General features: G+C 49.0%; 3 protein-coding genes, 1 non-coding gene and 1 pseudogene across 4 annotated transcripts; 3 read left to right on the top strand and 2 right to left on the bottom strand.

Annotated features, from left to right (window-relative positions):
* Nucleotides 1–1,437: 1,437 nt before the first annotated feature.
* LOC127196958 (uncharacterized) lies at nucleotides 1,438–1,536 on the bottom strand (annotated as a pseudogene).
* Nucleotides 1,537–19,568: 18,032 nt separating this feature from the next.
* Nucleotides 19,569–24,420, top strand: Hsp90aa1 (heat shock protein 90 alpha family class A member 1). The gene is made up of 10 exons (XM_051151570.1): nucleotides 19,569–19,754; nucleotides 19,875–20,241; nucleotides 20,599–20,732; nucleotides 21,045–21,365; nucleotides 21,520–21,685; nucleotides 21,909–22,099; nucleotides 22,321–22,468; nucleotides 22,614–22,882; nucleotides 23,048–23,381; nucleotides 24,127–24,420. The coding sequence occupies exons 1-10, from the start codon at nucleotides 19,593–19,595 to the stop codon at nucleotides 24,234–24,236; spliced, it is 2,202 nt and encodes a 733-aa protein (XP_051007527.1). The 5' UTR covers nucleotides 19,569–19,592; the 3' UTR covers nucleotides 24,237–24,420.
* Nucleotides 24,421–41,482: 17,062 nt separating this feature from the next.
* LOC127197721 (U6 spliceosomal RNA) lies at nucleotides 41,483–41,589 on the top strand. Its single transcript, XR_007831726.1, has one exon. It is a non-coding gene; the product is annotated as a U6 spliceosomal RNA (small nuclear RNA).
* A 6,180-nt stretch (nucleotides 41,590–47,769) lies between these two features.
* Nucleotides 47,770–50,441, top strand: LOC127194665 (uncharacterized). Its single transcript, XM_051152247.1, has 3 exons — nucleotides 47,770–47,868; nucleotides 48,266–48,316; nucleotides 49,884–50,441. The coding sequence occupies exons 1-3, from the start codon at nucleotides 47,770–47,772 to the stop codon at nucleotides 50,439–50,441; spliced, it is 708 nt and encodes a 235-aa protein (XP_051008204.1).
* Nucleotides 50,442–52,183: 1,742 nt separating this feature from the next.
* Dync1h1 (dynein cytoplasmic 1 heavy chain 1) lies at nucleotides 52,184–117,786 on the bottom strand. The gene is given in 78 exon segments (XM_051151562.1): nucleotides 52,184–52,575; nucleotides 52,668–52,795; nucleotides 52,948–53,116; nucleotides 53,227–53,369; nucleotides 53,840–53,993; nucleotides 54,240–54,451; nucleotides 55,113–55,216; nucleotides 55,298–55,515; nucleotides 55,691–55,861; nucleotides 56,321–56,434; nucleotides 56,676–56,860; nucleotides 56,953–57,064; nucleotides 57,204–57,364; nucleotides 59,107–59,182; nucleotides 59,407–59,581; nucleotides 59,849–59,943; nucleotides 60,025–60,159; nucleotides 60,238–60,491; nucleotides 60,607–60,757; nucleotides 60,841–60,987; nucleotides 61,699–61,852; nucleotides 62,147–62,274; nucleotides 62,384–62,596; nucleotides 63,427–63,642; nucleotides 64,669–64,786; nucleotides 65,296–65,491; nucleotides 67,844–67,964; nucleotides 68,162–68,281; nucleotides 68,357–68,530; nucleotides 69,717–69,921; nucleotides 70,025–70,239; nucleotides 70,329–70,490; nucleotides 70,588–70,702; nucleotides 71,157–71,290; nucleotides 73,186–73,315; nucleotides 74,046–74,209; nucleotides 75,791–75,956; nucleotides 76,591–76,712; nucleotides 76,797–77,003; nucleotides 77,091–77,324; nucleotides 77,545–77,685; nucleotides 77,908–78,138; nucleotides 79,151–79,378; nucleotides 80,370–80,526; nucleotides 80,693–80,931; nucleotides 81,529–81,741; nucleotides 81,969–82,152; nucleotides 82,341–82,584; nucleotides 84,194–84,353; nucleotides 85,398–85,498; nucleotides 85,615–85,897; nucleotides 86,835–87,029; nucleotides 87,223–87,411; nucleotides 87,490–87,655; nucleotides 88,316–88,489; nucleotides 88,568–88,734; nucleotides 88,909–89,055; nucleotides 91,249–91,458; nucleotides 91,535–91,645; nucleotides 92,104–92,217; nucleotides 92,359–92,514; nucleotides 93,446–93,685; nucleotides 94,857–94,976; nucleotides 95,062–95,172; nucleotides 95,285–95,311; nucleotides 95,313–95,462; nucleotides 96,159–96,299; nucleotides 97,953–98,099; nucleotides 99,460–99,609; nucleotides 100,701–100,880; nucleotides 101,299–102,375; nucleotides 103,353–103,580; nucleotides 103,663–103,934; nucleotides 104,831–105,017; nucleotides 105,491–105,746; nucleotides 105,884–106,057; nucleotides 109,234–109,321; nucleotides 117,488–117,786. Coding segments are annotated over 78 exon segments (13,938 nt in total). The 5' UTR covers nucleotides 117,741–117,786; the 3' UTR covers nucleotides 52,184–52,446.
* Between the last annotated feature and the right edge of the window lie 5,712 nt (nucleotides 117,787–123,498).

Genomic DNA, 123,498 nt, shown 5'->3' with positions numbered 1-123,498 from the left:
CTCACAGAGATCCACCTGCCTCTGCAAGTTTTCTTGCTACATATCTTGGGCAGATAGTAGTTGGCAGTTTAGAAACTCACTCTAGGGCTGGGAACAGGCTTCCGTTAGTAAGTGCTCACCTAGTTTGCACAGAGTCCTGGGCTTGCTTCCCGGCACAGTCCTGGCATGAACTCACACACGGCAATGGTAAAGAACCCTCTAATTTACTCTAAGCACACAGTAAACACACACATATACTGACTGGAACTCTTACTTTGCTCCTCCTCTGTCTGGCTCTTGGTTTTGTCAGTGTTCTCATGGTGTTTCTACGTGCTCTTACCCGTATCAGCAGCTGCAGTTCCTCATACCTGTCATGCCTCTGCCTTCAGCCTCCGCATACATCAAATTCTTTTTGTTTTTGTTCTTGTTTTTCAGAGACAGGGTTTCTCTGCATAGCCCTGGCTATCCTGGACTTGCTCTGTAGACCAGCCTGGTCTCAAATTCATAGAGATCTGCCTGCCTCTACCTCCTGAGTGCTGAGATTAAAAACGTGTGCCACCACACCTGGCAAATTACAAGCAGTTGTGAGCCACGTGACATGAATGCTTGGAATGGGAACTTTAGAGGAACAGTAACTTCTCTTAACCCCTGACCCACACCTACTTGCCATGATTTCTACTAATAGGTGCTTTCTATGTGTGTTTACTAAAAACAAAAAACAAAAACAAAAATCCGCCTCCCAGCCAGGCATGGTGGAGCACGCCTTTAATCCCAACACTCAGGAGGCAGAGGCAGGTGGATTGCTGTGAGCTCTGAGGCCAGCATGGTCTACAAAGCATGTCGAGGACAGCCAAGGCTAATACAGAGAGACCCTGTCTCGAAAAACCAAAATAATAATAATAATAATAATAATAATAATAATAATAATAATCCGCCTCCCCCAGTCAATTGTAAGCTTTTTGAGGACAGGAATCTTGTGGCACACACCTTTAATCCCAGCACTAGGGAGGCGGAGGCAGGTAGATCTCTGAGTTCAAGGCCAGCCTGGTCTACAGATGGACAGCCAGGGCTACACAGAGAAACCAAAAACCCAACCCAAACAAACAGAAAGTCAGGAATCCCTTGGTTCTAACTTGACACCTTATACGGAGACTGGAGCCTGATGTGCAGTAGCTATGTGTATTTGCTAACCTTACCTGCTATGGGAAATAGCCGCTGGCATTAGCACCTTTCATTAATGTTTAACGTTACTACATTTGTTACGTGTCTCACCTCACTTGCAGTGTTAGCTGCACATGATTGCAGGCCACATATCCGAGAACATATTTGTTCCTGCTTTCTTTTCTCAGACCTTGCTCCTGGGGTTAGACTCTGCCTTCTGGCTATGACCTGTATTCAGAGAACTGTGCTCTGGCTCACAGAAGGGAGGTTTTTGTTTGTTTGTTTGCTTGTTTGTTTTTAAATATGGAGCACTTCATGAACTTACATGTAGTCCTTGCGAAGGGGCCACGCTTATCTTCTCTGTATCATTTTAGTCTCTGTGCTGCCACAGCCAGCATAAAAAAAGAGTTTTAGGGACAGATGTCGTTGCGCGTGCCTTTGATCCCAGCACTCGGGAGGCAGAGGCAGACAGATCTCTGTAAGTTAGAGGCCAGCCTGGTCTACAAGGTGAATCCAGGACAGCCAAGGCTACACAGAGAGACCCTGTCTTGAAAAACCAAAAAGAAAAAAGAAAAAGAAGCTGATTTGAAGTGTGTATCTATGTAGCATGGCCGTCATTCTCTTCCTCAGTGGTCCAGCTCATCCCACTTCCCTCTTCTCAAAACACAACAAAACAGTGGGGGAGGGGGGAAGCACATCTTTAATCCAGCCCTTGGGAGGCAGAGGCAGGCATATCTCTGTGAGTTCTAGGCCAGCCTGGTCTACAAAAGGCAGCCCTGGGGCTGCAGAGAAACCCTGTCTCAGAAAAAACAAACAAACAAAACACTGCCTGGGGTCGGAGATATGGCTCAGTAGTTAGGAGCACTTGTCCATCTTGAAAAGGACTTGCATTCAGTTCCCAACAGCTACATGGTAGCTCACAGTAGTCTGTAACTCCAGCCCCAAGAGATCCGAAGACCTCATCTGACCTTCAAGGGCAGCAGGCACACATGGGGTGCACATGCATACGTGGAGACAAAACACTGGTATGCATAAGATAATACAATCTTTTGTAAAAGTTAAAAATAAACACTCTTTTGGGGGAAAGATCTTTGTTTCTGTTTTTTGTTTGTTTCTTTTTCAAGACAGGGTTTCTCTGTGTGGCCCTGGCTGTCCTGGACTCTATAGATCAGGCTGGCCTTGAACTCACAGAGATCCACCTGCCTCTGCCTCCCTTTAATTCCAGTATTCAGGAGGCAGAGGCAAGCAGATCTCTGTGAGTTCCAAACCAGGAGCAGAAACAGAAACAAAACTTTGAAGTCACAGAAGTTGCATTAGGTTTTTGCCTTTGCCTCTGGACAAGTAACCCTCTGGCCTGAGAGGGCACCGCCCTCACATGCACAAGTACACACACACACACACACACACACACACACACACATCATAAACCACACACATCACACATCACACACAACACACATTATATCACATACACACACCACACACATCACACACACATCACACACAAGGGTTTTTCAGCGAGACATGTATGCAGCCAGCTATAGTTCCAATTACTTGAGTGAAGACAGGAGTATCTTGTAAGCCCAGGAGTTTAAGGACACCCTGAACAACACAGCAAAAGCAAGATCCTATCTCAAAAAGCTGTGTCTTGCCTGATTGTGGTGGTGTATACCTTTAGTCCCTGCACTCAGCAGGCAAAAGCAGGGAAGTCTATGTGAATTCAAGGCCAGCCTGGTTTATATAGCAAGTTCCAGGCCAGTCAGGACTACACAGTAAGACTGTGTCTTTAAATGGGGGGGAGGGAAGGAGAGGAGAGGGGGATGGAGAGATGGCTCAATGGTTAAGAGCACTGTTTGTTCTTTCAGAGGTCCTGAGTTCAATTCCCAGCAATCACTTGGTGGCTCACAACCATCTATATGATCTGATGTGCTCTTCTGGCCTGCAGATGTGCAGCAGATAGAGCACACATATACATAAAATAAATAAATCTTAACAACAACAACAACAACAGCCATGCCTTTAATCCCAGCATTTGAGGCAGAAGCATTCAGATCTCTATGAATCCGAGGCCAGCCTGGTCTACAAAGTGAGTTAGCCAGAGCTGTTACCTTAAAAAACCCTGTCTCGCCGGGCATGGTGGTGCACGCCTTTAATCCCAGCACTCAGGAGGCAGAGGCAGGCGGATCGCTGTGAGTTCGAGGCCAGCCTGGTCTACAAAGTGAGTCCAGGATGGCCAAGGCTACACAGAGAAACCCTGTCTCGGAAAAAAAACAAAAAACAAACCAAAAAAAAAAAAAAGGAAAGAAAGATTAATGGTCTAGCCGGGTGGTGACTGTGGTGGTGGTGGCTAACAACTTTAATCCAAGCACTAGGGAGGCAGAGGCATGTGGATCTCAGTTTGAGACCAGCCTGGTCTACTGATCTAGTTCCAGGACAGCCAGGGCTATACAGAGATCCGCCTCTGCCTCTCAAGTGCTGGGATTAAAGGCATGCACCACCATGCACAGGCTGAAACACAATGTCTTAATCATAAATACATAGTCATCTCAAGCTTAACAATACAAATTAAAGTAACAGATAAGATCTTGTAAGGTACAAGGTAACATATTTCCTCCAGTTGCTGCTGGTGGTATAAATTGGCACAAGTTCAGTAGAGAACAGTCTGGTAAAAGCTAATAAAAGTCTAAATGGAATGCACTCCTTGAGCCAGCATGCACATTGCTTGCTGCTTGTAGTTACTCGCCTCTGGAGAAGGCAAAACAAAGGATTTCTGTTGATAAGTTCCTTGGTCACATTAAGACATGAGTAATCGGGGCTGGAGAAATGGCTCAGTGGTTAAGAGCACTGCCTGTTCAGTTCCCAGTGCCCACCTGCAGTTCACAACTGTCTGTAACTCCATTCCAGGGAGTTCCAGTTCCAACACTCTCATACAGACATACACGCAGGCAAAACACCAATGCACATGGAATAAAAATTAAAAAAAAAAAAAAAAAGCAAAAGCATGAATAATCTTCTCAGGGCTTGATGGTGCACACTGTTTTTCCCAGCACACAGGAGGCAGAGGCAGGCAGATCACTGTGAGTTTGAGGCCAACTTGGTCTACATAGTGAGTTCCAGGACAGCCAGAACTTCATGGTGAGACCTTTTTTAAAAAAGAAAAAGAAATAAAAAAGGTGAGAAGAATCTTCTGGAAAGATTAGCTGGGCGTGTGATTACCGAATGCTAAGATCCCAGCCTTTACTCTCTGAAAAGTTCCCAGAATTCTGGCACCCAAATGTTGACTCCTCAACTCTGAAATCCACCACATACACATATACCCCAAAGCAAACGAGGTTCCCCAACGTTACTCATGTAGAATACTGTGCAATGAGTCCCAAAGTCTAGTCTTCCAGGCCATGCTCTCATACCTCCCACTTTGTCAGTCCTCTGCCCTGTCATGAGCAGGCAGCAGGCAGCTGCGAAAAGCCTCTAAATTCAAGCCTTAGAGATCTGAACAGAGGAAAACAGGTTATGCAAAAGATGGCAAATTTAAAAATATGCTGATATCCTCAGATTCTCAGATTAGTGTTCTAAGGGAAAAGAGCGTACCATACTAATGGCAGTGGTAGCACCCTGTAATCCTAGTACTCAAGACGTGGAGGGAAGATCAGGAGTTCAACTTCATCTTTGGCTACACGAGACCCTGTCTCTTCAAAAGAAAACAAATAGCATTTGTGTGTGTTTATTTATCTAGTGGAAAAAGACTTTATAGACAGCTGAGTGTGATGGCACACTCCATTAATCCCAGCACTTTGAGAGACAGAACCAGGTGGATCTTTGAGTTGGAAGCCAGCCTGATCTACAAAATGAGTTCCAGTGTAAAGCTAAAACCTCTTTTGTCCCCCAGAACCCACCATTCAAAGTGAGTTCTGATACAGAAAGGAAATATGATGACACCCAAGATAGTTGGAAGGTATCATAGTGTTGCTAACAAACAGGTTGATTCCAGAACGAAGTTTCTCAGTTAGAACAAAACGAAGCCAACAAAGACCTTCCGAGGTCTAAGGGGAAGTTACTCCAGTCTGTAAGGAAAGTCTGTGCAGTTCATCTACTGAGTGTGAAGGCAGGAAAAGATGTCTGGGGCTGGCCAAGTCTCACACAGCCTTTCACAAGGAGTTACGAGAGGATGTGCGTCCTAGGCCCTATACACGTGAAGCTGACGGCTTTCAAGTGGGTCCCCTAACAACTGGAACAGGGGCTGTCTCTGATGTGGACACTCTTGCCTCCCTCTGGATCCCCTTTCCCTAGCAGGGCTGCCTTGTCTTACCTCAGTGAAAGAGGAGGCAGTCAGTCCTTATGCCACTTGATGTGCCAGGGTGGGTTGGTGTAGGGGTGGTAGTGGTGCCACTGTGCCTGGCTTGGTTTTTGTTTTGTTTTGGACAAGTAGATAAGTTAATGAAGAGGATATGCTCCACTAAGGTAAAAGAGGGAAGAAAAAGGCAACAGATGCTGGGCTGAACTCTAACCCTGAGGAGAAGCTGAGAATCTGGAGGAAGATGGTGAAAAGAATTTGTGGGCCAGAGCTCTGCATCAGCTGTGGTAGCCCGCTGCACGGTGCCCTAGATTCTTACCTCAGCTTGTGTGGACCATGTTGTCCCGGTGTGCCTGCTCCCTCCTACCTGCCCCTCCAAAGTTAACTAAGGCTAAACTTTTCACCATGCCTTGACCTGAGAGCTGAGGGTCAGCTGGAATGTACCGTAAGCAGACATACAGCAAGTTTTGTTTTTTGGTTTTTTTTTTAGTTTTTTTTTTTTTGGTTTTTCGAGACAGGGTTTTTGTTTGTTTGGTTGGTTGTTCGTTGGTTTGGTTTGATTTTGGTTTTTCAAGACAGGGTTTCTCTGTGTAGCCTTGGCTGTCCTGGACTCACTTTGTAGACCAGGCTGGCCTCAAACTCACAGCAATCCGCCTGTCTCTGCCTCCCAAGTGCTGGGATTACAAGCGTGCGCTACCACGCCTGGCAGCAAATCTTTTTGTAGTTGCTAAAATTTTATGTGTGTGTATACATGCAGACATCAAAGGACAACTTTTAGGCCTGGCTCTCTCCTGGTAACTTTTTTTTTTCTCCTGGTAACTTTATGTGGGCTCTGGAGATTGAACTCAGGTCACCAGACCCTAACCCTAACCCTAACCTGCTGAGCAGCCATACCAGCCCCATTGATCTTGACACTTTCCCTTGGAAACAGGCATCTGCATTTGCCCCTTGCTGCAGCCCAGCCACCGTGTTCCTCTGCTTCTCAGTGTCAGGCCCTCTCTCCAACTCTGTCACCTGCTGTGACATATAGGCCTCAGCACAGTCATCATCATAGCTGTGACTTAGTCCAGCTAGCCCTGCCAGCAGGGGGAAAGGCCATGAGGTGAAGTCTAGAAGAAACCAGGCCCAAACCAGGAGTTCCCTCCCTTCCCGCTAGAAATACTTAGTTCTTGCTGCAGGCTGAACCTGGGTGGTGCCTGTGGCAAAAGCCTGTAAGTCCTGCATTTAGGAAGCAGAGACAGGAGGATGAGGAGTTTAAGGTCATCCTAGGCTACATGGTGAGTTCAAGGCTAACCCAACCCTCCATGATGCCCTGCCTCAAAAGGAAACAAGGCTAGGAGACAGCCAAGTAGTATAGCATTTAGCATGCACAAGAGCTGGGTTCAATTCCCACTACCACAAAAATAAAAATTATAAATCATAAAAACCAACAACCCAGGAGTTTGTCTGAGGAAAAGTGGTAAGCAGAGCCCCCAAAATGTCATCAGACCTGTTTTGCATGGACTCCACACATGAGGACTCTCCCTCCCCAGGCCCTGAGAGGCTGCAGCAATCAGCCACTTCCTCCTCCCTGCCTTGCTGTATATAGTGCCCTGAGCAGTAACTCCATCCTTTGTTCTTCATGCCCTCAGAACAACCTTAAACTCTTTTTTCTTTGTGACAGGGTTTCTCTGTGTCACACTGGCTGCCCTGGACTCTTTGTAGACCAAGCTGGCCTCAAACTCACAGAGATCTGCCTGTCTCTGCCTCCCTAGCGCTGGGATTAAAGGTGTGTGCCACCAGCCCCGGCCCCCTTAAACTCTTTTTCAGACGTTCATTTGTGTATATGGGTGTGCACACATGTGCAGGTGTAAGTGTGCATGTGTGCCACAGTGCAAGTGCACAAAAAAAGGAAAGTCTGTTGGGGTCACTTCTCTCCTTTCACTGTGTGTGTTTCCCCGGGATACAACTCAGTCCATCAGGCTGTGGCCAACACCTCACCTGCTGAGCCATCTCACCACCCCAACAATCCATCTTGAAAACTTATTATTTTTTTATTTTTTTATTTTTCTTTTTCCTTTGTTCTTGTTTTCCGAGACAGGGTCTCTCTGTTACACAGACCTCTGGCTGCCCTAGATTCACTGTGTAGACCACGCTGGTCTCAAACTCACAGAGATCCATCTGCCTCTGCCTCCGAGTGCTGGAATTAAAGGCGTGTGCCACCACACCAGGTGAAAGTATTTTTCAATACTTTTCCAAACCCATTTCTGATTTAGTTTTCCTTCTGTATATTTTGTCCATTCTCTCAGTAAAATAGCTCAACGGGGAGCCGGGGCTGGCATTTAGTGTCCACTAAAATGTCTCTTTTCATCTTCACATCAATATATCTCTGTATAACAAGAATTTACTCTTTTAAGAATCCCCGCCTCCAAGCCGGGCGTGGTGGCGCACGCCTTTAGTCCCAGCACTCGGGAGGCAGAGGCAGGCGGATCGCTGTGAGTTCGAGGCCAGCCTGGCCTACAAAGAGAGTCCAGGATGGCCAAGGCTACACAAAAAACCAAAAAAAAAAAAAAAAAAAAAAATCCCCACCTCCACACCTCAGCTAGAGAGATGAGTCATGCTAGTGTCCATCTGTGGCTCTGTTATGAGACAGGGTTTCTCTGTGTAACCTTGGCTGTCCTGGACTCACTTTGTAGACTAGGCTGGCCTTGAACTCACAGCGATCCATCTGCTTCTGCCCCCTGAGTGCTGGGATTAAAAACCTGTGCCACCACACCCAGCCCCTAAAGAGCTCTTTTAAGAGGATGGCTCTTGGCAGAGTCGACAGGTGAGGAGCACCTGCTGCTCTCCCAAAGGACCCAAGTTCAATTTCAAATGTCAGGTGGCTCACAACTACCTGTAACTCCAACTCCAGGGGTCCAACCTCCCTTCTGGGCATGGACACACACACACACATACCACAATCTTTACAAACCCACCTCAGATTACTAACAGAATAAAAGGATCTTTTTAAAAAAAGATTTATTTATGTATTTATTATGTATACAGTGCTCTGCCTACATGTACACTTGCAGGCCAGAAGAGAGGGTGTCATCACATTGTAGATAATTGTGAGCCACCATGTTGTTGCTGGGAATTGAACTCAGGACCTCTGGAATAGCAGTCAGTGTTCTTAACCTCTGAGCCATCCCTCCAGCCCCGAACAAAAGGATCTTGATGGCTCTTATTTTGATCACAAATAGATTTTTTTTCTTTTTAATGCATTTAGGGTTGAGGGAATTCCACAGTTTCCTAGTAGGCATGAGGCCCTGCGTTCCGCCCCTCGCACCACCAGGAAAACAAAACAGAACAAAACAAAACAAAACACAAACCTCCCCCTAGGAGCAAGTGCATAATTGTATGGGCAGATGCGTTGGGGCGTCATCAAGCATCTGTTTGGGGGGCTGTTTCTGAACAAAAGACCTGGGGAGGCCAGGTTCTCCCAATGCCGGTGCAGCAGTGTAGAGGCAGAGAGACTGCCAGGCACCTCCAATCACACAGCTCCCCCAGCTGCTCCGTGTGTGTGTGTGTGTGTGTGTGTGTGTGTGTGTGTGTTTTCTCCTTGTGCCTCTTAATTACAAAATTTACCAGCAAAATCTATCTACACTTGGTGGTACGTGCCTACAGTTCCAGCTCTCAGGAAGTGGAGATAGAAAGTTATCCTTAGCTACATAGTAAGTGTGAAGCCCGGGATTCAGGAGACTTTGTCTGTCTGTCTGTCTGTCTGTCTCTGTCTGTCTATCTATCTATCTATATCTATATAGATAGATGTCTGACATGTATATATACACATATGTCATAAAAGATATCTCAGAATTGTTGAATGGTTTTCCCGTTATCTCCTACCAGATGGAGGTCACGCTCACACACAGGCACACCACCTTTCCCCTGGCTTCCCTGTGAGGTGGCCATGATGGAAACTGTTGCATAGCTTCACACCTTTGCCTGTGCAGTGCCCTCCATCTGGTGCGCCTCTCTGATGCCACCAAGTACAGCTTGGCTCAAGTGTTATTTGCCCTCAGGAACCCTTCCCTGGGCCTCACCGTGCCCCATAACACCTTCAGCCATTTTTAGCATTGCACTTCTGTCAGGGCATACAATTACCTGTTCCTGGTCTCCTTCCCCACAGTAAGCTGCTGACCTGGAACTGGCCCTGTGGATCTGTCTCCCTACACTTAACAAAATCTCAGCATGCAGAAACTAGGTCAGGCCACACTCAGCGGTTTATGTCCTTAATCCCCAGCGCTCAGAAAGCCAAAAGTCCCAGGCCAGCCTGAGCTAAAGAGTGAGACAGACAAAAACAACGAAGGCGTCGAACACAATGGCAACCCCTGTACTCCCAGCACTTGGAAGACCGACATAGGAGGATCCAGTGTTCAGACTAACCTAAGCTATATAGCAAGTCTGTTATGATTAATAAAAAGAAAATAAGATGATAATAAGATGCCAGGCAACAGATATCATGTTGTAGAAGAGTTTATTAAATGAGCATCGGGGGGAGAAGATAAGGGGGGAGGGGTACCCCAGAGAGAGAGAGAGAGAGACAGTAAGAAGAAGAGAGAGAGTAGAGGGGGGGGGAGAGGGGAGGAAGGGGTGAAGTAGATTGTCCTTTTATATAGCCCTGGGCAGGGCCACACCCCCATGACAGGTAAGCAATGACATCACAGGTAGGCAGACTGAAGAACTCTAACATTCTGAAGCAGGATGCTAACAAAGTCTCTGTCTCAAAAATATTGAATTAAAAACTCATTATTGAGCCAGGAATGGTGGCGCACGCCTTTAATCCCAGCACTCGGGAGGCAGAGGCAGGTGGATCGCTGTGAGTTCGAGGCCAGCCTGGTCTACAAAGTGAGTCCAGGATGGCCAAGGCTACACAGAGAAACCCTGTCTCGAAAAACCAAAAAAAAAAAAAAAAAAAACCTCATTATTTATTTATTTATTTTTAAATATTTGTTTGTTTATTTATTATTTATACATATTCTGCTTGCGTGTGTGCCTGCCCGCCAGAAGAGGGAACCAGATCTCATTGTAGATGGTTGTGAGCCACCATGTGGTTGCTGGGAATTGAACTCAGGGCTTCTGGAAGAACAGACCGTGCTCTTAACCTCTGAGCCATCTCTTCAGCCCCCTCATTATTTATTTTTTCCTCTCTTTTTTTAACTTGCTATGTAGTCAGGAATGACCTTGAACCCCTGACCCTCCTGCCCCTGCCTCCCAAGCACTAAGCTTACAGGTCTCTGCTATCATGCCCAGCTTTTTCCATTTCTCCTTATCTCTCTGCTCTCTTTCAAAAGTTGTGTGAGGTGGGCTGGCAAAATGCTTCAGCAAGTGAATGCCCTTGTACCAGATCCGGCCTACCTGAGATTCATCTCCCAGGACCCACATGGCAAAGACGGACTACTTCAGGTTGCCCTCTGACCTTCATTCTCATGAACCAAAGCATGAACACACAACCAACACACAAATAAATGTAGAAAGAAACTGAGGTAAGTTAAACATTAATTTAAAACATGTCCCTTCTCTCCCACCCCAAAAAGTTCCCAATTCTGTTTGCGTCCCATTGCCTGGGGCAGGGTCACATGGCCCCTCTTCTTAGCTACTGTAAAGGTTGGGAACGCATGTTTGATGTTCAGCTTTGCAGCCTGGAACTGTCCAGGGAGATGCTGTTGAAAAAGACAGATTAGTCAACCAGAGTGTTTGCCACTGAGTATATATAAATAGCACGTAACACTCGTTAACTAGGTTCTTTTTTTATGTGGCCCAGGAGTCTGCCTCACTAGTAAAAAAGGCTCCCTCTCCTCAGTGTGTAAGGCACAGAGCTCTATTTATGAAAGAAAATTAATTATTCTTTTGCCATTAGCCTGCCCAACTAATTCCCAGGAATGAAGACGAATGTTTACATTCAGAGCTCCTATGGCTCCCAGCAGCAGGAGCCTGCCTCTCATTAGCTTAAGTAAAAAAGTGATTAGCAGCCTCCAGCCTACTGCAGATGACACTGGGGAGAGGGTAGCCTCCATGGCTAAGCCAGATCGTCATCAGCTTGTCACTGTCCATCTCTTATGCCCATTCTTATCCCCTGTGGCTTCCTCCCCCGTGACAGCACACTTAGAGCCGCCATAGCTCCAGGCTGACATTCTCACATCCCTGAATCCAAGGGGGAAAGCAAGGACCTGGAGAGATGACAGGTCAGTGGTTAAGAACACTAGCACAATGGCCTGTAATCCCAGCCCTTGGGAGGTAGAGGCATCTGATCTCTGTGAGTTCCAGGCCAGCCTGGTCTACAAAGCAAGTCCAGGGAAGGAAGCCAAGGCTATGCAGGGAAATCCTGTCTTGAAAAACCAAAAAGAAAGAAAGAGCAAGCACTAGCTGCATGGTGGCTTACAAGTGGCTGTGACTCCAGTCCCAAGAGTTCCTCTTGTGTCCTCTTCATGTGCTGAGTGCACATGTGCTAAGTGCAGATGTACATTTAGGCAAACGTCAGTACACATAAAATAAAAATAGATCTTTTTAAATTAAAAAAAAAAATGGAAAAGAAAAGCAAGCCTCTTTGGTCCTGTTCCCATCTGATCCTGTTCATGTCAGGCGACATGAGGTGCTGTGACAGGTACTTACGCTGAGTGGGGTACCCATCAGAAAAGACTGCTGAGACATGAGTCTAAGCTAGTAGGGAGTCTTTATTACCAGCAGGTGACTATACTGGGTGTTCAAGATCCCAGTGTAGCGCTGAGCCTTCCTCAGGGTGAGCTTTTCTTTTTTGAGGCAGGGTTTCTCTGTGTAGCCTTCGATGTCCTGGACTCGCTTTGTAGACCAGGCTGGCCTTGAACTCACAGCGATCTGCCTGCCTCTGCCTCCCAATTGCTGGGATTAAAGGCGTGCACCACCACACCCAGCTCAGGGTGAGTTTTTAAGCACAAAAACCATATCCTGGGTTGACATACTTCAGTTAACAAGAACAGTTGGCCAGAAGCAGACCTACAGAAGGTTAGTACATTTGGAGATGTCCCCAGAACCATGGACTTTGATGGACTGGGTCTTTGTTTTCATCTTGGCAGGTGGTGCTGTCTGTGTGCTGAGTTTTACAGTCTGGAGGGTACATCCATCATAGTTGTGCTAAGGTCTCGGGGCCTGTTACGCTGGTGGGGCCGTTCTGAGACTGTTTACCCAACCTGAGTTAACACAATAGGATTTGGTAAGGTGGGTGCCCAAAGAAAAGGAAATACTGACATAATAAGAAAGGTCTGAAATAACCAGGAGGTAAAAGAAACAGCAGCCATGGGCTGGAGAGATGGCTCAGCAGTCAAGCACTGTCTACTTTTTGGGAAGATCCTGAGTTCAATTCCCAGCAACCACATGGTGGCTCATGACCATCTATAATGAAATCAGGTGCCCTCTTCTAGCCTACAGGTGTACATATAGGCAGAATACTGTATATGTAATAAATAAATAAATATTTAAGAAAAAAAGAAAAGAAACAGCAGCCATCCCCCAGCCTGGCGGGTGACTCCATTCTCTGTTCTCCTCCACTGCCTCACTACTGCCACCCCTAACATAGTGTGAGGTGGAGGACCCCTGTACCCCTTAGAACTTCTCAGGCCGACAAGCAGGGCCCTGCCCTCGGCACCATGATCAAGAAGGCCTTAGGACAGGGGAAGGTACCCTAACCCTCACACCACATTTCACAGCTGTTCACTCATACCTCATATGGTTTCCTGAGCCCCAACAAACAGCTCTCAGCCTCTGTGCTGGCCATCCTTTTTCCCAGGGTGTGACCCATAGCCTCTTGCTGTGCCAACAGCCATCCACAGCCCACGAATTCTCGGTTGGATCTGCCGTATCTTCCCTCCCACAAGCTGCACTGACTGACATAGTCCTGTTCCTTCTAAGAAAACCCCACCCTGTTGCAGTGGGTTAGTTCAAAGACGACATTCATGCTTGTCATGAAATACAGTCCCTGAAATAACACAGGAAGCAGATAGTGGTACTGTAGAACACATGTGGAGAAACTCGGGAAACAGGAATATGGCAGTTTGGATGATTGTTTTTTTTGGTTCTTTTTTTTTTTTTTTTTTTTTGGTTTTTCGAGACAGGGTTTCTCTGTGTAGCCTTGGTCATCCTGGACTCACTTTGTAGACCAGGCTGGCCTTGAACTCACAGCGATCCGCCTGCCTCTGCTTCCTGAGTGCTGGGATTAAAGGACTGCATCACATTCCCAGCTTTTGGGTTTTTTTGTTTTTTTGTTTTTCTTTTTTATTTTATTTTATTTTAATTTATGTGCATGTGTTAGTGTAGGGGTGTCAGGTATTGGAGTTACAATTGTGAGCTGCCATGTGGGTGCTGGGAATTGAACTCAGGTCCTTTGGAAGAGCAGGCAGTGCTCTTAATCACTGAGCCATCACTCCAGCCCCTGTTTTTCTTTTTCAATACAACTGGATTTCCCCAACTATTGCACAGGAATCCCTACTACTCAGGTGTCTGAGGCAGGGAAAATTAAATTTTCATGACTGCATTGGTTATGGAAAGTTCCAGACAAGCCCAGGCACCTTAGTGAAAGGCTGACACTAAAGTAAAAAGAACAGGGCGGGGAAATATGGCTTGATGGGGGAGGACCTAAGCAGTAGTCTCATGTCCTGGTGGGGGAGGACCTAGGCAGTAGCCTCATGTCCTGGTGGGGGAGTAGGTAGAGCAAAGGACCTAAGCAGTAGTCTCATGTCCTGGTGGGGGAAGACCTAAGCAGTAGTCTCATGTCCATTGACCCCAGAACGTCACAACAAAACTGATGGGGAGTGAGACTGCGGCTCAGCAGTTCAAGCCTTAGCTTGTGTGTGCTCAGAAAGTCGCATACTGCCCTAAACTCACTCTGTAGCCCTGGCAGGCCTTGAACTTGTCATTCCTGTCTCAGCAGTTTCCTGCAAAACTGGGATTATAGGCCAGCACTACCTCATGAGCATCCAGGCTTGCTTCTTTTTTTGTTTGTTTGTTTTCAGGACGGGGTTTCTCTGTGTAGCCTTGGCTGTCCTGGACTCTCTTTGTAGACCAGGCTGGCCTCGAACTCACAGCGATCCGCCTGCCTCTGCCTACCGAGTGCTGGGATTAAAGGAGTGTTCCACCCTGCCGGCTCAAGCTGTTTCTTTCAATCAAAACTTTTGCAGCCAGAGTATTCCTGTAGTCCTACTATAGGGCAGGTACGGTTCAAGCATTCAGGCGTCTTACACCACCACACACACAACACACACACACAACCACACGAGAGAGCGAGAGGGAAGGGTGGAGAGAGGAGAGAGAGAGAGGAGAGAGAGAGAGCAGAGAGAGGAGGGAGGAGAGAGAGAGAGAGAGAGAGAGAGAGAGAGAGAGAGAGAGAGAGAGAGAGAAGAGCCTCAGTGAAATACCAGCAGCTTTGCCTTGGCTGCTCTGAGTGAAGACCCTAGTGATAGTCTTCCCCGTGGCAGCTGAGCTAGCTTTTCTCTAATTCCCCCTTTAAAGGGAGTGGTTCAGATCCGAGGGCCTCAAACAGCTGACCAGCAGGTGGCGCTAAGCACCTGGGCTTCCCCTTAGGCCTCAAGGGTTCTGACTACCTACAGACTAATTCTAATGACTTACACAGCTGCCTGCCCTGGGCCAGGGGCCAGGTCTGGAGATGGCCCATAGGATGAAGAGATGACATGTAAATTCAGTTCGTCCAGGGGAGCTTAGAGTGGTGCAGGAGGCACAAGTGTCCAAAAAGGAGGTTCCAAGCTTATGGGAAACTTCTCAGGGTGGAAAGAGTTCAGTCCTGTAGCCCCTTGAGCTACTGTTGTTATTACCGCCCTCCGCCCCACAACCCCCAGGCAGTGTTTCTCTGTGTAGCCCTGGCTGTGCTGCACTCAATTTCTAGACCAGGCTGGCTTCAAATTCACATAGATCCATCTGCTTTGCTTTTCCGGTGCTGGGATTACAGGCGTGGTCCACTGTGCCTGGCTGCTACTGTTGTAATTTGAATAAAGAAAGGAAGGAGTGGGGAAGGTGTTGAAAAGCTTGTGTGTTTTACAATGTCAGAACAGGGTCCAAGAATGGAACCATGTGAGGGGGATTCTGAGTGCTTGTGAGGAAGATACAAGAGCCTTATGACCTCAGTTTCTTCAAAAACATAGAACTGTTCTTGGAATGTGCTTTCATGCCCCTCCCAGGTGTAGCGGATAGCTTACCTCAGGTGATTCACTATACCTGGCTAGTGTTTCGTCTCTAAGAGCATGGTCCTGCCATGCCACACGTATGGTTGATTGAACATCTTACTCATCTGACCGTTTTTTTTTTTTTTTTTTTTTTTTTTTGGCTTTTCGAAATATGGTTTCTCTGTGTAGCCTTGGCCAACCTGGACTCACTTTGTAGACCAGGCTGGCCTCAAACTCACAGCGATCCGCCTGCCTCTGCCTCCCGAGTGCTGGGATTAAAGGCATGCACCACCACGCCCGGCTCAGTTTTTATTTTTTAAGACAAGATTTCTCTGTGTAGCCCTGGCTGTCCTGGACTCACTTTGTAGAGTCCTCACAGCGATCTGCCTCCTGAGTGCTGGGATTAAAGGCGTGCACCACCACTGCCTGGCTTCATGTGGTCTTCTTAACCCTCAGCACAAATTGCCTGATACTCTCAATAAAGTTGGCCAGCGTGTGAGACTTTAGTGTGCCTCAGCTTTACGCTCCATTCTGCCAGGCCCCCTCCAGAGTGGTAAACATTTGCTGTGGAGGCTGAGTAGGGATGAGCAAAGGGAACTGAGCAGAGGAAGAACGAGGCTGGAGCAAACCAGAAAACTATGAGGTGTTTCTTCTCCCCCTGACTCTGTTTCCTTGGTCTACAGCTATGTGTATGTCTACATGTGCTGGGGCTGGTACCCAGTGCCTTGCACACGCTGACCTTGTCCTGTACCACTGAGCAAATCTAACCTCTCTATTCTCTATCAACTTGCCAGATGATCTGATCATGAGTGACAAAGCTGTCCCAGCTGTCCTGAGCTAAACACTCATCTTGGTGTGGACAGTACTGTCACGGCCCACGTGACAGGCCTGTTGGGTACTGGGTAGGGCATGGAGGTAGACATAGGAGAGGGTCTTCCCAGTCAGTGACTGTGTGTACTGGCTCCCAGACAGGGACTGGAAGAGATGAGCTGGCTGATGGGGCCCTGGGACTGACAGCCTACATAGAAAGTAAGGGCTTGGTGTCCTGGGCACCCGAGGGTTTTCTGCTCCTGGAAATGGCAGCCGAGGAAGGCACAAATTAGATCAGCAAAAGCCAGCTAAAAAGGGCCTGGAGAAGCCGGGCAGCGGTGGTGCACACCTTTAATCCCAGCACTCAGGAGGCAGAGGCAGGCAGATCTCTGTAAATTCAAAGCCAGCCTGGTCTACAAAGTGAGTCCAGGACAGTCAAGGCTACACAGAGAAACCCTATCTCGAAAAACAAAAACAAAACAAAAAAAGGGGCCTGGTGTGGGTACTTGAAGGTTTGGATTGTTTCAGAGTAGTTCCTTAGTATGGGAGAAAGCAGTCCAGAGGAAAAGGCTTGGCGGCCCTCAGCTGTGGTAGCAGAGGTGATGGAGGAGTCAGATGACTCAGCAGGCTTGAAGAAAAAGGCAGCGCTCTAGGGAAAGGAGTTCCAGGTCACACAAAGCCCTCTGGTCTGACAGGACTGGAGTCTCGGACTAAGCTCACCTCACTGGTTGTTCACCTCTTTCTGATTTGTCCCTCCCTCTCAAAGCCTCTAAGGGTGCTACTCCAGGCTAGACCACATGCTAGTGTCGGGCTCAGGCACACCTGTCCCATCCCTGACTCCAGATAAGGGCTAACAGATTACAAGCTGGACTTCCATGAGGGGTTGATGTGGGGATGAAGGAGATAGGTTGGGAGAGGAGATGCTACCCCTTCTTTCTTACACCCACACCCCAGGGCATACCCCACCCAGTATTGGACCCCACTCACACACACCCCAGTCTCTCTCACCCCTATTTTCTAGGGTCTTCAGGTCCATTGAACTGTCATTTTGCCTGCACAAGCCCATCCATTTCCCAATAACTGTCAGCCACGCTCACTGGGCCGTGGGCCAGAAACAGTTTGCGCTGCCTCCGGCAGCTAGAGTTTCAGAGGAGATTGTAACGTGTTTAAGCACGGGGATTATAGGCACTCAGGAAAAGCACGGCACACACGGTGTGGGCGTGAAGTCCTCAGGAGAGTGATGCCCAGGGGTCTCTCCAGTCGCTACAAAGTGTACTGAAGCCTGGCGTGGTGGCACACGCCTTTAATCCCAGCACTTGGGAGGCGGAGGCAGGAGGATCGCGGAGAGTTCAAGGCCAGCCTGGTCTACAAAGCGAGTCCAGAATAGTCAAAGCTACACAGAGAAACCCTGTCTCGAAAAACAAAACATCAAAGTGAGTGTTTTGACAGTTGGGCGTCTGTGCACCATGTGTATCCGTGGTGCCTGCAGAGACCAGAAGAGGATATTTATGTCCTAGAATTGAAGTTACAGGTAGTTGCGAGCTGCCTTACGTGTGTGTGTGTGTGTGTGTGTGTGTGTGTGTGTGTGTGTGTTGGTACCCTCTAAGTGCTCTCAACCACTGAGCCTCTCTCCAGCCCTTTACACTTTTTACATCGTGTGTGGGGGCGGGGGAGGGCGCACGTGGGTGTCACAGCGCTGAGAGTAAGTTCTTATTCTGCCATGTGGGTTGCAGGTATCAAAGAGGGTACATAAATGTGTTCATTAAATCCCTGACAGAACGACCCTGAAGTTTGAGGGTCACGGTTTTTGGTCAAAGAGAAACCCCTAGGCACCATGGACTGATCTGCAAGATCCACCGTGTACTGTTCACAGTAAGGCTTCAGGCCAGGTTCCAGGAGGAACAGCCCTGCAATTCCGGCAGCTGGAGCACCAGGCGCCGGACTGCAGCAACAAGAAGAAATCCGTTCCGGGAGGAACGGCTTCCAGGTGGAAGCCAGTGGCGGGCCTGACCTCCCCCCTCCCCCCCAGCTTCTCCCCCGCCACCGGCCTGCGTCTCCAAAGGGAGGCTGAAGGCAGGGGCCCTTCCCGCCTCAGCCACTAACGCAGCACCAAGCACAAGCAGACTTAAAAGCCCGTACGCCGTTCTGAGGCTCACACAGCACACGCGCGCTCACCCCGGAACCTCCCTTGCACAGACCCCGGAGGAGACCGGCCCTAGACCACGAGCCCACGTGGTGCCCTCAGGCGCATGCGCCGGGCGGCGTGCTCGCACTCCCGAGACGACCGACTCGCCAATTCCTCACTGCGCATGTGCAGAGCACCTGGCCGGAGGGGAGGGGGTTGCGTTCGGAGGGGTCTGCGCGCTCCTGGTGAAGGGGCGGGGTCGGAGGCTCGGCCAGTGCGCAGGCGCGGGGCCGCGGCGACGGTTGGGGAGGGATCTTCCGGAAGGTTCGGGAGCCTTCTGGAAACGCGGCGCGCGCTGGGCGGGCCCCGCCTCTATATAAGGCGGGCGCGGAGGGCGGTGCGCCAGTTGCTTCGGTATCGTGGTGCGGCTGGTCACGTTTCGGTGCGCGGTCCTTCAGCAAAGGTGAGCGCTTCCCGGAGCGACCGGGCGGGGGTTCGGGGCGAGAGGCTGTGGGGTGCGGGGCGCGGCGGCGGCGGTGCGGGGGCCGCGATCCCGGCTCCCTCGGCCCGCGGTGTGTGTGTGGGGGGCGGCGGCGGCCATGGCTTCAGGCCTCGGCCACCCCGGCGGCGCCCGCGCCTCAGGCCCAGGATGCGGCCGCTGCCGGGGAGAGGCGGGCGCGAGGCGAGCGTTCGGCTCTTGCCTCCGGCGTGGGCCTCCGCGGCTCCCTCCGGTGCCCCTGAGGCGCGGGCGGAGGAGGAGGAGGAGGGAGGCGCCACAGCGGAGGGCTGCGGGGGAGGGTGGCCGTTGGGAGCGGCGTGCGTGGAGCCGCTCGGGCCCGAACGTCCTCCCGGAGGCGTGCACATGCGCCTCGTAATTACCGCATTCTGAAATGAGGTCATCCCTTTGTCATCCACCGCCCCCTTCTCGCCTTTTTCTGTCTCGTTCTTAAATAAAATACAATAGAGCTCGTTAAGAAAAAAAAAAGCCCTTTGTAGAGAGGGTAGTCACTGAGGACGGCTGTAGGCACTGTGATGCTTCATAGTGGACCTGTGTTCTCAGATGCCTGAGGAAACCCAGACCCAGGACCAACCCATGGAGGAGGAGGAGGTCGAGACTTTTGCCTTTCAGGCAGAAATTGCCCAGTTAATGTCCTTGATCATCAATACTTTCTATTCGAACAAAGAGATCTTCCTGAGAGAGCTCATTTCAAATTCGTCAGATGTGAGTATCAGTTTGAGAATTCGGTTTTGGTTTCAGTAGAAATTTCACCTTGGGGCTTGTATGCTTGACGTTATTCCTTTTCTTTCTTCTTCTTTTTTTTTTTTCTTTATTTTTTAATAGGCTCTGGATAAGATCAGATATGAGAGCTTGACAGATCCCAGTAAACTAGACTCTGGGAAGGAGCTGCACATTAATCTCATTCCCAACAAACAAGATCGCACCCTTACTATTGTGGATACTGGAATCGGGATGACCAAGGCCGACTTGATCAATAACCTCGGCACTATTGCCAAGTCTGGCACCAAAGCCTTCATGGAGGCTTTGCAGGCTGGTGCAGATATCTCCATGATTGGCCAGTTTGGTGTTGGCTTTTACTCTGCGTATTTGGTCGCTGAGAAAGTGACTGTCATCACCAAGCATAACGATGATGAGCAGTATGCCTGGGAGTCCTCCGCTGGGGGCTCGTTCACAGTGAGGACTGACACAGGTAGGCAAAGGCCAAGAGAATCAGATACTCGGGGTTTAGTCAAGCGCTTCAGAAGGTTAACAGTATTGAAGAGCTTAAGAGCGCTGTGGGATACACAGGCTTAGTGAGATCCTAAGCCCTCCAACAATAGTTAATCTACGGGGAGTTTCAGGAACTGGGTTGCTGGAGGGAATATGGAAATTGTGTAGCTGATGCTTGCTCAGTAGAACATCTTGGGCATGAAAGTTAGCTGAAGGTGAGCTGCGGAGGGCAGAGTGCTGTATTGTTTATTTCACTCACTTGGGGCAAGCACTGAGATTACAGACTATTTTAATATTAGCCATTAAAAGTCCCATCTTTCTCCCCCACCCGCCCTAGGTGAACCAATGGGCCGTGGAACAAAGGTTATCTTACATCTGAAAGAAGACCAAACTGAGTATTTGGAGGAAAGGAGAATAAAGGAGATTGTGAAGAAACACTCGCAGTTTATTGGCTATCCCATTACTCTCTTCGTAAGTTTATCTTTCAACTACAGAGTAAATCTCTCTGCTTTTTTGCTTTTGTGGTTTTTTTTTTTTTTTTTTTTTTTGTTTTTCCTCAGAAATAGGGTTTCTCTGTAACCTTGGCTGTCCTGGACTCTCTTTTTAGACCAGGTACCTGATAGTTCTAATTCACCCTGTAAACTTAGTGTAGTTTGGCCTGTGTTTCTCTGAAAAGGTTGTTGAGAAAGTATAGAAAATGTTAAGAAAGCCATTTGGTTGTGTACATTTCTTGGATCTGCAGATACTGGAATGACCTATATTTTTAATTTAATTTTTTTGAAGGTGGAGAAGGAACGTGATAAGGAAGTCAGTGATGATGAGGCTGAAGAAAAAGAAGAGAAAGAGGAAGAGAAAGAAAAAGAAGAAAAGGAGTCTGATGACAAACCTGAAATAGAAGATGTTGGTTCTGATGAAGAAGAAGAAGAAAAGAAGGATGGCGACAAGAAAAAGAAGAAGAAGATAAAGGAAAAGTACATTGATCAAGAAGAACTTAACAAGACAAAGCCTATTTGGACCAGAAATCCTGATGACATTACTAATGAAGAATATGGAGAGTTCTACAAGAGCTTAACCAACGACTGGGAAGAACATTTGGCAGTAAAAGTGAGTGACTTTAAAGCTAGTCCACCTTGTCAGGTTGGGCCATCTTTACATACCTACCCACCTTCAGAATGCTTATACATGTACCTGTCAGGTAGCTCAATGGAAAACAGTTCATTTTGTCCATGACAATTAAAGGTGTTCCATTTTATTGCAGCATTTTTCTGTTGAAGGACAGTTGGAATTCCGGGCCCTTCTTTTTGTCCCAAGACGTGCTCCTTTTGATCTGTTTGAAAACAGAAAGAAAAAGAACAACATCAAGTTGTACGTACGCAGAGTTTTCATCATGGATAACTGTGAGGAGTTGATCCCTGAGTATCTGAGTAAGTGTTGAGTAGGAAGACTGAACACTGTTGACAGTCAAGAAAGTTCATCCCATTACCTCTGGGGTCTATATTGGCTTGGGACTGAGGGTGTAACCCAGTGGCAGAATTTTTGCCTAAATTGTTTGAGGCCCTGGGTTCAATTCCATGGAGAGAAAAAAACAATGATTCATTTGTTTTCAGAATGATTATAAATAGGTATCTTTGGTCTTTTCTTCCCCAGATTTCATTAGAGGAGTGGTAGACTCTGAGGATCTCCCTCTAAATATTTCCCGTGAAATGTTGCAGCAAAGCAAGATTCTGAAAGTTATCAGAAAGAATTTGGTCAAGAAATGCTTAGAACTATTTACTGAGCTGGCAGAAGATAAAGAGAACTACAAAAAGTTTTATGAGCAGTTCTCAAAAAATATAAAGGTTGGTGTTGACACATTTTCCTGTTGGCAGTTTTATTTTTGTTTTTGAAGCTGTTGGCAGTTTTAAACTTAAGTAGTTTGGGTTTTGAGACAGGTTCTCACTATGTAGCTTTCTTTCTGGCTGACCTGTGTAAACAAGGCTGGCCTCAAACTTAGATCCTCCTGCCCAAGTGTTGGCATTAAAGGTTGATTGTGGGACATTTTCCTATGCTTGTGTTTCAGCTTGGAATTCATGAAGACTCGCAAAATCGGAAGAAGCTATCTGAACTGTTGCGATACTACACATCTGCCTCTGGGGATGAGATGGTTTCTCTCAAGGACTACTGCACCAGAATGAAGGAAAACCAGAAGCACATCTATTTTATCACAGGTAAATAGATATTCTCTTTGCTTGTGTGTCAGCATTTATGTAAACAAAAAATGTCCAGTCAGGTTATCCTTATGCTTGTAACTGGGTAGAAAAGCTGAGAGTGCATAGCCCATTTCTAAAAGTAACTTTACAATATATGTCTCAGGTGAGACCAAGGACCAGGTCGCTAACTCAGCCTTTGTGGAACGTCTCCGAAAGCATGGCTTAGAAGTAATCTATATGATTGAGCCCATTGATGAGTACTGTGTGCAACAGCTGAAGGAATTTGAGGGCAAGACCTTGGTGTCAGTTACCAAAGAAGGACTGGAACTTCCAGAAGATGAAGAGGAGAAAAAGAAACAGGAAGAGAAAAAGACAAAATTTGAAAACCTCTGCAAAATTATGAAAGATATTTTGGAGAAAAAGGTTGAAAAGGTATGTGAATGTTTTCTTCAGTGGTAACCTGCAACTTGGTCTTTTATCCTAGAAGAAAAATAATTAGCTTGAGTTATAGAGTCACTAATGCCTACACTTTCAAATACTTTACCATTTCTGATAAGTTCTTCTAGGCTTTAGTCATCACTTGGTTTTTTATTGTAGGTGGTTGTGTCAAACCGATTGGTGACATCCCCATGCTGTATTGTCACCAGCACATATGGGTGGACAGCAAACATGGAGAGAATCATGAAAGCTCAAGCCCTCAGAGACAACTCAACAATGGGTTACATGGCAGCAAAGAAACACCTGGAGATAAACCCTGACCACTCAATTATTGAAACCTTAAGGCAAAAGGCAGAGGCTGACAAGAATGACAAGTCTGTGAAGGATCTGGTCATCTTGCTGTATGAAACTGCACTCCTATCTTCTGGCTTCAGTCTGGAAGATCCCCAGACACATGCCAACAGGATCTACAGGATGATCAAGCTTGGTCTAGGTAAATTGCAAACTACATATCACATTACAGGGAAAATGTGGCCCCCCTCTAATCTTCCAGCACTAGGGGTGAGGTGGATGAAAGAGGTAGGTAGAGTCTTAAGTTTTAGGCCAGCATGGTCTACAGAGTCAGCTCTAGGAAAGCCAGGGCTACACAAACCATGACGTTTTTTTAAAAATTGAATGAGGTGTTAGTTTTGACCTATTGACAAAATTGGATGTTTGCTATTGTGGAGAACAGCTAAGTGGTAAATGTCATTGTTGTGAGGTTAAGTTCAGAATAGCTGCATAACTGAGGATGGCCTTGGGCTGATTCTTCAACCTTCCCAAGTGCGGAGATTTATTTATATATTGGTTTTTCGAGACAGGCTTTCTCTGTGTAGCCTTGGCCATCCTGGACTCACTTTGTAGACCAGGCTGGCCTCAAACTCACAGTGATCCGCCTGCCTCTGCCTCCTGAGTGCTGGGATTAAAGGTGTGCCCCACCACGCCCGGCTCCAAGTGTGGAGATTTAAATGCTCTGTGTAGGTTGGAGAGAGGTGGCGGCAGTGTCTGCTCTTCCAAACTTCCAAAGGTCCTAAATTCAATCCACAGCAACAACATGGTGACTCACAACCATCTATAATGTTGATTTGGTGCCCTCTTGTGTTGTGCAGAGCACTGTTTACATAGCAAATCTGTAAGGCAAGCCTCAGGCTCCCCTTAGCAGGCATTAACAATTACAATGCTTTTATTTCTAAAACAAGGTATTGATGAGGATGATCCTACTGTGGATGATAGCAGTGCTGCTGTAACTGAAGAAATGCCACCTCTGGAAGGAGATGATGACACATCACGCATGGAAGAAGTAGACTAAGCTTCACCAGAATAACTACTTGACACTTTACCTTCATTCCTTCTGATAATATATTTTCCAGGATTTTTGTTTATTTTTGTTAACATTTAAAACATCTGTGTGGCATGAAAACTAAGGGAAGATAAATTTTCCTTTCTACTTGTGATACATAGGTTTGCTTCAACGAGTTGGTAGAACGTTTGTTGTAAGACATAATGTAATCTGCTTTGTGGTCTGAAGTGTTTAGCTGTTGAGCTGGATTCCTTAGTAGACCAAATCATTTGTACTTAAGTGTTCTGAGATACACATGTTTAGAAAGGACAAATTAAGATGGATGGAGTAAGTTCCATCTTAAAACATTTTTCATCCCCTGTAGCTTTAATTCTGCATGTACTAGTCTTAGAAGTGAGAACACAAGTTAACAACTGACAGGAATTCCCCTTGTGGCTTGTTTTCCAAAGTTCCAAGAACACCCTAAGCTACTTCCTAGGTCTTGTAACTCAGCAAGGCTTATAAGTGGAAACACAGTGCCCAATCACATTCTGCTTTAAAAGGTAAAAATACAGATGATATAAAAAGAAAGGTGTGGAATGTGTCTTTTTTTAAGATTTGGGGATTTTAGCCGGGCGTGGTGGCACACGCCTTTGATCCCAGCACTTGGGAGGCAGAGGCAGGTGGATTGCTGTGAGTTCGAGGCCAGCCTGGTCTACAAAGTGAGTCTAGGACAGCCAAAGCTATCACAGAGAAACCCTGTCTCGAAAAACAACGAAAAAATGGGGATTTTAAGGCTGGTCATTTGTTCCAAGGATAGTTGGGCCCAGTGGACTGGTGGTCTATTAAGAGTCCTCGTGTTTTGTCTTAGCAAATATGGTGGGGGATATCTAGGGTTAAGGGTCTGCCTGGCTTGCTATGAGCCCTGAAGCCCTGGGTTTCCATATCTTCATAAAAGTGTGTTAGCATACACCTTTAATCCCGGCAGGCAGATCACTGAGTTTGAGGCTAACCCTGTCTACAAAGTTAGTCTGGCGCAGCCAAAGCTACAAAGAGAAACCCTGTCGCAAAAAACCCAGGGGAAAAAAGGCACAGGCAGGATTAGGAGTTCAAGGCCAGCCCTAGGCTACTCGAGACCGTATCTCAAAAGCAATGGGGAAATTGAATGGTGGTTGCCTGGTAGTGGGGAAGTAGAGCTAAACCAGTTTGAGTTGATAGGAAGTAAAGTTGGATGATGGTGATAGTTAGACAGTGCATATATTCACAACGGTAGTCTTGGCTGCCCTGGACTCTATATAGACCAGGCTGGCCTTGAATTCACAGAGATCTGCCTGCCTCTGCCTCCCGAGTGCCGGGATTAAAGGTGTGCACCACCACACATGGCTCGTAGAGGTAGCTTTTATAAACATGTCCACTGACCTAATCTCAAGGGATTGTCTATAAAGTTTTCTTTCTAAATGAAACACTAACCAAAGCAACTTGAGAAAAGGTTTATTTGCTGGACACTGCCACACAAAAGGGTCAGCGCAGGAATTCAATCAGGTCGGGAATCTAGAGGCAGGAGCTGATGGAGTGCTGCTTACTGGCTTGCTCAACCTACTTAGAGAAGCCTGGACCACCTCACCTGCCCAGGGAATGGTCTCTTCCTATCAATCCCCAAGAAAATGGGGCCTGGCCCATGCCTGTAATTCTAGCACCTTGGGAGGCAGAGACAGATCTGTTCCAGGCTTTGTATACAGCCTGATCTTATGGAGGCATTTTAAAGAAGATTTATGTATGGTGTTCTGCCTGCACACCAGAAAACGGCGCTGGATCTCATTATAGATGGTTGCTGAGAATTGAACTCAGGACCTTTGGAAGAGTAGGCAGTGCTCTCAACTGCTGAGCCCCCAACGTTTTGCTTTTGTTTTTTGAGACAGCTTCTCTGTGTATCTTGGACTCACTTTGTAGACCTCAAACTCACAGTGATCTGCCAAGTGCTGGGATTAAAGGTGTGTACAGCACCCCACACACACACACACCCTGGCTGGAGGCATTTTCCTAATTGAGGTTCTCAGTTTGTATTGACATAAGACTATCCACAGGCATCTTAGGTTTGATACAGTCCAGGCTAGTCTGAGCTTCCTATAGCTAGAAATGAACTGTCTTCCCACATGTGGCATAAGTATATACCGAGGGCTGGAGAGATGGCTCAATGTTTGAGATCACGGCTTTTCCAGAGGTTCTGAGTTCAATACCTAGCAACCACATGGTGGCTCAACTGTCATGAGGTGTACATGCAGGTAAAGCACTCAAATCTACAGTTAAAATGCAAGTGTACACCATCATGTCCTGGGTCTTGTGTGTTAGGCAAGTGCCTCTTAACTAGTGAGCTACCTTCCTGGCTCTGTATGTATGTGTGTGTGTGTGAGAGAGAGAGAGACAGAGAAGGAGAGAGCGCACTGTCTTGGAACTTGCTATGTAACTTGTCTCACCACTCAGGAGTCTTTGCCTCAGTCCTGGGATTACAGGTATGACCTGCCACCCCAGCTCACACAACTACTTTAAAAACTTTAATTAATCCCAAACATTAACCATGATTGAGCAATACCTTGGCTGATATGGTCTCTGCTTTTGTGCCCTTGGATGCCCTTGCATTCTCTGCCTCCCTTCCCCCTTGGTGCTGGAGGTGTAACCCAATACCTCCATCTCACATCTCAGTGGTCTACCACTGAGCTATACCCCAGGCTAACCTGTACCTTACATAGTAGTATTACATATTAATGGAACAATGGCTGGTTGCAGTCAGCCTGCCTCTCCTGCCAGCTGGAAAGGTGTGGATAGAAATTGTGCAAAAGGAGCCGGGCATGATGGCGCACACCTTTAATCCCAACACTTGAGAGACAGAGGCAGGCGGATCACTGTGAGTTCGAGGCCAGCCTGGTCTACAAAGTGAGTCCAGGATGGCCAAGGCTACACAGAGAAACCCTGTCTTGGGAAAAAAAAAAAATTGTGCAAAAGGCAGGCGCCTGATTATCATACTTGTGGGATGAATGACTGGTTAGTACAGCTGATACTTGACCTTGCAGAATAGCTCATTTACATACTTTGGCATCCTTGAAGCTTTGTTGTCCCGTTTCAGCATTCTGGGTGTGTGCAGACCTTTAAAGAATGATGGCAGTTTTCTTCCGTGGGAAGGAACATCACCTCCCTGGGAAGAATACTCCAGGAAGCTGCACTTCGCTGAGTCACTGCATATTAATAGCACCACCAAAATCTGAACAGAGATTAGTATGGCATTGCAGAGCCAAGGAGCTGAGCCAATTGTCTGCAGAGTGTTGGTCTGCAGCAAGCCTAACCTTCTGATGGAAGCACTTCAAAGCTGTGACACTCGGCCAGGGAAATAAGATTAATTTTTTTTTTTAATTGGGAGTGTCCTGAGTGTGGGTTTGAGCATGTGATGAGGCAAAATGGGAAGTTGGAAAACAATGGGTTCCCTTAAGCTGGAATTACAGGCAGTTGTAAATTGTCTAATGTGAGTGCTGGGAATCAAGCTAAGTCCTCTGCAAAACCACTGTGTGTGTGCTCTTAATGCTGAGCCATCTCTCCAGCCCCAAGCACTTTCTGTAGAGTCCAGATTTAAAACAAATCCCCCAGCAGGACATGGTAGTATATGCTTTTAATCATAGCACTAGGGCATGGTGTGGTAGTGCACACCTTTAATCCCAGCACTTGGGAGACAGATGCCAGCCTGGTCTACAAAAGTGAGTCTAGTCTAGGACAGCCAAGGCTACACTAGAGAAACCCTGTCTCAAAAAAGGCAAAGCTGGGCACGGTGGCACACGCCTTTAATCCCAGCACTGGGGAGGCAGAGGCAGGTGGATACTGTGAGTTTGAGAGCAGCCTGGTTTACGAAAGTGAGTCCAGGATACCCAGGGCTGCTACACAGAGAAACCAAACAGAGGTCCTGAGTTCAATTCCCAGCAACTACATGGTGTGGCTCATAACCATCTATAATGTGATCTAATGCCCTGTATACATAAATTTTTAAATTAGCCAGTGCTCTTAGCCGCTGAGCTATCTCTCCTTAAATTAGCCAGTGCTCTTAGCCGCTGAGCTATCTCTCCAGCCCCTAAAGATTTTATTTATTTATTTATTTTATTTTATTTTATTTTTTGGTTTTTTGAGATGGGGTTTCTCTGTCTCTGCGCCACCACACCCGGCTCAAGATTTTATTTTTTATTTATTTTTCTTTTGGTTTTTCGAGACAGGGTTTCTCTGAGTAGCCTTGGCCATCCTGGACTCACTTTGTAGACCAGGCTGGCCTCGAACTCACAGCGATCCGCCTGCCTCTGCCTCCCGAGTGCTGGGATTAAAGGCGTGCGCCACCACGCCCGGCAAGATTTTATTTCTTAATTGTGTGTTTATATCTGTGTATGTGTGCCACATGTGTGCAGGTGCCCAAGGAGGCTGGTAGAGGACATTGAATCTCTTGGAACTGGAGCTATAGATGGTGTGAGCTACCACGTGGGTGGTGGGACTGAACCAAGGTCCTCTGCTGTAAGACCTGGAGACTTTGAGCCATCACTTCAGCCCCTGTTTATTTTGTTTTTGTTTTTTTTAAAGTTGTTTTGTTTGTTTGACACAGGATCCTATGTAGCCCAATTGGCCTCTTAACCCCTGTGCAATTGAACATGGCCTTGAACCCTGTTCTTCCTGCTTCTACTTCCCAAGTGCTGGGATTACAGCACATGCCATTTTGGTATTTTGTGTGCCTCTTTCTTGCTGCCTCCATGGGAGCTGTCTATGCTGACTTCCATCTTCAGCTGACTGCTTCACAGTGGACTTTGTAAGGTTTGAACACATTGTAAACTTTATTACCCCTCAAGGCAGAAAAGTAGTCAGGCCTCTTGCCTGAGAAAGCTCCAGTACCCCAGCCCAGATTATTCTAATTTGGGATGAGAAGTCTGGACAAAAACACCACCAATCCCTAAGATTCCCCCTGGTTTGGACTTAAAATCCCACCAATCCACACTTTGGGATTGCTGCCCCAGAAAGCCCCATCCCCAGAAACCCTAAATAAAGGCTGAGTTTGCCCAGTTTTCTGCTGCCGCCTCCTGGAAGCAGAGGCAGTCACTCTTGGATTCCTCCCTCCAATAAATCTCTTTTTACTGCCTGCTGTGACTCTTTCAGGAGAAGGAAGAGGAGGAGGAGGAGGAGCAGAACTCAGCCTCCCCAGCTCCTCAGAGCTTAGGAGCAGCACTTCCCTGAAGCTGCACCATCTCTGTTGAAGAGGCCTCCTCTCAGAGCTGTGAGGCTCCTGGGCTCCGGTGCCTCAGGGTACCCTTGGGACACTGTCCCACCTTAGGGTTGGGATACCTTCCCAGCTCCTGGAGTTGTGGGCATCCCTACACCCAGGCCACACCACCCACACAACACACGCAACAACACCCATGTCTGCCTGGTTTTACCTGTTTGTGTATCTCAAAGGCACCCATGGTAGGTGAGACAGGAAACTCCCCAGGCTCCTCCCTCCCTCCCTCAGCACTGAGTCCTCCCTCTCCTGGCTCAGTCAGGGCACTGGGAGCCATCTGTAACGCACAGGTGACCCAAAGGATGCGCTTTCTCATCTATCTGCTTAAGTGTCCTGGGAGTTCAATTTGGCTCAGAAACTGGGATTCAAAGTGCCCAGGGCAGCTGGGAATGGCAGTGTAGAAACTGTTTAGAAGCATATATCTTCTGCACAGCCTGCAGAGGGGTGGCTTCTCAGCATCCCACAGAAGGAAGAGCTGTGGGTGACTGGGAAGGGTGGTACCTGTTGAACTGGCAAAGAGGAGCTAGGGTAGCAGTGTGGTACGAAGCCATATATTGGCAAGGAGGCTCACCTGTGGGGCTAGAATAAAAGTTTGGAAGCTGTCTTAGGGCACAGGACAGTCCCCTGAAATCCAAAGGACTCTCTGGTCTTTTTTCTTTTTTTTTTTTTTTAATTTATTTTACATGCATTGGTGTTTTGCTTGCATGTACATCAGTGTGAAGGTGTCAGATCTTGGAGTTACAGACAGTTGTGAGCTGCTGTGTGGGTGCTGGGAATTGAACCCAGGTCCGTTGGAAGAACAGTCAGTGCTCTTAACCACTGAGCTGTCTCTCCCTCTTCATCCCTGGCCTCTGCAGCCCTGAAGAGTGCTTTGTACCCAAGGAGGAGTCTGGTTACATAAGGATCAGGCCTGGCAGCATGTGGTGGGCAGCTGGGGCAGGCAGACTGCAGGACACAAGGCACTGAGGGAAGGGAGGTGGTAGCTGGGATTTAGGGCCTGTGCTCAGGTGGACACTTGCAGCTCTTGCCAGAAAGTTCCCCAAGGACCAACATGCACACTGGGTTGCCATGGAGCTACCTGTGACATCACACAGGCCTGAAGCACAGGATTCCTGCCTCCCTTCTTTACCCATGATGGGTCATCACTTGGGGACCAAAATGAACGTCTCACCCAGACGGTAAGTCTAGAATGACAGTCAGTCCTGTGCCCACTAAACCAGAATCTTGACATGAGCAAACTGCTTTAAATAGCCCCAGGCCTGCACTGGCTCCTGCCAGGTTCACAGAGGCCCAACTTAATGACCCTGTCCAGCTATGGCCAGGGACCATTCTCTTGTATACCAGGCTATATTTCCTGGGGACAGTAAGTGTGGTCCAGCCTGGATCTCTGGACAGATGTGGCCATGTGTGCTTCACCAGGTATGTGGCCCTCCATTGAGGCCACAGTCCCCACAGGGCACTTGTGAAGGACAGGGTAGGATGTGTGTGTGGAAGGATGGTCTCTGATGAGAGGAGTCGCTGCCCAGATTCCCCATGGGGGTCGCTATGCTTTGAGAATGAAGATGTAACCCCTCCGGGTAGATGTCTCTGCCCTCCTGCTATTTTCAGTTGCTTACTATTCCAAGGAGCCTTGCTGTGAGGTGGGGAGATGGGGAAGAGGGGCCCTTCACTTGCCCTGGACGCAAAGAGTAGGGTTTGGGAAGGGCCAGGCGATGGTTGGGTTGAATTCCTCTGCTTTCAGAGAGCAAGGACTCTGCCCAGAGCTGAGCACCTCACCTTTCCCCTCCCCTTTGAATCCATAGAATTCTGGGGTATCTAGGAATTAGCATGACAGATTAGCATCTACATGCCAAGCCATCGCAGGAGGGGGGCATCTAAAATAAAATACTATTTTTACCTGAAGAAGTTTCCTCTAGACAAAGCTGACTTGGAATTGGAACTAAACCCAAGGTGCAGCTTCACCGAAGCTAGACCTTTGCCTCAGAGGCTCCCTGTGGCTAGAACTTGGTGGTCTGATGGCTCTGTTAAAACCCCGGATCTTCAGAAAGGCTGACTCCCGCACACAAACTCAGTGACCTTCCCTGTGCAGAGGAGGTTCCAGGGGTGTTTGACTCTAGAGGTTGGTCAAACTGCCTTGAACTTGGCCTACAAGTTTGCCCTCACCTCACCTTTACCTGTCACTCTCAACCCTGTGCTGCGGATTGATCCCAGAGCCATGTGTGCTAGGCAGCCACTCCACCACTGAGTTACACCCCAACCCTGCCTTGGATATTTTGGGTGGGTTTTTTGTTTGTTTGTTTGTTTGTTTGTTTGTTTGAGACAGGGTTTCTCTGTGTAGCCCTGGCTGTCGTGGACTCACTTTGTAGTAGGCCAGGCTGGCCCCAAACTCACAGTGATGCACCTGCCTCTGCCTCCTGAGTGCATGTGCCACCACGCCTGGCCTGGCTTTGATATTTTATCAGGGGGCATTAGGGATGGGAAATTGCAAAGTATAAGGAAAAAAATTCCCTTTTAGTTTATTAGTGTCAGAATGGTCAGAGGGCTGTCAAGATGTGTTAGTGTTGAGTTGCCCAGGTGGATGGAAGAAAGAGGCTCTAAGATGTCATCAGACTCTGAGGCACTGGGAAGACACACCCTCTGTGAGCCAAACCGCCAGCCATGCAGAAGCATATTTATTGATTGTTACACAAAAGTTGTTTTATGGGTAAAACAAGTTCCTCACGAGGCTGGAGAGATGGCTCAGTGGTTAAGAGCACCGCCTGCTCTTCCAAAGGACCTGGGTTCAATTCCCAGCCACCCACATGGCAGCTCACAACTGTCTGTAACTCCAAGATCTGGCACCCCTACACCAATGCACATAAATTAAAATTAAATAAAATATTAAAAACAAAACCAAAAAAACAAGTTCCTCACACCCAAGATCCTAATCTAATCTGTGTTTCCTGATGGAAAGTGTCACACCCCAGCAACTTTAGTCCTTACTGTGTACCATTGCAGCAGCCAATAATGCAAGACATTGCAGGGGTGCCAGGACTGTCTTGTGATCAAGGCCGGGAGGCTCCTTCAGAAAAACATCTCTAGAGATAACAGAGCAATCGCCGTTTCCCGTAGTGAATTCCTCAAGGTCAAAGCATTTCTAGAAAACAACTCTTTTGCTGGGCAGTGGTGGCATACACTTTTAATCCCAGTGCTTGGGAGGCAGGGGCAGGCAGATCTCTGTGAGTTCGAGGCCAGCCTGGTCTACAAAGATAGTCCAGGACAGTCAAGGCTACACAGAGAAACCCTGTCTCAAAAAACAAAACAAAAACAAACAAAAATGGCTCAGCCATTATAGGCACTTGCCGTCAAGGCTGACAAAGCTGAGCTCTTCCCCAAAGCCAGCCTGGTCAAAGAAGCGAGCTGACTCTTGGAAGTTGTTTGCTGACTCACACAGGATCGCTGTGACAGGAGTGTGCACGTGCAATCACACACATATGTGCAAAGTGCCTGCTTAGGCTAGGACTGCAGCTCAGTGGTTCTTTTTTTTTTTTTAATTATTTATTATTATGTATAGCAGGCCAGAAGAGGGCACCAGATCACATCATAGATGGTTGTGAGCCATCAGGTGGTTGCTGGGAACTGAACTCAGGACCTTTGGAAGAGCAGCCAATGCTCTTAACCTCTGAGCCATCTCTCCAGCCCCAGCTCAGTGGTTATCTGCCTTGCAGTTTAAAGCACTGGGAACAGCCCCGACATGGCAACAAGAAAAGCAAACATAAAGGGTATTTGACCAAAATAGTATGGAGTAGGGAATGGAGGTGTCAGTCTTAGAAAAATTAATGAGGGGGTGGAAAGCACACCTGTGATTTATGCACAGATGTGGAACCTGGCATCCTCTCTGAAGGTTCTCACTGTGGGAGGCAACGGGCAGTTTACTATCTGCGCGGTTGGTAATTTGCTGTCTCATGACTGCTCTGAGAAGTGTATATTTTCCAAGCTTTGATCCTAGCTGGGAACTGGAGATGATGCAGCTGTCCCCAGAAGGCGCTTGAGTGTGTGTGTGTGTGTGTGTGTGTGTGTGTGTGTGTGTGTGTGTGTGTGACAGTGTGTATAAAATGTGGGCCTCTGCTCTTCCACAGGTAAGCGTCCTGAGATAGATACGGTGAGCACATCGATTGCTAGGAGAAGCCATCTCAGATTTCAGTCTACACTCAGGTTAATCCTCTTGGACCTGACACCAGGAGCCTCAGAGTGCAGGCTGGTGCTAGGACAAGGCATTTGATATGTGTGAACTAGGACTGGTGAGTGGCCCTTACTGAGAACGCCTTTGGAGTGCCAGGGACTGAGCGGAGGTGCTTATGGAGGTTCAAACGCAGAGGGACCCTATGTGGTGCACTTAGGGTGATTCCACGCTTGTTTCCTTTTTTAGGCCTCAAACTTCTGAGCTTCCTGCTTCAGCCTCTCAAGAGCTGGAAATAGTCAGTGCTACCACACCTGGCTACTTTTAGTCAGTTTTTGTTTGATTTGGGTGTTTTTGTTGTTGGTGGTGGTTTTTTTTGTTTTTGTTTTTTTTTTTTGAGACAAGGTTTCTCTGTGTAGCCTTGGCTGTCCTGGAACTCGCTCTGTAGACCAGGCTAGTCTTGAACTTAGTGATCTGCCTGCTTCTGCCTCCTGAGTTTGGGATTAAATGTGTGTGCCCCTCCCCCCAGCAGTTTTGGGCCATTTCAAAAATTGGATTCTTAGTTGGGTGTGGTGGTGCACGCCTTTCATCCCAGCACTTGGGAGGCAGAGGCAGGCGGATCATTGTGAGTCCGAGGCCAGCCTGGTCTACAAAGCGAGTCCAGTACAGTCAAGGCTACACAGAGAAACCCTGTCTCAAAAACACAACATTGGATTTTGGGGTAGGTTTTGCTGGTTGGTTTTTAATCACCTGGGAAAGGCTATTCTCTCCCTCAGACTGGCCTGTGAGCACATCTGTGGGCCATTTTCTTGATTAGTGATTGCCATGGGAAGGCTCAGCCTATGGCCAGGTGGTCCCGGCTTGCATAGAAAGCAAGCCGCCAAGCCAGAAACCAGCGCACCTCCACTCCCCTGTGGCCCCTGCTTTGCCTCGTGCCTGACTTCCTTCAGTGCTAAGCTGTGCCTGGAAATGGGAGATGAGGTAAACCTTCCCCGCCAGGTTGCTTTTGGTCACCAGGCCTTGTGGACCCTGACCGTTAATTCCTCTGCTTCCAGAAGGCTCCCAGCAGCCTCCTGTCCCTACTTCCTAACTTGTTGACAGACACTTCATTTTTTTCATTTGCAGCTTGGCAGAAACTCTCTCCTCGGCTCCACTGGTTCCTCACAGTGCAAAAGCTCTCTTGTTTCTGACTGGACAATTTTGCTCAGATTTCTTGTGCTTTGGGGGTCCTGTCTACAAAGTCCCCGTCCCAGCGTCCTCAAAGGGTTGTTTCCCTCTGATCACTTTGAGAGTTTTAGGTCCTCCATAAATCTTGATAGTTTTTCTCTCAGGAGAAGGGGTGCAGTATGAATCTCTGGGGGCTCTCCTGTTTCCCCAGTGCGGTTTAGCCTTTGCCTCGGCTCCCAGTCTTTCAGATGCTTTCACTGGCAATCATTTGGTGGAGGTGTCTGTGGTTTTTTTGTTTTTTGTTTGTTTGTTTTTTGAGACAGGGTTTCTCTGTGTAGCCTTGGCTGCCCTGGACTCGCGTTGTAGACCAGGCTGGCCTCGAACTCACAGCGGTCCGCCTGCCTCTGCCCCCAGAGTGCTGGGGTCTGTGGGTTTTTGTTGTTGTTTTTTGGTCTTTTGAAACAGGGTCTCACTGTATAGCTCAGGCTGGTCTAGAACTCACAGAGATCTACTGTCTCTGCTTTCTGAGGGCTGGCAGCAAAGGTGTGCGCCACCACACTTGACTTGTGTGTTGTTACTCAGTATTGCTGTGATGGTTTGCTTGGATTTTTTGGTTGTTATTCAGTTGATTTTATTCTTTTGTGTGTATGTGTGTGAACATGGGTGTGAATTTGTGTGTTGTGTGCATTTGTGTCCGCTGGGCAATTTTTCTTTGTGTGAAGAGTGAGGGCAGAGGCAGCTCGCAGCCTCCCCTCACCGGCCCTGCATCCATGTTTTCCTCCTGTCCTGAGTACAGTTGCTAAGACCCTCTGAGGAGGCCATTTTATGTCAGTTCTGATCCCTCTCTCTGACCTCAGCCTGCCTTTCTCCAGGGAGATTGCTGCCCCCTGGAGATTCACTCCCACTTTGAGACTTGAGCTGGGATCCTTGGTGGCTTGTCCTTGGGGCACAGCCCGGGGGGTCTGAGTGACAGGGGCTGGCAGGCTGGGTGAGGTAGGTGAAAGGTACCACCAGCCAGGCTGAGCCAGTCTCAGGGCTGCCCTCTAGCGTCCTCCAGAAGCAGCTTCCAGAACGCTCCCAGCCATCCTGTTCTCACTCCTACCTTGCTGGCAGACACTTCATTTTTCTCATTTTCATTTGCTATTTAGGGGCTCTTTTCTGAGTTAGAATCTGTGCCTCCTGGGAGGGGGGGGGGAGATTCAGTAGGAAAATTTACCAAGGAACTTTTTTTTTTTTAGATTTTATTTTTTTCTCTATTATGTGTATGAGTATTTGTCTGTCTGTCTGTCTGTCTGTCTGTCTGTCTGTGCGCCATGTGAGTGCAATGCCTGCTGAGGAGGATATCAGAGCCCTGGGGACAGGACAGATGGTTTGAGCTGCCATGTGGGGGTGGGAATTGAGCCTGGGTCCTCTGGAAGAGCAGCTACTCACACCCCTGAGCCCACTGCTTCAGCACCCCCTCCCTCCCCACCTTCTCCAGGACGGTTTTTAGTGACTATAGGAACCCACCCACCCAGCTGCGCTGGGGTTAACCAGCAAGATAGTTCTCCTCTCCCTTTAAAAAAAATGTAAATTTGCCGGGCGTGGTGGCGCACACCTTTAATCCCAGTACTCGGGAGGCAGAGGCAGGCGGATCGCTGTGAGTTCGAGGCCAGCCTGGTCTACAAAGTGAGTCCAGGATGGCCAAGGCTACACAGAGAAACCCTGTCTCGAAAAACCAAAAAAAAAAAAAATGTAAATTTATTTTATGTGCATTTTATGTGCATTGGTGTGAGGGGGTCAGATCCCTTGGGACTGAAGTTACAGACAGTTGTGAGCTGCCATGTGGGTTCCCTTAACCACTGAGCCATCTCTCTCCAGCCCTTCTCTCATTTTTTTGAAAGCATTTTCCCCCTGCTGGTGGTGGTAGCCCACGCCTTTAGTCCCAGCACTTGGGAGGTAGGGGCAGGTGGATTTCTGAGTTTGAGGCCAGGTTAGTCTACAGAGTGAGTTCAGGATAGCCAGAGCTATACAGAGAAATCCTGCCTCAAAACAAAAGCAAAAAAATATTTTTAAAAACATTTTGAGATTTATAGTTATATGATTTCCCCTTTCCTATTCCTCCCTTCAAACCCTCCCTTATGTCCCTTACATCTTTCAAATTCACAGCCTGATTTTTCATTAATTATTTACATGCAGATATTGCATATACATAAACACTTCTTTCTTTCTTTTTTTAAAAATATTTTTATTTAATTTTTAAATTTATGTGCATTGGTGTGAGGGTGTCAGATCTTGGAGTTACAGACAGTTGTGAGCTGCCATGTGGGTGCTGGGAATTGAACCTGGGACCTTTGGAAGAGCAGATGGTGCTCTTAACCACTGAGCCAACTCTCCAGCCCACTTCTTTCTTTCTTTCTTTCTTTTTTTAATAAACATTTCTAATACGCAGTCTACATTACTTGTACGTATTCACCTCTCCTGTTTCGAAGCAATCTGTCTTTCTCTCTCTCCCTCTCTTCCCCCTCCCTTTCTTCCCACCTTTCCTTTCTCCTTCCCCATCCTCCTCTTCTTCATTTGATTGTTTTTAAAGATTTTTTATTTTACTATTTATACAGTATTCTGCCCACATGTATACCTGCAGGCCAGAAAAGGGCATCAGATCTCATTATAGATTGTTGTGAGCCACCATGTGGTTGCTGGGAAGAACCAAGTGCCCCCCCCCCTTTAAAATTTATTTATTTACTATGTATAGAGTACTCTGCTTGCATGTACACCTACACACCAGAAGAGGGCACCAGATCTCACTGTAGATGGTTGTGAGCCACCATGTGGTTGCTGGGAATTGAACTCAGGACCTCTGGAAGAGCAGCCCGTGCTCTTAGCCTCTGAGCCATCTCTCCAGTCCCCTGGTCATTTAAGACAGGGTCTCGGGTCATCTAGGCCAGCCTCTCCCTCTCGTCCTCTCAAGTGCTGGGATTAAAGGCACGTGCCACTGCCTTGGTGTGATGGGACCACTCTAACTGCAGTGGATGCTGTGAATGGAGGTGCACATTTGAGGGGCAACACATCGGACGTGGGACGCCGTGGGAGAGAGGTCCATGCGGAGCCCAGGGCAGTCATAATACTGGGCACTGGGTGCTTCCTGGAGCCGTGATTGGCTGTGAGGACACCACTGTGGACAACAGTCAAAACTTGAGGAGACAGACCACGATGGAGGAAGCTGCTGGTGTGTCCAGCTCATGAACGTGAACACACTGCCTGCACGTGTGTCTGTGAGGGGTGTTGCCTGAAAGATGGCTCAGTTGGGCTGAGGATGCAGCTCAGTTGGTGGGGTACTTTCTGCCATGCATGGGATCCTGAGTATGACCCCCAGCGCCTCATAAACAGGGTCTTGTGGCACATTGTAGTCAGAACCTGTGGAAGGCGGAGGCATCTTTGGCTACACAGGGAGTTTGAGGTCAGCCTGGGCTATGCGAGATCATGTCTTAAAAAAATAAAAAAGGAAACCGGGAGTGCTGGCATTCGCCTTTAATCCCAGCACTCAGGGGGCCAGAGGCAGGCAGATCTCTGTGAGTTCGAGGCCAGCCTGGGTCTACAAAGTGAGTCCAGGACAGCCAGGGCTACACAGAGAAACCCAGTTGTCTTGAAAAACCAAAAATAAATAAATTATATATATATGTATATGTATGTGTGTGTGTGTGTGTGTGTGTGTGTGTATATATACTAAAAATGGGACAAACACAATTTCTTTTTTGGTTTTTTGAGACAGAATTTCTCTGTGTAATAGTCCTGGCTATCCTGGAACTCACAGAGATCCACCTTCCTCTGCCTCCCTAGTGCTGGAACTAAAAGGTCCTGAGTTCAGTCAGGAACATTTTCTTTCTTTCTTTTTTTTCCTTTTTTAACGAACAGAGATTTTCAAATTGAAAAAATAATTTAGGCCGGGCGTGGTGGCGCATGCCTTTAATCCCAGCACTCGGGAGGCAGAGGCAGGTGGATTGCTGTGAGTTTGAGGCCAGCCTAGTCTTTGCAAAATGAGTCCGGTACAGCCAAGGCTACACAGAGAAACCCTGTCTCAAAAAAACAAAAAAAAAAAAAAAAAAAAAAAAAAAAAAAAAAAAAAAAATTTATAAAGCCCAAGACAGCTGGAGGTCAGGGGGCAGAGACAGCCAAAAACCAGTATGTGAGGGTCCCCTGGGAGGAAGGTACACAGATGGTCCTCAAGGGACAGGGCAGCCTAGAGGGGGAGGGGGCCTGAGTCTGCAGGGAGGCTCCTCCGGAGGCAAGTGAGAGGCTGGCCACAGCGCAGGGCTGTGGAGGGGCAGCCACCTGCTGGCTATCAGGAGGTGGGTGCCAACATTTCCTGATAGCTAGATGTCGGGCTTGGAAGTAAGAGGGGTCAGGATGTGGTGTTTTAGTCTGAGCAAGCAGAGCTCAGAGCTATCCCAAAGGGGAAGGTGGGTTTAGCAGGAAGATCCCGGTTGGACCTCTACTGGACACAGCAGTGGTGGGCAGCGGGCCTGGCCATGCCGTTTGGAGAGGAGACCAGGGTGATAGGACAGTCTTGGGCCATATGGTCTGTCAGGGACTAGGGAGAGACGGATGTTGAGTGGGCAGCACATACAGTGCCTAGGGTTGGAGATTAATCAGTAGAATTTGTCGGGAGGTGGAAACTTGGCAACTTCAGGTGGATGCATTGACTTCTAGAATTTTCTTCAGGTAGTTTTCAAACATAAAGCAAAAGTGACTAGTTTTGCATTTCGCCAGCTTTAAGGATGGTAGAGACGTGGTGCGAGCTGTCCCACCAGCGCCCCCACATCTCAGAGTGTCCCTAGAGAAGGCCTCTGCACCCAGAAGGTTCTTACAGTTCTGGGGCTGCTGGGCTACCCTGGAGCTGGACAGAGACCAGATGCAACCAGATACAAAGGGACCCAGGGTTAGGGGGTGTGGAGGAATAAGGGCAAGAGTAGAGGTGAGGGAAGGGCGCGGTGCTAAGAGGGCCTTCCTCTCGGAACCCCCGGCACTGCCCCTCCCCCTCCAGCTTGGTCCACTTTAACCTTAATTAGGAAAGAAATCTCCAGTAGGTTTGGCCAGGAAACCTTGAAGGGGTGAGCTTAGGAGACGTCTTACTGGTAACATCGCAGGGTGCTGGTGAGATGGCTTATGGGTAAAAGTGCTTTTACCCTGTGCAAGCCTGAGGGCAGTCCTCGGTAAAGTGGTAGAAAGAGGAAACCAACTAGCAAAAGTTGCCCTGTGACCCCAACATGTACACCATGGCACGTGTGCACAATGGTAAACATGCACGCACCAGCGCACACATCTTTTTTTCTTCTATGTGCATTGGTGTGAGGGTGTCAGATCCCCTGGAACTGGAGGTAGACAGCTCTGGGCCACCATGTGGTTGCGGGGAATTGGACCCAGGTCCTTTGGAAGAGCACCCAGTGCTCTTAACCACTGACCTATCTCTCTAACCCCTCACACATAATTCTTTTTTTGGTACATAGTTTCTCTTATAGTCCTGCCTGTCCTGGACTCACTTTGTAGACCAGGCTGGCCTTGAACTCACAGAGATCTGCCTGCCTCTGCCTCCTACGTGCTGGGATTACAGGTGTGCACCTCCACACCCGTGTCACATAATTTTTTAAAAGAGAAATTGCAGAGGTCTGTGTGTGACATGGCTCTGCCAATAATAGACGACTTCAGATCGCTCTCCAGTCTAAAAGGCAAGGGTTGGGCAGGGCTAAGAGGGAGGTGAGTGCCAGTCGTGGCTTTGGTCTGTTCTGCCTTCTGAGGTTGGTGGGTGTGGAAGCAGCTTGTGCCTTGGGGCTCAGAGGTCCTCAGACTGTGCCTACCTGGGAAGGGAACTTGTTTGCTGGTGTCATATTAAAGAAAAAGTTGGACTGGAGAGATGGCTCAGTGGTTAAGAATACTTTGCTGCTCTTCTGGAGGACCTGGGTTCAATTCCCAGCGCCTACATAGCAGCTCACACCTGCCCGTAACTCCAGTTCCAGGGGATCTGAGGCTCTCAACAGACGTGAATGCACTAAAACACTAACACACATGAAAATAAATGTCTTAAAAAACAGTCTTCCATCAGAGCTGGGCATGGTGGTGCACACTTTTAATCCCAGCACTTGGGAGGCAGAGGCAGGCAGATCTCTGTGAGTTCGAGGCCAGCCTGGTCTACAAAGTGCGTCCAGGACAGCCAAGGCTACACAGAGAAACCTTGTCTCGAAAAAACAAAAGCAGTCTTTCATCTGTCCCCTAGTGTCTGTGGTCTGTCTGCCCCTAGCTTTGTTCTGTCCTTACTGAACAGAACAGAAACCATGAAGTAAATGAAGGCTCTCTTGTCTTAATCATTTTTTTTAGAATTTATTATATATATAATTATATGTATTATATATATGAGCTCTATTTGCATGTACACCTATTTGCCAGAAGAGGGAGCCACCATTTGGTTGCTGGGAATTGAACTCAGGACCTCTGGAAGAGCAGACAGTGCTCTTAACCACTGAGCCGTCTCTCCAGCCCCGTCTTAATTATTTTCTTTACCCAGAGTTTACAAAGGAAGCTGTTACTTTTCTGACCGCAGCTGACTGCAAACAGCATTCAAAACTGTAGTTAGATGTTATTATCCGTACCCATATGTTGAATCTTACATTAATGGGATATTTGGTGCTCGCTTCGGCAGCACATATACTAAAATTGGAACGATACAGAGAAGATTAGCATGGCCCCTGCACAAGGATGACACGCAAATTTGTGAAGCGTTCCATATTAAAAAAAAATGGAATATTTGTTTTTTTTTTAATTTATTCTTTTTTTCTTTTTTCTTTCTTTTTTTTTTCTCTTTGGTTTCTTTTTTTTTTTTTTTTTTAATATTTTTATTTAATTTTTAATTTATGTGTATCGGTGTGAAGATGTCAGATCTTGGAGTTACAGACAGTTGTGAACTGCCATGTGGGTTCTAGGAATCGAACTCGGGTCCTCTGGAAGAGCAGACGGTGCTCTTAACCACTGAGCCAACTCTCCAGCCCCCAGGCTGGCCTCAATTAAATTTATTCTTTTTGGAATTTATGGTGTAGACTTGGTTGGCCTTGAACTCAGAGATCTGCTTGCCTCTGCCTCCAGAATGCTGGGATTAAAGGTGTGTGCCACCACCCAGCTAAAATTGTTAATTTATTTTTATCTTATATGTATGAGTGTTTGCCTGAATATCTGTGTACCATGTATGTGCATGCAGTGCCCTCTGAGGCCAGTAGAGGGCATCAGAGTTCCCCAGTCATTGTAATAACAGACCACTGTGAGCCACCATATACACACACTGGAAAGCAGCCCTATTGCTCTTGGAAAGGCAGCCAGTGTTCTAACCACTGAACCACCACTTCAGCCCCTCAAGTTCATAGTTTTAAATTATCTCAAGGTATATTATTAATTTAGTTGCAATGTCACTAAGAGTTCAGCTTCTGAAAGCAAGATGTAGTTTTAGAAAAGGGTATTACAGCCAAGCATGGTTGCACATGCCCTTAATCCCAGCACCTAGGAGGCAGTTCCAGGCTGGCTAGATCATCTCTGTGCCGCTGAATAAATTTACTTTTCTCAGCCTCAGTTTCCCTAGCTGTAAGGTTGGTGTCTTTCTGTCAATGAACTGTGTCCTTACCACTTAATTTTGAGATGAGGTGGGGGTCAGTGTTCAAACTAGAACTACACAGTTGACATGTATGGATGTCTCTGAGGGGGCACACTTTAGGGGAGAGAGTTGGAATGTTCTCTTTCAAATGTTCATGGAGTCCATGAAAGGTTCCTCTGCTCAGCAGTGTCCCAGGAATGGGAGGACAGCTGATGGCAGGGGCTGGAGGGCCTTGATGCCTGGCCGGACCTTCGTCTTCCTGTAAATGTACTTGTAGTTTTAAAAACTGGGAAACCCAAGGCCTAGTCAGATTGGTTATGTTGCTTGCTTTTTTTTAAAAAAAAGATTTATTATTTATCATGTATGTAGTGCTCCGCCTACATGTACACCTGCAGACCAGAAGAGGGCATCAGATTATATTATAGATGTCTGTGAGCCACCATATGGTTGCTGAGAAGTGAACTCAGGACCTCAGGAAGCGTAATCAGTCCTCTTAACCTCTGAGCCATCTCTCCAGCCCTGTTTGTTTGTTTGTTTGTTTGTTTTTGGTTTTTCGAGACAGGGTTCTCTGTGTAGCCTTGGTTGCCCTAGACTCACATTGTAGACCAGGCTGGCCTCAAACTCACGGGGATCCACCTGCCTCTGCCTCCCGAGTGCTGGGATTAAAGGAGTGTGTCACCACTGCCCAGCACTTGCTTGCTTTTGAAGCAGTCTTCCTACTAAGTCCTGGAACTCACTCTGTAGACCAGGCTGACCTCAAACTCAGAGAGACTGACTCTGGGATTAAAGGCATGAGTCACCAGTCCCAGCTTTATTTTTATTTTATGAGTGTTTGCCAGAATGTTTATGCACTATGTGCATGCAGTGCCTTCAGAGGCCAGAAGAGGGCACTGGATTCCTTGAAACAAGTTGCAGCTGGGCGGCACCACGTGAATGCTTGGAATTGAACCTGGGTCCTCTGGTGGTCTGTCATTCAGCGTCCAGTGGCGATCTGGCAGGCCGGTCCAGGTGCTGATTGAATCTGGAGAGTGCTGAGAGACAGACCTCAAGGTCAAAGGTTCCATTTCTCTCTCAAGGGTGGCTGAGAGCACGCAGGGTACAAGATCCTTGTGCTAGGCCAGAGTGTGGAAAGAGTTTTCCACTGGCTGTTACAGTCAGCACTTTTAAATGAGATTGTTGGTATCAGGTGGCAGTGGAGCTCCATAAGCCTATGGTGATACCAAAAGTGTTATAGCCATTTGTCAACTTGCTAATCACGGCAGAGGGTGTGGGCAGATGGATGGATGCCTGTAACCGGCCAGGAGGCAGGTCCGGTGAGACGCAGGCTCGGCTGGTGCTTTGCTGATGGTCAGCACTGAGCTTGCTATGGAGGAGCAGGCTTCAGAGGTTGCCACGGCATCCTGTGCCCCATGCATCCAGGGGCAATTCCCCAGGGAGGCGGAATAAATGGGCCAAGACAGTCATGGTGGAGGAACAGCAAGAACACAAGGGAGCAAGCCAGTCTTGTGAATCAGGGATTCATAAACCTTGGGCAGTGGGGAGGGGTTTGGAGGTGAATGTGTCGGCTTCGCTGGGGCCTGGGAGCTAGGATACTTGATTTATATGCAGTGGTGCCGTACCTCATTACGTGCACTAGCACAGGGTCCTATCACAAGAAGGAGAACACAGTACTTGATTAGCCTGTGGGTGGGGGAAGAACTTCCTGGTACGATTAAAGGTCATTTGCTGAAGGCTAGGATCTCCATAGCATAGGGTGGGGTATTTCTGGGAATATCCAGGTGCTTGCTGAACAGGTTCTATCAGGAAAGGGTTGGGCCTGTAATCTTCCCTGAGGGCTATGTGATGCTCCTTAGAGTTTCTAGGGCTTAGAAAGGGGACTCTGCTAAGAAAGGGAGGGCCCTTGCTATGTACTGAGTTCAGAGGCTATCTGGAAGAGCCCCACAGTGGTCTAGCAGAGTCCTTAACTGCTGAGTCATTTCTCATTTGTAGACTTTGTAGTCAAGGGTATTTTGTGGATGCGTTTTTTTTTAATTGTTTTTTTTGTTTTGTTTTGTTTTTCGAGACAGGGTTTCTCTGTGTAAAGGTCCTGGGTGTTCTGGCACTTTCTTTGTAGACCAGGCTGGCCTCAAAATCACAGAGATCCACCTGCCTCTGCTTCCCTGAGTTCTGGGATTACAGGCATGTGCCACGGGACCTTGCCACATTTATTTGTTGTGTACCATGTGCATGCATGTGTTGAGTTCAAAGGGTTACAAACAAAGGACCAGGCACCCATGTGGTGGACAAATATACATGTAGGGAAAACATCCTTACACATAAAATAATAAAAGAGCTGGGTATGATGGCACATGCCTTTAATCCCAGCACTCAGGAAGCAGAGGCAGAAGCAGGTGGATCTCTGAGTTTGAGGTCAGCCTGGTCAAAGTTCCAAGACCAAATAATGATAGTGAACACTTCAGTTGGTGTCAGTCAGATGATGTGGGAGTCCCAAGAGGGGGCTGAGTAAGCCCCTCTGCTTGTAATAGGCTCACTCTCTGGACTGTCACCCAGACCATCCTCCTGGAACCACTGGGAAGCTCAGCGCACATGGTTAGGTAGATCCTTGCTTGCTCTCCGTGGCCCTCACCCTTCAACTGTGGCCTTGATGCTGACTTCCAAAGAGGACAGCACAGGGGTGGAGTTCACAACAGCTGCCCAGGGAGATGCTACCACAGCCAGGGCCCCAGTCCCTGCAGGCTGTATTCCCAGCTCACGTTGATGAAGTGATGCAGTGACACTTGTCCTCTGGCGTCCTTCTCTCCAACACATGACTTCACTTTGTTCAAAGCCTCAGGCTGTTCCAAATGAGGGGCTCTGGAGGACACACTCCACAGTGTACCCCAAACCAGCAAGGTCACTAAAAGTAACTAAGATGCTGCTCCAGCCTCAAAGCTGAAAGCAACAGGACTCTCAGATGTCACTTGGTATTATGGGGCAGGAAAAGGTCAGGAGATGAGAAAAGGGATAATGGGTAAAGTACTTCATAGCTATTCCCTTTTCTTTTTGTTTTTTTGAGATAAGGGTTCTCTGTGTAGCCTTGGCTGTCCTTGAACTCACTTTGTAGACCAGGCTTCGAAGCCACAGAGATCCGCCTGCCCATCTCCCCAGTGCCACCACTGCCTGGTTTACTCCCTTCCTTTTAAACATATGTATTATTTAGGTGTTTGGGTGTTCTGCCTGCATGAATATGTGTATCCCACGCACATGGCTGTGGAGACCAGAAGAGGGTGTCAGAACCCGAGCCTGGAGTTAGAGGCAGTTGTGAGTCACTATGTGGATGCTGGGAATCGAACCTGGGTCCTTTGGAAGAGAAGACAGTGCTGTTAACCACTGAGCCATCTCTCCAGATCTCCTTTCTTTTCTCTCTCTCTCTCTCTTTTTTCTGAGACAGGGTTTCTCTGTGTAGCCCTGGCTGTCCTGGACACTCTTTGTAGACCAGGCTGGCCTCGAAATCAGAAATCCTCCTGCCTCTGCCTCTTGCGTACTGGGAATACAGGCATGCACCACCATGCCTGGCTCTGCTAGGCTTTTTAAACCTTAAAGTGGCCACGAGTCCTGTGTTGTCACGAGCATGCGGCAGGGCCAGTTTTTGTTTGCTTTCCAGGCATTTATTGCTGAAGAACGTGCAATATGATGTGCACATGCGTAACCGAGGCATTTTCCAACAGGGTGTAGCAGATGCTTCGAGGATTCTGGAGAAGCTGAGTGACATGAAACTTCAGGGAGGTCTGTAGTGCTAGTTTTCTTGGTACTTAAAAAATTTCATGTGTGTGAGTGGCTTGTCTGGACTTATGTCTGGGCAACTGAAGAAGGGTGTCAGATCCCCTGGAGTCGGGAGCCACCAGGCAGGAGCTGGGAACTAACCCTGCATCCTCTGAAAGAGCAGCAAGTGCTCTTAACCACTGAGCCATCTCTCTAGCTCTTTTTGGCACTTTTACATTATTTTATATTTATTTTTGTTTTTCGAGACAGTGTAGCACTGGCTGTCCTGGACTCACTCTGTAGACCAGGTTGGCCTCGAACTCACAGCAATCCACTTGCCTCTGCCTCCCAAGTGCTGGGATATTTTTTTAAAGATTTATTTATTTATTTATTATGTATACATTGCTCTGACTGCTTGTACCCCTGCAGGCCAGAAGAGGGCGTCAGATCACATTATAGATGGTTGTGAGCCACCATGTGGTTGCTGGGAATTGAACTCAGGACCTCTGGCAGAGCAGTCAGTGCTCTTAACCGCTGAGCCATCTCTCCAGCCCCCAAGTGCTGGGATTAAAGGCGTGCACCACCAGGCCTAGCTTCTATTTTTAAACTTTGAAAAGAGAGGGTCTCACATATCCAGGATGGTTTTCTCTGTGGAACATTGTCTCTTGTGCTCCCTTGATGTCCCCAACCTGTTTTCACCCACAATGCAGAGCTAGGCAAGTGCTCTACTGCTTAACTGTACGTACCCCAACCTAGGGTTTTTTTTTGTTTGTTTGTTTTTTGAGGATCTCATGTAGCCAGGCTGGTCTCTTAATTTGCTGTGTCGTCAAGGACGACCTTGAACTTCTTTTTTTTTTTTTTTTCGAGACAGGGTTTCTCTGTGTAGCCTTGGCTGTCCTGGACTCGCTTTGTAGACCAGGCTGGCCTCGAACTCACAGCGATCCGCCTGCCTCTGCCTCCTGAGTGCTGGGATGAAAGGCATGCGCCACCACGCCCAGCGACCTTGAATTTCTGATCTTCCTGCCTCCATATTTTGAGTGCTGGATTTTATTTTCTTTTTCTTTTTTTCCTGATGACAGGGTTTCTCTGTGTAGACTTGGTTGTCCTGGACTCATTTTGTAGACCAGGCTGGCCTTGAACTCATAGAGGTCCGCCTGCCTCTGCCTCCAGAGTGCTGGGATTAAAGGTGTGGGCTGCCACTGCCTGGCTGAGTGTTGGGTTTTCAAGCCCATTCTAGTTTTATAGGGGCTGGGACTGTGTCCAGGGTCTAATGTGTGCTGAGCAAGCACTGGATGAACTGAGCTATACCCATAGCCCTTGCCTTTTATTTGCTATAGGGTCTATCCTGAGCTGGCTTTAAACTTCTATGTAGCCCAGGCTGGCCTTGAATTTATGTTCTTTCTGCCTCATATTCTCAGAGAATCAAGAGGAAGGCCATCTTGGGCTACAGAGTAGACTCAATGCTGTTTCAGGAATATCCCCTCCCTCCCCCTGTGGCCTGGCCTTCCCTGTGCTCCACAAACTGACAGGGCTTTGTCCTCTACCTTCGTCTCTAGTTAAGTGACAGCCCAAGCAAGCGCCTGGCTGAGAGATGGCCAGCCTGAGGCCCAGCCGACCCACCTGCATCAGGGCAGCGTTCAGCACAGCTGGCTTCCAGAGGTGGCAGAGACACGTGCGCCACCGCCTTCAGGTGCCCTGTGTGTATGTGTGGGAGATGCCATCTCTCTAACTCTTGGATTCCTTCCTCCCTTCCCAAATAAAAGTATTCAAATTGCAGTATTCTTCCTCAGCGGCCTGGGGCTAGTGGGAAGGCGCTGGCTCCTGTTGAGCATTCTAAGCTTCGCTTCTGCATGTGTGTGGGGACCAGTTGAGAAGGACAGTTCGGTGCCTCCACCTCCCCTGGCTTTGGGCCCAGCAGCAGTCCCAAGGCTCTGGAAAGGGCTCCCCGCCTGTTAGGCTCTGGAAGGTCTTTCTCCCCTCCTCACCAGGTTGAGTGTCAGCATGGCCTGTGGTGTGGGCAGTGAACACTCCAAGTGCTGTGTGTTAGGTTGCCATGGCAGACTCAGCATCAAACTTTTCCCCCACAGGTCAACCCTAGAAGGAACCTCATGGACTTTGCTGAAGGCATCTGGAGAGAGGTATGTCGCAGATCTGGCTGCAGCCTCCTAGGGTCTAAAGACCTGAGGAGCCCGGTGATCAGGCTGTAAGGGTCAGAGTTCAAGCAGGGAGCACTCCTACCTGTGTGTACATGTGGTATTGGTAACTAAGGGAGGATGGCTCACTATGTAGCCCAGGCTGGCCTCAGACTCAGGACAGGTCTCCTCTCTCTGCCTTTTCACTGCCAGGACAACAGTGCCACCACAAGGCAGGAACAAATATTGACAAAAATATAGCCACAAAAAGCAAGAAAGGTCAGATAGGAAGTTCTGATCCCCACAGCAGAGGGAAGGGGACTCCCCAAAAGCCTTGACAAGCACCCTTAAGAGTAGTTTGCTGCTGAGTGTGGTGGCGCATGCTTTTAATCCCAGCACTCAGGAGGCAGAGGCAGGTGGATCACTGTGAGTTTGAGGCCAGCCTGGTCTACAAAGCGAGTCCAGGTCAGCCAAGGCTACACAGAGGGACCCTATCTTGAAAAACAAAAAAACTTTAAAAAGAGTTTGCTGAGCTGGGCTTGGTGGCACAGGCCTTTAATCCCAGGCTCCAGAGGCGGAGGTAAGTGGACCCCAGCACTGGAGAGTCTGGGGCAGGAGGATACAGGGCTATGTGAGATATCGTTTTTTAATGTTTTGAAATGACCTATTTCTGTATGTACAAGTATTTTGTGACATGTGTGCAGTGCCCAACGAGACCAGAAGAGGGCGTCAGAAGCCCTGGAACTGGAGTTCCCAATGCTTATGAGCCACCATGTGAGCATTAGGAATTGAAGCTGGAAACTGAACTGCTAGTCCATCTTTCCAGCCCCGAGACCCTGACTTAAAAAGCCAAACAAGCCAGGTGAGGAGGTGCATGCTTTTGATGGCAGCACTTGGGAGGCAGAGGCAGGTGAATCTCTGTGAGTCTGAGGTTATAGCCTGGTCTACACAGGTACACAGGCCAGACAAGGTTATGTAGTAACCAACCAACAACCAAGCAACCAACTGCACCAGCAGCAACAGCTGGGGTGTAGCCCAGGTGGTAGAGTGCTTGCTTAGCACGCAGAAGCCTCTGGTTTGATCCCCAGAACGATACCTCGAAGGGGAGGTGAAGGCAGAGGGTCACAAGTTTCAGTGTCACCGTGCTACACAGTTCCAGGCCAATCTTGGCTCAGAGACCCTGTCTTTTTTTAAAAAATAATGTATCTAATTTAAATTTATGTACATTGGTGTGAGGGTATCAGATCTTGGAGTTAGACAGTTGGGAGCTGCCATGTGGGTGCTGGGAATTGAACCTGGGTCCTTTGGAAAAGCAGGCAGTGCTCTTAACCACTGAGCCATCTCTGTAGCCCCAAATCTTTATTTTATTTTTTTATTTTTTAAGAGTTTAGGTACAAGGCAAATCATACAAGCTTGCCGTCAGTGATGGAGGCACGCTGTGTGCATTTCCACGTTACATATCACCCTGCTGCTAGGACTTACCCTTCTGCTCAGAATGTTCTGTTTTGTGGTGATGGGGACTGAGTTTTAGGCCCTCACACACAGCCAAGCTTTCAAAAGCCTTTGCCATCAGTTTTTAGATCCCTATGACGGTGACTCAGAAGATACTCCAGGTCATTCCAACTACTGCAGCTACCGCCAGCGTGCCTACCGCCTCCTAGGTGACAGGAACCGCAACGCACCTCCCTATACACTGAGGTTCAAGATTGCTGAGGAGGCCAGTGTAGAAGACTCGCCCCCACCAAAGGCTCCAGATCTCGCCGGGAAAGCTGGCTGGGCCCCCATAGCCTTGGAAGCCAACGATGTTGACATGCAGCCCGAAGGAGAACTAAAGGCACTCGGCCCCCAGGAGGTCACTGGGTGGCCTGCCAGGCTGTCCCCATCACCAGAGGACTGCAGGGCAAGGACTGCCAGCCCTCTCGTTCCTGCGGAGACCCCAGAGACAGGCAGACACCTGCTGGGCAGAGCCAGAGCCACACGGCTGCCACCCAGACTTGGGACCGAGAGAGACAAGGCACCCAGGCTGTCGCTTTCCAAGAGGAAGCTGGAGCTTTTACTTGCAGAGCCTGAGAGAATTAAGAGAAAGAAGAAGTACGTGGCCAGCCCAGGGCCCGGGCCAGCTCCAGGGTAGGGGCATGGTGGGCAGCCAGGGCCCGGGCCAGCTCCAGGGCAGGGGCATGGTGGGCATCCAGGGCCTGGGCCAGCTCCAGGGTAGGGGCATGGTGGGCATCCAGGGCCCGGGCCAGCTCCAGGGTAGGGGCATGGTGGGCAGCCCAGGGCCTGGGCCAGCTCCAGGGTAGGGGCATGGTGGGCAGCCCAGGGCCCGGGCCAGCTCCAGGGTAGGGGCATGGTGGGCATCCAGGGCCCGGGCCAGCTCCAGGGCAGGGGCATGGTGGGCAGCCCAGGGCCCGGGCCAGCTCCAGGGTAGGGGCATGGTGGGCAACCCAGGGCCCGGGCCAGCTCCAGGGTAGGGGCATGGTGGGCAGCCCAGGGCCCGGGTCAGCTCAGGGCAGGGGCATGGTGCTGCCACAGAGCCAGAGACTCAAGCCACACTAGTGGTGATGAATGATAAATATGGCCCTATCATCTGGCATAAAAATGGGTGTGCAAAAATTTAATCCCAGCACTTGGAGGCAGAGGCAGATGGATCAAAAACCAAAACAACAAAAAAAGCTGGGCGTGGTGCACACCCCCTTCAGGACTGGCAGTCACCCGTCCTGCCTGCCACAGTCTGCTGAGTGCTGGGTTGCAGGCTGAGGCAGGGCAGGCCCTCCCCGTTCTTGTGTTCAGCCCTTTGTGCCTTGGAGTTTCTAAGCCTCAGGCCAGCGTGGCCTCAGTCTGCTGGGACACCAGGCTCATGGTGGGTGGTGTGTTTCTTCCGGTCCACTTTTGCCAGCTGCTTCACTGAATTTTTCTTTCTGGTAGGTAACAAGAGCCAAGCGCAAGTCTTCTGCTGCTGCCGAGTCCCGGTCTTCTCTCCTCCCAGCTGTGTCCTCCCCACAGTGGTTGGGCCTCAAGGTTCCCAGTACAAATAAAAAGACACCACAGGAGGTGCCCATTCTTGGCAGGGCCAGGTCCACCTCTGGGTGCTGCTGGGGCCATTCCAGCACCAGTTAGTGGCCAAGGGTCCTGCTCATCCCTGCCTAGGTGGCTCTGCCAGGGAAGACAACAGGGCTGGGAGTGACTGTCCAGCAAGACTCTTTTGATTAGGGGAGCACCTGGGGTGGGGGTGGCGCTCTCAGGAGCAGAAGTCCAGTTATGGTGCTGGGGTGAGTCCCCCATGGACTCAGGCACTATCCTTTGAGGTGTTCGGAGGCATCAGGAAGAGCCACAAGCACTGTGGGCTGTGCATGACAGCTTTTGACCTTGACTTGAATCACCTGCACCTGTCCTGTCCCCAGGGGTCCCTTGCAGGAGAATGCTGGGCTGGGGGCTGCTTCCATTCACTGCCCAAGGGCTGGGTCACCTCCTGCTGTTCAGGAACTTGCAGTGTCTTCTACCAGGGCCCTTAGGGGTTAGGACAGTGCCTCTCAGTGCTAAGCAGCCCTTACAGCTAGGACAACAGCCTCTGCCACCAGGCAGCATATTGACAGTTCCTGAGATGCCAGGACTGTCATCCTTTCTGTGAGGCAAGGCCACTCTCCCTTTGGGGAGGTGTGGGAAGCTGGGCCTGGTGGAAGGGCTTGTACCTGTGAGACAACAAAGGTCCCTGGAGGACAGAACTGCTGCTAGGCCTTGGGGCCAAGTGACGCTTTCTTGGCCTCATCTGCTGCTTCTGCAGCTGTGATCAAGGCGACACAGGTGAGGTGGGCTGGGGTGCAGCTGGCAACAGCTGCCTCGTGGGGTAAGACGCAAGGATTCCATAGCAGACTGAGCAGAGCAGCACGAGTTGAGAGCCTGTCATGCTTAGTGTTTTATTTAATAAAACGAGCCATTCGCCAGCCCTCTAAAAACACATGCTTTTGCCTTTCCAATCCACTGTTGCCAACCACAGCAGCACCTTTCACTTCCTCCAACGCAAACCAACCACTTTGCTTTCACAAGTCCAAGTCCATCAACCTTCCATTGTCTAAGGATGAATGAATGTTAAATATTGGATTTTACTGTTAAAGAAAGGATTTGAGAAAAGTTTAACTTTACTCAGTGCACAGAACTGCAACTCCACGCTCATAGAAGCTTCGAGGATCTTCCTTGGTAGCAATTTCAAAGTCCACGGTGAAGATAAGGTCTGCCCGGGTGAAGTTCAGGTAGACAGGTAAGGTCACCTGTGAGACAGACAGAGGGACTTACTGTTGACCAGCTCTGGGGACAGGCTTGGCCCAGGCAGAGCCATGGCACAAGGGCAGCTGGCACTCACCACACTGGCCTTCTTCTCAGTGTTGGTCTGCTTCACCCAGCGCAGCTGTGTTAGCGGGAGGACCGTGGAGATGGCATTGGAGAGTGACAACTTGCTGTTGTTGCACGTAGCCCCTTGAAGCTTCAGACCTGTGAGGAGATGTGGAGACGGAGTGGAAGAGGCCCACAGCCACCCAGCCCTGCGTACAGGGCATCCTCAGGCCCTGCTGGGCCACCTGCACTACATTCATGCAGAAACAGGCTTCAGAGGGGCCACACCCAGAGTGCAGACTCCGGCTCACCTGTGACCCCGAAGCTGCAGGCATCAAGGGTGGCACTCTGGGAGGCGGTGACATTGACTTCCAGGGTAAGTTCCTCCAGGGACCAGCTGTTGGCTTGTGCCACATATTGTCTGGTGGCAGTGATGTAGGCCTCGGGCACAAACAGGCCACCCAGGCACACATGGATGTTCTGTAGAAATAGCGGCCCCCAGGGAAAGGAGAGGTCAGGCATGGACACTTCTCCACCCAAGTCCAGGACACCAGGAGCCACTGTGACTTCCCAGGACCATGCCTGCCCACCTTTAGTTCCTTGGCACCACCAGACGCAGCCGCCTGTGAGATGTTCTGCAGCTGTGTGATCCTCTCGCTGAAGTCTGACACCCACTGGATCACTGTCATGCCCGCAGGCACCGTGTAATGGGACCAGCTCCGAGGCAAGATCCCTGCAGCAACGGAGGGGGACCCAGGTCTCAGCGTCCACTCTACCAATTCCCCTGCAGCGGAAGTGGCTCAGGCTGCCAGCACCTGCGCAGCACAGCCCTCCTTCCTGGCTGTGCCTGGTACCTGTCCACATCCTGCAAGGCCCAGGGCACGGTTGCCAGGGTCGTGTGGGGTGCTCGCCTAGAGGCTGCCACTGCAGGAACACACTCCTCCCTGTGTCGCTGGCCTGGGCCCTCCTTCCCTGCTCCTGCTTGTCATGTGTCCCCTTCACTGCATTATCCCTTAAAGTCACAGAAGCTGCACAAAAACTTTTGGTAAGCCCAGGGAAAACCAGGGGTCTTTTCTAAGACCCCCTCCAGTTACTGAGGAAGCTGGAAATGACGTATGCGAGGCCCGGGAGCTGCAGTGTGTCTACGCATGGGCGTGGGCAGGCTAAGTGGTGGCCCCGCCCTGTGCCCGCATCCCTTGGCACCTTTCACCAGCTCGTTGATCAGGGTCCGAAGGTAGTTTGTCTGCTTCTTTTTCCCCTCGCACACTTGAACGACATCAGCAAGGTCCTGGCGCACATCTTGGAGTAACTTGGCTCCCATTTTCACTTCCCTCTCAAAGAACCGGAATAGAGGATCCTAAAAACAAAGAGAACAGGGCTGAAGACAGGAAGTCTGGACAGAAGCCAGCCACATGGCCTGCAGAGCCTTTGAACCAGGCTTTTCTGGAGGTAGCCAGAGCGGGGCCGTGGCCTGGCCTGATTATGAAGAGTGGCCACCTCTGTCCTCCAGCTCTTAGACCACAGACTGTTCTAGAACAGCTGAAGGAGGGTGGCACTCCTCTTGCTCAAGATCGGGGATGAGGACTAACTCCAGCCCAGCTACCTTGATGTTTTCCACGGTGCGCTTAAGCGGGCTCAGCGTCTGTGGGATGAGGTGCAGCCAGTTAGAGGCTGTGGTGTGCAGTGTCCTCATCCAGGCTGGACGCCCATCGGATGTGGAGTCCGTCCTGGTCTTCTTTTCCGTCTCCGCGTAGGCCAGGTCATCCTCATCCTCCAGCATCTGCATCTTCAACATCTTACTGATCATGTCCACGCCTAGGCCGGTCACGGGGCAGGAGGGCAGGCAGGGAAGAAGAAGACATCAATGAAGACAGAGGCCTGCCACCGTTAAATTATCACAGCAGCCTGGAGGCTGCGCTTGGTGCCACACATCTAGAGCACAGACCAGGGCACAACTGGCCCAAGCCCATAACAGGGCTATTAAGGCAGAACCAGCGGCCTGTGTGTGCCCCATGAGGCACCTTTGACTTTGCCTAGACATCAGATTAGAGCAGAAGGACAAGGGAAACAGGCTGCAACTACGCGGTTGCTGCTTAACTGTCTCGCCTGCTCTGCTTTTAAAGAGGGTCACGTGTCATCTAGGTTAGCTTAGAACTATCACCGGTATGAGCCACAAAACTTGGCTGGAAATGGTGGTTTTAGAACATTATGGAAGAGCGCCTGGGGCTTAATACACGGATGTGCTATTTGAGGCATGGCCTCAGCTGAGGGCATATCGTGTAGATGTGAGGTTGAACTCTTTGATTTTTCCACCTTTGCCTCCAGGCTACAGCGCAGGCCTTGTACCACCAAGCCCCTAGCAGTGCTTTTTAGGGCTCCCTGGTGCACAACTGTGAAAGGCTGCAGAAGTGAACAAGCCTCCCAGCAGGCTCAGGGTGGGCACGGCTCCAGGGGAGCCAGGAGACTCACTACCCACCTTGGGTGGTAAGCAGGACCCTCTCAGCATTGTTGGGCAGGCCCAGCCATGAGGGTGTCTGGGCGTCGGGCAGCAACTCTACCCACTGCACAAACTCTTCTCGCCTGAGAAAGCAGGACATTTGGAGTAAGTCAAGGGCAGACTGTGGCTCCACACCCACCTACCCCAAACCACAGCAGCCACACCTGATCCCATCAGGCATCTGAATGTCCTTGTGCCCGTCAACCTTGCACGCCAGCTTGAATTCACTATCGAAACTCCGGGTGGTAAACAGGCGCTCCAGGAAGGTATTGAGCAGGCGCTGGTCAAACTCATTGTCCACGCGCCCACCATAGATGGACTGGGCCATCAAGGTCTTAAGGGCAGACCACGGGATCTTATCCGGTGAGATGTTCTGCCGGCCCTGGGAGGGGAGAGGCTGGGTTACATGTGTACACTAGAGGGGCTGACTTTGTGCTACACTGTTAGGTTCTGGCTGCTATGGAATGTTAGCCCTCCCTTGACCCAGCTCTCTTGCCCTCCTGCATCACATGTCATGTGCCTAAGCATGCATCTTGGGTATGGTACAGCCTACTTGCCTTGGCTGTGTCATCTAGCCATGTGTCCACCGTGTCACAAGCTGATCGAAGGTCAGATTCTCCAAATTCGTATTTCTTTGACCACCCCAGGGGAGCATAGCGCAGGCGCTCTTGGATGATGGCGTGGAACCAAGCCAGCAGGAAATACAAGCGGGCACGTTCATTCGGAGACTAGATGATGAAAATGACAGTCATCAGAGAGCCCATGTCTGTCTAAGGAAACTAGACCCTGTTTCAGAAGCAATGATCTGCAGAGCAAGCCACACCCTCGCCCCTCAGACACCTGACCTGCAGCTCAGAAGCAGAACTGAGCATCAGGGCTGAGCCAAGTACCCAGGTTTCTATAGATGAGGACCCACACAACAGCACCGGAGTCTAGACAGGTTTCTAGAAGATAGGCTTTCTAAAAATGTGGACTCAGTGGGTTTGCACCAAGCAGAGCAGAACTGAAAACCTACAGAAAGACCTGACAGAGGTCCTTGCAGAAGCACCTGTGCTCATGGCTGCAAGGGGCCGTGCCTGCTCTACCCTCTGGGTCACAGATGCTGGGCGCACCTGCTCACCTCTTGTACCTTCCCGGGTGTGCATGGGGAGGCAGCGGCCTTTGGTTTATGGGCGGGCGCGTCCTACCTTGCATATCCGCGAGACAGGGACGCTGCTGAAGGTCCTCAGCATGTTGGCTTTCACCCCAGGCGGTGGTTCAAATACAAAGACTCGGCCTGCACGGAGCAGGTTCACGGGCACCTGAGGGAGAGGGCGGCCTCTGTGATGCCTGCTTTTATTTTGGGGGTGGGGGGATGACAAGGTGTGGCTGACCTCAAGCTTGAGGCAATCCTCCTGTCCCAACATCCCAAGTTCTGGGGTTGCGGACATGTGCCACCACGCCCCGCTGACCCCCCAGTTCTGACACAGACAGTCCTCGACTGCGTGCACACCACTCACAGTAAAAGGCAGCAGCACCAGGGGCTCCGCCCTCTGCGCTCACCTTGGGGTTGATCTCCATGGTGAGGAAGAGCCGGAAGCAGGCGTGCGGCTGCAGGGAGTGCAGCTTCTTCTCCAGCTGCATCAGCCACCCCGGGGCCAGGTGCACGTTCTTCAGCATCACCCACCTGCCTGACTTGACGGCGGTGTTGATGGCCTTGTCTGCTTGGTTAAAGCCTTCCGCTGAGCCTGGGACACGGAGGCGGGTGTGAGCAACAGCACGCAGCCTCAGGCTTCAAGGCTGCCACATGTCCACAGAAGTGGCAAGTGCCCTTCCTTACCAATGGCAATGGAAGTGATCTGTGTGTTTTGCTCCGCTGCGAGATCCTCAACATGCCCACTGGCATCATACCCAGGCACAGAGCACATCAGGACAGGCGTGTTTGGCTTCACCTGTAAACGCAAGGACCGGTCAGGAGAAAGGCTGAGGGAGGATTGCACACAAGCAGCAGCAGGCCTGGGCTGTGGCCAGCTGCTGGCGCAACAGCGGACGGTTGCTCTGGGGAGCCAGCACGGGGCACTGGGTCGTTACCTCTGTGCCCACAATGTGGGTGAGGTCAAGCGGCTGCTCCATGATGGACATGAAGGACTCCCCGAGGTTCGTGGACACAAACATGTGGGCCATGGCCAGCAGGCGGTCAGGCCGGAAAGCTTGAATCAGGAGTAGGCGGTGGATGGCCTGCCCGATGGGAGCTGAACGAGGTGTGGTAAGTGTGAGTAAAGGGCACAGCTTCTCCACATGCAGCACCGGCTCAGCAAAGCACTCAGCACCGAGGCTCAGCTCAGAGCACAGTCCACCAAGGGCACAGCCTACTGGCTCTCCTGGGCCCAAGGAGCATCTGCCTTTGTCCTGCTGTCACTTTAGGAGCCTGTTTGTTATCCCTAGGCATGATTTCACTGCCTTTCCAGAGACTATTCCCAGGCCAGCCTAGAACTCAGCGTCCTCCAGCCTCTTCCTCCAGGGCACTGGGATTACAGGTGTGTGGCTGCCAGAGCTGCAGTGTGCGCATTCACATGGAATGGCGTATGGGGAGGTCAGAGGACAAGCTCCAGGTGTCAGTCCCCACCTTTTGACAGGGTGTGTCTTTACCACTGTGACCAAGGCTGGCCTGAGGACCCCTGTTCCCTCTGCTTCTGCCTCCCATCTCCTCATGGGTTGCACTACTGTGTGTGTAGGCTTTGGGGATCCAAATTCAGTTGTCTGTCTTGAGTGGCACACACGTTTACACACTAAGCCATCTCCCTAGCCCCCATCATTTGTTGCTTTAAAAAAACACTTTTTTTTTTTTTTTTTTTAAAGAGACAGGATCTAACTGTAGCCCTGGGTAGCCTTGAACTCACACTAAATTAGGCTAGCCTTAAACTCTGAGGTCTACCTGCCTTTGCTTCCTTAGTGCTGGCATCAAAGGCATGTGCTATATCATGATTAGCAAAAATAAAACTTTCTATTTTTTGAGACAAGGTCCCTCTCTATGGAGCCCTTAGTTGCCCTGGGGAAAAATCTGTATTTTGTATGTGTGTGTATGTATGTGTGGCTGCCACAGGCATGCCCTTTGTGGATTGGATGTTGTGTGTGGGAGTGTGGAGGTCAGAGCAGCTGGTGGGGTTGGCTCTCTCTTAACACATAGGTCACAGGGATGGAGCTCAGGTCTTCACCTGCTGAACCATTTTGCTAGTCCTCACTGAATTCTGAAACTACAAATGACCTGTTGGTTGCAGACCCCTGAGTCTTCACTGGGAAAACAGAACAGTGGCCAGTTAAGTGCAGTAGTGCCCCTTTGCCTGTGGGTCCCTGAGATCACATGCTGCTGCCCACTGCCAGGTCTGATGCACTCATGAGTCTTTGTGGCACAATTAAAGACAATCCCTGTTCATGTTTTGTTTGGCATCCCTCACACCCCAGTAAAGTGAACCAAACCCCAGGGCCTTACGCTTGCGAGGTAAGTATTCTATCACTGAGTTCTGTCCCTAGCCTCCTCTATCCTTGTAGGGTCACTAATGATGATGAGGGAGGAATGAGAAATCTGATCCTCTTATTTCTCAGACAACTACTACGTAGGAGCCATTTCCCTAAATAACGCTTCCTAAAATGGCAATTTTAGGTCTTTTTTTTTCCAGACAGGGTGGCTGTCCTGGACTCACTCTGTAGACCAGGCTGGCCTCTAGCCTATGGAGATCCACCTGCCTCTGCCTCCTGAGTGCTGAGATTACCAGTGTGTGCCACCATGCTGGCAATTTTGTTTTGAAACAAAAATCTCATTATGCAGCTCAGGCAGGCCGTGACCTGTCTTCCCAGTCTCCTGAGTCAGGGCACATCACCCTTCCGGCCTGGCTTCCTGACAAGCCCTGATGCTGCAATACTTCTTTGGGGAACATCACACCCAACTTTATATTCAGGCCCAGAAAGAGGACAGCAGGGGTCTGCATTGACTCACTTGTAGGTGTTTCCTCGCTCCAGAGGTATGGCACGGTCTGCTCTGGTGAGCTACTATCCAGCCAAATGCCAAACTGCTGTAGAGACAACAGGGAAAGTGTTAGCACAGGACAGAAATCATCTGGTGTGTGGTGCTGGCATGTAGCTCAGGGCATTGCTCTATCGAATGAATAGACGTTTAAGGGCAGGCGTTAACCTGGCTGACACAGGCACACATAGTCACACAGAATCAGCAGGCTGCTCACTGACACATTTCACCAGGCAACTGAAAGGGCAATTGGACACTTGAAAGGGCAATTACCTCATCTGCCTGAACCTTGGCAATCAGATCCTTAAAGGCTGGCAGACAGCTCAACCTCACCACAGCTTCTGCCTGCTCCACAGTCAGGCCCTGGACTTTGGGGGTGGAGCCAGCACTCAACACAATCTCCTTCCCTCTGAGGAAGTGCTGGAACTCAGCATCATAGGTGGGCTCCCTGCAGGGCGTCAATGGAGGCAGGTCAGGCACGTGTCTGTCTGTCTGTCTGTCTATTTTTCGAGATGGTTTTTCTGTGTAGCTTTGGCTGTCCTGGACTCGCTTTGTAGACCAGGCTGACCTCAAACTCACAGCGATCCTCCTGCCTCTGCCTCCCGAGTGCCAGGATTACATATAGCAACTATGACAACAGCTGTGATTCACAGAAAGGAGAGTGCATGCTAGGAGGACCTGCAGAGCCTCATCAGTACTGAGCAGCCAGCCTCACCCCATGGTGCCTTTCAGCTTAATTCTCGCCAGCAGCATGGCAAAGGTGATGTGGTCCTGGTGCAGCATGCCTCGAGCCACTCGGTTAAATGCCACCTGGGGACCAAGAGGCAAAGGTTGGTATTCTGGAGGCTGTACTTCTGTCCCCCCTAGACAGATGCACGCTTTGCCCTCTACCTGGAAGAGGTCCTTGGTGATGACGGAGAGGCGCTGGGTGTGGTCGGTGGCACCCTTGAGGTTCGGGTTCTCATACAGCACGTTGTGGTAGATGTCGAGGAAGAACTGCAGCGAGTACTGATACAGGAAGTGAACCTGGAAGGCAGCCATGTGACGTCAGGGTGTGCCTCGGGCCACAGTTAGGGGCCAGTGCTGCTGTGCCGATGGCCTTACCTGCTTCAGGGACTCCATAGTGAAGTAGATGCTGCTGCACGCAGTGGACAATGGCAGGTACTGTTGGGACACAGTCTCCACCTCCTGCATGACAATGTCTGTCTCCTCCACTTTTCTGGTGACCTCGGCGGCTTCCCGCTTGAGATTCTCCAGGGTGGTTATGATGGTGTCGTCATCCAGGATGCGTCCTTTTACCTCATTCAGAGCTTGCAGCAGAGACTTCTCGAGCTGCCGTAGACGAAGCTGAAATTCCCCTAAACAACAAGACAGGCTTGTAACACCCCGCCATGGGGGATTGGCATCACCCTCGCCCTTCAGAGCTCGGCCACTGCCCACCCACCGCTGCGAAGTCGAGGACCAGAACCGCACCTTGCAGCTTCAGAAGGTCAGAGCGCTTCTCATCCACGTCAGGCCTCTCTGCTTTAAGCACTTCATTGAGACACTGGCTCTGCAAACTGCTGCGGGTGACTGTGAAGTTCACGAAGGTGACCCGGGAGCAGAGGTCTGGCGGGAACTCCACCTGTCAGAGAAGACGGAGACAGACTGGTGGGCTCACTCCACTCCAAACACCATCATGTGACCTCTTAGAGTCCCACTGCTTACTGTTGGGTCTCGAGTAGACAGGAAGATGACAAATGATGGGGACAGGTCTATGTCTTGGTCACCAAGGGTAATCAGCACTCTCCCTCCTGTTCGCCGAACTTCACGGTTCAGTACTGGATTCAAGACTGGATCGTAGCTTTCCACATCCTGTGGAGGGCATAAGCATAAACTGAGGCAGACATCAGTTTCCTATCTGGGCCAGTGCACCACCCACAAGCCACTGGGACATGCCCATGATTCTACCTTTGAGGAAGCTGTAACGGCGGAAGTAGTTTTGCCTTTTTAAGGAAATTCTTAGGGTGGGGCATGACCGTGTCTGAGTGGCAGAGCACTTGTCTTGGTGTGAGGTCTCAGTTCCACCCCAGCAGCAACCGAGACCCAGCTCAGAGATGCACTAGCCACACGGTTTATCAACTCACACTGAAGACCTCAGATCCCCCGACTCCAGTGTTTTCAAGACAGGGTTTGTCTGTGTAGCCCTGGCGGTCCTGGCTGGTCACTCTATAGACCATTTGTCGACCTCTGCTTCCCTAAAGGTGTGTGCCACCACCGCCTGGCATCTGGTTTTGAGACAGAATCTTTCTAAGTAGTTCTGTGTGGAGCACTCTGTGTAGGCCAGGCTGGCCTCCAACTCAGCCATCTTTTTTTGCCTTTGCTCCTGAGCTCTGGGATGAAGTTTGAGCACTAGCATGCCCAGCTGGGGACTCAGGTTTTGGAACACAATCTCAAAGCTTTATTCTTGTTTCAGAATCAAAACCACATCTAACTAACCAAGTCCAAATGCCGTCACGGTGTCTGTGCTATTTACTACAGGTCACGGTGTCCCCTAACAGGGGACAAATCTAAACAGACACAAACCTGGACGAGAAGGGGGTTGCCAAATCTCAGAGCACTCTCCAGATTCTTCCGGAAGGCATCATCTAAGAAGCTGGTCCTTGTGATCTTCCGATCCTTGTATTCATTCATGATGAATTCTGTGGCCTGTCCGGAGGGGTCAATGATCAGCGGGTACCTGAGGGGAGGCAACACGAGAGTGGGTAAAAGGCCCAGCAGGACAGGCAGCCTCCTTCCTGATCGGGTAGGAAGAAACCATCACTCTGTACAGGCAATCTCTAGACATTTCTAGACATGATTTAAATCAAGTTATTCCCTGGATTCAATAAGCAGAATTCAATCAAGATGTAAAAATGAACACTGACCTCTTAGTCCTGCCTCCCCACACATCTCTTCCAACAAGGTATTTTGAAAACAACTAAACGGGATGACTATACCCATCTCTACGTGCACCTCGGGCCTGAAAGCATACCTATTGAATCGCTTTAGCATGATGGCGTTTTCTGTGCACAGGTCGTCGGCGGGTAGGGAGCTGGCCTGCCAGCGGAGGCGCTCGTCAGCATTGGAGAGATACTCTGTCCGTGCGATGTCTGTGCGGAACTGAAATGGGAGGGAGGCTGCTGTGACTGTATGTTAGGATTTGGTCACAGCGTGCTCAATGCTGGCTGGTGCGGGCCCAGGTTCACCATCTCTTTGCAGCGCCTGTTACCTGGATGTTGGCCTGCTGTAAATGATGAGACCAGGTGGTGAACAGGTTCTGGCGCATCTGCTGGTCAAAGTAACCTGCATAGGCGATAAACGCCGCCGACAGGAGGCAGTCCCCAGCAATGGTAGACATCTGGTTTTTGAAAGTTTCACTTGTCTTTTCCCAGCGTTCCCTCTCAGCAGATAAACTCTTCAGAAGCGCTGTGCTCCGGTTTACCTAAGGGAGGAAAGAAAATCACATGGCATGTTTAGAAACACTGAATGCTACAAAGGAATTCATCTGCGGGCCAGTGAGCTGGCCTAGTGGGTAAAGGCTCAGGCCACCAGGCCGGATGGCCAGAGTTCCATCCTGTGACCTAACGTGGAAGGAGCACCAACTTCATAACAGTGTCCTCTGGCTTCCACATGTATGTGCTTAAGCATGCACATACCGATGCAGGATTTAGGGAGGAGTAGAAGCAAACTCAGGCCTGGAGAGGTGGGACTGGGGTCGCTTCAGAGCACAAGCCAAGGGCAGAGCACAGACGTTCCACCTTGAGAGATCTGCACATTCTGGGATTTTCCTCAAGTGAGGAACAGCTGGGCATGGCCAGATGGGGAGACAGACTGGTGGCCTATTTCTTTATTTATTTTAGGTTTTTTGAGACAGGGTTTCTTTGTGTAACAGTCCTGACTATCCTGGATTTGCTTTTATAGACCAGGCTGGCCTCAAACTCACAATGATCTACCTGCCTCTGCCTCCAGAGTGCTGGATTAAGGGCATGGACTGGGGGCTTATTTAAAGGACCTGAAAGGAGTGAAAGTAAATGTACTTAGTGCAAACTCAGGGCATGCACACATGTACACACACACGTGTACACGTGTACACACACATGTGCACACACACACACACGTGTACACACACACATACACACACTGCTTCATTATCTCACCAAGACCTACAGTATGTGAGTCAACACTGTTAATCTTGGCTCCTGCTAGGGAGGCCATAAGGACCTTTTAGGTAACTCAGAGTTCAGAGAACCTTGGGGTGGGGGCAAGGCTTACTTTGGCTTCAACAGCTGCCAGGTCTGCCTTGATGGCCTGAGCCTCGGAGATGAGGACAGCGTACTCCTCCTTATAGCGGGCGATGCTGGCCTCCAGATCCCGGATCATCTGCTCCACCTCGTTGGCTTTCTGCTGGTTGTCCTTGGCATCATCTTCCAGCTTCTGCAGCTCGTTCCTCAGGGGCTCCACTCGCTTTAGCATGTCTGCATAGTTCAGCTGGGAAGGGCAAGGCACAGGCGTGACTCACGCTAAGTGACGGGAACAAGGCACGAGGACATGAATTTGTGAAAAATGCCATAACGAAGCCCATGGCTTAGTATAGCCAATCAAAAGTGAGCTAGGGAAGGTGGCTGGGCTTGTGAACCCTGGCATGTGGGAGGCTGAAGTAGCCTGGGATATAAAAGGTGATTCTCTCAAAAGCCAAATCCGGGGCCTAGAGGAATGGCTTAGCAGTAAGAGCACGTCCTCTCACAGAAGACTCACAGAGTGCTTCCCAGTTTCCTGGACTCCAGCGTCAGGAAATCTGAGCCCTTTTCTGGACTCCTCAGTCACTTGCACTCATGTGCAAACACCCACAGCTACAAAATAAAAATGAACCTTAAAACCAAAACCTCCAAACTAATTTAAACCGAACCCTAACCCCTGAGCTAGCAAGACAGCTCAAGCAAACCTGAGACCGGAGTCTGATCCTCAGAACCCATGTAAAGACAGAAGAGAGGTGGCGTCACATGCTGTCCTCTGACCCCACATGCCTACGTATCACCACCTCCCTCCCCAATGTGAGAACTGGCTTTTTGGGCTCTCTCCTCAGGGCACTCCCGTCATCCTTGGGAGTGAGTGCTTTTCCTTTCCTAATGAGTGGGCTTTGTCTAGTCCACACCTAACTGAACTGGTAAGACTTTCTCCATTTTCCCTCCTGGTGGCCACAGGCATGCTCACCTAACCTGCATGCTGGATTTCTTTTAAGCGTGTAATAAAATTGCCCTTGAAGCCAGCCTGTGGCACATGACTTTAATCCCAGCACTTGGGAGGCAGAGACAGGTGGATAAGTTCCAGGACAGACAGGGCTGTTACATAGGGAAACACTGTTTTGAAAAACAAAATAAAACAAAAATTGCTCTCGAACAAATAAGACAAACAATAAAAGCCAGGAGAATCAGCACAGCAGTAGAGCTGAGATAGTGGAAACGAAGAAGTGACTGGGAATAAGCCCCACCCACAGCGGTGCCGTAGAGGACCCACCTGTGCCACTGCCCACTTCACCATGGGGCCGCAAGCCAGGGAAGCGCGGTTGACGATTTCATAGTTGTAACTGGGGTTGGACATGTAGTTTTTCTTCATCTTCTCTCTTATAGCATCACTGAGAGAGGAAATTATTTCTAAGCACACACAGATAAAAACTTGTTTTCATGTGATACAAATGTAAAGGCCTCTCACACTTATGAGGATGCTGGCCGAGCCCTGGTTCTCAGGTGAAGGTGGCAGGGCTGCTGTGGACAGGCTCCCCCAGCTTCTGGCTCTGCCCCCCTCACCACAGCAACTGCGGCCAGTTTTGGTACGACAGACAGAAGACCCTGCTGTACTGCACACGGGCTGAGCCCTGCGGCTCACAGCTATTTGGAAGGATGAAACTCAAGGCTGGCAGAGGTGATGTCAGAAGCATACACAGAGGACAATGCTGGCGTTCTCTCTCGGGCATTCTCAAAAGGCCCCTGTGGGACCAGTGCGACCCTTGTTCCCTGCTGGTAGATGACATGCCAGCGATGACCAAGCAGAGCCCGTGGCAACGGCCACTGCAGACACCACAAGACAACAGCAGGCCTCCCAGACTCAGCTGTACCTTCTCGACAGCTACAGCAGCCGCCTCACCTGATCTCCTCGGCTGAGAAGTTGACGATGGTGGGAATGAAGTTCTCTCTCATGATGATGGAGCGGATCTGCTTCCAGTCCGTGGTGCTCTCTCCCAGCAGCAGGCAGATGGACTCCAGTGCCAGCTTCACAGCAGCAGGGGGGTTAGCCATAGACCTCACCTCCACCAGGTGTTGCTTCTTAATGGACTTCACAGCTGGCCAGCACAGGTGGGGCAGGACGGGGTGTGGGGAGACAGACAGCATCCAAGTGAGGACCAACCACCATCACCAAGGGCTCCTGCTCCACTCAGACAAAGACTGAGAAGACTCACGCCTCTCGCAAATCCTCAAACCCTGACCTTATCTAGCCTAAGCTGTAGGCTGTTCATTGGCAAACATGGTATACAGTTTCAAGAACCACATTTCCCATCAGCTAGTTCTTCTCTCTTTTGTTGTTTAGTTTTGGTCGTTAAGAGGCAGGGTCTCACTATGTAGCTCCTTCTGGCTGTCCTGGTACTTGCTCTGTAGACCAGGATGGCCTCGAACTCACAGAAATCCACCTGCCTCTGCCTCCTGAGTGGTTAAGGGATTAAAGGCTAAACCACCACACCAGGCTATTTATATTCTCTCTCTCTCCCTCTCAACATATATAGGAGAGGAAAACCTTTCAGAGAAGATGACTTGCTCTCCTGGAAGATAAAACCTCCATTTTTGCTTTCTGAGGCAGAGAGCAACCCCAAGCCACAGAGAGGCTGAGGCCTGCGCAAGCCTCATTAATCTTCGACAATTTACGGCTAGCTATCTGATGAGGGTTGTTCTAAAAAGTGGCCAATACCTTTATAAACTTAAATAGAGTTGTTTTTGTTGTTTGTTTTTTTAGAGACAGGGTTTCTCTGCCTCCCGAGTGCTGGGATTAAAGGTGTGCACCACCACACCCAGCTTATTTTTTTTTTTAAAGATTTATTTATTTTATACATATGAGTGCTCTATCTGCATGTACACCAGCAGAAGAGGGCATCACATCCCATTATAGATGGTTGTGAGCCACCATGTGGTTGCCAGGAATTGAACTCAGGACCTTTGAAAGAGCAGCCAGTGCTCTTAACCTCTGAGCCATCTCTCTAGCCCCCTGAAATGGGAGTTTTTAAGACTGAAGTTTTAGTAGAAAACTTTTCCTTGTATCCATTTCTGCATGGAAACTCAAGAGCACAGGTGGTTTAGTCCTACTTGGGTGTGAGGTGAATGCTGTGATAACTAGGCCATCAGACACAGCTGGCTCTGGTAGTCAAGATTCACCCCTCCTTACATGGGTGCTGCTCCTTCATAGGCCTCTCAGGAACAGAGGAAGAATGAGTAGTGAGCATCAAGTCAGTCACCACTGGCCATGGCCAGGGTACTCAAATCACTATGAGACAGTGACACTTCCTCAGGAAATTCAAGTCAGGAAGGACCAAACGAAGTGTTGAAAATGTATGGTAAAGGCTATAACCCCATAAAACCCAACAAGCTGAGGAAGGAGGACCCCAAGGTCAAGGCCAGACTGAGAGGCAGAGAGACCCTGTCTTTTGTTTGTTTGGTTTTATTTTTTGAGAAAGGGTTTCTCTGTGTACCCTTGACTGTCGTAGATTCACTTTGTAGACCAGGCTGGCCTCAAACTCACAGAGATCCACCTGCCTCTGCCTCCTGAGTGCTAGGATTAAAGGTGTGCACCATCAGGCCCAGCCTGAGAGACCGTGTCTTAACACTGCTATTCCTGGGAAAACCCAACAACAACAACAACATGACACCCTACAAAACAAAGCAGTGGCATTGTCATCATTTTTCTCCCAGGGCTCAGAATGAAATCCAGAGCCGCTAGCACATTAGGCAAGTGGTCTATCCCTAAACATCACAGCCCATTTAAAAAATTTTTTATTTTTTGTTGTTTTTCAAGACAAGGTCTCTCTGTGTTAGCCTTGGCTATCCTGGACTCACTTTATAGACCAGGCTGGCCTTGAACTCAGAGCGACCAGCCTGCCTCTGCCTCATGAGTGCTGGGATTACAGGCATGCACCAGTGTGTGAGCGTTTTGTCTGCAGGCATATGTGTGCACCATGTGTGTGCAGTGCTGAGGAGGCCAGAAGAGGACACTGGACCACTGCAACCAGAGTCACAGGTAGTTATGAGCTGCTGTGTGGGTACTGGGAACTGAACCTGAGGGCTCTGCAAGAGCAGCTTTAAACTGCTGAGCATCTCTTCAGGCCCATGTTTTACTTTCTGAGACAGGGATCTTACTGTCTTCCTGCCTTGCCTCACTAGTACTTGTGATCACAGGTTGTGCCACCAGACAGACTCTTGCTGGTTTTCTCTTACAGGAAGGGCTTTGCTACAGTAAGTTCAGATGTGTTATCTGAGCCCAGCTCTGAGAGATGGATAGGCTAACGTACTTAAAGGGCTCCAGATATTTGCTTACAACTCTTACACAAATGTACACCACTGAGCCTCACAGGAAGCCAGAAGTGCAACATCTGCCACACCGTGTCTTCAGTTGAGCTAAGAGCCCGGGATGTGTGACAGCAGTTACGTACCATTCTGGGCCTCAATGACAGCAGGCTCCACTTTATCAAGATCCTCTTTGACACTCATCTGCTTGTCTGCGATGACCTCCTGCTGTTTGTGCAGCTGCTCCTGAATTTCTTGGCTCATGACCTAGAAAGGAAGGATGCTCAGGTCACATGGCTAAAGCACGGTGAGCTTGCTAAGTGAGCTTCAACAGCTCTCCTCGCCTGCTGACACACACCTGCCACCCCGCCAACTTCACTTTCAAACCAAGTCTCCTATTGGCAACAGAGGCTGCACATGCTCCGCCCAGGCGGTTAGAGCCCTCGGAGTAAAGAGAGACGCACCTTTTTCTTCTCAGCCTCTTGCTGGTCTTTCACCATTTTCTTCAGCTTATCATTGGCTGCTGCATTCTTTACCTCCAGCTCTTGGCTCTTGATCCTCAAGTCACGGCGCAGTTCTTCCACCTGAGGAACAAAACCGCACTCAGACACACACAGCGAGTCCTCTGTGGTCCTCTGGAGCTGCTGTGCCTACTCTACCTGGTCCACAGTTTCTTTGATCTTCCGGAGCCCGACATTTAGGTGCATCTGCTGTTCCTCCAGCTCGCTGCGCTTCTCATGGAAAAGGTTGGCGTAGTGGTTGATGAAGTCCAGGTAGTGCCGAGGTGTGATGGCCATCGTCCTGCCTCCTCGCTTTGCCAGGCGCGCGTTAGCCTTTCAAAGAACAAAGTTCAACTCTTCACTCCTCAGCCTCAGCTTATCTTGCTAGACTGCAGTGACACGGAGGAATGGGCTTGGCCCTCACAAGTCACAACACTCAGGCCATCCACAGCTCACAAAAGGCTGCACCAAAACCTACCATCCTTAAATCCCGATGCCTGCCTGCACACAAAATGCCCATCCTGTAGAAATGTCTTATTTTTCCTTTTCTTTCTTTCTTTTTTCTTTAAGATTTATTTATTAAGTATACAGTGTTGTCTGTATTGGGATTATAGGCATGTTCACTGAAGGCAGGACTGAGGCTCTTTTTGCTCATGTTCAGTGGGCACAGAGACTAAGAACATGCTTTCTACGACAGAGGGCTTTGGGTTATATCAGAAATGGGGCAACTGGGGTGGCTGTGGGAACACTAGGTGATAGGCTACACACAGCTCTGAGTGCGTTTCCTAAAGCTTTTTGGTTTTTCAAGACAGTTTCTCTGTGTAGCCTTGGCTGTCCTGGACTTGCTTTGTAGACCAGGCTGGCCTCGAACTCACAGAGATCCTCTTGTCTCTGCCTCCTGAGTGCTGGGATAAAAGCCATTGCCCTAAAGCCTTCTCAACAGACAGAAGACTGGATTTGTCTGTGGAAAGGCCCTAAAGTAAGGGCTGAGCACTAAGGTCAGCAGGGCATCGCCTTCCACTGCAGTTCTAGGTGCAGGCGGGGGAAGATTCACTGCAAACAGTTGCCTCTGTGTCTCCACACAGGAAATGGGGCTCCTGGGCTACAACAGCAGAGCCAACACCCAGAGCCTGCACAGCTTTTCCCACCTGGCCAGTTAACTAGAGTTGTTGTGTGTATATAGCAGGTGTGGGCACATGTGCCATGGTTCCTGTGTGAAGGTCAGAGGACAGCTTTCAGGAGTCAGGGGCCCTCCTTCCACCTTTACCCACTGAGCCATCTCACTGGTTCCAGTCTGACCAGTCAAGGAGACAGAGCCTCCTGCTCTAAGGGAACAAGGCCTGGGTGAAGAGTGAAGTGTGGAGGGAGGAAAAGACTGCTGACGAGAATGGATGCCATGAGGAGGTGAGGAAAAGTATTTGCTCTTCCTGATAGCACAGGGTCAGACACATGGATCCCGAAGGTCTAATTCAAATCCATTTAGCTTTGCTTTCTGTGTTGTGCTCAAAACCGCACATACCTGGTGAAGAGTCTGATGAACAAACACGCAGCTGTTCACAATGGCTTCCCGGTGTGTGGGGGGCTGTGGCAGTTTGTCGTACACCACGGGCATGTAGTCAGGCACTATATAGTTCGGCTTCTCCAGGTCCATTTTGCTGGTGAATTCTTTGCCAACCTGATAGAGCGCTTCAGTGGACCAGTCCCCAAACCAATTCAGCACACACCTGAAAAAAAGACACCCACGTCTCAAATAGGCTCCCAAAAGTAGGTCTGCCTTGGACAGAAGCTCAGTCCTCAGACCTGGAGCCAGGCAAAGATCAGCATTACCTGTTGAAAAGGGCTGGTGAAGTGGCCGCCCGGTCCTTGAGCCCCTCGGAGGACGGGTTCATGGTGAAGACCACGTGCAGGTTGCGGATCACCTGGCTGGTGAACCACTTGTAGAGCTCCTCGTGCGAGTCCAGCATCAGGCCTTCCTTCTGGGCCCCCTCTTTGCACTGGGTCATCAGCGTGGCATACTCATCCCCTTCAAAGAGCCCCGGAACCTGGGGACAGAACAGCCTCACTGTGGCTCCCTCACCTCCTACTGAGGCTCCAGGCAGCAACACATCATCACAGCTCACAGCTTCGTTACCTCTCCATTGGCCAGAAGCGTATTCATTCGCTCCAGGAATCCAGAATCTAGGACATTGGATTCATCCATTATGAATGCTATCTTTTCGTTTTTACAGCCAGAACGTCTCAGCACTGTCCTAAGGTCTTCATCAAAGTCTTCCCCTGTGTACTTCCTGTGGACCTACAGACGCAGCCACGAGTTAAGGCCGTTCTCACTCAACAGCTACGCGCAGAACCACGACTCCATGTCTGAGACCACGGCTGCCCCACACACGCACCTTAATCTGGTACACGCTCAAGCCATTCATCCAGGCGACAAAACGAGACAGGGTGGTTTTTCCAGCTCCACTAACACCAATCAGAAGCAAATGACCTTGAGGTTGTCGGAATATTCTGAAATATTATCAGAGGTGATACATTTTCAGGCGTGTATGCCTCACTTCCCACTTGACACTTGTGTCTATGACCTTTCTAGGGTGGTGTTTACAACATATTCACTATGTCTTAACTTGAATTTGTATATTAAAGCATCTGGTGAGCAGTTGTTACATGCCATATCTAGCATGTATTCAAAGACCAGGAAGACACAGCCTTGCCCTCTAGATGCCAATGACAGAAGAGAGATGAACTCAGTTTACAGGTTGAAGGATGCTAACTGTTTGCAGGCCTCCAGAGTTAAGGGAGGATGAAAAGTTCTTGGAGTTAAAGTTCAGGACAGTGTAGCTGGTCTGAGAGACAAGGGACGTGCTCAGAAGCAGGCTGAGGTGGAGGTGTAGGGAAAGACAGCACAAGGCCAGTGTGAACCAGCACACAGCCAAGAGGACTCGCAGTAACAACAAAAGCCTACCTGTCAATCCTGAGCACATGGTCAAGTACTTCATTGAATAAGACCAAGGGAACGTCAAGTTCTTCTTCATAAAAGACCTTCAGCCTGGCCTTGACGTAATCTCTTAGCTCTTCTTGGTCTACTGGGATGTAATCCTATTTGGGGGCAAAAAAAGGCAGTGTGCACATGAATCAGAGGAGACCACTGAGCAGTTAGATATGCAATTTTAGACACTGAGAACTGCTGAAAAAACACTCAGATCCTCCTGAAGACCTGGCCACAGAAAGCACATGCCATACTGGTCAGCTCATCCAAACCCAGGTTCAGTGTGCCCCTACCAAAATGTCAAAGGTGGCTGACGGTGCTTTTGGGGGAAGCTGATAAGCAAATTCTAAGTTGCATTTGGAAGAGGGAAGAGTTGAATGGTAACGATACTCATGAGTAAGAACAGGTGAGAGAGCCTGTGCTACTATATTCAGGACAGACATCCAAGAACAGATCAGCAGGAGATGACAGAGCTGGGCGGCACACCCAGGAACATGGGGAGACCAGCAGACAGTGACTGCGGCATAAAGATGACGTAAAGACACAGGGAGAGTACAGAAGGGACACATACAGACAAGCACAGCTCACAGCACACCTAACACTAGTGACAGCTGGTTACGGTGGTAAGAACTTGCTCTTCAGGAGACCCTGGAATCAATGGGTCTCGATCCCTTTGAGGGAGGCATCTCATGACTCTTTCACGGGGTCACCTGAGATCACCCTGCATACCAAATATTTATATTATGATTCATAACAACAGCAAAATTACAGTTATGAAGTAGCAACAGAAATTATTGTTAATGGTTGGGGGTCACCACAACACGAAGGTGCACCTTAGGAAGGTGGAGAACCACTACTATAAACAGTAAAAACAAAACAAAACAAACAAAACACACCATTGGAGTTTCCTGAAAATGACAAAGATGGCCTACAGTATAGAACCTAGAAAGTCCGAGTGACTTTGCTGTTTCTAGCTGCAATTAGCCTCCCACAAGAAGTACCCCTTGTTATGTGGAATGCTCTTTAAACCTCAGTCATACTTTGTCTTTTTGGCATAGGGCTCACTGTGTTCCCTGGGCTCAAGTGATCCCCTGCCTTTGCCTCCTAAGTAGCTGGACCACACATGTGTGTTTAGGACGTCTGTTTTTGTGTAGCACTGGCATGGAACTCAGGGTCTCATGTGTTTAGGACGTCTGTTTTTGTGTAGCACTGGCATGGAACTCAGGGTCTCATGTGTTAGGCAAGATGTCTGCCACTGACCACAAGTCCAGTCCAGCTCACGGGCACCTGAGATTTTCTAGACTGTGAGATTCCTTCTGTCTTTTCTTTGTTATTAGTGTGGCCTCCCCACAGGGTGTTCTGGCTCACGCCATGTTAGCAGGGACCTCTGCATGAAATATGCATCAAGAGTTATTAGGAAGCATCCTCCTCCTTTACACGAAAAGAACAATTCACAGCTATGCGAAAATGCCACTGCCATTTAGCATCTAGCATTAAGAAGCTTTTATTCAGGGGCTGGAGATGGCTCAGTGGTTAGGAACATTGACTGTTCTTCCAGAGGACCCAGGTTCAATTCCTAGCATTCACATGGCAGCTCACAACTCTCTGTAACTCCTGTTTCAGGGGATCAGACACTCTCACACAGACATCCATGCAGTCAAAACACCAATGCACATGAAATAAAAAATAAAATAAAGAAGCTTTCATACAAATTGATCACAACTGCCCCATTTTTACTGTGGGGGGAGTGAAGGCAATGTGATGCTCAGGGGACCATCTGCAGCTGAGAGAGACCACTGCTCCTGCTGTGGATCACCGTACACAGCACATCAGTGAGAGGCTGGGCCAGCTAGGTGTCTCCTGGGGCTTCTGCCCCCAAACCCAAAGACTAAAAGTGCTTAGCGCCTCCACTGAAGCCACAGCCCCAGACATGCAAGGCAAGCACTGAGCTGCAGATCAGAGGACAGAAGCCTGGGAAGAGCTTCTCCAGAGCTTGGTTCGGTACCTTTGACAACCAGTTGCTGTACAGGATGGGCCGGCTCATGGCTTTCTCTTTGTCTATGTTAGGGAAGTGCTTCAAAGCAACCATGTCGATGTTTTCATCAGTCCACCGCCGCTCCTCATCCTCCACAAGCCTGTTTTAAAAAGAGCAGTGCAAGCGTTAGAGACACTGAGGCCTGGGGACAGCAGCAATGAGGTGAGGCTGAGAGACATCTCCACCTCTCAGTTTCTGGGAACTGCAGCTTAATCAATCTGACATTTTGAGGCTAAACATAGAACTCTGGCACTCGACATTGTACACGACTGACTTAGTATATGAAATGATAAATTTGGTTCCTTTCTTTTTCTAACCTCTACTATGTTATCCAGGCTATCTATCTATCTATCTATCTATCTATCTATCTATCTATCTATCTATCTACCTACCTACCTACCTACCTATCTATCTTTTTATGGAGACAGGGTTTCTCTGTGTAGCCTTGTCTGTCTTGGACTCACTTTGGAGACTAGGCTGACCTAAAACTCACAGAAATCCACCTGCCTCCGCCTCCTGAGTGCTGGGATTAAAGGCGTGAGACACAACACTGGGCTTCCAGGCTTAAACACTCAGATTCAAGTGATCCCCACACCTTAGCCTCCTGTGTTTAAAAGGCCCATGAAATGCTTTGCCCAGTCACACAGCAGCAGCAAATACTAAGGAATCTCATGGCAACTATGACCGGTGGTGGCTGTGACCCAAATCAGAACAAACTAGGCTGCCCCTGTCTACCACAAGCATGGTGGGCCAGCCTCGCACAGCAGCCGGCAGGACCCCAGGATGCAGGGGGAAGAACGCAGTCGGAGAGGATCCGTGGCTTTCCTTACCTGTCTTGGAAGAGGCGCAGGGCTTCGTGTGCCCAAATGCGAATGAGGCCTTCGACAGGCAGTGTCTCCAGGGGTCTCAGGGCCTCAAAGATCCCTCTTACCCATCTGGTCATCTCACGAGGTGAATAGATATAGTGCGGCTGTGTGTCCTGGGTAAACCTCTCCTACAGGAGCGAGAAAACGGAAGCTATGTAAATGCCTGTTCCTGTGAAGAGGCTAAAAGGTAAAATGCTGTAAAACACTTCTCCAGTAAAGAGAATCCAGACCTAAAGTACTCAGGAACAAGCGAGGAAGCAATGTTGAGGCTGAACCAGCTAGGCTGGGTGTGGCTCGTGCTGGAGCACTTGTCCAGGGCCTGGGCTCCATCCCCGAGACTGATAAACAGGAATAAACTCCCATAAAGACTGGAGGATAAAGACAGCCCTCTCCCCCCCACAAAGCCCAACAAAGCACCATGCCACAAAATAAAGCTGGATCCTTCAAGCTTCTGACTCTGCATTGAAATGAGCACCTAGGACCAGTGCAGATGGAGTACACCCCAGATCCCAGCATGTAGGAGGCGGAGTTCAGCATCACCCTCTGCTGCATAATGAGTCAGTCCCAGGTCAGCCTGAGATTTGTAAGACACTATCTTAAAATGAAACAGAAGAGTCAGGTGTGGTGGCGCATGCCTTTACTCCCAGCACTTGGGAGGCAGAGGCAGGCGGATCACTGTGAGTTCGAGGCCAGCCTGGTTTACAAAGCAAGTCTAGGACAGCCAAGGCTACACAGAGAAACCCTGTCTCAAAAAACCAAAAACCAAAACCAAACCAAAACAAAAAAACTTCAGAAAAATACTTAATCAATAAATACTCAGATAAAAGTCCCTGCAGTAAGCCGGGCGTGGTGGCGCACGCCTTTAATCCCAGCACTCGGGAGGGAGGCAGAGGCAGGCGGATCGCTGTGAGTTCGAGGCCAGCCTGGTCTACAAAGCGAGTCCATGATGGCCAAGGCTACACAGAGAAACCCTGTCTCGAAAAACCAAAAAAAAAAAAAAAAAAAAAAAAAAAAAAAAAAAAAAAAAAAAGTCCCTGCAGTATAGAGCAAAAAGAGAACCCCCCCCCCAAAAAAAGAGAACCAAAACACTACAGACATGTTAGTGGGGATAGTCCAGAACCCTGCTAAAGGGCTACACAGGTCAAAACCCAAGCGATACTTCAACAGGGAAAAGGTTTATTTACTTATTCTTAGTGTCAAAGTCCCTTGTCACACAGGCTATCCATGACCTTGCTACAGGAGTATTCTACCAACTGAGTTACTTCCCCAGCCCAAAGATCTGTTCGTCTTTTCCCTGTGTAGCCCTGGCTGTCCTGGAACTTACTTTGTAGACCAGGCTGGCCTTGAACTCAAGAGATCCACTGGCCTTTGCCTCCCAATGCTGGAATTAAAGGCATGCATGTAGTTTTTAAAAATGAGAAATTATATTTTACATTCATTAATGTGCATGTATGTATACAGTGGACTACAACTCTATCGGGATTTCTAGTGTCACCAGGCTTGGTGACAAGCACTTTATGAGCCAAACCATTTCACTACTACCCCTAACATGATTTCTAAGTGTTCAAGAAGTGTCAAACGATGGGCTTGCAATCCTCCCAAGAGTTGAGATCACAATCCTGTGCCATCAGACCAAGATGGATCCCAGTCTTTCAGCAGGATTGTTGCTGTACAGGAAAAGAATCCCAAGGAGCAAAGAGGCCATGTACCTGTGACATGGTATAGAACTCCACCATGGCAGCCGTGAGGGGCTCGGCGTAGGTGCGGAGTGAGGGGATGAGCCTCAGCATGGCTCGGTTGAAGGTGCCATAGATCTGTGTCAGGGAAGCTGGTCCTGGGTAATCCACATAGACAACAGGCACGTGGCGCAAGAACCTGCAGCGGGAGAGCACAGCTGAGTGGCTCACCAGGGACTCAAGTCACTGTCACCCTTCATGCACTCAGCAGTTCTGCTGGCAAAGCTAATCCAGGCCACACACACTGCTGGGGCAGGGCTGATGTAAGCAAGGAAGTAGATGAAGCTTGGATTTCCATAAAGTCAATGTTCCCTACTTCCCTCGCCTTGTTACTTTTTGTAGCACTGCAGGGACTGAACCCAGCACCCACCTTTGGCACGTCAGGCACTGGAGCACCACCTTGCCCGAATGCCTTGCTTTTATCTTTTTGGTTACAGTACAGGCAATTAATTCAGAAGAAATCATTTGATAGGTAATGTTTTAAAATCTTTTTTTTCTATTTATATTTAATCAATTAACTAGTGGACACACACACACACACACACACACACACACAAACACAGGGCCTGTGGAGGTCAGAGGATAACTTGCATATGCTGGTTTTCTCTTACTGCTGTTGCGTTATGTTCACAGCAGTTCTGGGCATCGTGTGTGCGTGTGTGTGTGTGTGTGTGTGTGTGTGAGAGAGAGAGAGAGAGAGAGAGAGAGAGAGAGAGAGAGAGAGAGAGAGAGAGAGAGAGAGACAGTGCCCAAAAGTCGATGGAGCTGCTTACCTGTGTGACAGGGGCTTTCTCCCAGGGTCAGTGGGTGGATTGCAAGCCCCAACAAACTGGATTCTCTCTAGCTTCACCCATGTTTGGTCTGAGGTACGATAGAAGCCTCCATGCTCCACCATCTGAAGGAAAAGGGAGCGTAGGAGTTAGGAACAAGATGTGAGTGGAAAACATGGAAGGGAGAAGGGCCACTGCCGTGCACACACCTGTCTGATGAAGGAGATGACCCTCTGTGTACCGTACTTATCCATATCTGGCAGGTTGATTTCATCACAGAACAAGACCAGCCACTTCCCAAGTTGAACAGGAGCCAGGACAACGCCGTTAGGCGTGCGCCTGTACTCACAGTAGTGGTCGAACGTCTTCAGCAGCAGCTCTGGTGTAGTGGCGCTTGAGAAGTTGAGGCCCACAACCTTTGGGTAAGCAGACACAAAATGAGCTTCCAAGTGCAAGCTCACATTTCATCCCAAAGGCTTCTTTGTACCATATCCTGGCCTTACCTCCATGTCAGGCAAGGCACGGAGGGCGCTGAAGAGCGTCATGGTCTTGCCAGACCCAGGAGGGCCACATAAGACCAGGGGCTTGTGTTCCGCCAGCCAAGTGTACAGAAGAGCTTCGTGGCGGACTGTGTCTAGAGTTGGCACAACGACATCTGGAGCTGCTACCTTGTGTGTCTCCACTTCAATCTGAGGCACCTTGGCCTGCCACGGCGACCATTCTCCACTGATGGATACCTACACACGAGATGGGATGAACCACTCCATGGCTACTGTGCCTCCTTCTTTCCAGTTTTTAACAGTTTACATCTTCCAAAAGAAGGACAGGACAAGCCAAGCCGCACTCCCTGCTGTCTTGCAAAACCAAAGACACTAAAAGATGAAGCAAGTTCACGACAGGACACATCACACTCACAGAAGGGAACCATGGGAAAAGGCTGCTACAAGCCATGCTTACTTCATAATCAATGATGGGAATGTTGGGTGCGGTGGGCAGCGGCACTGTGGTGATCCGTCTGATGTACTCGCCCAGCTCTGCTCTCATTTTCAGCCGGCTGTCTCCAGACAGCGACCAGAGGATGGCATAAACCAGATAGCGCTATAGAAAAATTAATTTTTTTTGTGAAATTTGAACAAGATGAAAGACAGTGACGACAGAGTTAGCTTTGAAGCCTCCTTGGGCAGTGGGTACCCTCTGGACCTCTCTTAGCCCCTCCCTGCCTCCCCATGAAAACTTGACCTTCACCCAGGAAGCAACACACTCAAGTGACAGAATGTTTTGGAGCATCTCAGGCCGCAGGATGCCAGCACCACCCCTGACCTGAATGTAGCGTTCCAGCTGCTCGATCTGCATGGGGAAATCAGGATGGTTGGCATTGTACTGGGCCACGTTTCGGCAGGCCTGGTGCAGCATGGAGAAGAGCGAGCCCAGGCAGCGCAGGCGGGTCAGGTCCATGATGTGCTCCAGCTTGAAGGCATGCTCCAGGGCCTTGGTGACCAGGCCGTTGGATGTGAAGTACGGCTGCATAATCGTTGCTGCATCTCTTTGAATCTGAAAGAAAGAACAAAAATTGACAACAACTATTTAAAAATGCTGGAAGTCAGCACCTGGGAGGTGGAGGTAGGAGGATTGTGACTTCTTTCTAGGCTAGCCTGAGCTACATAGTGAGACTCTGTCTTTAAAAAAAAATGTTGGACCAGCCTGGTCTACAAAGTGAGTCCAGGACAGCCAAGGCTACACAGAGAAAACCTGTCTTGAAACACCAAAAAAGTTGGGCCAGGTGTGGTGGCCCACACCTTTAATCCCAGCATACAGGAGGCAGAGGCAGGCGGATCTCTGTGAGTTCAAAGCCAGCCTGGTCTAGAGTCTTGGACAGCCAGGCCTACACATAGAAAGCGGGTCTTGAAAACAAACAAACAAATTACCTGTGTGTGTGTGTGTGTGTGTGTGTGTGTGTGTGTGTGTGTGTGTGTGTGAGAGAGAGAGAGAGAGAGAGAGAGAGAGAGAGAGAGAGAGAGAGAGAGCGAGCGCACGCACAATACACAGTACAGTACACAGAGACAGTACACAGTAGAGCCAGGGAAAACTTGTGGGAGTCGGTTCTCTTCCTTTACAATGCAGGATCCAGAGACTCAACTCAGATCAACAGATGAAGGCGAGTGTCTCTACCACTGAGTCATATGACTTTCTCACTTTAAGGCTTGTTTTGTTTTGTTTTTAAAGATGTATTTATTACATATACAGTGCTCTACCTGCATGTACACCTGCAGGCCAGAAGAGGCCACATTACAGATGCTTGTGAGCCACCATGTGGGTGCTGGGAATTGACCTCAGGACCTTTGGAAAAGCAGCCAGTGCTCTTAATCTCTGAGCCACTTCTCCAACCCTCACTTTAAGGTTTATAGTAACCAGTTCTTAACTTTGGCAAGCTGCGCCAGAGAGTCTCCTCAAAAGCTGCTGTAAGACAAAGCTGGCTATTCACAACTCCACTGAGCGCTGGGTTTTTCACTCCACCCTTTTGGATCCAAGCCTGTGGCCCTCAGAGCACCAGCAGCCCACTCACCTGCAGCATTGGAGAAGCAGCCTCTTCACCCTCGTCTTCTTTGCCTTTTCGCCTCCGCTGTGCCTCGTCCTCCCCTTCATCCAGGGGGATGCTGCGCAGCCTGGCCAGGAAGTTATTGAATATCATGTCTGTGCTCAGTACGTCCTCGCTGAACCACACCATGCCACAGCGAGACACAGTGGCCAGGGTTGCATATTTCAAGTCCTGCACTTCAAACATTATTCGTACCTTGGAGGAAAAAGAATTAGGTAAATTAAATTAGAAACTTGAATATTAAAATTTCTCTACTTATATGCATACTGAAAGAGTACTCTAACCTTTTTATACTCTAATAATTAAAAAAAAAAAAAAACCCTACAATTCATATAGCTACAATACTCACAACCTCTCTCCTTAAGAATTTGGGTAGGAAACTATGTCAGGTGTGAAGTTCCTGGTGGAGAGGCCCAGCTGCCTCATGCGGTGCTGTCATGGCAAGCCTCAGTGGGCAGGCATCTCCTGTAAATGTTGCTCCCATGTTCCACACACCTGAACTCCTCCACCTGAAGTACAGGCCCACTCATTCTATCTCCATTTACCCCCAGAGTTAGGTCACCTGCCCAACAGTGGGGCTAAGATTCCAATCCGAAATTCAGAATACCGACCCTACCCCTCAGAGCCATCTATCTCACAAGATCAAGCTATCTGACCAGAGTCAGAATCTACTGAGCAGTCAGTCACGAAGGGGCCTGGTGACATCCATAGAGAGATGGTGAGATGCACACACCGTAAGGCGGAACTCAAGCTACTCGACCTGTTTCTGAGCCATGAGCATCAATCCTCCCTCACACCTGCGGCCCCACTGAATGGCAGCCACAGGCAGCTGCTCAGCACCCCATCTGCAGGGGCAGCTCTAAGACTCCCAGTGGGCACCTGGAAGCGCAGGCAGCGCTGAGCCCTGGGTACACCACGTCCTACACACACCCCTTTGATAAAGTTCAAGTTACAAATCAGGCACAGTAACAGACTAACAGCAGCAAGCAGTAAACAGAGATATTCTAGTAACCAACTATAAACGTTTCCTAAAACTTTAAGCTATTTAATTCTGGAATTCTCCACAAAATATTTTCCAGCTGCAGATGACATGGGGTAACCAAAGTCTTGGAAGGTGAAACGGGGGGCTACGACCTAGGAAGCCTCTTCCCGGAGCCTTGCTCTGTGAGTGCGCACAGCCACTCACGTTGGGCGGCAGGCTGAGGCGCTCTCCGTTGGGCAGCGTCAAGAGCTTGTTGTCGTCGAGCACAGAGTTCAGGTTCTCCACCCACTCGGGGTCCACATCCCCGTCAAACACAATCCACTGGCGTTTCTGCAGCTCGCCTCTCACATTGTCTATGATCCTGGTTTGAAAAAAAAAATTAATCACTCACTCAAACCACTTAAAATGCTCACCCTCCCCAGTGCACTCTGCTCTTTGTGTGGACTTGCTGAGGAAGAGAACCAACACCGTGACTGCAAGCATTCGTACAGGCCCTGAACTCTGCACGTCAACCACAGTAAACATACTTTCTCAGCACATGTGTGAAGAGTCCGTCTGTCCACTCCCTGGTGTTGGGGTCCAAGGTTCCGTAGAGGTGGTCTTTGCTGATGGCTTTGGGGTCAATTATGTGGGCCACGCCCTCCACACCCTCAAGCCTCTCAAGAGCCTTCAGCAGCACACGCCAGGCCATGCTCTTCCCACTTCCTGAAGGCCCAACCATCATGAGGCCATGATTAATCTGGGTGATCTGATAGAGCTGGAGAACCTGCGGGGCCAGAGAGCGGCACTGAGACCTTGGGGAAGAGATAGGCGCTGCGCGGCCACTTCTGGGGACGGTGAGCAAGAAACTTGTCCTCTAGATTCCTAACGCCAGAAGTCTCCAAGAGAGGATGGGCACCGCATCTCAAAGACATTTCTACACCAGGGAGGAAGTCTGGGCCAGTGGAATAGATGTCTGCTATGCTTTCTCAACACGGAAACTTCCAAAGACGCTCCGAGGATGAGAAGAGATCAAATGGAAGGATTACTCCAGTTCAGAATACTCAGGTCAACACACAGTGGGTATAAATAACGGACCCAGGGGAAGGAAAGGAACTGACCTAGACAGGAAATCCCAGCTGGCTGTCAGGTTAAACTGTTAACCTGCCAGACTGGAAAATTCTTAAGTAGATTTTTAACGGCATAAACCAATTTTCATTATAATCAGAACTTTAGTCAGCCTTTTTCAAGTTAGTGCTAAATGTAAGAGACATTTCAAGTTTTGCTACCTGTGTTAGTTAAGGGACAATCAAGTAGGCCTTGGGGAACTGGCCTCCTCAGATGGCTGGGAGCCTGTGGTCTTGGGAGCAGCAAGTTACGGTACCTTTTCAACCCACATCCCACCAACTTCTTCTCCATCGCCGTATGTCAAGTACATCTCCTGACACACTTTCTTCAGCTCTTCTCGAAGGGCGGTCATCTCCCCACGGTGGTACTGGACTCCAGGGAACACATCCGACAGGAGGCTGAAGAGCAGTGGGATGTCTTCTGCCACCAGCTTGGGCACCATTGTCTCACACACACTCTGTATCAGAATCTATGGGGGGGAGGGAGAGTCCCAGGCAGAAGGATCACACCAAGAACTCAAGGTCTTGTCCTAAGGTGAACTCCAGAACGTGCATGTTTTCAACAGAACATTGTAATCTGGATATGGTGGTGGATACCTGTGACCCCAGCACTTGGGAGGATGAGGCAGGAGGACAGCTATGAGTTCAAGGCTGGCCTAGGCTACACAGTGTAAAGGGAAACTACAAAAGTACAGACCTCCTGCTCAGGCAGGTTCTCAGCAATTTCTCCTTCGTCAACGGCCTCCCCCCGTTCTTCCTTCTCTCTCTTTATCTTCTGGATCCTCTCCCTCTTCACATTGCCTGCACTTACAAGCACACTCTTCAACGCCCGAAGGCCAAAGTCATAATGGCTTTGGGAAGACAGCTGCTCGTCACACAGCCTGAAAGAGAAAATGCTTTCTTAAGAAAAGCACCCATTAAGCGAACAGCACTTAAAGGCAAGGAAGGAGACGGGCATCTGAAAGATGGGGGACTGTGAACAGGAACTAACAGGCTAGACAGGAGCACCCGCCGTCAGCTGAACAAGCCATCAGCCAGAACGGGTTGCGAGCAGCCCGCGGCTACTCACTTGAAGAACGGGACGATCTTGTTGGCGAGGACCTCGGCAGTGCGGAAGCCCTGTGAGTACAGCATCACCTGGGCGATCAGCTGCCGGTCAGGCTTGGTCATCGCCAAGCTCCGGAACAGCTTCTTGAGGTTGTCGGGGAGGTTTGAGCGGCCTGCATAGCCTGGGTTCATGGTGATGAAGATAGCCATGTCTGGGCTGACCTTGACTTGTTTGTTCAGCAGCTCACAAGTAATGGGGGCTGAGGCTGAAATCACAAGAAAGTACCCGACAGTCTAAATTGACAGAGCGCCACCCACTCTTTACTCACCTTAAGATCAAAGCCCAGGACTCTGGGGTGACAGGCTTTACAGAGGCTGCTCTCACCAGCCAGGCCGACCCTTCTATAGACTACTGCCAGTCAGGCACCAGAGACCAGCTATCAAGGCAGCAGAGACAGCTGCGCGCCGACGGTGCAGACGATGCTGACCGTCAACAAGGAGCACAGCAGAGGATGCTGACAGTGAGTATGAGATCACGGGAGTCACCTCCTCTTAGCATCAGCTCAACTTACAGAACAAGCCTGAAGCTGCCCTTGCTCCTTAGGACCATGTGTGTTTACTACGTGAAGGACTGACTACAGGGCTGCTCTAATAGTCTTGTTTTCTTCAGGTCTTTCTAACACAAGTTGTTAAACAATATAGCTGGCAGCCTGCTCCTGGACAAAGCAAGTCCAGAACAGAAAAGGATATACAGAGAAACTCTGTCTCGAAAAAACCCATTAAAAAAACCAAAAAACAAGCCAGGTGTGGTGGCGCACGCCTTTAATCCCAGCACTTGGGAGGCAGAGGCAGGCGGATCACTGTGAGTTCGAGGCCAGCCTGGTCTACAAAGTGAGTCCAGGATGGCCAAGGCTACACAGAGAAACCCTGTCTCAAAAAACCAAAAAACAAACAAAAACAAAAAACAAAAACCTAGCTGGGAGTTGGGCAGTGGTGGTGCATGCTTTTAATCCCAGCACTTGGGTAGCAGAGGCAAGTGGATCGCCGTGAGTTCAAGGCCAGCCTGGTGTATAGAGTGATGCCAGGACAGCCAGGGCTACACAGAGAAACCCTGTCTCAGGGGAAAAACAAACAAACAAACTCAAAACCAATTAGCCAACCAACAACCAAACAAACGAAAAACCCAAAAGTAAACAAGAAAGCCAGGCAGTGGTGGTGCACACCTTTGATCCCAGCACTTAGGAGGCAGAGGCAGGCAGAAACCTGAGTCCAAACATAGCCTGGTCTCCAGGACAGGCAAGGCTATGCAGAGAAACCGTGTCTTGAAAAACAAAACAAAACAAAACAAAAAGTAAACAAGAAAAGTAGGCACGACAGGGAGAGTCTTCCACCTACCTAGCTGCACAGCAAGTACATCTGGCACCAACCCTGTCTCCACCACATGTGCCTGGGCTGCGATAGATGCAAAGAACACAGCCTTCCAGAACAGCTACTCCTAATACTGACAGAGGGACTTACTCCACAAACCACATGGGGGGAGCACTGAGGTCAAACAGGTGGCTCAGGAGGCTGGCTTCCCAGTGACACTGAAAGGAAAAGGCCCCCTAGGGGCACGTGGCATGGAAGGCACTCATGGCCGTGGCCTTGCAGAGGATGCTCTGCTGTAGGACCCATAGGAACTGGTACTGCTACTGACAGCACAAGAGAGTGGAAATGATCCCAAACCACCCAGCCCTCATCTCAGCCTTCACCACGACTCCTTGTACTGCTTGCTCCTGGGGTAAGCTGTCATTGGTAAATGGCCTCATATCAGATTCCCCCCTAGCCCCTCAGTGATGAAAAGCCACAACAAAACCAAACACAAACGAGCCTTACTCTTATCGTAGTTGGGGTTGGAATGCTCCCGCAGGGCCTCTTGTATGCACTGCACCTGCTGGGATACAGCCGAGAGCATCCGCTCCTCCAGGCGGTTAAACTCGTCAAAGCAGCCCCACGCGCCCACTTGGCAAAGCCCCACGAAGATACGTCCCATCGCCTAGAATGAAAAGAACCAGAGAGGCTTAAACCATCTGCTATGGGCTGACGTGTGTCCCTTCCCAACAGCATCTCTCCATGTCCTGAACCCGTGTTACTGTGTTTGGACACAGGCTCTACAGGAGGTAAGAGGAAGGGAGACACTAATCAGAGGGGGCTGGTGTTCTCCAAAGTGACCTGAGTCCACCCTTCTGGCCACCGCTCCCTCTCTGCATACTGAGGAAAGAGCACATGCTCAGACTGAGGGAAGCAGCACCTACACATAAGGAAGAGAGGCCTCATTGGGAGCCGATTCTTTCAAAACCATGTGGGTTTCGTGGCTGCAGGACTGTGGGGAACCATCTTTGTAGTCTGAGCTATGCAGCCTATGGTAACTGCGGCTAACTTGTCCAACTCTGAGCAAGTCACATCTTTCTGAAACCACAACTTCTCCTTTCAAAATGAGAATAGCAGCTACCATGCAGTGTGGATAACCAGTAGTCGTTCTTCATTCCCATAAAGAGCATTACCATTACAAAGACGCACTGAGAGCTGCACTTTCCATCCAGTGTCAACAAAATCCCACTGACAAAACCATAGTTTTTAATCCTATCACCTTCTTGTTAGCTTAGAGACATTTTCCATAATATTTATTGTTTTCAGACTTAGATATGAAGCATCACCTTGGAGAGCTCCCCTTCAGCACCGTGGTAGAGGGCTTGCCTAGCGTGTTTAAAACTCTGGGTTTGACCCTGGTTAGGGAAGGGAGGATAATTACTGCTAGAGGTGACAGTGTGTGCTAGCCCTGCTGAGAGACAAGGACTGAGTTCTAGGCTAGCCTGGGCTATACAAGGAAACCCAGTCCCAAATACATAAATACAGACAGGCAGGCAACAGCCATTTCGGACAAACAGTAATGGTTAACTTGAGACAATGAAAGTCAAGTTGGCGTCAATGTGTGTGCCAGCTCTGCTGCAGCTCGGCACAGCACCAGGGAAGGCAGGCTGCCCTGGGGCAGAGAGAGCAGAAGTGCAATAGTTTTAGACAATGTGAAAAAATTTCTTACCTGGAAATCAAAGGTTTCATCGCAGTTGAAAACGAGGACAAACCGCCCCAGCTGATGGCCGAGGGCTTTGACGGACTCTGTCTTCCCGGTCCCAGCAGGCCCTTTATTTGAAAGGAAAATAATTTATTACTCAAGTACACAACCTAGTTGGTAGTAAATCCATAAAACAAAACAACTCATCCAAACCATCAGCTTAGCGGTCAAAATAAGATCTTACCAAATGGAGAGCCCCCAAGTCTGGCCTCCAAAGCTTGCGTCATTGTCAAATAGCAACGGTCAGTGAGGGGTGTCTGAACCAGTTTGTCTTGAACACCTAGGTACTCAAAGCCATAGTTAAACTTGGCATTTGCCATCTGAATAGACAGCTGCTGTAACACGTCAGTTTGTTTAGGGTCAAAGTAAAATCGCATCTGGCTCAGCCATTCAAAAGACTTAGCGTTGTCAATCTTGCTTTTGATCAAGGACCTGGTAACATCTCTCTGGTGAACCAACTCTGTGATCTGAGGAAGTAAAAATGGAAGCAGACTGTCTGTTAACTTTACCTTAGGAGTCAGACCCAGTTACAGTGACTAGCAGCGAATATTCCCAACTTCAAACAGAACTTCCCTGGCAGGACACTGGAAATGTTATCCATGCAACAGTGTCACCAGACTCAGAAGACAGAAAAACCAACACCCACTGTAAGCGAGAATTCTGTGCCACTCAATGTCACAGACAGCAGCTTTCTCATGTCTACCCCAGGGGCTGTCCACTTTGTGCCACCATGGTGCTGCAGCCACCCTCTGGGAAGATGATGATGGGAAACAGTGTACACCCTCAAAAATCTGGTCACGGCCAGGTGGTGGTATTACATGCCTTTATCCAAGCACCCAGGAGGCAGAGGTAGGTGGATCTCTGTGAGTTCAAGGACAGTCTGGTCTACAGAGTGAGCCCAGGACAGCCAGGGCTACACAGAGAGACCCTGTGATGAAAAAGTTCTTCTTCCAATATAGTCACCTGACTCATTCATAACATATGGCCACATTTTTGTGGGTCTATGTGCACATGACTGCATGTGTGTGCAGAGGCCAGGGTCACTCTTTAGGGGCAGCCCACATTTGTCCTTGGACCTGGGGCTCTGAAACGCGGGATCTCGTGCTTGTGCAGCAAGCACTATAGCAGCCTAGCCCTCACCAACATCACCTTGAAAGGGGACAGAGAGCCACCACCACCCTAGTGCACACTCAGCGCCTATGTGGCTCACTACCATAGGCAAACGTGTAACCAGGCTGGCCTAGAACTCCTGATCCTCCTGCCTCCAGTCCCCGATTCTAAGGTTACAGGTGTGGCCCACAGCTCCCAGCTTACACTGCCTTTGCTACAAAAGGCACATTTTAAAGCATCTTTTCCCTCCGCTCCTTGAGCTGACAAGTGAGAAGGGGCTCAGGCGGGGCTCACCAAGTGCTCCAGCTTCCGTCTTCTGAGAGGGGGCTGCTCCATGAGGACAGAGTCGGCTAGGACGTTGAGCGTGACCTCCACGTTGCTCAGCACAGAGTGTAAGGGTGCCACATCACCACCTCCCCCAACGCTGCTTAGGGCGTTCTCCACGTTCTCAGACCAGGCTATTTGGGCTGACAACACCACCAGCTGGGCCTGAAAAAATGAGCAAGAAGATCCACAGGTCACTTCCTTTGAGCTGGAGTGTCACTGCACTGCACGGGCTAGCTCTTCCTGTCTCGCGTCCCGAACAGTCTGACTACAGGTGCGCACTGCCCGGTTCCCAGTGGTCATTCTCAAGTGAGTCAGAGCTTTCCTCTGCAGCCTGCTTGTTTCTACTGTGGATTACCTGATATTTATCAATCCAAGTAATGTAGGTATTTGGGTCAATTGAAGTTGCTTTTCCAAAAATCTCCACTTCTGTAACAGACTCTGCCAGAAGTTTAGCCAGGGTGACTCTCATCTCCTTTTCCACCAGAGTGAGCCACTCATTAATTTTGGGGTGTTCAGTGATGGACACTGGAGTTTTAAACATAACCTGGAGATAAAAAGGCATTTCAAGAGTGAAGGCAGGCAAGTGTGAGAAGCTTCTGAGCCACAAGTGTACTGAGCCTACCTCCTCTCCCTCTCGGGACGAGACGCCGAGCACCACAGAGCTGTCCTCGGTTAGGATGATGCTGGAGACCCCAGCGAACATCTTCTTGAAGTGCTTCTGCAGCTTAGCCACATTCTTGCTGTTCCCAATGATCTCGAGCAAGTCCTCATCACCCACAAAGTAGAACCTGAAATCACAACAACCCAGCCGCTACTGCACCGAGGATGACTGAGCAAAACGTCCACACACAGGAGGAAGCAGCTGGAAGAAAGGCCTCCAGCTGGAGTGCAGGTGAGTGCAAGCATCTCCCTGGGCTCAGTGAGAGACACGATTACAACAAGAACGGGAAGAATTCAGTGCCACTCAGTTGAGTCCTTTTGACAGCATCCGCTCGGCTCACCCTAAGCAAACGCCTTGGAAAGGAGGAGAGACCACTTAGGAGACAGCAGAGCTAGGAAAAATGAGCTTAGAGATGCGTTATAAGATTGAGGCTGGAACAGCCGGGCGTGGTGGTGCACATGCCTTTAATCCCAGTACTTGGGAGGCAGAAGCAGGTGGATCGCTGTGAGTTCGAGGCCAGCCTGGTCTACAAAGTGAGTCCAGGACAGCCAAGGCTACATGGAGAAACCCTGTCTCGAAAAACAAAAAACAAACAAACAAACAAAAAAAACAAAAAACAAAACAAAGATTGAGGCTGGAAACTGGGAGCTCCTGTAGTATTACCAACAGGTGCTGCGAGGCAGAAGACTCCGTCAATGATTTGACATCAAAACTGAGCAACACCAGGAAAAGAGAAGAGGGCAAATGCAGGAAAGCACAGCTGAGCTTGGACCTGTCTCAGGCTCACCTGGGGAACGACGACCGCTCTCGTTCTAGGTATTCTCCCAGTGCTTTCTGGATCTTTCCCAGCAGGTCTGCCAACCTTTCCAGAGACCTCTGTACTCCCTGTATGTTCAGAACATCCATCACAAGTGGAGACTTGGATACTTTTTTCATCAGAGCCAAAAACTCCGTGCTGATGCTAGAGAAGAAAGCAGAGCTGGGTCAGCGTCTGCAGCGCGCTGTCAGCCCCACCGCGCCCGGCCCACCGAGGCTGCACCTCTGGAAGCGCTGGGTTTCCACAGGCAGCAGATGTTTGATGTCCGCACTGCCTGTGAAGATGCCTTCCAAGTAGACCCAGCGCCTCTGCACATCGATCCACACGTCGAAGAGAGCCATGATCCGGTTCAACTTGTCCTCCCAGCTCAGGGCATCTTCTTCAAAAACCTGGTGGGCACACAGGAGGGCACAGCTCAGCCGCTAACCGTTCACTCAAGGATATGCCAAATCTCACTGACAATTGCAAATTAGGATCCCATCAAGTTATCTGACCCACATTTTAAATAAAAAGACATCTGAGGTATAATTCAAGCGTGCAGAAGAATGTCTGAGCAGCCGTACCTTGTAATATGGAGAGAGTTTCATGGCAGACACGCTGTTGATGTGCTCCTTGACCTTGTTGAAGAGGTCATCCCAGCCTCGGATCAGGCGGCATTTGTTCTGGTAGTTGACCAAGTCCAGTTCGTATGTATTCCACACTTCCCGTATCTGAGTGGAACCAGGAAGAGGCTGTTACAAATCAACACCTAAACATTTGCAGGGCACCAAGAGCTCAGCAAGAACAAGTAAGAGTGAGTTTATCAAGCAGGAGGTCTCAGAGGCTGGAAACATTCTAGGCCTAATTTAGATTGTATAGAGGCTAGAAGCTTCCAGGACTAGGCCTAGATTAGCAGAAAGAGACAGTAAGCCTCATAGATAACAGCTGAGCCAGGAGAATAAAATGCTTTTATATATGGAGCTCAGTGTGGTTGGTAAGAAAACCCAACGTGATTGAAGAAGAAGAAAGCCCACAAACATTGCAGAAGCAGAGGACATCTGACAGAAAGCCACAGAAGTGAAATTCGCCTGCAATCATCTCCAGAGGAAGATTCAGCTCGATGCCCAGAGACTCAGGAGACCTCGGAGCAGTGGGAACCTCAAGTCCAGAGCAAGGAATGACGCAGGAGCCTCTTAGACAGTGAATCACAGCAAGCCATCCAAAAGACAAATTTAATTATACAGACAGACTTTTCCTGCATTAAAAATGGAAACTTCCGGGGCTGGAGGGATGGCTAAGAGGTTAAGAGCACTGTCTGCTCTTCTAAAGGTCATAAGTTCAATTCCCAGCAACCATATGGTGGCTCACAGCCAACTATAATGAGATCTGGTACTTTCTTCTGGTGTGAAGGTGTACATGCAGGCAGAACACTGTATACATATAAATAAATCTTCCCCCGCAACCCCCCCATCCCCCGCCCAAGACGGGGTTTCTCCATGTAGCTTTGGCTGTTCTGGACTTGCTTTGTAGACAAGGCTGACCTGGAACTCACAGTGACCCACTTGCCTCTGCCTTCTGAGTGCTGGGATTAAAGGTGTGCGCCGCCGTCGCCGCCACCACCACCACCTGGCTTCATAATAAATAAATCTTAAAAAAAAGATTGTAAAAAAAAAATGGTAACTTCCATCTTGGTGCCTATGGAGGTCTACCGGGGACAGGACTTCTAAAACACAGCTATGTCTGGAAGACTGTGGTACAAGGCCATTTTTGCTGCTACAAGCGAGGTCTCCAGAACCAAAAAGAGCACAAAGCTCTTCTTAAAATTGAAGGTATTTATGCCCAGGATGAAATAGAATTCTACTTAGGCAAGAGATTTTCTTATGTGTCTAAAGCAAAAAACAACACAGTGACTCCTGGAGGCAAACAAAACAAAACCAGAATGTTGTGGGGAAAAGTAACTCGGGCCATGGAAACAGCGGCATGGTTCGTGCCAAACTCTGAAGCAACCTTCCTGCGAAGGCCATTGGACACAGAGTCCATGTAATGCTGTACCCTTCCTGGATTTAAATGAATGAAAAGTAAATAAATAAACCCGAGCCAGGCGTGGTGGTACACGCCTTTAATCCCAGCACTTGGGAAGCAGAGGCAGGCGGATCTCTCTAAGTTTGAGGCCAGCCTGGTCTACAAAGAGAGTTCTAGGACAGCCAGGTCTATTACACAGAGAAACCCTGCTGGTGGGGGGCACTGCAGTACTCATTGCAATTGTGACCAATGGAGTAAACGCCACTCTACTTTCAACTGTAATATTTGTTTATACAACAAGAAAAATTAGCTATGGTAATATAAAGGCTTGAGAGACAAGAGACAGAGGAACTAAGAGAACAGAAAATGTTTAAATATGAACCTATGGTACCTAATGAAACTGATGATCAAAGGAGACAGTCCACTGATAATGGGTAAGAAGCCTGGCTCACTGGAATGGAGCTGGGCAAATGAGACTGCCTAAATGTCTAGTTTATGTGTAGATTCATAAATATCTAATTGTACCTTGATCAAAAGAAAGGGGGAATAAGATTAGCTAAAAAACACTGAATTGTAAACTGTGTGTGGTGGCGCAAGCCTGTAATCCCAGCACTCAGGAAGGCAGAAGCAGGTGGGCGGATCTCTGTGAGTTAGAGGCCAGCTTGGTATAAACAGAGAAACCCAGGGGTGGGGTGGCGGGGAGAGGCGAGAAAAGCTTCCAAATGAAAGTCATGACTCAAAGAAGAGATACAGAAAGACAACGCAGATGATGCAGAAAGCACATCCCCCTGCAGGGAGACAGCTTAACAAACCAGCTTTTACACCAAACACCAGGGAACAGAGATGACTGCAGGTGACAAAACCCCGCTTTGCACAGTCTGATACCCACTCCCACCACTTGCCTGCTTCAGAAACTCTTCCAAAGCCATCTCCCCTTGTGCCACCAGCAGCACATCCTTGACAACAGCTTCATTCTTCTGAAGGTCAACATCCCAGATCTGGCCCAGGGTCAGCTCAGACACGACCCAGTTGACGTGCAGCCTCTTCATCAGCTGCTTCCAGTGCCGGTCTTTAAGTGCCTCAGACTTGAGCTCAATCACCAACATGTTAATCTGTTCGGGGCAAACAGTTACGTAAGCAGGCGTCTTTTGAAAAGATATCCAACACCCACGTGTGGCAGTCACCCACCTTCATGTAGCCTTTCAGCAGCCTCTGGACAAACTCATAGGAGGCATACTGCCGAAGCCGTGCAGGGAAGTTCTTTAGCTGGTTCAAGAGGCCATCTAGGTTTTGACGGAGCTATCAGGAGACACGAGAGAATGGAGTCAAACAGACACAGATACACACAAGGACACACAGGCAGACACAGACGTACACATACACACAAGGACACACAGGCAGACACAGACATACACATATTCACACGGACACAGGGGTAGACACAGACACACACATACTGCCACCACCACTGTATATTGTTATTTTTTTTTCTGATACATGGCCTCATGCACGTATCCAAGGCTAGCCTCAAATTTACACCTGCCCCCACCACCCAGAGTTCTGGGGACTGAACCTAAGGCATTGTGCATGCTGAGTAAGCGCTCTTACCTACAGAGCTACAGCCATCTGAATGGCTCTAAAACAAGGTTTTAGTCTGGATGAAGCAACATGTAGGACATAAATGACAGCTTGTAAGCTTGCACAGTTCTTTCTGTGACTGTGAATGCAGACTCACAGACGTCCATTTCAACAAGTACCTTGCGAGGCTGAACTGAGACCCATGGTTGCTCCTTCATTTGATCAATCTGTTCCCAGACCTTCGACAGTTCCGACCAAACACCTTTGAGGTCTTGTAATTCTTCCAAGGCCACCTGTGGTCAAGAAGAGCAAGGCAGTTTACACTTGGGACAGTAAAGCAGCTCATGGACTCGAACAAAAAGACAACCACCTCAGCGTCTAGCAGGGTCCCTGGGATGAGCAGGTCTCCAGCCTTCCCACTTGCAGGCCCGTACCTGCACACGCTCTTCACTGCCGCTGAGGAGTCCTGTGTCTGTCAGTTCCAATGCCTCCTTGGCCTTTGCACATTTCTCTCTGTCATCCTTCAGCCGGCCGAACTTCCCCTCGTATATGGTCAGGGCCTGAAGAGCCTCCTCAGGGCGCAGATTGCCCTGAAACAACAAGTGGCAGCATTTGGGTCAGCAGAGGGGAACACTGGGGCTTTAAGATAGTAGAGGGCCAAAACAGGAAGTGTGTCTCTCCAGGATGCACACAGCCAGCACCTGCTCGTAAAGCTTAAGCTGTGTTAAGAGACATCAAATTCAATTAAGTATGCCCAAGGACAGTTTAAAAACAGGCAAACAAGCTGGGCGGTGGTGGCAAATGCCTTTAATCCTAGCAGAGGCAGGCGATGTCTGAGTTCCAGGCCAGCCTGGTCTACAAAGAGAGTCCAGGACAGGCAGGGCTGTTACACAGAGAAACTCTGTCTCAAAGAACCAAAACCAAACCAAACAAACAAAAAGCCAGGAAAACAAAACACCTCCTGGGGATGGGGGCTGGAGGGATAGCTTGGTGGTTAAAAGCAGTGGCTGCTATCTTCCTAAGGTGCTGCACCCACATGGCAGCTGGTACCTGTTTGACTCCAGTTCCTGGGGACCAGATGCCCTCTTCTGGTCTCCAGAGGCACTGAATGCCCATGGTGCACAGGCACACATGCAGGCAACACACCCATATAGACATTAACAGATAAAACTACTTCCTGTCTTAAATGACTACCACTCTGGGTAAATAAATGACTATACTGGCTTTCTCACTGGCTATCTACAAATACTCAGAGCATCCACATACTGGGTAAGCTGTATTCCCAGCATCTCACTTTTTACTGTAGCAGTCACTACCTTGTTATGCTGCCCTAACCTCTCTCAACTCAAGTGATCCTCCTGCCTCAGCCTACACCACTGGCTGCCAGCATGCCTTTTAGTTGCCAAAGGCCAAACCCATCTGCAGTATTAAAAAGCTAAGCCCCAGCATGGCTGCCCGGTGTCTGACAGAAAGAACCCTCGCCGCGCGGTGCTGCTGGCTGCCCAGCTTAGCAAAGCTCACCGTGACAGGTTTAGTCTTCTCCCAGTCAGTCAACAGATCGGTGGTGCGGCTCTCCACAGCTCGGTCCTCCTGCACGATCTTCATTTGCAGGTTTGCCACCTGCTGCTGAATGGCAGAGTCCTTCCGGCGCATGATGTCATTGAAGGCCCCCCACTCACCCTCGATGTTGTCAATGTAAAGCCAAGAGGGCGGGAACTGGAACCTCTGCTTTTCCAGAAGACGCTGACCATTGCGGTAGAGCTTTGAGAGTTAAAAGATGTACATATATTATTTATTTATTTATTTATTTTTCTATAACAGTAGGAGAAGCTCCTGTCAACATCTAAACAAGAAAGTAAGCTGGCCAAGTGGTGGTGGCACATGCCTTTAATCCCAGTACTCAGGAGGCAGACCCAGATGGATCTCTGTGAGTTCGATCGAGGCCAGCCTGGTGTAAAAAATGAGTCTAGGACAGCCAGGGTTGTACAGAAAAACCCTGTCTCAAAAAAGTTAAAAAAAAAAAAAAAGGAGAGAGAGAGAGAAACCAAATTGTTTCCTGTGACTACAGAACACACAGATCAAAGCATCTACTCTTCCACAACTGTCCTCCTCAAGGTTACTGCAGTTAGAGGGCATAGTGGAGAGCCTGGAGCGGCCCACCACTGTACCTAACACCACCATGTGGACAGAGAGTACTCGGCACTGTACTCCCTCGCTCTATCTCAAATCTCAAGCACTTGAAAACAGGAACAGATTTTAGAAGATTTTAAGAGACAGTGACTCTCGGGGCTGGAGAGATGCCTCAGCGGTTAAGAGCACTGATTGTTCTTCTAGAGGTCCTGAGTTCAATTCCCAGTACCCACATGGTGGCTCACAGCCATCTGTATTATGATCCGATGGATGAAGACAGCGTACTCATACACATAAAAAATAAGTATCTTAAATAAATAAAAAAGAAGAGACAGTGACTCTCAAACTGAACTGTGCATAACAATCACCCACAGAGCTTTCTAAAGTGCAGACTCCTAGCCTCCCATGGTGCTACATTTATCATGTGCATGCATGTATGTATGAGTGTGGGCACATGTGCCATAGCATGTGTGTGCAAGGCAGAGGACAATTGGTCCAAGTTGGTTCTCTCCTTTTCCCACAAGGTTCTAGGGAAAACTCAGGTCACTGGGCTTAACGGCAGGTAACTTACCCACCTCATCTCTGCTCCCCACCAGCCTCTTATTCACAATTCTCCTGCCTAAGCCTCCCGAATGATGGGCTTAGAGGTGCAGCCACCACCAAGCTTTCCACGGTGTGTTCTAACAAGCACAGTGCAGCTGCGAGTGCACTGTGAGAAACGTTCCTTTAGGTGGTGGTCTCTCAGCGTCCCTAGGATACAAGATACTAACAGCCTGACCATGAGTCAAATGTGAAGACTCACTTCAACTTGCTTCTCAAACTGCTTGATCTTCCGCTTTAGAGACTGCACATAGGTGATGAAAGTCACTGCGTCAGAGGTACTGGCCGTGTCCACTGAGTGTTGCTCCAGCTCTTGGCGAGACTGTTGGAGAGAGGGTATTTTTACCATGGTGCCAGGCTTAACCTGAGGCTGCCAGTTCTCTGGGCAACATCCCCACTCCTCTCACCTTTGAGATCTGGGAATGGAATTCTGTCATGTTTGATCCCAGCATCTGCCCAAATTTGCTGAGTACCTCCTTATGCCAGGAGTCATACTTCAAGTTCACCTTGGACTGGACCTGCAGGGGAGGTGGATGGCAGCACTTGGTCAGTTCTTCCCTGGAGTGTGTGTTTAAGCTCCAACTTGCTTTTCCAGCCTCCTGCCTCCTCTTGAGAAGAAGCCAAGCTCACCTTGCCATAATCTATCACCACTGGCCCCAAACTCTTTCTTGGTTTCTGCATTGTCGAAGGTTCCTCTGGCTTTCCTGATCTGGACCAGGAGAGCTTGCCACTTGTTGAGGTCTTCCCCAAGCCGGTTGTAAATGTTTTCCGCCTGCATATCCCATAAACACTGGTACTGAAGCCAAACCTGTAAGTAAGAAACACAGCTCAATTCGTTTGTAGTTCTGTAGTCTATTAATATACCAGTAACCACTATGCCACAGTCCAAATTCATGGTTTCACACCACTGGAGAACCTCACTGCGGAGCTTCAGAATTTATACAGCAAAAGGTGGAAATTTATTTCTCTTGAAAACCATAGTTAAAACCACAAAAGATTTATCCTACCATTCACTTTTGGCTTTAAAATAAGCAAAAAATCGATGGGTGTTGTAGCACACACTTTTAATCCCAGCACTCATAGGCAGACACAGGTGGATCTCGAGTATTCGAGGTAAATCTGGTCTACATAGCTCCAGACCAGCCAAAGCTACATAGTAAGACTCAGCCAGGTTGGTGACACACATTGTAACCCCAGCTCTCACGAGACAAAGAATTCCAGGCCAGTCAGGGCTAGAATAAGGAGTGAGATCTGCCTCAACATAAACAAACAAATAGACAGTGGACAGATAACTAACAAACCAATAAATAAAGCAGGTGTTGCTCAATGAGCCTTATTATCTGTCAAGAGCAATCAGCTTCCCAGTAATTTCTTTCTTTCTTCTCCTTTTGGTGGTGCCGAGGATTGAACCCAGGACCTCTCGGCTACACCCCAGCCCGTCTCTCATGCTCTTACACCTCTACAATAGAGTAGCCAGCATTTGGGTGGAGTCAGAGCATCTTACCTTAACGTACTGCTCAACCTCAGTCACAATGCCCATGACCGCGGAGTACGACTCTTCCAGGGCGACGGGGCCATCAGGCATGCGTGTCAGTGCATTCCGATAGAATTTCTCTTCCTCAGTCAACTCATAGTGCACTCCCACCTGACCAATCAGAGGTGACACCATGTTAAACGGTGTTTACAACACCAATCTCAGTCATCATTCACTTACCAAAAGTGACTCAAAAAAAAAAAAAAAAAAAGAAGTCACCATCAAAAAACATTAAGATATAATATCTAATGCTGGATGTGGTGGCTCACGCTTTTAATCTAAGCACTCGGGAGGCAGAGGCAGGAGGATCGCTGTGAATTTGAGGCCAGACTGGTCTACAAAGATAGTTCCAGGACAGCCAGAACTATTACACAGAGAAAACCCTGTCTGGAAACCCCTCCCCCCAAAAAATGATATCTATTTTCCTTAGCCACCAGCAATGAGAAACCTGGTTATATTTAACTCCTTTTTTTTTTTTTTTTTTTTTTGGTTTTTTTCGAGACAGGTTTCTCTGTGTAGCCTTGGCCATCCTGGACTCACTTTGTAGACCAGGCTGGCCTCGAACTCACAGCGATCCACCTGCCTCTGCCTCCCGAGTGCTGGGATTAAAGGCGCGCGCCACCACGCCCGGCTTATATTTAACTCCTTAAGTCAATAAAAGGAACAGCAGAGTAACCACCAACCGGAAAACATGGAGGTCCTGACGGCACAAGGTGAGAGCAGCTGAGGAATGTAAGCAGCGCTCGGCTCAGCTGAGCTGCCCGAGTGCCTGCTACATGCTAGGCCCCAATCTAAGTACAACAAACAGAAACTTGCACACACATGAAGGCTCATTCTGTAGCAGAGACAAAGGACATGCACATACACTCCCCCGGGAAGCTAGTCTATGCAGAACAAGCAGGAAGACGGTAGGGAGCACAGGGAGGGCCAGGGAATGGTTTTAGTCTATTCACTGTTTATGTACAGGTGGAAGGAGATACAGGCACCTGACCTGCACCTTCTCACTGTGACATGAGAAAAAGAGTGTGTGTATGCACAAACATACCCCAAATAAATAAAACTAAAACAACAAACAAACCCTTGAAGAGTGACATTTATTCTCAAAGTCAAAGGTGTGTTTGGGGGCTGGAGAGACGACCCAGTGGTTCTGAATACTGGCTGCTCTTCCAGAGGTTCTGAGTTCAATTCCCAGCAACCTCATGGTGGCTTGCAACCATCTATAATGTGATTTAATGCCCTCTTCTGGCGGGCAGGTATACATGCAGGCAGAGCACTGTATACATAATAAATAAATCTTTTTTAAAAAGTGGCAGATACTTTTTTTTTTTTTTGGTTTTTCGAGACAGTGTTTCTCTGTGTAGCTTTGGCTGTCCTTGACTCGCTTTGTAGACCACACTGGCCTCAAACTCACTGTGATCCACCTGCCTCTGCCTCCCAAGTGCTGGGATTAAAGGCGTGCGCTATCACACCTGGCATGGCAGACACTTTCAATACCAGAGCTCAGAAGGAAGAGGTAGGTGAATCTGAATTTGAGGCAAACTTGATCCACAGTGAGTACCAATGCAAAGAAGCTCATGAAGAAAACTTTTAAGTGATGAGAAAGGCTGCATATGCCAAGCTTTCCTTTAGGACAAGGAATCTGGTGACCCTGAGTATGAAAGGGCAGGTACAGGGCTTATTTAATGACACATCCTGAGAAGTGGCACCAGAGTCCCAGAAGAGAGCTGGTCAGAGGACATGTGCTTGGAGGCCCTGGACGCTTACCTGGTACCTCTGACTCTGGATCCTGGGCAGTGACAGCACAATCATCTTCCAGGCGAACATCTCCTGGTAGAGCTTGTACCTGCACTCTTCGATGGGCGGATTCAAATAGATCACTTGATTTGTTATTCTTAGCTCATGAACAACGTTCTGGAAAGAAAAGTGTTGTTTTCACTTAGCAACATATTTCAATAAAATGGTTTTGGGTCTTAACAACATTCTTTGTCTAAACTGCGACATCTCTGGCTCAAACTACAAGGTCTGTCACTTTGTCTGTTGCACTCCTGGTCTCTCCAAGACCACAAGAGGCTGGGCAGGCACTGCTTCATCTGCTCCAGCTGTCCTGGGTCAGAACACAGTGTGGGCACTTATGGAAAGCCGCACGCTCAATAAAACAACCCCGAGGCCTGACAGACACTATCACTGAGGCAGTGGGAGGTGGGCACTGCTGCTAACCACATGGGGACTGATCTTTCTACCATCTGTGCTTCAGGCTAGTCAGAATTCTGACTGCATCTCCACTGGGTAATGAATTTATTAACTTAGTTTCAATCATTATTTCCCTGGGATACAATATTTGAAGCAGCAGCTTACAGGCTAGTGAGAGGGACGGCCCAGCTATTAAGGTGGCTGTTGCTAAGCCTTGGCAAAGAGCCTGAACCCTAGGTCCCACTGACCCCCACTAGGTACCCTCTGACTTCCACAAATATACAATGGTACATATGCCCCTAGGTATGCTTTCTAAAATAGACTTTTAAGGTTTTTACAGCTTCCTATTTTGAAATTGTTTTAAACTGACGGGAGATCTGCAAAGAAAGCACAAAGCCGTCCAGCAGCCTTCACAAGACAGAACAAGCCCAAGGTAGCACCCACTTCACTGGTGGTGCTAACGTTCACCATCTGGTTAAACCCTTGGTGTCTGTCAGACTTTTCCCCGCACGGTGACTTCTTCATAAGCACTATGCACCCAGTCTAGACTTCCCACATTCTAAGCAAGTGCTCTAACACTGAGCTGCACCTCTGACCTTGGCCTTCACAGCACTTTTTTTTTCCCCAGACATGGTTTCTCTGTGTAGCTTTGGCAGTCCTGGAACTCACTCTGTAGACCAGGCTGGCTTCAAACTCACAGAAATCCACTTGCCTCTGCCCCCCCCCCCCCTTTTTTAAAAGATTTATTTATTTATAATGTATACAATGTAAACACCTGCCTGCCAGAAGAGGGCACCAGATCTCATTATAGATGGTTGTGAATTGAACTCAGGACCTCTGGAAGAGCAGACAGTGCTCTTAACCTCTGAGCCATCTCTCCAGCCCGCCTCTGCCTTCTTGAGTGCTGGGATTAAAGGTGTGTGCCATCACCACCCGGCACAAGGATGTTTTTTGAGAAAGGGTCTCACTACGTAGCCTGGGCTGACCTTGAACTTGTGACCCTCTTGCCTCCGCTTCTAGAAATACTTCTCAATGCGAGAACTTGTGCTATACCCAGATGAGTGCCACAGGAGATACTCACTTTGATCTTTGGCTCTCCACCAGGCTTGTGACTAACTTGTGGGGCGTCTGTGTCCATGTCGACTTCTGCTTTATCTTCAGCTTGCCCGAGAAGGACCTGGGTCCAAGCTCTAAGGCCAGCCTGCAGACGGACACCCAGTATCCTTTCGATCTACAAAGAAAGCGGAGTCACTGAGTGGCTGCTTCTCAAGGTCAGCTCACAAAGCATGAGAGTAAGAAGGTGGCAGGTGTGCCAAAGTCGAGTGAGTGTTCAGCTCCAATCCTGTCTCACTTCCGTCACACCTGTCTTCTAAGCTGCATTCCTCCGCCTTTGGGACTCACTCGTGAACTACTTGCCAGACTGCCCAGCTCCTAAGGAGACTTAACAGCACGCTGCAGATCAGTTAGCTCTTGGTAGCTGCTACTTGTGATGGAAAACTCACTTAAGTGTTGTTGCGGGGGCTCGGAGGTGGCTTTGGACGTGGAACTACAAACATTCCAACCTGGAGATGAAGCCATTTTTCTTCACCAAGTAGAAGAAAGCCTTCCCTCTGTCCAGAACCAGGCAAATGTCCTCTGTGTGACAGACAGCACCTCTGCATGTCTTTGCCACCAGTGTGCCCTAGGCCACACAACACCCCAGGAATGTGCTGTGGGCTGAGGGATACCACAGTACCTGCGGGCTATTAACTTTCCTCTGTACCATATCCTTGAAGTTTGGGGGTAAGGGGACCAAATTCAATCTGGAACCTTTGCTATGAAATAGGCCCTTGCCTAGACCTCTCTAGTGACATGTCCTCTCCAAACTCATTGATGAGAAAGAGCACCCAGCCCTGGCTTCACTCTTCTACAGCCTTAGGTGTGAAGAGGGCAGTTGTCAGAGAAGGGGGCCTGGAGGGCTACAAGGTGAGGAGTGGATCAGTGCTAAGCAAGGCCCTGAATTCCACCCCAGCACCACCAACACTGCCACCAAGAAGGAAAATAAAAAACAAAAAACCCTTAAAGCATATGCACAGACTGATGGGAAGCTGTCAACTCTCCAGCAGAAGGAAGAACTCTCCCCTGCGCCCCAACCCTGCTCAGATGAGAGCTGCAGGGGACAGGGCCCACAGCACTCGGCTGTGGTGTTAGCTAGAGGGGCTGGACCAGCCAAGTAAATAGCTAAGAAAAATGCGTTCCTGACAAACTAAGGGCCACACCAAAGCGGGCCCGCGCCCACAGAGCAGCAGAGATAAGCAGTGCTCCAGAACCAGGGATATGTACCTCCATGTCCAGCTTGTTGACCCAGATGGGCAGGTTGGAGTAGGAGTGCAGGTTCAGGTCGTCCACCGCCTTCTGGACTCTGTTCAGGATTTCCGAGAACGTCTTGTGATCGTACATGCAGGTTTCCAAGGAGCGGACTTCCAGGTCTATTTTCTCCTCGATAATCAGGAGGTCATCCACCTGGAGGAGGGCACACTTAGCATGCACATGCCGCTTGCTCTACGGCTTACTCACCCTCTTCCCATGAAGAACTCTGCTCAGGGCAGAGAGATCCTCTGTAAACAGCCAGCCCCAGCTGCTGGGACTGCAGGTGCCGCTCCCCCTGCCTGCCCACGGGAACAAGCGCTCCAACTGCAGGCCTGAGACACCTCTCTCTAGCTGTGTCCATACGCCTACCAGCTGCCGACGCCCTTCTCTAGCTGCGTTTCCCAGGGTGTCGCTCGCCAGCATTCCCAAAGCCCCACTCCGTTAGTTTTGTCACTCCTGCCCAGCCCCAGTGGCCTTAGCTTCCAGCCTGCAGACCGCTGTAGAGAACTAGTGTGCTCCCTGACTCAGTGACTAGACCAGCCACAAGCACCAGAGGGTCAAGCCAAGTCACCTTCTCTTGGAAGTTGAACACCGTCTCTGCCAGGCGCTGCACATAGGGGTCGAGTTTGTAGGACTCCCACACCAAGGCGATGCCCTCTGCGATCAAGGCCTGCACCTCCTTCTTCAGGCCGGCCACCAGCAGCGAGATGGTGTTGCGCTCCTCCACCTTCTCACAGGTACGTTCGTAAGTGCGGACACTCTCGATCAGGGAGATGGCAAACGGGTAGAGCTGGTTGGCCTGGTGAGCTTTGTTCACAATTGCAAGTGGCACTCGGAAACCAAGCCACTTGAGGTTCCGGACTTCTTTGGAGAGCGTTATGATCTCTGGAAGGAAGTTCACCTTTAGCTTGAGGACGTTCCCAGTGCGGCCCCGCACTCGGGCACTCTCGATGGTGAAGATGCGACCTGAGACGCCCAGGTTGCGCTGCTGAACCTTCCTTGCCCAGTCATCGAAGATCTCCTGGGTGTTGAGCTTCATACGAAAGCTGTCTCCATCCTGCTTCAGCTTCTGCCCTTCCACATGGTTCTCCCAGCCCTTGCCCAGGACGTCCTCCACTCGCTTCATGTAGGCGGTGAGCTGTCTGTCAATCTGTTTAGCCCAGATGATAGACCCTGACACTGGGGGCAAGTCACGGACATGACTCATTTTACAAGCTTGGCTCTGCGGGTACTGGACCTTGAACTTGTCGTGCAGAGATTCGATGTCATCTTTTACACGCTGGATCAGCTGGGTCTGGTACTCACGAATGGCTCCTCGGATGTGTGGGCGGACGAACAGCGCGTTGAACCTGGAGAAAATCCTAAACATCTCATTGGCATTCTTGGCTGTGCCCAGCTGGTCTCGGAGGCGGGCAGTGATGCGGGTCTCCACGCGGTCGATCCTCTCGTCGTACCGCTTCATCGCGGCCTCCCAGGCCTCCGTACCTTCTTTGGAAACATCCAACCCGTCTACCTCCTTGACGTTCTCATAGGCCAGATTCACCTCTTCGATAGCATTGGCATCTGCAGCATCAAACAGGACCTCAGCCACTTTCATGTCTTGGGGCTCAGGTGCCTCTCCTTGGTTCTGTTGTGCAACTGCTGTGACCTAAAAGAAAGATTAGGAAGAAAAGAATATTTGCAAAATTTGTCATATGCATAGCACAGGATTTTCATGCAGCAAATACAGACTTTTAAGCCTTTATTATTTTATAATCACAATTCAACCATGACCACATTACAAAAAAATCTCCTTGCACATTTCAGTCTTTATTGTATTCCTTTTTTTAAAAAGGAAAGAATTGGTGAAAAAGGAGAGGGAATGAAGAGAAGTGCATACACAGGACTAGGATGTAGCTCAGCAACAGGACATTTGACTAGCATGCACAGGACCGTGGGTTCAATCCCCACGATGGGACAAAAGAAAAAAAAAAAAAATAAACAAAACAAAATACCCTAACCCAAAAGTATATAAAGAAAAAAAGGAACCACAAAATTGTTTTAATAAAGGTCAGAGATAAACAGTAATTACCGATAATTTGTTAGGGTACACTGTGGAAGGACTCTGCTGAAATCACCCACTATAGTCTAACGCCCAGGGTATCTGGCTCGAGTGTAGTCAGGTGAAGGGCAGAAGGACTGGGTGGAGCACTTATGCACTGGCTCGTCTGTATTCCTTAATGGTGGGAACCCAGGGCCTCACACACACTAGCGCAGTGCTCTGCCTCTGAGCTGGACCCATGCTGAGCACACTAAGTGTTCAGACACTTATAACAACATAATGCAGTGTCAGATCTCACAGGTGACAAGCCAAAACTAAACAAAAACAACAAAACAGAACAAGAACAGAAAACCCCCCTAAGTAAAAGTAGTTAATTCTTTCTCTTTTTTGGGGGGGAGGGAGTGTTTCAAGACAGGGCTTCTCTGTGTAGCCTTGGCTGTCCTGGATTTACTTTGTAGACCAGGCTGGCTTTGAACTCACAACAATCCACCACTGCACCCAGCCAAAGTAGGTAATTCTTTTTTAAAAATTACTTTAAAAAAGGCATCAAAACAGGAGTGTGTGAACCTCTGTGACAGACATACTTGTGGCCTCAGGACTCTGACAATGACAGCCCTCAGCTGCTCATGCTGGCGACGGAACTTTCGCATCTGGTCGAGCCGGGCCTGCAGCTTCCTGTGGGCAGGGTTGATGCGCCACACCATCTTCAGGTTCTCCTCCCTCTTCCTCTTGACGATGTCTCTCAGCAGCACCTGGAGCTTCTCGTACTCGTCGTCCCAGGTCTGGAAGACTTCGAAGCAAGCCACCATGACCTGTGGTGCAATTTGGAGATGGGCGTGTCACTGCGTCACGCTCATCACTGGTTCAGGGCGGTTTTCCAAGAACATGACTTACCTTTTCAAACTCTTCATAAGCTACATGCATCAACTTCCTAGTGCCCAAGACTTTGAGCAGCTGAGAACTCAAGTCTCTGGAAATTGCCTCCACAAGACGCAGGGCCCGCTGAATGGGGTATTTTGTGTTTCGGATTTTTCTCAGATGTGTGAAAATTGCAACAAGTGCCTGCCTTATTTTGTCCAGCTCAGTGGCAGACAGCAGGTCGTTGAGAGGGAAGTCTTTCATCAGAGGGTTGTAGTCATTCACCGTCTCCAGCGCCTGCTTGAGACCTAGATTGAAAGAAAGGGTTGACATTGCAAATATTTTAGTTACAGAACAATTATTCATGGTATTTGAAAAAAAAAAAAAAATCAACACCCTAGCGTAGACTCAATTTTGCTTTTTTAAGGGCAGAGTTGAAGCTAGGCATAGTGGCACTCCCAGTGTTCCTATTAAAAAACAAATTAGTTAATCTATTATAGAATCGGGGACCAGACGTTAAGACCCATGTTCGCTGGGCAAGCATATTCGTATCTCTTGGTCTTTGTGAAACAAGGGTCCTGCTATGCAGTTGAGAATGGCCATGACTGGGTTGGGGGATAGCCTAGTAAGCTCAGTGCCCGAGGGACACTGTGGCAGTTCTCAATGCTGCAGGCAGGCAGAGGATGTACTGAGACTGTGCGCCATGCCTGGCCCTGCACTTACTGACCATTGGGCTAAGGAGAAAGTGGAGGAGGGAAAGGAAGAGGAAAAGCAATACTGATGCTTCCTGCCCACTCAGCACTGGGCAACCACCATCTCCTGCCTTGACTGAAAGCTCACCTGACTACCCAGCAACCACACAGTGAAGAGACGGGAGGGCAAGTCCCAGGGCTCACTATCCTCAGGCCTAAAAACTGTCCTGGTTTCTCAAAAGCCACGAAGAGGAAAGAAAGTAGGGAGGACAGCCCTAGAACTTTATCCTGTAAAACTGAGGGCAAGATGAGTTAGTAACAGGAGAGAAAGAGTTAAGAGTTAGACTAGTAGTGTCTAAGATGTGTCCACTGCTACAGCACTTGTCTGACACATACAAAGCCAGACCTGGGTCTGATCCCAACTGCATCTACTAACTTTCATCTAAATCGTCAAAGACCTTAAGAAGTAAAGCCAGTAACTTATGTGTCAGATTGCCGGCTTTGGCTTTTACCTGTGTCAGTGTCAAAGCTGACAGTGGCATGGAAGCGTTTGCCATGTTTCAAGATGTCCAGGGTCAGAAGGACCTCTGGGCTCTCCCGCTTCTCCTGGATGCGGTACAGTGCACGTTCCAAGTTGAGCCAAAAGCTGATTTCCTGCAAGGCAGTTCCCGATGCTGGATCTCGGTCAAGTTTGGTTACCTTTGAAAACAAGATGACACCACCTGGTAAGCTCCAAGTCAATCCCTCTCCTATACACATGAAGGGTTTGGTCTGAAGCCTGGCAAGATGGCTGGGTTAAACGGCTCACATGTCCTCACTACCTGCCCAGGATCTGGCCCCGCATGAGCAGCCCTAGAAGCAGGAGGGGCTCCTACCATCACAACAGAAGACCTTGGGGCTGGTCCCCATAGACATTAAAGGGCAAACCATCTCGCCAGGCGTGGTGGTGCACGCCTTTAATCCCAGCACTCGGGAGGCAGAGGCAGGCGGATCGCTGTGAGTTCGAGGCCAGCCTGGTCTACAAAGTGAGTCCAGGATGGCCAAGGCTACACAGAGAAACCCTGTCTCGAAAAAACAAAAAACAACAACAACAACCCCCCCTGCAAAAACCCCCCCCCCCAAAAAAAAAGGGCAAACCATCTCACACAGGCTTTCAGTTATGGTGCCCTTACCTTTTGAATTTCTCGGATCCACCGATTAACTCCAGACTGTAATTGGTTAAGAAAAGTTGGGTCTTCAACCTTATCACCAAAATCTGTAACTTTAGGCTTTTCCCCACGCTCGTAGCATTGCTTTGCAACGTTTGTGATAATGGGATGGATGGGCAAGCTGATCTCTGGGATCTCAATGTTCTGCTGCAGGTGAAGGAGCCCCATCTCAAGCTCCGCAATCTTTTTTTCAACTGAAGGAGCCATCTTATCACCATCCCTACAAAGACAGAAAGTGTCTCAAAGTCAGAGCACTGTGCTGGCCCCACAGCCCATTATTTAAGGTCTGCTAAGTGTCAGCGAGATGCACCTCTGTGACTCGATGGAGCCAAGCTGCAGTAAGCAAGCAGTTCTCACCTGTCTGCCTTGCCAGACTCTCTGATGTAGGACTTAAAGAAAGGCGCCACCGCATTGCTGATGAAGGAGTGCAGGGTTTCGTACGGCGAGTCTTCACTGAGAGTGAGGACCCGAAGCTGGGAGGACACTGGCTTATCTGCATCAATCACAGGGGCTCGCTTGATGAAAGCCAAGCTAAAAAGCAAAAGAAGAAATCAGAACCATTCTTAAATAGTTTTAACCACTGTAGTTTTTGTGTTGAAAACAAATTAAAACTTGGTAACTGGAAATTATACTAAGAACAGGAGCTAGGTGTGGTGGCGCTCGCCTCTAATCCCAGCACGGAGGTGGAAGCAGGAGAATCCCTGAGAGTTTCAGGCCAGCCAGAAACACAGAGTGAGAGCCTGCCTCAGACTAACCAACCACCCAGTGTGAACCGTGCTTTTCCTTGCCCACTGTGGGAGGATGCCTGCATCCTGTATCATGATATAGTTATAGCATGTCCCCATGACACCAGGCAAAGTTAGCGACTGGACACTGGCACAATTCACAGTTCTGGCTTAAAACTAACCAACTCTGAATTTGAGGCTAGCCTGGTCTACAAAGAGTTCCAGGACAGCCAAGGCTATAAGAAAAACCTGTCTTAAAAAAAAAAAAACCACACACAAACAAAAAACTAGACCAAAACAAAAAGCCAAAAACAACAACAAACCCCAACCCACTCCAGCAACTGTAAGCCGAGGGTCAATCTTACCTGCACTAACACACACCATGGACCTGTCACCTGTCTTGTCAGCTTTCACAAAGAAAAGCTGCACTCACTGAACTGGCCATTTCTCTAAGCTCCACTTCATATTTTTTGACTTCTCTTCCCGCCTCTGGACACTACTTCATTAGTCCTCCCATTTCCCTAAATACAGCACACAGGCCAATGAGACGGTTCAGTGTGTAAGGGCCCCTGATGCCAAACCAACCTGGGTTCAACTCCCCCATCCTCCACCCCGGAACCCCATAGCGCAAGTAAAGATTCCTGTAGACTGTTCTGTGACGTGCCCAGTGATAGAGAGCTTTCAGTACTGCAAGAGATGGGGACTGAAGGAACACTGACATATGTGTTGCTGCTGTGCTGTCAGTCAGTTTCTATCTCCGTGCTTGCCCACTCCATGCGTGGCAGACACTAGCAACCCCTACCTGAGAGTTCTACCCACCACCCACACAATATCCACACTAGTCTTCTGCAGCCCTTTCCCCTTATTTCTTTTTCTTTTGAGACAGGTCTCCCCTTCTCTGTAGACCAGGCTAGCCCTTCTCTGTAGACCAGGCTAGCCCTGAGCATTAGATCCCTAGCTTCAGCCTCCTCATAGCTGGGGTTACAGTAAGTGCCACTATACTCAGCAACAGCTCTGTAGTCTTGAAACTGCCTAAGAAGTTTTGACTGCCAGTGCAGAATAATGACAGTTTTCACATATGGAAACTTGAAAGTTTCTACTGGAATTAAAAGTTGATATAAACGTTCTAGAAGGTGGAAAATCTGGCAACATGCATTAAAACATTCCTCCCTCCCTTCTGCCAAAGACTGTGTAGCCCTGGCTGTCTTGCACTCATTTTATAGACAGGCTGGCCTCTAACTCACAGAGACCCGCCTGCCTCTGCCTCCTGAGTACTGGGATTAAAGGCGTGCGCCACCACATAGTGCATTAAAACTCTGATGCCTTTCTTATGAAACAGTAATACTAGCTTGAAGGATCTGTCCTGAAAAGAATACACAAGAATGTTTTCTACTCACTTATAATGATGAATGTAAGATAAAAGCAGAGATTGTTATTAAAGCAAAGAATAAAATCTGATGGAAACCCGAACCTACTAGTAAGCACATAACAGCTCAAACGTTAAGACCAGCACCATGTACAGAAAACTGGAAAGTGCCATAATGCACCCTGACTTAGGCATCTCGCCTGCGTCCTATCACGTGTGTCCATGCAGCAGACCTATGGCCCACCATCATAATGCACCCTGACTTAGGCATCTCGCCTGCGTCTATCACGTGTGTGGCCCACCATCATAATGCACCCTGACTTAGGCATCTCGCCTGCGTCTATCACGTGTGTGGCCCACCATCATAATGCACCCTGACTTAGGCATCTCGCCTGCGTCTATCACGTGTGTGGCCCACCATCATAATGCACCCTGACTTAGGCATCTCGCCTGCATCTATCACGTGTGTGGCCCACCATCATAATGCACCCTGACTTAGGCATCTCGCCTGCGTCTATCACGTGTGTGGCCCACCATCATAACGCACCCTGACTTAGGCATCTCGCCTGCGTCTATCACGTGTGCGGCCCACCATCATAATGCACCCTGACTTAGGCATCTCGCCTGTGTCTATCACGTGTGTGGCCCACCATCATAATGCACCCTGACTTAGGCATCTCGCCTGTGTCTATCACGTGTGTGGCCCACCATCATAATGCACCCTGACTTAGGCATCTCGCCTGCATCTATCACGTGTGTGGCCCACCATCATAATGCACCCTGACTTAGGCATCTCGCCTGCGTCCTATCACGTGTGTGGCCCACCATCATAATGCACCCTGACTTAGGCATCTCGCCTGCGTCCTATCATCACGTGTGTGGCCCACCATCATAATGCACCCTGACTTAGGCATCTCGCCTGCGTCCTATCACGTGTGCGGCCCACCATCATAATGCACCCTGACTTAGGCATCTCGCCTGCGTCTATCACGTGTGTGGCCCACCATCATAATGCACCCTGACTTAGGCATCTCGCCTGCGTCTTATCACGTGTGCGGCCCACCATCATAATGCACCCTGACTTAGGCATCTCGCCTGCGTCTATCACGTGTGCGGCCCACCATCATAATGCACCCTGACTTAGGCATCTCGCCTGCGTCTATCACGTGTGTGGCCCACCATCATAATGCACCCTGACTTAGGCATCTCGCCTGTGTCTATCACGTGTGTGGCCCACCATCATAATGCACCCTGACTTAGGCATCTCGCCTGTGTCTATCACGTGTGTGGCCCACCATCATAACGCACCCTGACTTAGGCATCTCGCCTGCGTCCTATCACGTGTGCGGCCCACCATCATAATGCACCCTGACTTAGGCATCTCGCCTGCGTCCTATCACGTGTGCGGCCCACCATCATAATGCACCCTGACTTAGGCATCTCGCCTGCGTCTATCACGTGTGTGGCCCACCATCATAATGCACCCTGACTTAGGCATCTCGCCTGCATCCTATCACGTGTGCGGCCCACCATCATAATGCACCCTGACTTAGGCATCTCGCCTGCGTCCTATCACGTGTGCGGCCCACCATCATCGTGCCGCTCATGCTACTTACCTATTGGACTTCACCCCGTAATGAATGTCTGTGCTGATGTTATAGGAAATGAATTCTTTCTCCTCTTCTCCTTCATCACCAACGTCCTCTACAAATCAAAATATCAACCACATTGATAAGAAATTTCTCATTTTTCTTATTTGTTTATTAATATAATTTATTCAGATTACAACCCGATTAAAAAATACGTTTTCGTGACTCTTAAATTAAGCATTTATTTGCTGTGTGACCTTGGGGACAAGGAGGCTGCCTTCTCTGTATCTTCCAGGCAATACTGAGTGCCTGGGAACACAAGTGAAGTCTCAGAGATGTGGGCAGTACCAATAGTTTCTCACTGTCCCTGGCCTCTAGACTCACCCTCTGGGTCCCAAAAAGTCAAGTCTCTCCCCATTCCAAGTGTGGTCTGCTCAGCTGCATACTCAGCTCTTAATACATGACATGGCAGGCATTTCCATGTCACACAGTCAGCCCTGTTTTCCAGGTACCAAGTAATGCTCTCCAAGGCACTCAGCTGGAGAGCGCCCATGAGAATGCTGACGCCTGCACGTCTACATAAGCCTTCCACCAGCACACAGCAGGGCCAGACCCTGGAAGCCTGCTAACACCCAGCTGCTCTGTCAAGCACCTGCCAGTCCCTCTTCCACCTAAGCTAATCAAAAGCATGGACCATGTGGGACCCACACAGCACACAGGCCACACCACACAGCAAGCTTACTGGAACGTAGCAGTAACAGCTTCAAGAGGCATGTGAACCAGACTTCCATATTAAAAATCAGAATTAAGGAAAAAACTGTAAGAATGATCTGGATGTAGTGCCATAGGCACTTAATCCTAGCATCTGGGAGGCACAGGACGGTGGATCTCTGTGAGTTTAAAGCCAGCTAGATCTACACAGTCAGTTTGAAGCTAGCAGGGCTATATCGTGAGACTGTCTCAAAATAAAAGATTAAGTCTAAAAGATAATGCCAACTTCTCTATCAATAACCTCCAAGGCATGTGAACATTCTAGGTGAATTATTTCCACAATGACTCATAGTATGAAATATCAACATTAGCAAAGTCTACAATTTACAGGTTTGTTTAACAGGATTATTTAATACATTTCCTTTTTTATATCCCCTTTCTTCTCCCCTGACCCCTAGAGACAGGGTTTCACTGTATAGCTCTGGCTGGCCTAGGACTCACTATGGAAATCAGACCTCCACTGGCTTCTGCCTTCGGAGTGCTGAGATTAAGGGCACGAGCCTCCACAGCAGCCTCCCCTTCATTTTGAAGCCATGAGGTAGGTGAAAGGCAACAAACCTAACACGAGATGCTAACGGAGGCCGAGTGGTGTGGGCTTCAAATTCATGAGCAGCAAAGGCCATGGCACACTGAACTGCGTCGTCTACAAGGCTTCTTTTAGCAATTAGACCTTGAAATTCAGGTATAAAATACAGAGCCAGAGCAAATGCTATATGCTTTGTCAATTTTAACCGTACAACTTTAACCAGAGTAAAGACAAAATGTCTCCTCTCTTATGTGGGCTTTGGGTTTAAGTTGGGGGGAGGGGGTTGAAAGGGGACTGTGGGGGGAGGGGAAGCACTCTTAAGGGAGTTGAGAGTAAAAAGGGTAATGGCATATATGTGAGATGAAAACAAGTAGGAATTATTTGGGGAGCAGGGGAGAGCACTGGGGAACAAAAAAGGTAAAATGACACCTATGTAGACAAAAACTATATGAAAATAATTTCTTTGTAAGCTAACTTTAAAAACAAAATTCAGACTTAAAAAAGCATGATATGTAATATATCTATCCAAGAGACATTATTTTCCAAACAATTGTTTTTTATATCATTTTAGGAAGGGGAGGAAGAAGTGGGTGGCAGAACATTCTAGTATGCCTAGGACAACCTCTTGTTTTTAAAATAACTACTGTCATTATGTGGGAGTTGGTATCCACTGCAAGCATATGACAGTGCACATCAAGGCATGCCCTGGACTATAGCTGTCAAGGCACTGGCTTATGAAGTACTGTCTCGCTGGGTATGGTGGTGAGCGCCTTTAGTTCCAGCAGTTGAGAAGTTTGAGGCCAGTCTGGCCTACAGAGTGAGTTCCAGGATAGACTGGGTTGTTAACACAGGGAAACCCTGTCTCAAAAAACAAAACAAAAAACAACAGCAAAACCCCCACATATATATAGATATCTCCTGTCTCTGTTGGTTTTTCTAAACTTTCCACAACCATATAAAATGCATCATCAAATAACACTCAAGTAACACAGACAATAAAAGGGGATTCTATAATCACTAAAAGAAACCCTTGGCACAACTGAAAACTTTGAAGCATTTCTTCCCCAGTGGTCATCATTCATACAAATGCAATCACAGAAAAGACGCAGTCAGACGCGGGGCTCAACCTGCTGCCTGCACTTCCTAAGCAAGCAGGAAGGGCCCACTCCAGGGTGAGTCAGGGATTTCTAGCAAATGCTGCAGTTCAACACTAGGAGCACTGCAGTGCAGCAGAGAGCGGCTCAGGCTGGCTCGGAAGGCACGCCCAATGACATAATCCTCAGGCAGGAAGAACTGGAAGGCAATCCTGCAACTTTGGTGAAATTCCAGCACCCATGAGAGTAACTTGAAGAGGTCATTAGCAGTAGGTACGAAACACATTTGGATCAGTCCTGTCATACATACTCCGGGTAAATACAGAAGTCAAAGTCTGCATATGCCCAAACCCCACATACAGAATGTTATGATGTTTGAGAAAGTATTACCAAATACTCTTTTTGTAAAAGGCCAAGCTTGATGGCATACACCTGTGACCTCAGCACTGGGGAGGAAGAGGCAGGAGGATCACCACACGGTCCAGTCAGCCTGGTCTACAAAGTAAGCTCCATGTTAGCCAGAGTTATGGACTGTCTCCAAAACTGTGTGTGTTCTCCCTTTTTCTCTATAAATTATTACATCTTCTAAATAGTAAAACAAAAACAAACAAACCCAAAAACTTGACAATCTACTTCTACAAAAATTTTTGAAGTTGAGGAAAAATACTCGATTATTTAATTGTTAATAATTGGGAAGGCGGCAAACGCCTTCTACCTAGAAGCTTATCTACAGACAGCCTACATGCTATGTCAGGTGGCACATTTCAATAAATCTTGAATCAGTTTCTTGGTGCCTGTGAGTTGCTGGTTACTACACAGTAAACACAGGTGAGGAATCAAATCGCAGAGCTCAGGAAGTGCTGGACCGGCCTGCTGAGCTCCTGAGCAGCATGCTGTGCTGTGCCACACTGGTGGACACTGGCCAACTGTCAGGGGCATCTGAATGTGCATGCTTCTGCAGACAGACCGATACATCTCAAACTACCAGTGCAAATTAGGAGCACCCTGTGTCTTAGTGGAATTCAACTGCTCTAAGAACTGCACTGCCCTCACCTGAGGACGTCTCACCAAGTACGGTGACTGGGCAGTAGGAAAGGGAGAAAGCTTGGCCCCTCCCTCCCAGCTTTCTGCCAAGCACAGCATAGACGAAGGCATTCACCTCACACCCCACACCAAATGACTTGTTACAAATGCCCGGGCTTTTCTTTCATCTTTTTTCCCCGTTAAAATCTGAAACAGACCAATACTGTATCATGATGGCCACCATCACCACATGGACCCTCTTTTCCCATGCGACACCTTTCCTTTATCCCTTCCTCATCTCCGGCACTGAGAACCATGACTTCGCTGGCACGCCACTGTCCATGTTGGCACTGGGCTAAGAACTCTGGGAAAGTCAGGATTTCTCAATGTGAAGGTTTGCATAGAAGCATCCTGTCAGGTGCATTAAGGAAGCATTACACACACTTACTACTCATAACTGACACAAAACTGGAGTTCATTTAAAGGAAAGTCACTGAGACCCAAGAAACTTGGTAATCAGTACTTCTTTTCTGGAGACAAGGTCTCAGATAGTCTAGGCTGCCTTGGAATCAACACTGACCTCCTGTCCCACCTCCCAAGGGCTGGGATTGTGGACATGCACTGCCACACTGGGGATCAAACCAAGAGCCACATAAGTACCCTACCAACTGAGATACATCCCAGGCCCAAGGACTTAGTACTTTCTCAGTTAATATTAATTTAGAAAAAATAACTGATACTCCCCTCAAGAACCAGGGAGCTATTTGAAAGAGGAGGTGGAAAAATTGTGAGCCATAGGTAGTGGAGATTTCAAAGAAAAGGTGCCTTCCAGAAACAACAGGGCTGATGTGCGTATGAACTCACAGAGACTGTGACAGCATGCTCAAGACCTACACAGGTTCCAGCCAGCCAGGGCCGCGGCACTGTGAAAGGGTGTGGACACAGGCTCCAGCCCTAATCAACAAGCTATCTGCAATGGATACCAGATGGCAAAGGGAAAAGTCTCACTGGGTAATCAACCACACTTCAGGGCAGGCCTATGTCCAGGAGTAGTTGGCCAACACAAAACAAACTCCAATTACTAAATTTCGTAATTTCTCATGAATATTAAATCCTTAGAAAAACTTTAGAAAGCCCACAAAAACAATCTTCCTAATCTCCACACAGCTATGTTTTATGAAACTGGGATCCATAGAAGGCTCTATATGGACTGTCTTTTACACTGCAGGCTGCAGCCATCTCTGCACTAATGAAGAGTTGAATTGAGACCTGAATTACCTGCCCTAAAAACACTGTGCTGCCAGTTAAGACACGGACACTAAGAGCAGCCACCATCTCTAGTGAAGAATAAGTTCCAACCCTAAAAATGGAGCTAAGTGAAAACAATGTGTGGTGCCCTCTTACACACACACACACACACACACACACACACACACACACACACCACCATCACCAGATTATCTATCTCTGCTGGGCACTCAATGCTGGAGGACACCAGTCACAGCGGCATAGTGGTTATGTTCCTATACCACCAACCTGCCAGGAACAAACCACAAGAAAAACCTGCACTGGTAGTGAGAAGTGCTACAAAAACATCTTTACAGTGTAAACCATCCAGTTAAGAATCAAATACCCTTTTATCTAGAAGAAAATAATTTCTCTTGGACTAGGAATTGCAAAAAGGAGATTTCTCAGTGAAAGGCTGTAACTCACCTGCTGATGCTTCACTCAAGGTAAGCTGTGAAAGTCACCATCTTTATTCCATACTTTGAGGAATCCTGTACTTTAATACAAAGCTTATAGATGGTTGGGGTAGCTTTAAAAAAGAACATATTTGGGGCTGGAGAGATGGCTCAGTGGTTAAGAGCACTGCCTGCTCTTCCGAAGGACCCGGGTTCAATTCCCAGCACCCACATGGCAACTCACAACTGTCTGTAACTCCAAGATCTGACACCCTCACACCAATGTACATAGATTAAAGTTAAATAAAATATATATATATAAAAAAAAAAAGAACATATTTGGTGGGGGAAAAAAGCCTCTAGCCGGGCATAGTGGTGCACGCCTTTAATCCCAGCACTCTGGGAGGCAGAGGCAGGCAGATCAATGTGAGTTTGAGGCCAGCCTGGTCTACAAAGTGAGTCTAGGAGAGCTAGGGATACACAGAGAATCCCTGTCTTAAAAAAAAAAAAAAAGCCCCTCTCTATATTTTTTACAATATGTTTAGAAATTTCTTAAGTAGAGTAGTGAGAAGAGGCCAGAGTCACAGCTTAGCTGGTGAAGTGCTTGCTTGGCATGCAGGAAATCCTGCACTCTCCCCAGCACCACAGTAAAAACTACAGCACTTGGGAGGCTGAGGCAGGAAAATCACAAGTTCAAGGGCATCCCTGGCTACACCGGAGTTTGAGAGCACCTTAGGATACATGAGAATTTGTCTTTTAAAGAGAGAGAAAAAAGAGGGGTAGCTAGAATTTAAAAACAAACAAACAAAAACAAAAAACAATTTCTGGGCTGCAAAGATGACTCAGAGGTTAAGAATACTAGCTGCTCTTCCTGAAGACCCTAGTTCAATTCCTAGCACCCATGTACATCCTCACATAGATATACATGCAAACAAAATACCAATGCACATTTAAAAAAATCAAAAGAAATCATTTAAAAAGTTTAATAAAAACAAATGTCCTAGTTCAGGAAATCAGCTATATTATTAATCACAGTTGGTGCTATCTCCTCACCTTTCACTGCCATCAACTCTTGCTTACACATACCTTACTAAGTGTGCGGAAGCCAATGTGAAAGCCTGAGAACCACCCAAAGCAAGCCCTCCTATCTAGGGCCCAGGGTCTGCACCAGGCGAGGCGCAGTTCCACGTTAGACATGTGCTTACAGCCCCAGGAGACAGGCAGGCAAGCTCTGGGAGTTGAGGTCAGCTCGGCCCACACAGTTCCAAGCCAACTCAGCTACACTGTAAGACTTCTCAGAACAAGCAAATAACAACAAAAGGGGTGTGCTTAGCATGTGCAAAGCCCTGGGCTGAACTCTCAGCACAGATAACACAGATGCTAATGAGGAAGAGACCTTAAGGCATAAAACTGGACTTTTAAATCTTTCCCTATATTTCTGTAAGTGAACAAGAAATTAATGACATGTTAAATTGCTAGGAATGCACACAAGGTTTTTATAAACACAAAAGAGAAGCATTTTTGTTTCCGACAGTCAAAAATTCCTTAGTCAACTTTCAAAAGTGCAAGTCATTATGGAACCTAGCTAGGATGCTGGATCATCCCTTTGCTGAAAGAAATGTGTACTGCGTAGACACTGCTCCATTCCACCCTTGGAAGAAGACTGCTATGCATGGGGGAAAAATGCAGTCCTAATGACCACTCCAAAGCACAGAGCAAAACTTGGGAATTTTCTTCAGAGAGAGAAAAATCATGTCATAGGTTTTGCGTATTTAAACCACTAATTTCAACACATAAACTGTGCAACAAAGACTATAAAAGAATTAGGATCAAACTACTCAAAACCTTTAAAAATAGGTTAATATTTATTTTAATAAAATGATGTTATTTGCACGCGCACACACACACACACACACACCCATAACCAAAAAATATGGGTGAAAGGGCTCACAGGGACTCTACTGAGGCAGGAGGATTTCAGATAATTTTTATTTCAGATATTCTATAGTTACAAGGGTTTTCTGGACAAAAGTAGTTTCCCCCCCCCTTTTACACTGGTAATCTCCGTTCAGGGATAGATACAAACTGCCAACGTTAAGGAAACAACCTTAAACTACACTGACACTTAAGACAGCACCAACATCATTCTGCTTTAAACACTCCCTGTGGACCAAAGAAAAATATTTTCTATCTTTTAACTTCTGTCCCAAATGAAGGACACAAAGAACATTTTGTAAATAATAGCCTTTAAGAGATACAAACAATCTGAAAGATACAAAGTATCCAGAGCGGCAGCCACGCTGGTTTTCTAACAGAACCACACAGCCTTTGGATAACTAAGGAACTTGCTAGCAAACATTCTCAGCCCGGTATCAATCCCTAAGGGCTAACTTTAAATTTTACTTAGCACCTCTGGATTCCTAAGGGGATGCCACACCCATTTACCAGCGTGTCACGCTTGCTTCCCAGATGCTACAAGGTGGTTTTAAAGACTCAAGGAGGAAGAAACCCTGCAAGCCCCAGACCACAGGGTGAACCAGGGATGGCAGTGGAGTATGCCAGCTTTTGCCTCCTTCCCCAACCAGCAGTTTTTAAATCTTTGAAATGCGACTTAAATGTTACAGGGCTGTCATTAGGGTCATCTAAGCAACAATTTCAAGCCATGATCAGCAAAACACGCAATGGACCGGAAACTGGTATGTGGAGTCTAGTCTAAGGTCGGGTTCTAGCTGGTGACCTTGGACAAGCCCCGGGACTCGGTTTCCTGGTTTGGAAAATGGGGAGATACACCCACTCAGCAACGATGCTGTGAGGCCAAAGGAGGCCTACGCCTAGGCAGCCACAGAGAGCAAAGATGCTGAGTGCTCAGGGCCTGTCCACTCCGGCTCCCACCAACCCCCCCACACCCGCCACCTGGTACCCAAGCCCACCCAGGGGCCAGCACTCAGGCTGCCCTAGACACATCCTTCCCAGACCGGGCTGAGCTTGGAATCGAAACCGAAAAGCTCATGTGGCTTTGGAGGCAGGGATGCGGCCCTATGCCCGGCCCGCCCCGGGAGACGCCGTCTCCACCCAACTCGGCCATCTTGAGAAGCCGCGGAGACAAAGCGCGCCCACTATGCGGGAGCTGGCGGTCCGGGTACCCCCTTGCAGCCCCACGCGACCGGGGAGGGGGCGCCGCGCACCTTTGAGGGTGGAGCGCTCCACCAGGACCGTGTGGACCTGGGGGTCTGACAGGAACTTGCGCATCTGCTCCAGGACGCTCTTCTCCTCCAGCGCCGCCTCCAGCGCAGCCGGCGCGTCGCCGCCGTCCTCCAGCAGCAGCGGCACCAGCTTGCGCAGGTGCTTCTGTAGCACCGACACGTCCGCCACATTCTGCACCGCCGAAACCTCCAGGCCGGCCGAGCCGTCCTCGCCGCCGCCGCCCGGCTCCGACATGGCGGATCCGCGAAAGGGAGGGAAAGAGAAAGAGAGAGAGAGAGAGACAGAGACAGAGAGAGAGAGAGACAGAGAGATCGAGAAGGGCGGTCTCGGGCAGAAGGGAGCAGCGAGCGAGAGGAACCAGCGACCGAAGACGCTATGTCCGCTAGCCGGCGGCCGACTGCGGACAGCGGAGCCGGCTCCGCCCTAAAGGCCGCCGCTTCCGCCGGCCCCGCCCCGCCCGCTGGCTGCAGCCACCGGCGCCCGCTCGCGGTCTGCGTCCGACGTTACGCATGCGCCTGGAGGAGGGGCTAGGTGCGGCGCCGCATGGCCTTTTGGGACTTGTAGTCGAAAAGCAGGGCGGGGCCTGCGTCTCTCCGCCGTGTGGCAGAGAAGATCACAGAGTCCCTCTGTATGAGGGATGCATTGACCAGAGTTGACCTTTAGTGAGCGCTCATCTTCTGCCCCGCATTGTTCTAAACACTTAATCTTCATTCTCCCATTGAATGAATGAATGAATGAATGAATGAATGAATGAATGACTCTGGGGTGACAACATCAACCTCAGCCCACTCATTATTATATACACATGGAAAGATGGAGACTTTTTTCAGTGGGAGAGGAGATGAGGGGCATGCCCACAGTAACCTTGCTAAGCTAACAAGGGAGAGAGTGAAAGAAGAGATGTTGTTGTTATTTTGAGGTAGGGTTTCTTTGTGTAGCCTTGGCTATCTTGAACTCGCTTTGTAGACTAGGCTAGCCTTGAACTCACAGAGATCTGCCTGCCTCTGCTGGGATTACAGGCATTTGTCACCATGCCTGGCTTTGGGGAGACATTGTTTGTTTGTTTTGTTGTTGTTTGGTTGTTTGTTCAAGACACGGTTTCTCTGTGTAGCCTTGGCTATCCTGGACTTGCTTTGTAGACCAGGCTAGCCTCGAACTCATAGAGATCCACCTGCCTCTGCCTCTCTGAGTGCACCACCATGTGCACTACCACGCCTGGCCTGGGGAGACATTCTTAACTGAGAAACTGGCTGTTGTTTTTAAAATTGCATGTATTACCGGTAGGCCCGCCTAGCGATCAATTAAGACACAGACACTTGTATTTTAAAATAGCCTTAGTTAACCTGGGGCAGGGCAGATATCAATCCTCTAAACCACTTTCCATAGTGGGGCCTCAGGCATGGGATCCCTGTCTCAGTCCCATGCCATCTGCTTCTAATAACTTCTATCAAACTGCCTCCATGCATAATCCCAAATACTTATTCATGTTCTTCATCTCGGCTGGATTCTCCATCCACGCCACCAGCCATGTCCTCCATCTAACCCATGTTGGCCTTCCTCTCTTCCCTTCAGGTCTCTCTCCTCCTTTCTCCCCTTGGCAGTCCTTTTTTTTTTTTTTTTTTTTTTTCCCAGAATTTTTCTCTTTTTTAGCCCCACCTGTCTCCTTTGCCCTGTCCAGGTGGGATGGCTTTTTATTAAGCAAAAGGTTGGGTCAGACAGCAAGCGGTAATTAGCATCAACTGGCCTCTAAGGACAGGAAGGTTATGTATTGGTGGAAAGGAGCAGCTGCTGTGCAGCTTAGGCTGAAAGAAGCCCAGATGGTAGATTGCATCGAGCTGTGATGGGACTTTGCTTCTGAAGACAGCGTCATTTATAAAGCAAGGGTGATGTGACTGTAAGGGGAGGACCCATGGGAGTGAATTTACTGACAACAACCGGCCCCACCCCCAAGCCCTGAATCTGCACAACTGTTCTGTGAACTCAAGAATCTGGGTCAGCAGGAGGCAGGGACTGGGATACCCCTCAACTAAGTTTCCCCAGTTCTGACCCACCTTCCCTCCTCCCATACACAGAGGACGAAAAGGCCGGAATCTGGCTGTGTACTTCCTGAGGAATAGTCGTTGGCCTTCAAAAGTTCAGATTCATGACTCGCTTCTTCAATTGGGTAGAGGGAACTAAGCCAAAATCATCTTTAAGACTATGACAATGCAGAGTGAGAAAGCTGAGTCCTGATTGGTGGACAATGGTGGTATGATTTGATTCTCCCACATCATCTTTGGAAAACAGAGAACCCTACAATATGCTTATTCCTTGTGCAGTAACTCAGTGCCAGGTCCAAGAGGCTGCAGATGGAGCCCAGGAACTATTCAGATGATTCTTCTAGAAGCTTGTGTGTCTGAGAGAGAAAAGATAAATATCCCCATCCTCCCTCTATCAGTTTGCTCCGGCATGATAAGTCCAAGAAGTTCTACATAATCTTTCAGAGGTGAGAGGGCAGGGCCAAAGCCACTGTGGTGAGTTGGTACCGCAGAGACACTCATGCACCAGCAGTGACCAATACTGAACGTCCACTTAACACTAGGAACTGGGTTTCCTTCTGCACAGATAGGAACAAGGACAAAGAAGGTCTGACATTCAGAAACCTGCAGGGACTTGGTGGGGGCGGGGCTGATTGCATGCTGGCTGCACCGTGAGTCAGCATCTGCCAGGGGACACACTCAAGGCAACCTGGCTCCAAGTCAAGGAACAGATTGCAGGCTCAACGTTGGATTCTTCTTCTTCTTCTTCTTCTTCTTCTTCTTCTTCTTCTTCTTCTTCTTCTTCTTCTTCTTCTTAATATTATTATTTTAAAGAAGACAGAAATTATCGGTCTGCAAGGATTCACAAATGGATCAAACCTGCTTGCTTTTTTTTTTTTTTTAAGTTTTTTTGTTTCTAAATGTGTTTGCTTTTAATACACTAAGACTAGCCAAGCCTGAGTAAGCAGTGTGCTACTCACAGGCTGCTTAGATATCTGTGTGTATCACCCGGAGGCTGGCCAGACTGAGACAGGGCTGGTGGGGGAAGTAGAGCTTGTTTGTAGGTGCCCTCTGCCTCATGCCATGGGATCCCACCCTGGGCTGGCCACAGTCGCCAGTCCATGAAACGATCTGCTTTCCGTGACTGAGCGGTGCTGCAGCGAGCATGTCTCAGCTGACTTGGAATGGTGGTGGCTGCTGAAGTACATATAATTTTGTCATAACCTGGTGTTACACTGTGCAGAGGTCTTGTCCGTTCTCAGCATCCCTCTGAAATAGCGCACGGAGTGCTGCTCATCCCGACTTGGTGTCAGACTCATTCTCCTCCTTCTGCTGCCTCCCCCAACCCGTGGACAGCACACATCTCTCAGTGGATGGCTGTCAAACCCACATCTCCACGCTGTGCTTCCACGTGTGTCCTCTCTGGATTCCATATTGAACTTAAAAAAAAAAAAAAGATCTATTTATTTATTATTTGTACAGTATTCTGCCCATGTGTGCACCTGCACACCAGAAGAGGGCACCAGATCTCATTATAGATGGTTGTGAGCCACCATGTGGTTGCTGGGAATTGAACTCAGGACCTTTAGAAGAACAGACAGTGCTTTTAACCTCTGAGCCATCTCTCCAGACCTTGAACTTTGTTTTAAAAGGGAAGGTCTTGTCATGGAGCCTGGTTGGCCTGGTACTCATTACGCAGTGCATGCCGACTTCAAACGAGCAATCATCCTGTCTTGGCCTGTAATTCCAGCACTGGCACTGTGGAGTGCTCTATCGTACCCGGTTCACCTAGGGCCATTCGTTCATGGTCACCCTCCACTTCTGACAGTACTATCAGCAGTGAATGTGGTGGAGCAATGGAGGTGGTGGGGTCCATGAAGGTTTCACAAAAGTACATAAAGGTTTGAACCTTCCCTGCCACACTTTCAGACACTACACCGTTTGGGCAGCTAGGTGCTGCTGGAGGACCCAGCTGGCATTTCATCTCGTTGCAGAATGCTTTTTGATGAAGCTTGCTCCAGGATCCACTGCCTACCCTCCCTTTCTGTCTTGGTTCGGTGTTAAATGGACCTCGGGGTGAGGATCGAACCGAATCCAGGCTTTAGAAGTTTCAAGTTCGGCAGGTTGGAGTTGGAGACCTAGCAGGAACAGAACGGTCCGTTTGCGCCCTCTGGTGGTCAGGAATTTTCTCTCCCTTTTAGGGGCTTTTCCATTCCCACCTTCCCATCCATCTAGCGAGTGGGGGTTAGCCTGTGATTCAGCCCATATCCCACCACCTCCGGGGAAGATTTACCGAAGAGCGTCTGCTTGGGCAGACAATTCACCCAGGCCCTCGGCGCCTGGTACTGCCTAGCTCCTCCCCTCTCCCCTCTAGTGGAACTAACCACACCGCTTACCAAAACCGATGTCCCCAACCAAGATCACTGCTGCCTGGGTGCCCAACCCCATATCGCCTCATGCGTTCCTGATTCTACCTCCTTTATCAAGCCTACTTCTTAAAAAGAGTCAGATCTGGGCCCAGGGATTCTGCTTGATCTAAGGCACCAACCAAGGACAATAAGTGCAGTCATCATCAAACCCCTACCCAGATCTAGCCAAGGGACAGAGCATTGTCCACAGTTAAGTGGAGACTGGGAACTGACTTTCACACGATCTCTGGTGCCCCATATTTGGCCATGTCCCCTTGTTGGGGAGGCCCAATGGCACTCGGAGGAAGGATAGCAGACTATCAAGAAGAGACTTGATACCCTAGCATCATATTCAGGGGGAGGAGGTCCCCCTCAGTCACAGTCATAGGGAAAGGGAATGGGGTGAAAGCAGGAGGGAAGAAGGGAGGAATGGGAGGATGCAGGGGAAGGGATAGCAAATGAGATGTAATATGAATTATTTTATTTTTCAATAAAAATGTGTTTAAAAAAAAAAAGAGTCAGGGCTGGAGGGCTCAGTGGTTAAGAGCACTATCTGTTCTTCCAAAGAATCTGGGTTGGATTCCCAGCACCGACATGGCAGCTAACTATCCATAACTCCAGTTCCAAGAGATTTGACACCCTCACATCAATGCACATAAAATAGAAATTAAATAAATATAATATAATCGCAGCACTAGAGACGTGCAGACAGGACATCACAAATCCCAGAACAGCCCGGGCTACCTGGTAATTCCCTGTCTCAGAAATAATCAGGTCAAAACAAAGCCAGGCACATCTCTGTAAGCACAGTGTCTCTGCTGCTCTTTCCAGCAAATTCCTTGGAAATATGTCCAAAGAGCCCTGCCCTGTATACTTACAACTTTCCTACCCAGACTTTTATGTTCTCAGCAAGTGTTGGGGTCAGGGTCACCAATCCTCCACACCAGGACAAAGCCAGTTTCTGGACCTTCTTTCTTGACACACTCAGAGCCTTGGCAGGGCAGTCCTTACAGGCAGGCTCTCGGGAGCCTTTCCCTCCCACCTCTTAAGGAGGGCGTGGCCCAAGGTTTGGAGTCCAGCTTTCTTTGGTCTTGAACCAGCATCTCCTCAGCCTGACTTGCAGTGCAGCTGTACCCTCTGCTCCCAACATCAAAGGGGTATTAAGATGTGCCATGGGTGTTGTGCAAGTGTTCTAGAAAATTCCAACTTGATTGGGAGTGTCGTCTTCTTCTTCCGGCTCCTCCTCCTCCTCTTCCTCTGCTGCTACTTCTTTGCGCTTTGACTTGAACCCAGGGTCTTGTGCATTCTTAGCTCTAGCCTGCGCTGTACCCCCTACCCCCACCCCACCCTCATGCCACAACTGTCTGTAAGCTTGCCCTGTTGATGACTGCAGTGTCGAAGTCTCTGGTGGTAACTGTGGCTTTGTCTCTGCTCACAATCCCATCTGTTTACTTTGATCTCTGAAATGATTCTCCTGTCCGCGGTCATCGGCCACTTCTCCTGCTTCTTACTAGCCCCTTCATCGGTTGCTCCGTTTCTTTCCCCTGCCTTATAAGAGGGGAGCTC

This window comes from Acomys russatus, chromosome 1 (assembly GCF_903995435.1).
Source record: "Acomys russatus chromosome 1, mAcoRus1.1, whole genome shotgun sequence".
NCBI lineage: Eukaryota > Metazoa > Chordata > Mammalia > Rodentia > Muridae > Acomys > Acomys russatus.
This window is presented reverse-complemented; position numbering and strand designations above follow the sequence as displayed.

Excerpts from the sequence above, each read along its gene's own strand:
- Hsp90aa1 (XM_051151570.1), top strand. The coding sequence starts at position 19,593 with ATGCCTGAGGAAACCCAGACCCAGGACCAACCCATGGAGGAGGAGGAG. Across the intron at positions 21,366-21,519 it reads AAGAACATTTGGCAGTAAAA|CATTTTTCTGTTGAAGGACA; the intron begins GTGAGTGACTTT and ends ATTTTATTGCAG. Across the intron at positions 22,883-23,047 it reads TGGAGAAAAAGGTTGAAAAG|GTGGTTGTGTCAAACCGATT; the intron begins GTATGTGAATGT and ends TTTTTATTGTAG.
- LOC127194665 (XM_051152247.1), top strand. The coding sequence starts at position 47,770 with ATGGCCAGCCTGAGGCCCAGCCGACCCACCTGCATCAGGGCAGCGTTC. Across the intron at positions 47,869-48,265 it reads ACGTGCGCCACCGCCTTCAG|GTCAACCCTAGAAGGAACCT; the intron begins GTGCCCTGTGTG and ends TTTCCCCCACAG. Across the intron at positions 48,317-49,883 it reads CTGAAGGCATCTGGAGAGAG|TTTTTAGATCCCTATGACGG; the intron begins GTATGTCGCAGA and ends CTTTGCCATCAG.